At 53.2% G+C, this 137,125-nt stretch overlaps 3 protein-coding genes across 3 annotated transcripts; 2 read left to right on the top strand and 1 right to left on the bottom strand.

Annotated features, from left to right (window-relative positions):
- The first annotated feature begins 2,616 nt into the window (after positions 1-2,616).
- On the top strand, positions 2,617-5,759 carry DRC12 (dynein regulatory complex subunit 12 homolog). The gene is made up of 3 exons (XM_078882410.1): positions 2,617-2,632; positions 3,218-3,348; positions 4,746-5,759. The coding sequence occupies exons 1-3, from the start codon at positions 2,617-2,619 to the stop codon at positions 4,872-4,874; spliced, it is 276 nt and encodes a 91-aa protein (XP_078738536.1). The 3' UTR covers positions 4,875-5,759.
- An 11,245-nt stretch (positions 5,760-17,004) lies between these two features.
- BBX (BBX high mobility group box domain containing) lies at positions 17,005-54,030 on the bottom strand. Its single transcript, XM_078882450.1, has 16 exons — positions 53,977-54,030; positions 36,905-37,040; positions 33,874-33,960; positions 32,686-33,007; positions 31,524-31,757; positions 29,219-29,480; positions 28,244-28,323; positions 27,453-27,536; positions 26,137-26,710; positions 25,123-25,265; positions 24,522-24,780; positions 23,585-23,714; positions 22,524-22,624; positions 21,636-22,019; positions 19,076-19,283; positions 17,005-17,142 (listed from the first exon to the last, which is right to left on the bottom strand). Exons 3-16 carry the CDS (start codon positions 33,954-33,956, stop codon positions 17,061-17,063), a joined length of 2,946 nt encoding a protein of 981 aa, XP_078738576.1. The 5' UTR covers positions 33,957-33,960; positions 36,905-37,040; positions 53,977-54,030; the 3' UTR covers positions 17,005-17,060.
- A 5,793-nt stretch (positions 54,031-59,823) lies between these two features.
- Positions 59,824-118,327, top strand: LOC144952042 (uncharacterized). Its single transcript, XM_078882433.1, has 21 exons — positions 59,824-59,897; positions 63,321-63,949; positions 76,770-77,006; positions 97,574-97,720; positions 99,846-99,997; positions 100,952-101,069; positions 101,614-101,755; positions 102,157-102,302; positions 103,000-103,145; positions 103,383-103,523; positions 103,908-104,024; positions 104,450-104,654; positions 105,161-105,272; positions 105,993-106,666; positions 107,097-107,584; positions 108,123-108,207; positions 109,483-109,647; positions 110,456-110,480; positions 110,913-112,592; positions 112,866-113,062; positions 113,377-118,327. The coding sequence occupies exons 2-21, from the start codon at positions 63,343-63,345 to the stop codon at positions 113,727-113,729; spliced, it is 5,937 nt and encodes a 1,978-aa protein (XP_078738559.1). The 5' UTR covers positions 59,824-59,897; positions 63,321-63,342; the 3' UTR covers positions 113,730-118,327.
- Positions 118,328-137,125: the final 18,798 nt, after the last annotated feature.

The following is a 137,125-nucleotide window of genomic DNA, read 5'->3' as shown; positions in this document are numbered from 1 at the left end:
GAATCGGGTGCAACCGCAACACACAAAAAACAAAAACATGAACAAGAAAACAACTTAAAGTGAATATGTGCAAACAGAAAAATCCAGGAACAAATAGCAAATTCATCTTCTTGGTTCTTTCGCTAAAGTCACGTAGAAGGGAAATAATAATGTAAATTCCTTTGTCAAGGCGCTCTCCTCTTCTAACCCAGCTTAAATATACGCTGCCAAGCTTGGTGGTGTTCATTCGGACGCTGTCTTTCCGACAGCCCTATTCTTCACCTGAGGACGGCTGCTTGCGTTGTGGCCGAAACGTCGTGAGAATTGTATTTTATTTTGTTAAAATTGTATTATTTTATTATTTTATTATTTCCATTCTACGTGACTTTACCGAAAGAACCAAGAAGATGAATCCCTGCAGTCACGAAAGCTTTAAATCGAAAACTAGCAAATTCTTCCAGAAAAAGCACCATACACCAACGCTGTGTGCAAAAATCCCACAGCGATACACTGCAGGATACCTGTGGTAGCAATGATATGAAAGGGCACCACGGTGGCGAGATGTTAAATACCTCGCCCGGTATACAGAAGGTCGTGGGTTCGAAGCCGACCTCGACGATGCCAGGTTCATGGTGGAATTTTAATGGCAATCATTTACTGGTGCCACAATGGCGAGATGTTAACTACTTCACCTGGTATACAGGAGGTCGTGGGTTCCATCCTGATGCTGACGATGCCAGGTTAATGGTGGCATTTTAATAATAATGATTTATGAGTTCCACAGTGGTGAGATGTTAACTACCTCCCCTGGTCTACAAGAGGTCGTAGGTTCGATGTCTGTACATTTGGAGTTTGCATGTTTCCCTCCCCGTGGTCATTTGGATTTTTCTCCCGGCCGTCCCGTTTTTCCCTCCACATTTGGAATCAGCATCGCGCGTTCATGGTATTTAGCTGCAAGAGATTTCCACGCGATGATGAGCCGGCAACTTCCTTGAGCTATCGTTTGCGATGGCCAACGTCGCTTCTGAAAACGACCAATGCAACTCAGTGGGGCCTTGCCTGGTAAAATAACAAAAAGTGTTTAATAGTTCAGTTTAAACAGTGGTGGTACCATCGTCGTCATCATCCTCATCACCGTCGTCAAGAGGTCGCAAACGGGTTTTGATTCCTTACCCGTACCCGGCCGCACCAGGGTCGCCGTTCCCTACCCGTACCCGTACCCTACCCGAAATGAGTGACAAACGGTTACTCATCAGTGACTCACGGCCTACCCGTACCCGTACCCGGCTGCACCAGGGTCGCAACGGCTACCCGTACCCGTACCCGGCCGGGTACGGGTAGCCGGGTATCGGGTAGGGTACGGGTATCGGATACCCGGTTGCGACCTCTACCGTCGTCACAGGCTCCAGGAGAAGGGGTGGAAACCACGTTCGCTGCGCGAACAGTAACACTGGCAGTGGGAGCATTGTTGTCAACGTTAGTAGCAGCAACAGTAGCAGCATCAGCAGATTCATCGCCAGCGGTAACACCCACGGCAGCGGCAGCAGAAGTCAGAAAGAGTCGGATATTTTCTGCTCAAATGAACTCTAAACCAGCGGTGGAAATGTCGATGTCGATTCTAAATGTGGAGGGAAAAACCGGAGGACCCGGAGAAAAATCACGGGGAGAGAGAGAGAGGGAGAGACATTCAAACTCCAAATATACAGCAGCAGGCGTCGGGGTCAGGATCGAACCCACGACCTCCTGTAGACCAGGCGAGGTAGTTAACATCTCCTAGCCACCGTGATGATGATGAGAGAGAGAGACACGCAAACTCCAAATATACAGCAGCAGGCGTCGGGGTCAGGATCGAACCCACGACCTCCTGTAGACCAGGCGAGGCGGGTAACATCTCCCAGCCACCGCAGTAGCGGCAGCCGCACTTGCAACAGCAGCCGCGGCCACTCTCGCCGGCGTCAGCAGGAACGTCAAATAATGAACAGCGGAGTCAGCATCGTTACTCACCAACGCACACCCACGCAGCACGCCCGCTCAGTCATTCACACGCGGAATCACTCACACAATCAACCACCCCCGGCACCAACATGCCCTGTGCACGTGTACCCGTGTGTCTCGGTGGAGCGCAGTGGTCAGCGCTACGCTGCGCTACGAACCCGGCGACCCCGAGTTCGATTTCCGCTCACGGCCAACACCAGTGGCGATTATCTGGGCCTCTCCTAGGTCAACTCAGCCTCAAATGAGTGCCTGGTGCGGTGTATTAAAAAAAAAACATCGCCACTGGGGAGACAAAGGGTGTGGTGCTGGTCACCCACCCCCTCGTGCGCCGTTCCGGCCTTCAAAGGTGCTCGCGAAAAGCACTTGCCCCAGCAGTCTGTTAAGGCTACGCGGGGGATCTTTGTGCCTCTGTGTGGGGAGCGGTGGCGCAGCCGTTAGCGCACTGCACATCAAACCCGGCAACTCCGAGTGAGATTCCAACACGCTCGCTCAGTCATTCACAAGCGGAATCGCTCACACACTCAACCACCCCTTGGGCAACATGCCGGAGTGCACATGTGCGGGTCTCTGTGTGGGGAGCGGTGGCGCAGCGGTTAGCGCACTGCGCTTCAAACCCAGCAAAGCCGAGTTAGAGTCCGACTCATGGCCAACGTCAGCGGTAAATAATCTGAGCCGGTCCTTCAATGAATACCCTGTGTAAAACATCGCCACTGGGGAGACAAAGGTGGCCGGGCGTGGTGCTGACAACACCATGCCCTGGTGTGCAATGCCGGCCTGTCATAGGTGGTACTCGCTAACAGCACTTGCCCCCAACAGTCTGTTAAGGCTACATGGGGGATCTTTGCCTTATTTGTGTGTGTGTGTATACACGGGGAGCGGTAGTGTAGCAGGTAGCGCGCTGCGCTACGAACCTGGCGACCCGGGTTCGATTCCCGCTCACGGCTAACACCAGTGACGATTATCTGAACCGGTCCTGGGCCTCCCCTAGGTCGACTCAGCCTTAAATGAGTACCTGGTGCGGTGTGTAAACATCGCCACTGGGGAGACAAAGGCGGTCGGGCGTGGTGCTGGCCACCCACCCCCTCGTGTACCGTGCCGGCCTTCATAGGTGCTCGCTAACAGCACTTGTCCCTACAGTCTGTTAAGGCTATACGGGGGATCTTTGTCTTTGTATACACGTGTGTGTGTGTATACACGTGTGTGTATACACGTGTGTGTGTGTATACACGTGTGTGTGAGATAGAGGAGAGTCAACGCAGTGTGAGGGAGGAGCGCGCGGAGCGAGAGAAACTCTCCCGGGAGAAGCTGCTGCTGCAGACGGAGCTCCAGGACAAAATGGAACTCATGGAGGAGGAGTACGAGAGAGCTTTCCACGTGAGAACCACTCACTCGTACACACTCACACACTCATACACACTCACTCACACTCACTCATACACACTCACTCATATACACTCACTCATACACACACACTCACTCGTACACTCAGCTGTGTAGGTCTTTTTCAGAAGCGACCTGCCCGCAAACGATAGCTCACCGAAGTGGCCGATCATCACGTGGACATCCATAGCAGTAGCCAAATACTGAAATAATGAAGGGGGCCTTCGAACATTGGTTAACTAAACTAATTACATTTTAGCAGGTAAGGCCTACGGAGCCGATTTTTCTCCTTTTCAGAAACACCACAATCATCATCATCATCATCACGTGGACATTGATAGCAGAAGCCAAATGACTGTTGATACTCCGACTCATGCAGCCAGCTATGGCTGCAGAGTTTGGTGGTACATGTTGTTTACGTCGTTTATTGTGAAAATTCGGTCACAGTTCCTATGACCTTCACTGTTTCATTGCTTTTATGGCTTTATTTTGGTCATTTTCGATCAGTTTTTTGGTTTGGCCATGTTTGTCTTGTGGTTGTTGTTGTTTGACTTGCATCCCACTGGGATTTTTGCACATTTTTGTGTACGGTGCTTTTTCTGCAATATTTTGCTGTCTTTTCTTGGATTTTCTGTTTGCACTTAGTCACATATTCACTTGAAGATGTTTTTTGTTCATGTTTTTGTTTGTTGCGGTTGCACCCGATTCAAGAGCCGACTGGCTCACAGGGCTACACCTAATACATGAACTTGAACTTGACTCGAAACGCGTGGGCGATGATGATTCTCAGTGCGGAGGGGAAAACCGGAGGTCCCCGAGAGAAATCCACGCGGACCACGGGGAGAGAGAATGATGACGGCATTTATTTGTAACGCGCCAGATTTTGCTGACGAGTCAACAACTCGTGGGCGCGGAGCCAAGCTCAGCGCTGTTCGAAAGCCCTGACCCAACACAGATAGAGGAGGCCCTTAGACGTGTATGTCTCAAACGTTAGAGTGTTGAGGATGATATTTACTGACTAAAGCGGCAGCGCCTCGGTGGTGTGATCTCATCTTCCTCGCCTGCTATGCAGGAGGTCAGGGGTTCGATCCCGACCCTGATGCCTGTCTTGTACTCTGCACTACTATTGTGTTTTTGTCACTGTTTGTCGTTGAAACGTTCTTACCCCATTCCCCTACTGAACATTGTGAAAATAAGAGCTTTACAGCTAATCAGATTCCTTCTGGAGTATAAAAAATAAATCTGATTCTGCTACAGGCGTCAGGGTTGTGTTTAAACCCACGACCTCCTGTATAGCGTGCGAGGTAGCTAACATCTCGCCACCGCGACAACCTGTTGTTGTTGTTGTGTGTCCCCCACCCCTGTCCCACCGCCCCGGTGTGGCGGTACAGGCGGCGCTGGACTCCCTCGTGTCTCGCCTGGACACGGCGAAGGCCGCGTGGGAGCCCCGCGTGGCGCTGCTCCACGCCAAGCACAAGCGCACGCTGCAGCAGCACGGCCTGGCGCCCCTCTCCCTGTAGCCACCACGGAAATCGCAGCGCCCCCTGGAGGCACCACACCGCCACAGCGCTCCCCATAACCCAGCACTTCCTGTACCCACAATGCCCACCCAGCCCTGTGTGTGTGTGTGCGCCGAGGTCACGTCTCTGTGCGACAGAGGTCGCAAACGGGTTTTGATTCCGTACCCGTACCCGGCCGCACCAGGGTCGCAAACGGGTACCCGTACCCGGATGGATATGGGTAGCCGGGTATCGGGTAGGGTACAGATATCGGGTACCCGGTCGCGACCTCTGCTGTACCCACAATGCCCACCCAGCCCTGTATGTGTGTGCACGTGCCGAGGTCACGTCTCTGTGCGACGATGGGTGGCCGCTCCTTCACTCGTCGTGGGATTCGCTTCCTTCGGACGTTCGCTCCTCCGCCGACTCCCTCGGCTCATTCAAATCCCGGCTCATAGACGCAACTTATTTTTCAGGGCTTTTTATATTTCTTTGGGGCGCCACGGTGGCTTAAATAAATGTTAATAACCTTGCCTGGTATGCAGGAGGTCGTGGGTTCAATCCCGACCCTGACGCTTGCTGTGTCAGTGGAGTTTGCCGTGTCTCTCTCTCCCCGTGGTCGCGTGGATTTTTTCTCCGGGTCCTCCAGTTTTCCCCTCCACATTTAGAATCGACGTCACCACGCGTTTAAAGTGATTTGGTTGCGCCACATTTCCACGTGGCGATAAGTCCACTTCGTTGAGCTGTCATTCGTGACGGCCAGGTCGCTTCTGAGAAAGAGCGACATAGTTCAGTGGGCTTTACCTGGTAAGTAATGTTTTTCTTTAGACTGGTAGGAACCTCCTGGTTACACCAGCCCACAGGGGATTATTGTGTCCGTCCATCCGTCCGTCGTGCATCCAAAAATGGGAGGGGTGGGGGTGGGGCTGGGTGAAGAGGGGAGGGTGGGGAGGGGAGGATGGGGAGGGGCTGGGTGGGGAGAGTGGGGCTGGGTGTGGGGTGGGAGGGGTGGGGCTGGGTGGGGAGGGGCTGGTCACCCCGTGGTGCCCTTATAAAACTCAACGTTTAACCTACTCACGCCGGCTTGTGCCCGCCCTCACAGTCGACCATATTTGCGGAATACACCACGCCGCCGTTGACCCTGTAGGCCATTGACCGAGCAACCCAACGTTCCTACCAGCTCCCTCCGCAGGAATGTGCTTTAGTTAAATTTCTTTAATTATTTGTTACTAGGTTGTGCGGGGGAGCCTATGGCACTCTCCAACAACCACAGCCTGCAGCACCCCCCAACAGGCTGGTCAAGTAAATCGTTACGATCCACTTGCACAGCGTGCAGTGGGCCTTAATCCAGCAGTGGATTGAATCACCCAAAAAACTACAGTACTAATGTAATTAGAACCGTGTGCATTGTTTGTCAAATTTAATGTTTAAAGAACTCACCTTCAACGACGTATTAACTTAATGGCTTGAGACACGATCGGATGTACGGCTGATAGTGATTTACGATTAAAAAAATAAAAAAACAACGCGAACGGCTTGAGGTCTTTTAACAAGTCGAATAAGAGCGGCTTTACGCGGCTTTAACTTGAAACTTTCACTCTCCATAAACTTTTTGACGATCACACGATGTCACTTTAATGTGAATTAATGGAAATGCATCTAAACTTTAGTTGTGATATTGACATAAACTTCTAAGAGCTATGACTTATTAATCAGTGAAAGAACTGCTAGGATTATTTGGAAGCTCTTAAGGGGTCTTATGTTTAAAGTTTAATTGATTAGGTATAGCCCTGTGAGCCATGCGGCTCTTGAGTGGGGTGCAATCGCAACAAACAAAACATGAACATAGAACATCTTAAAGCGACGGAGCGCACCCCGGGAGTGCGAGCCTCAGGCGGCCATCAGTGGAGAGTATGGGGCTCCCTCAGGGCAGCAGTGGACAGCACGGGGCTCCCTCAGGGCAGCAGTGGAGAGAGTGCGGCTCTCCCTCAGGACAGCAGTGGACAGCACGGGGCTCCCTCAGGGCAGCAGTGGAGAGAGCGCGGCTCTCCCTCAGGGCAGCAGTGGACAGCACGGGGCTCCCTCAGGGCAGCAGTGGAGAGAGTGCGGCTCTCCCTCAGGGCAGCAGTGGACAGCACGGGGCTCCCTCAGGGCAGCAGTGGAGAGAGCGCGGCTCTCCCTCAGGGCAGCAGTGGACAGCACGGGGCTCCCTCAGGGCAGCAGTGGAGAGAGTGCGGCTCTCCCTCAGGGCAGCAGTGGGGAGAGCACGGCTCTCCCTCAGGGCAGCAGTGGACAGCACGGCTCTCCCTCAGGGCAGCAGTGGAGAGAGCACGGGGCGCCCTCAGGGCAGCAGTGGAGAGAGCGCGGCTCTCCCTCAGGGCAGCAGTGGAGAAAGCGCGGCTCTCCCTCAGGTCAGCAGTGGAGAGCACGGCTCTCCCTCAGGGCAGCAGTGGAGAGCACGGCTCTCCCTCAGGGCAGCAGTGGAGAGAGCGCGGCTCTCCCTCAGGGCAGCAGTGGAGAGCACGGCTCTCCCTCCGGGCAGCAGTGGAGAGAGCGCGGCTCTCCCTCAGGGCAGCAGTGGACAGAGCACGGCTCTCCCTCAGGGCAGCAGTGGACAGAGCACGGCTCTCCCTCAGGGCAGCAGGGGACAGAGCACGGCTCTGCCTCAGGGCAGCAGTGGACAGAGCACGGCTCTCCCTCAGGGCAGCAGTGGACAGAGCACGGCTCTGCCTCAGGGCAGCAGTGGACAGAGCACGGCTCTCCCTCACGGCAGCAGTGGAGAGAGCACGGGGCTCCCTCAGGGCAGCAGTGGAGAGCACGGCTCTCCCTCAGGGCAGCAGTGGACAGAGCACGGCTCTGCCTCAGGACAGCAGTGGAGAGCACGGCTCTCCCTCAGGGCAGCAGTGGACAGAGCACGTCTGGCTCCCTCACGGCAGCAGTGGAGAGAGCACGGGGCTCCCTCAGGGCAGCAGTGGACAGAGCACGGGGCTCCCTCAGGGCAGCAGTGGAGAGAGCACGGCTCTCCCTCAGGGCAGCAGTGGAGAGAGCATGGCTCTCCCTCAGGGCAGCAGTGGAGAGAGCGCAGCTCTCCCTCAGGGCAGCAGTGGAGAGCACGGGGTCCCTCAGGGCAGCAGTGGACGGAGCACGGCTCTGCCTCAGGGCAGCAGTGGACGGAGCACGGCTCTGCCTCACTGTCACTCACCCATCTCCCTCAGGGCAGCAGCGGTTGTCCCACCTGATGACGATCGCTTGTGTTGCGATCGAAACGTCGTGATCCATTATTTTTCTACCTACGTGACTTTACCGAAAGAACCAAAGAGTTTAGTGTATAGTAGTGTAGAGTAGAACCCCTAAATGACCCCTCTTGTTAACGACTCATCGCTTAACGACGGGCCTCCATAGAGTCCAAAACATAGAACCAGCAGCATCTACATCTGCAGAATGTGAAGAACCAGTATCATTTATATTTGCAGAACGTGAAGAACCAGTGGCATCTACATCTGCAGAATGTGAAGAACCAGTATCATCTATATTTGCAGAACGTGAAGAACCAGTGGCATCTACATCTACAGAACGTGAAGAACCAGTGGCATCTACATTTGCAGAACGTGAAGAACCAGTATCTATATTTGCAGAACGTGAAGAACCAGTGGCATCTACATCTACAGAACTTGAAGAACCAGTGGCATCTACATTTGCAGAACGTGAAGAACCAGTGCCATCTACATCTACAGAACGTGAAGAACCAGTATCTATATTTACAGAACGTGAAGAACCAGTGGCATCTACATCTGCAAAACGTATACAACTTTTAAAGCCACTCCCCGTGTTTAGCGTACACGCTGTACAACGCGTTTGGAATCAAGGAGTAAAGTTGGACTTACGAACAAAGACCTGTGGAACCCTAACACGTCCGTAAGCAGAGGGGTCTCCTTGCACAACGAAAGACACAATACGATTTCACCACGACACACACACGCTTTTTTTAAATTACTTTTATTATAATTATTGCTGCGAAGTAAGCAAAACAAAATAACAACTGGAAAAACAGCACGAAATAACTGCTGCCCTTAACATAAGACAAAGGGGGGCGGGGAGGGGACGACTTAAAAGGGAAAAAAGGAAACATTCACGGTCATTGAAACCTCGAGGCTTGGATTCTCAGCCACTTGAGCCAACCACCCCGAGTATGCGACAGCCACAACAGCAGCAGCAGCAGTCGAAACCAAACTTATTTTTTTGTTACACGCCGCGCCAGATACCGCTGCGGCGGCCCTTACAAAAGGGGAAAAAAAGAAATGTGTATACGGCAGGCGACGTTTCGGGTCACGACCCCTCGCTCCCTCCACTCCCCCACCTCCGCGCGTTTTAAACTTTTTATCAAGGGCGCATGTAAGTGCATGCGTACGCACACGCGTACACACGCTTCGCTCGCCGTGCCGTCGACGCAAGCGTCAAGGTCCCGCGACGAGCGAGCCCGAGCGTTGGGTTCTTCGGCAAAACAACAAGAACATGAACAGAAGTAGAAACTGGAATTTTTTTTCTTTCATTTTTTGAAAAACGTAGCCCGAGGATGCTACTACCCCTTCCTGAAATAACCCCCCCCCATCACCTCCAACCCCCCCCTCTCTTGCAGGACGCTAACGGTGGTGCCGTCCTGAACGCACGCGGACAGACCGGGTGGTGGTGGTGGGGGGGGCAGTGATGCGGCCCCGGCGGTGGTAGCGGGTGCGCGGTTCGAACCACGGCGACCTACCCTGGTTAATACTGCCGGTGTGAATCAACCCTCGATGCTTACTCGCTACTACTGCTGCTGCTACGACCCAATAGTAGGTATCTGTTGTAATTTGTACGACCACATTAACCCCCACAACCCCCCCCAACCCTCCGATTGGCTCGCAAGTGACGACATCAAAGATAAAGATCCCCCGTGTAGCCTTAACAAACTGTAGGGGCAAGTGCTGTTAGCGAGCACCGATAAAGGCCGGCACGGCACACGAGGGGGTGGGTGGCCAGCACCACGCCCGGGCCGCCTTTGTCTCCCCAGTGGCGATGTTTACACATCGCACCAGGTTACTCATTTTAGGCTGAGTAGACCTAGGGGAGGCCCAGGACCGGTTCAGATAGTCGTCACCTATGTTGGCCGTGAGCGGGAATCGAACCCGGCTCGCTAACCGCGACGCCACCGCTCCCCACGAAATCACACATCACACACCACACACCCCCTCGAAACAGGAGGATTTAATTTCGATTTAAAGCTTTCGTGACTGCAGGGATTCATCTTCTTGGTTCTTTCGGTAAAGTCACGTAGAAGGGAAATAATAGAATAATAAAAGTGAGAATTGTATTTAATTATGTTTTATTTTTATTATTTTATTATTTCCCTTCTACGTGACTCTACCGAAAGAACCAAGAAGATGATTACATTTGTTACCGTGTCCCAGTGTGCTGTTATCCGTTCTGTCTCCATTAGTCCTGTGTAAGCGTTAACGTTTTTTCGAAGCACACCGTTATTATACGCCGTCGGATACTTAATTTGGTTAAAGCTACGACGCGAAAAATTCACCGCCCCCCCCGCCCCCACTTCTCTCAAACTACCGCAGGCTCCACACCCCCCCCCCCGGCCTTCCGAAAGCCGGCGACGGTACCGGTTGTCAGAGGTCGCAAATGGGTTTTGATTCCTTACCCGTACCCGGCCGTACCAGGGTCGCAAACGGGTACCCGGCCGTACCCGTACTCTACCCGGCCGGGTACAGGTAGGGTACGGGTATCGGGTACCCGATTGCGACCTCTGGGATGAAGCCATGTTGCAGGCGCGGGTGGGTTGATTCTAGGAACTTGAATTGTGAGAAGAGACAAGACGTTGGGAAATGAGTGACAAACGGTGACTCACCAGTGACTCACGGCCTACCCGTACCCGGCCGGGTACGGGTAGCCGGGTATCCGGTAGGGTACGGATATCGGGTACCCGGTTGCGACCTCTGCCGGCTGTCCTTCCCGACAGCGGTGACAATGAACGCCCGTGGCTGAGAATCCAGTCGCGACGTTGCAACGTCCCCACGTGATGCATCTCAGTAGTTACGAATCCGCGCGCGCCCACCCCCCACCCCCCAGCAGAAAAAATATATTTTTGTATTAAACAGTCCATCACGGTAGCAGCAGCAACAGCAGCAGCGGACGCTCACGGCGCAGCGTGTTCCTGCCCCGTCACCTGTGACTCACGGCGATTGAAATGATGATCGTGGTGATGATGATGGTGGTGATGATTGTGACGTCGGCCCGTGACGCGGCTCGCCAATCGGTGACTCGCCAATCGGTGGATCGCAAGGAGGGGGGGGGGGAGAGAGAGCGACGCCAAGAGGAGGAACCGAAAAAGACAAAGATCCCCCGTGTAGCCTGCAACAGACTGTTGGGGCAAGTGCTGTTAGCGAGCAGCACGATGGAAAACTTTTTTGTATTTTACCAGGGCAAGGTCACCTCGCCCCCCCCCCCCCGCATCACCGAGGCCCGGTCGTCGCAAAGTGATAAGCTCAAACGGAGTGTGGCTTATCGCGTGGACATTCATAGTAGCGGCCGTATGCTCAAATAACCTCAGCTCTCGCAGTCCCCCCCCCCCCCCCGTACGTGAAGGTGTTTATCGGCCAATCAATGAGCGCGGTGGAGGGTGGCGGTGGCGAAACAAGCGAGGGGGAAACGCTCTATCCCGTCACAGACGGTTAACCCGCGAACCGTTGGCTCGTCGCTCAACGTCAAACCGTTACTTTGCGCGGCCTTTCACGAGCGAAGCGCTGGAGGCAAATGTCCAGTGAGGGTCGACGCCGCCACTGACCAACGCGGGAGGTTCCGCCAGCCGGCCGGCGTCCTCACCCGATGTGTGAAGGGAGAGGGAGGGAGGGAGAGGGGGGGAGGGAGGGAGAGGGAGGGAGAGGGATGGAGAGGGAGGGAGAGGGATGGAGAGGGAGAGAGAGGGAGGTAGAACGAGAGAGGGAGAGAGGGAGGGAGAGGGAGGGAGAGGGGGTGAAGAAGGCAACTCGGGCCGTTATAAAACACGGCCAAAATGAACTCACGACCCCTACCTTTCCCCACCCCCCACCTCTTCCCATCGGAACCCCGGTGACTGGAGCGGGAACCCGGACTCGAACCCAGGCGTCCCCACACGCAGAGGAGACCTCGGCGCGCGCGAGATAAAAATAGAAACATTTTAGGAAGTCGAAGAGATGGAAGGAGCTCCCCCCCCCCCCCCGGCGGCTTGTTGAGCATCCACCAGCCCGCCCAAGGCCAACGTGTAGCGACGACGTCGAGACACAATTTACGGAGAGTCTGACCCAGAGACCCGGTCTCCCTGAGTCTCAATCGTGCCTCTGACCCTGAGACCCGGTCTCCATGAGTCTCAATGGAGACTCTGACCCTGAGACCCGGTATCCATGAGTCTCACTGGAGACTCTGACCCTGAGACCCGGTCTCCCTGAGTCTCAATCGGAGAGTCTGACCCAGAGACCCGGTCTCCCTGAGTCTCACTGGAGAGTCTGACCCTGAGACCCGGTCTCCATGAGTCTCAATCGGAGACTCTGACCCTGAGACCCGGTCTCCCTGAGTCTCAATCGGAGAGTCTGACCCAGAGACCCGGTCTCCCTGAGTCTCACTGGAGAGTCTGACCCTGAGACCCGGTCTCCCTGAGTCTCACTGGAGACTCTGACCCTGAGACCCGGTCTCCATGAGTCTCACTGGAGACTCTGACCCTGAGACCCGGTCTCCCTGAGTCTCAATCGGAGAGTCTGACCCAGAGACCCGGTCTCCCTGAGTCTCACTGGAGACTCTGACCCTGAGACCCGGTCTCCATGAGTCTCACTGGAGACTCTGACCCTGAGACCCGGTCTCCCTGAGTCTCAATCGGAGAGTCTGACCCAGAGACCCGGTCTCCCTGAGTCTCACTGGAGAGTCTGACCCTGAGACCCGGTCTCCCTGAGTCTCAATCGGAGACTCTGACGCTGAGACCCGGTCTCCATGAGTCTCAATGGAGAATCTGACCCTAAGACCCGGTCTCCCTGAGTCTCACTGGAGACTATGACCCTGAGACCCGGTCTCCCTGAGTCTCAATCGGAGAGTCTGACCCAGAGACCCGGTCTCCCTGAGTCTCACTGGAGAGTCTGACCCTGAGACCCGGTCTCCCTGAGTCTTAATCGGAGACTCTGACCCTGAGACCCGGTCTCCCTGAGTCTCAATCGGAGAGTCTGACCCAGAGACCCGGTCTCCCTGAGTCTCACTGGAGAGTCTGACCCTGAGACCCGGTCTCCATGAGTCTCAATGGAGAATCTGACCCTGAGACCCGGTCTCCCTGAGTCTCAATGGAGAGTCTGACCCTGAGACCCGGTCTCCCTGAGTCTCAATGGAGAGTCTGACCCAGAGACCCGGTCTCCCTGAGTCTCACTGGAGACTCTGACCCTGAGACCCGGTCTCCATGAGTCTCACTGGAGACTCTGACCCTGAGACCCGGTCTCCGTGAGTCTCAATGGAGAATCTGACCCTGAGACCCGGTCTCCCTGAGTCTCAATGGAGAGTCTGACCCTGAGACCCGGTCTCCATGAGTCTCAATGGAGAATCTGACCCTGAGACCCGGTCTCCCTGAGTCTCAATGGAGAGTCTGACCCTGAGACCCGGTCTCCCTGAGTCTCAATGGAGAGTCTGACCCTGAGACCCGGTCTCCCTGAGTCTCAATGGAGAGTCTGACCCTGAGACCCGGTCTCCATGAGTCTCAATGGAGAATCTGACCCTGAGACCCGGTCTCCCTGAGTCTCACTGGAGAGTCTGACCCTGAGACCCGGTCTCCCTGAGTCTCAATGGAGAGTCTGACCCTGAGACCCGGTCTCCCTGAGTCTCAATCGGAGACTCTGACCCTGAGACCCGGTCTCCATGAGTCTCAATGGAGAATCTGACCCTGAGACCCGGTCTCCCTGAGTCTCAATGGAGAGTCTGACCCTGAGACCCGGTCTCCCTGAGTCTCAATGGAGAGTCTGACCCAGAGACCCGGTCTCCCTGAGTCTCACTGGAGAGTCTGACCCTGAGACCCGGTCTCCCTGAGTCTCAATCGGAGACTCTGACCCTGAGACCCGGTCTCCGTGAGTCTCAATGGAGAATCTGACCCTGAGACCCGGTCTCCCTGAGTCTCAATGGAGAGTCTGACCCTGAGACCCGGTCTCCATGAGTCTCAATGGAGAATCTGACCCTGAGACCCGGTCTCCCTGAGTCTCAATGGAGAGTCTGACCCTGAGACCCGGTCTCCCTGAGTCTCAATGGAGAGTCTGACCCTGAGACCCGGTCTCCCTGAGTCTCAATGGAGAGTCTGACCCTGAGACCCGGTCTCCATGAGTCTCAATGGAGAATCTGACCCTGAGACCCGGTCTCCCTGAGTCTCACTGGAGAGTCTGACCCTGAGACCCGGTCTCCCTGAGTCTCAATGGAGAGTCTGACCCTGAGACCCGGTCTCCCTGAGTCTCAATCGGAGACTCTGACCCTGAGACCCGGTCTCCATGAGTCTCAATGGAGAATCTGACCCTGAGACCCGGTCTCCCTGAGTCTCACTGGAGAGTCTGACCCTGAGACCCGGTCTCCATGAGTCTCAATGGAGAATCTGACCCTGAGACCCGGTCTCCCTGAGTCTCAATGGAGAGTCTGACCCTGAGACCCGGTCTCCCTGAGTCTCAATCGTGCCTCTGATCCTGAAATCCGTGAAATAATTTTTGTGTTGGTGGTGGCGGTGGTGGCGGCGGTGATGGTGGCAGTAGGTGGTGGTGGTGGCGGCGGTTGTAGTGGTGGTAGCGGTGGTTGTGGTAGTGGTAGTGGTGGCGGTGGTGGCCGTTTCGTGAAATTAAGTCACGGGCCAAATCGCGAGGTGACAGGAACCAGGGGGTGTGGGAGGGAGTCCGTCCCCCTAGGAATCACCTCGATTTAATAACTCGTCGGAGGTTTAGTTCGTACGAAAAAGAAACACAACAGATGTTCAATCTACGAGGGGTGGGCTCGCGATTGCCGGGTCCTCGAACCGTAAAACGGTGGCGCTGATTAAGAAGCGACGCGTCTATTGCAAATCCACGCCCTCCGATCCGTCGACATCGAAGGCCGCGTCCCGCACACCTCGACGGCCAAACCTGCGGTGTGAAAATCGGCGCGTGCGGCCCCTCAACCGTCGCACCGCAAGCCGCTTGTCGTCCACTCTGTCTGCCGCCGCCGGCGATCCGGGGTCGTGACGGTCAATCGCAGCCGTGCCAACGCGCAGCGGTGCGACGGTGATGATGACGGAGATGATGATGATGACAGTGACGATAATGATGACGACGATGATGATATTGGTGACGATGATAATGATGACAATGATGACGACGATCATGATGACGATGATGAAGACGACGAAGATGATGATGATAATGACATTGACGATAATGATGACGATGGTGACGATGATGATGACGATGATATTGATGACAATGATGACGATGATGACGATGATGACGATGATGATGACGATGATATTGATGACAATGATGACGATGATGATGATAATGATAACAATGATAATGATGATGACGACGATAATGATGACGATAATGATGACGATGATGATGATGACAACGATGACAACGTTGATGACAATGATGACGATGAAATCCGTCGCTACAAATCGCTGCCGTGCAAGATCGCGGCTTGTACTGTTCCACGCAACCGGTGGCACGTGAACTGCCAGCAACGGTGTCAGTTGCACGCAACCGAGCCGGGGTAGGTCTGCGGCCCTGCGTCGAGCAACCAGTTGCATGCAACTGCAGGGTGACGTCCAAGCATCGACCGATGCACGGTTGCACCGCAACCGACTTGCGTGCAACTGAGTTGCGTGCAACTGAGTTGAGTGCAACTGAGTTGCGTGCAACTGAGTTGCGTGCAACTGAGTTGACTGCAACTGAGTTGAGTGCAACTGACCACTTCGTTGGGCTGTGGACCCTGCTACAGGAACGCAATCGGCGTGTCTCCTACTGCCGCAACTACAATGCATAACACAAAAGCTAACCGCCACATACTTTTTTAAATATATATATACCGTAGGTCATGAATTTCTTTCAAACTTTGTCTTTAACCATCGTTAAAATTTCACCTTTAAAGTGTTCAAGGGAAAGAAAAAGAAATCAAAATGTAAGTGGACGAGGGTGCAGTTGCGCTAAAAATCTAAATAAACTCCGACACATTCAACATCGACGGGATTCTGCGAGCACAGGAAAAGTAATGTCGTAACGATTATAGTGACGACGACGACGACGACGTTGGTGATGATAACAATGATGACGATGATGATACTGATGATGATGATAACGATGATTTTGACGATGAAAACAATGACGACGATGATGACGATGATGACGATGATGATGATCACAATGATGATATGACAATGATGACGATGATGATGATGACGATGATGATGATGACAATGATGAATATGCTGATGAATATGCTGATGATGATAACGATGACGATGTTGACGATGATGACCGTGACGACGATGATGATGACGATGAAAACAATGACGACAATATTAGTGATGGTGATGATGACGATGATGACAATGATGATGATATGACAATGATGACGATGATGATGACAATATTGACGATGACGATGATGATGACAATATTGACGATGACAATGGCGATGATAATGATGACGATGATGACGATGACAATGATGAATATGCTGATGATGAATATGCTGATGATGATGATAATGATGACGATGTTGACGATGATGACCGTGACGATGATGATGATGACGATGAAAACAATGACGATGATATTAATGACCCTGATGATGACAATGATGACGATGATGATGATAATATTGACGATGACAATGGCGATGATGATAATGATGATGACAATGACGACGATGATGATATGACAATGATGACGATCATAACAATGATGATGACAATGATGATGACAATGATGAATATGCTGATCATGATGACAATGATGATGGCGACGATGCTGACGATGACGATGAAACACACGCTCGCCAGATGGGCGCTCTACTATACCCCCCTCCCCCCCTCCTACAGCCCCAACCCTGAGCCACCCCTCCCTTCACCCCCCCCCCGTCCCCCCCCCCCCACCTGGGTACATGTGGAAGCTTCCAGCGGTGTTGGGGGGGGGGGGATGGGACAGACTAGTCCATACAGGAGATGTAGAGGGGGCTCTGGGAAATCTCTTTGGCCTGACTTTCTCTCGTGCGATTGGTTGGTTGCGGTCTGTGGAACGACAGCGAAAAAACAACGCAAAGAGGTTACGAACCACCACGCCAAGTGTAGGCCAATCGGATTCAAAGACAATGCAGCAGCATCATCATTATTGTTGTTGTTGTTGTGAACTCACCTTTTGCCCGTGCGAGGACGGGTGTATTGCAGTAAGCGGTAGTGTAGCGGTTAGCGCTCCGCTGAGCTACGAACCCGGCGACCCTGAGTTCGATTCCCGCTCACGGCCAACACCACCAGTGACGATTATCTGAACCGGTCCCGGGCCTCCCCTAGGTCGACTCAGCCTCAAATGAGTACCTGGTGCGATGTGCAAACATCGTCACTGGGGAGACAAAGGTCGGCCGGGCGTGGTGTTGGCCACCCACCCCCTCGTGTGCCGTGCCGGCCTTTATAGGTGCTCGCTAACAGCACTTGCCCCTACAGTCTGTTAAGGCTAAACGGGGGATCTTTGTTTGTATTGCAGTAAAATCTGAAACTTGCAAGCGAAAAGCAGATCGCGATGTGATGATATTCACTGCATCAATTTGCGTGCAATTTGTAAGGCCGCGGTGACACAGACTTGTTTCATGTAAAGGTTGTAATCCCTCGTTCATCGCGACGTCCTTTTTACTTCGATGTCTCAACGGCGGCGTGACGGAGATCACGTGACGTGAGGGTTCTTGTGGAGTGACGTCACCCGCTCATGATTATTCATGAGGGGGCAGGTCCATGTGGAGTGACGTCACCCGCTCATGATTATTCATGAGGGGGGGTGTCCATGTGGAGTGGCGTCACCTGCTCATGATTATTCATGAGGGGGTGGGTCCATGTGGGGTGACGTCACCCGCTCATGATTATTCATGAGGGGGCGGGTCCATGTGGGGTGACGTCACCTGCTCATGATTATTCATGAGGGGGCGGGTCCATGTGGGGTGACGTCACATGCTCATGATTATTCATGAGGGGGGTGTCCATGTGGAGTGACGTCACCTGCTCATGATTATTCATGAGGGGGTGGGTCCATGTGGGGTGACGTCACCCGCTCATGATTATTCATGAGGGGGCGGGTGTCCATGTGGAGTGACGTCACCTGCTCATGATTATTCATGAGGGGGCGGGTCCATGTGGGGTGACGTCACCCGCTCATGATTATTCATGAGGGGGCGGGTGTCCATGTGGAGTGACGTCACCTGCTCATGATTATTCATGAGGGGGCGGGTCCATGTGGGGTGACGTCACACACTCATGATTATTCATGAGGGGGCGGGTCCATGTGGGGTGACGTCACCCGCTCATGATTATTCATGAGGGGGTGGGTCCATGTGGAGTGACGTCACCCGCTCATGATTATTCATGAGGGGGCGGGTCCATGTGGGGTGACGTCACCCGCTCATGATTATTCATGAGGGGGCGGGTCCATGTGGAGTGACGTCACATGCTCATGATTATTCATGAAAGAGGGGATCCATTGGAGTGACGTCACATGCTCATGATTATTCATGAGGGGGTGGGTCCATGTGGAGTGACGTCACCCGCTCATGATTATTCATGAGGGGGTGGGTCCATGTGGAGTGACGTCACATGCTCATGATTATTCATGAAAGAGGGGATCCATTGGAGTGACGTCACATGCTCATGATTATTCATGAGGGAGGGGGGGTGTCCATGTGGAGTGACGTCACATGCTCATGATTATTCATGAGGGGGCGGGTCCATGTGGAGTGACGTCACATGCTCATGATTATTCATGAGGGGGGCGGGTCCATGTGGAGTGACGTCACATGCTCATGATTATTCATGAGGGAGGGGGGGGGTCCATGTGGAGTGACGTCACATGCTCATGATTATTCATGAGGGGCGCTGTTCGATGTGGAGTGACGTCACGCGCGGGACACACAGACATTAATGGCTCGGGGAGGCCCCGGGAGCGAACCAACGGCCCTCGCACCTCGAGGTCGTTTCCATGGCGGCCACCTCCGCTAGGGCGGCCAGGCTGAAGAAGCTCGACAAGGACCCCAGGGAGGCGTCCGAGGGTGTGCCCGGCACGGACAAGGACCCCGCCGCTGAGGCGTCCGAGGGGGTGCCCGGCACCGAGGCGCTGCCCTCGGAGGTGGCGCCGTGGTCCGACGGGCACGCGGCGGACGGCCGGGACTTGTCTGCAGGAAAAAAAAAAAAACACTTTTCATTAAAACAAAAAAATTTAAAACGCAGACCGACAGAGCGTCACGTGAACCGCCCGTGGGGCGAGCGTCCATTACGTTGGGTCCAGTACTCCATGTACGTGTGTGCTGAACTTCTCTCGCACCGTACGTATCCAACTGTGCTAATGTACGTGTGTGTTGAACTTCTCTCGCACCGTACGTATCCCACCGTGTTAATGTACGTGTGTGCTGAACTTCTCTCGCACCGTACGTATCCAACTATGCTAATGTACGTGTGTGTTGAACTTCTCTCGCACCGTACGTATCCAACCGTGCTAATGTACGTGTGTGTTGAACTTCTCTCGCACCGTACGTATCCAACCGTGCTAATGTACGTGTGTGTTGAACTTCTCTCGCACCGTACGTATCCAACCGTGCTAATGTACGTGTGTGTTGAACTTCTCTCGCACCGTACGTATCCAACCGTGATAATGTACGTGTGTGTTGAACTTCTCTCGCACCGTACGTATCCAACCGTGCTAATGTACGTGTGTGTTGAACTTCTCTCGCACCGTACGTATCCAACCGTGCTAATGTACGTGTGTGTTGAACTTCTCTCGCACCGTACGTATCCAACCGTGATAATGTACGTGTGTGTTGAACTTCTCTCGCACCGTACGTATCCAACCGTGATAATGTACGTGTGTGTTGAACTTCTCTCGCACCGTACGTATCCAACCGTGCTAATGTACGTGTGTGTTGAACTTCTCTCGCACCGTACGTATCCAACCGTGCTAATGTACGTGTGTGTTGAAGTTCTCTCGCACCGTACGTATCCAACCGTGCTAATGTTAGTGTGTGTTGAACTTCTCTCGCACCGTACGTATCCAACCGTGATAATGTACGTGTGTGTTGAAGTTCTCTCGCACCGTACGTATCCAACCGTGCTAATGTACGTGTGTGTTGAACTTCTCTCGCACCGTACGTATCCAACCGTGATAATGTACGTGTGTGTTGAACTTCTCTCGCACCGTACGTATCCAACCGTGATAATGTACGTGTGTGTTGAACTTCTCTCGCACCGTACGTATCCAACCGTGCTAATGTACGTGTGTGTTGAAGTTCTCTCGCACCGTACGTATCCAACCGTGCTAATGTTAGTGTGTGTTGAACTTCTCTCGCACCGTACGTATCCAACCGTGCTAATGTTAGTGTGTGTTGAACTTCTCTGGCACCGTACGTATCCAACCGTGCTAATGTTAGTGTGTGTTGAACTTCTCTCGCACCGTACGTATCCAACCGTGCTAATGTTAGTGTGTGTTGAACTTCTCTGGCACCGTACGTATCCAACCGTGCTAATGTACGTGTGTGTTGAAGTTCTTTCGCACCGTACGTATCCAACCGTGCTAAAGGGTCTCCATCAGTGTCTCTGTGGGTCTCTATAGGTCTGGGTGTCTGTGGGTCTTTATGAGTGTGTGTGGGTCTCCATGTATGTAGGTATCTTGAACTTCTGTATGCAGCGGACCATTCTATGGGTCTCTATGGGTGTCTCTGTGGGTCTCTATGGGTGTCTCTGTGGGTCTCTATGGGTGTCTCTGTGGGTCTCTGTAGGTCTGGGTGTCGGTGGGTCTCTATGGGTGTGTATGGGTCTCTATGAGTGTGTGTGGGTCTCCATGTATGTAGGTATCTTGAACTTGTATGTAGCGAACCATGCTATGGGTCTCTATGGGTGTCTCTGTGGGTCTCTATGGGTCTATGTGGGTCTCTATGGGTCTCTATGGGTCTCTGTGTCTCGATGTATGTATATGTATGTTCAACTTCTTTCGTGCGGGGGAAGGACAACAAACTAGACACATTTCGATTTAAAGCTTTCGTGACTGCAGGGATCCATCTTCTTGGTTCTTTCGGTAAAGTCACGTAGAAGGGAAATAATAAAGTAAAAAAAAAAATATTCTCGCTCCCGGAGTTTGTTGAAGGATCTTAAAGTTTTGTGGAATCCCACCCCGTAGTGGAAATTTAACCGCCACTACGGGGTGGGATTACACAAAACTTTAAGATCCTTCAACAAACTCCGGGAGTGAGAATTATATTATTATGTTTATTTTTATTATTTTATTATCTCCCTTCTACGTGACTTTACCGAAAGAACCAAGAAGAAGCCAGGGTCGTTTCTTCAAAAAAGATCTACGCCGCCACCACCACCACCGCCGCCACCACCGCCACCACCACCACCGCCACCACCGCCACCACCGCCACCACCGCCACCACCGCCGCCACCGCCACCACCACCGCCACCACCACCACCACCGCCACCACCACCACCACCACCGCCACCACCGCCCCTCCCCCGCCACCGCGCGCCGTCACCTGACGTGGGCGAGAGCTGCCCGTCGGCCGAGCGGACCAGGTGGGTGATGCGAGACTTCCTCGCCTTCCTCTTCTGGCTGCCCGTGAGGCTTCCCTCCGTGGGCAGGCTTCCCGGGCAGCGGCGGGCCGGGGCGGCGCCGGCCTTGCGAGAGACCGCGGGCCGCGGGACGACCGCGGCGGGCGCCGCTACGCGCGTCTCTCCGTGCGGAGCGCGTGGGCAGGGCCCTCCCGACGGGCCCGGGGTCGAGGGGTCTCCGAAGGAGCAGGAGGGCGGAGAGGGTGGCGGCCCTGACGCGGAGGGCCTGCAAGTGGGGCCGGAGTCCCGCTTGTGCTTGTACTTGCTCACGATCTTGTGGAAGGGCTGCTTCTTGGAAGATGGGCCGCCTAGGGATGGTGAGCGGGTGAGGATGGTGAGCGGGTGAGAGAAGGGCGACAGGGTGAGGGGGTGAGAGGGTGAGCGGGATGGTGGTGGTGCTGGCGGTGGTGGTGATAGTGGTGGGGGTGATAGTGGTGGTGCTGGGGGTGGTGGTGATAGTGCTGGCAGTCGTGGTGATAGTGGTGGGGGTGGTGGTGATAGTGGTGGTGCTGGAAGTGGTGGCGATAGTGGTGCTGCTGGCGGTGGTGGTGATAGTGGTGGGGGTGGTGATAGTGGTGATAGTGGTGGTGATAGTGCTGGCGGTCGTGGTGATAGTGGTGGGGGTGGTGGCGATAGTGGTGGTGCTGGAAGTGGTGGTGATGGTGATAGTGGTGGTGGTGATGGTGGTGGCGGCGGCGGTGGCGGTGACGATGATGACGATGGTGGTGGTGGAACTTGCTGAGCCCACCGCCCCCTAGCGGACATCAGTGAACCGAGACCTCCGAAGCCCATGTGACCCTGCGAGCCGTCACCTCTGTCGGCGGGCGAGCGAGCGAGCGGTTTCTTGCTCGGAGGCAGCGACGTCGGGAGTCGACTCAGCTTCTCCTCCAGCTCCTTCCGCAGCGAGCCCAGCCTGCACGCGCAGGCCACAAAGGCGAAGATCCCCCATTATTTTCTTGGGTTTTTTCCGGTAAAATCACGTGGGTAAAAAAAAAAAATTGATAAAAGTAAAATGAAAATCACGACGTTTCGGAGGCAACACAAGCTTCCGTCTTCAGGTGGAACCGTCACAGCACGACTGCTGTATCAAGTGAGAGAAATTCCAAGAAAACAGTCCTTGTATATATACTGGTTGAGGGTGGGAGGAGCCAAGGTAGGCCCTGAATAGTATTTTTGTGAGGTTCGGTGCGGCTGAAGCACGCTGCTAGGAATGAGCCTTTGTCTACATAACAAAAGGCTCAGTCCCATTTACACGCACCTTAACAACTCTCAACAAAGACTCATTCCTGGCAGCGGTTTCAGCCGCACCACCTCTACATAACAAAAGGCTCAGGGTCATTTACACACACCTCTACATCAGCTGCACCTTAACAACTCTTGGAACCTCCAAGTTCAACCAGTCTACACAACAAAGGCTCATTCCTAACAGCGGTGTCTGGACACGCGCGCACACGCATTTAACACGCTCACAACAACAACAACAACCGCCATTCGCCACTAAGTGGCGGTGACGTCACCACGACGCTTGTGCCAGGCCATGTGCACACACACACGCGCGCACACACACTAACACACACACACACTAACACACACTAACACACACACACTAGCACACACACTAACACACACACACTAGCACACACACTAACACACACACACTAGCACACACTAACACACACACACTAACACACACACTAGCAGACACACACACTAACACACACACACTAACACACACACTAGCAGACACACACACACTCACACACACTAACACTAGCACACACACACTAACACTAACACACACTAACACACACACTCACTCACACTCACTCAAATACACACACACACGCGCGCGCACGCAGACGCGCGCGGTCACCGTGGCTTGTCGCAGTCTTTGCTGCGCGTGCGTTTGAGACGTCGCGGGGAGATGGGCGACACGGGAGAGACTCGCTCCTCCTCCCGGCTCCTGTGGGGCTCCTCCCCAAGACTCCGCAAGCCCTTCTTGCCTGCGACACAGAGACACAGAGCAGAGGTCGCAACCGGGTACCCGATACCCGTACCCTACCCGATACCCGGCTACCCGTACCCGGCCGGGTACGGGTACGGGTACCCGTTTGCGACCCTGGTGCGGCCGGGTACGGGTACGGGTAGACCGTGAGTCACTGGTGAGTCACCGTTTGTCACTCATTTCCCAACGTCTTGTCTCTTCTCACAATTCAAGTTCCTAGAATCAACCCACCCGCGCCTGCAACATGGCTTCATCCCAGAGGTCGCAATCGGGTACCCGCTACCCGTACCCTACCCGTACCCGGCCGGGTACGGGTATGGTATGGGTACGGCCGGGTACGGGTACCCGTTTGCGACCCTGGTGCGGCCGGGTACAGGTACGGGTAAGGAATCAAAACCCGTTTGCGACCTCTGACACAGAGTGAGGCCGCCCCCCGCGTAGCGCGTAGGCCTAACAGACTGTTGGGGCAAGTGCTGTTAGTAGCGAGTAGCGATACCCATGAAGGTCGGCCGCTGTGGGTGGCCGACACCGCGCCCGACCGCCTTTGTCTCCCCCAGTGGCGATGTTTACTACACACAGCTACACCAGGTACTCATTTGAGGCTGAGTCGACCTAGGGGAGGGCCCAGGACCGATTTAGATCATCGTCGCCGGCGTTGGCCGTGAGCGGGAATCCGACCCGGGTCGCCGGGTTCGTAGCGCGGCGTAGCGCTGAACCGTTGCACCACCGCTCCCCACTACGCACGCACGCGCACGCACGCCTACACACGTGCGTACACACACAGGCACACAGAGCCACCCCCCACCTCGGTCGAGGTTGGCTCTCAGCGTCGTGAGCATCCCTTCCAGCACCAGCGTCTTGTAGAGCGCGCCCTTGCACGTGCGCTTCGACTTCCTGGAGCCGCTGTGCTCGCCGTCGCTGGCGCCGCCGCCACCTCCGTCGACGCCGCCGCCGCCCAGCCCCGGTGCATCGTGGGAAGCTCCGGTGGGGGGGCAGCCTCTTTGCAGGGCACGCTGGGCAAAGCCGCCGACGCCGTCCGCTGAGGTAATGTGTTTCGCTTTGGCCTGCCGGAGCAAAGGGGGGGAGGGGGGGGGCGGTGAGCGAAAGGTTGCCCACGCCAACGCGCGTCGAGCCGGGAAACGTGGGACACGTTGACCGCTCTCCCAACGTCGGGGCCGACGTCGCGCGTTTAACCGCGCGCCCCGGGAAAACGTCGGGGGCCAACGTCGATCCGATGCCTGCCAACCACTCTCCAACGTCGGCACAAACGTCGCCCCTTTGCTGGGTGCCCCGGGAAACGCGGGACAACGTAGGGCCGACCGTTGGTGCGTCGTTTGCAAACAGCTCTCCCAACGTTGGTGCAACGTTGGTGCAACGTTCGTGCTCAATGGTGCGGTCATACTTACAGTCACGTGACCATCGTCAAGGGTTTCCATTTTCGGCGCGGCGTTGCCCGCGGCGACCAGGCCCGGCGGCTCCGCTGCGGCCTGCTCTTGCCTAGATTCGTCCATCTTCGTCTCCATTTTCACTTTCCTGATATTGACAAAACCTGACAAAGATCCCCCGTGTAGCCTTAACGGACTGTTGGGGCAAGTGCCGTTAGCGAGTAGCACCTATGAAGGCCAGAACGGCACACGAGGGGGTGGGTGGCCAGCACCACGCCCGACCGACTTTGTCTCCCCCAGTGGCGATGTTTACACACCGCGCCAGGTACTCATTTGAGGCTGAGTCGACCTAGGGGAGGCCCAGGACCGGTTCAGATAATCGTCACCGGTGTTGGCCGTGAGCGGGAATCGAACCCGTGTCGCCGGGGGGTTCATAGCGCAGCGCAGCGCTAACCGCGATACTACCGCTCCCCACAAAACCTGACGCGCACACACACACATGCACAACTGCATGGTAACGCCCCCAACAACAACAACAGCCGCCATTCGCCACTAAGTGACGGTGATGTCTCCACGGCGCCCGTGCCAGGCCAGGCGCACACACCGGGGCCACGTCAAGTGCCCAAGGGCTCGCCGCGGGCAGGAGGAGGTCATGGGACAGAGCCTGGTGCAGGCGGTGCCACGGGTTGCCCGGGACGGCTCGCAGGTGCGCTAGCCGTGCCTCCCCCCCCACTGCACCAACTCGCTGCGTTTTATCCGCCCGGCGCTCCGCCCGTTGTCGTGAGCGTCGCTCCACGCCAGAGGTCGCAAACGGGTTTTGATTCCTTACCCGTACCCGGCCGCACTAGGGTCGCAAACGGTTACCCGTACTCGTACCCGGCCGGGTACGGGTAGCCGGGTATCGGGTAGGGTACGGGTATCGGGTACCGGGTTGCGACCTCTGCTCCACGCCCTCACCGCCCCACGTAATCCCCCCCCCACCACCCATCATCGCCACCCCCCCCCACCCCCTCACGCCGCATCTCCGGCACTCACCGTGCTGAACGTCGGCCACAACGTCCGTGTCGAGCTCCACCTTCTGGCAGCGCCCGACCGCCATCAACCGCACCCTCCCGCTCTCCCCTCCCCGTCTCTTCCCTCCGTGCGTCTCCTCCTCCTCCTCCTCCTCCGCTCCACCTGCTCCCGCTTCAGCGGCGGCGGCGGCCTTTGGCGGGCAAGGGGGCGGCGGCAGGAGGAGCGGAGGCAGCTGTTGCCGCGGCAACCTCTCGCCCACCACCTCCTCCTCGTCGTCGTCGTCGCCCTTGACGACCGAGTCGATGGTGACGTCCACGTTGGAGTCGCGGGCCGCGGCGCGACGCTCGCCGAGGTCCCCGCCGCCCGCCGGGCGGAGCCCGTCCCGGCCGAGCCGCTGGCGCCTCTTGCGGCGCCGGCGCCGCGCCTTGCCGGGCCTCCCGCCGCCGCCACCGTCGGGGGCGACGGCAAAGGGGGCGGCCGAGGCGGCCGGGGCAGCTCTGGCGGCGCGCCAGGGCGGCGGAGGCGGCGGCGCGGGGGGGGGCGGAGGTGGAGGCCTCCAGTCGGGGGCGTCGGTGGACAAGCGGTCGGAGCACATCTGGGCAGGGTGGGGGAGAGGGAGGGGAGAGGGAGGGGAGAGGGAGGGGAGAGGGAGGGGAGAGGGAGGGGAGAGCGAGGGGAGAGCGATGGGAGAGGGAGGGGAGGGGGAGAGCGATGGGAGAGCGATGGGAGAGCGATGGGAGAGCGATGGGAGAGCGATGGGAGAGTAATAGGAGAGTGTGAAGAGAGGGAGGGGAGAGTGAGGGGAGAGCGATGGGAGAGGGAGGGGAGGGGGAGGGGAGAGCGAGGGGAGAGCGATGGGAGAGAGCGATGGGAGAGCGATGGGAGAGCGATGGGAGAGCGATGGGAGAGCGAGGAGAGAGAGCGAGGGGAGAGAGCGATGCTGCTTAGGCGAGCTTTCCCCAACGGCGTCACAGCGGAGGGGTGTCGTGCAAACGCATTCAGCGAGGAGCAGCCGTACCCCGCACCTACAGTCAGCGTGGTCGTCTAAGGACGGTGGTGAAAGAAGTTCAACGTACACACACGCACACACGTACGTGCACACACGTACGTAGACATACGCACACACGTACGTACACACACGTACACATACGTCCACACGCACACACACACGTACACAAACGTACGGACACACACACGTACGTACACATACGTACACACGCATACACGTATGTACACATAGGTACGGACACACATGAACGCATAGAAGAGGGAAGGAGGGAGGAGGGGTGGAGGGGGAGGGAGGGAGGAGGAGGCGAGAGGGGAGGGAGGGTCTGTACCTCGGCGAGCTGAAAGAGGGCGGAGATCCCGCGCTCCTCCGCTGCAGCGGAGCGATGCGATTGGTGGGTTTGCGTCGATGGGATCTGCGCGGGAGCCAATGGCGGGAGGGGGGTTCAGATTGTGAAACGGGACGCCGGCAAGGGGCAGTCACAGGCACGGGGGGACGTTGATTCAAATCGACTGGCACAGAGAGCACGCACGAGTGAGAGATACAAGGCGCTGAGCGCAGAGGCAGACAGCTCCTAGAGACGGGCAAAGCACCACCGCCAACACCGCGGCCGCCATTACCAGCGCCACCAACAACAACCGCCGTTCGCCACCGAGTGGCGGCGGCGACGTCACCACGGCGCCTGTGCCAGGCTAGGTGAACGTTGAGGCCACGTGAAGTGTCGAACGCCCGCCGGCAGGAGGTCACGGGGCAGACTCAGCAGGTGCCACGGGTCGGCTGACTGAGATGACTACTGACCGATGCACCACCTGTGCCCCCCTACTGTGCAAACCACCATCACCACAACCTCCATCACCACAACCTCCATCACCACCACCATCACCCATCACGACCACCACCGCGGCCACCACCATCACCACCATCACCATCACCACCGCCGCCACCACCGCCGCCACCACCATCACCGTCACCACCATCACCGCCGCCACCACCATCATCACCACCACCGCTGCCACCACCGCTGCCACCACCATCACCGTCACATCCACCACCACCATCACCACCACCATTACCACCACCATCACCACCGCCACCACCACCACCAGCGGGAGAGCTTCTCACCTCGCAGGGAGGAGAGCCGTTGAGCGCATTCTCCCCGGCCAGCAGCAGCAGACTCAGTCCTCCCGTGTGCGTCAACGCGTCTGGAACAGAGACAGCCACCGCACCAGTCACCACCATGACACTACCACCACTACCAGCACCATTACCACAACTACTACCACAACTACCACCACCATTCACCACCACCACCACAACTATCACCATTCACCACCACCACCATTCAGAGACAGCCACCGCACCAGTCACCACCACTACCACAACTACCACCACCATTCACCACCACTACCACCACCACAACTACCACTACCACCACTACCACCACCACCACAACTACCACCACCATTCACCACAACTACCACAACTACCACCACCATTCACCACCACCACAACTACTACCAGCATTCACCACCATTCAGAGACAGCCACCGCACCATTCACCACCACCACAACTACCACAATTATCACTACCATTCACCACCAGTACCACCATTCACCACCAGTACCACAACTACCACCACCACTACCACCACCACAACTACCACCACCATTCACCACCACCAGTACCACCACTATTCATCACCACCACCATTCACCACATGAATTTACATATCAACAGATGAATTTAGCATATTTCCCATATCTGCATTTTCCATAAATATGCTAAATTACTCTGTTGATATGTAAATTCCTTTGTCAAGGCGCTCTTCCTCCTCCAACCCAGCTTAAATATACGCTGCCAAGCTTGGCGGTGTTTCATTCGGACGCTGTCTTTCCGACAGCCCTGTTCTTCACCTGAGGACGGCTGCTTACGTTGTGGCCGAAACGTCGTGAGAATTGCATTTTATAACGTTTATTTTTATTATTTTATTATTTCCCTTCCACGTGACTTTACCGAAAGAACCAAGCAGATGAATCCCTGCAGTCACGAAAGCTTTCAATCGAAACAAAAAGAGTTTGGTTAATCCGACAAGTTACCGGTCGACGCCAAATTGGCCTTCCCCATCCTGCGAGCCCCTTCGGCGTGCCGCGGGGACGCTGCCGCCACCGTTGTCGTCGCCGCCGTAGCCGGAGCCCGTGGCCCCGCGTGGCACGGCCCACCGCTAGGTTGGCTCCGTGAGAAGTGAGGGAGGTGGAAGCCGCTCCCGGCGGCGGCGGTGGTGGCCGTGGTGGTGGTGGTGGCGGCGTTGGACGGGCACCAACGGTAGCCGGGGTTTGCTCGCAGGAACGCGTCCTTGTACTGCGGGTCGAGAGACAGAGTTAATTACCTCTCTTTAGCAGAGGTCGCAAACGGGTTTTGATTCCTTACCCATACCCGGCCGCACCAGGGTCGCAAACGGGTACCCGTACCCGTACCCTACCCGATACCCGGCTACCCGTACCCTACCCGTACCCGGCCACACCAGGGTCGCAAACGGGTACCTGTACCCGTACCCGGCCGGGTACGGTTAGCCGGGTATCAGGTAGGGTACGGGTATCGGGTACCCGATTGCGACCTCTGCTCTCTAGGCAGTCAATTATCGCTCTCTCTCTTTAGACAGAGAGTCTAGAGCACGGACGGCTACGTACACAAGAGGTTCAACATGCATATAACACTGCACCATAGACTCAACACTGCACCATAGACTCAACACTGCACCATAGACTCAACACTGGACCATAGACTCAACACTGCACCATAGACTCATCACTGCCCATAGACTCAACACTGCACCATAGACTCAACACTGCCCATAGACTCAACACTGCCCATAGACTCATCACTGCACCATAGACTCAACACTGCACCATAGACTCAACACTGCACCATAGACTCAACACTGGACCATAGACTCAACACTGCACCATAGACTCATCACTGCCCATAGACTCAACACTGCACCATAGACTCAACACTGCCCATAGACTCAACACTGCCCATAGACTCATCACTGCACCATAGACTCAACACTGCACCATAGACTCACCACTGCTCATAGACTCAACACTGCACCATAGACTCATCACTGCCCATAGACTCAACACTGCACCATAGACTCAACACTGCACCATAGACTCAACACTGCACCATAGACTCAACACTGCACCATAGACTCACCACTGCTCATAGACTCAACACTGCACCATAGACTCAACACTGCACCATAGACTCAACACTGCACCATAGACTCATCACTGCCCATAGACTCAACACTGCACCATAGACTCAACACTGCCCATAGACTCAACACTGCCCATAGACTCATCACTGCACCATAGACTCAACACTGCACCATAGACTCAACACTGCACCATAGACTCAACACTGGACCATAGACTCAACACTGCACCATAGACTCATCACTGCCCATAGACTCAACACTGCACCATAGACTCAACACTGCCCATAGACTCAACACTGCCCATAGACTCATCACTGCACCATAGACTCAACACTGCACCATAGACTCACCACTGCTCATAGACTCAACACTGCACCATAGACTCATCACTGCCCATAGACTCAACACTGCACCATAGACTCAACACTGCACCATAGACTCAACACTGCACCATAGACTCAACACTGCACCATAGACTCACCACTGCTCATAGACTCAACACTGCACCATAGACTCAACACTGCACCATAGACTCAACACTGCACCATAGACTCAACACTGCACCATAGACTCAACACTGCTCCATAGACTCAACACTGCACCATAGACTCATCACTGCCCCGCAGACTCATCACTGCACCATAGACTCAACACTGCACCATCGACTCATCACTGCACCATAGACTCAACACTGCCCATAGACTCAACACTGCACCATAGACTCAACACTACACCATAGACTCAACACTGCCCATAGACTCAACACTGCACCATAGACTCAACACTGCACCATAGACCCATCACTGCACCATAAACTCATCACTGCACCATAGACTCAACACTACACCATAGACTCAACACTGCCCATAGACTCATCACTGCACCATAACCTCAACACTGCACCATAGACTCAACACTGCACAATGAACTCAACATTGCACCATAGACTCAACACTGCACCATAGACTCCACACTGCCCATAGACTCAAAACTGCACCATAGACTCAACACTACACCATAGACTCAACACTGCACCATAGACTCATCACTGCACCATAAACTCAACACTGCACCATAACCTCAACACTGCACCACAGACTCATCACTGCCCCATAGACTCATCACTGCCCCATAGACTCTACACTGCCCACAGACTCATCACTGCCCCACAGACTCATCACCTCGCGGGCCAGGTCGGTGTAGACCTGCTTCTCGGGGGGGGGCAGCCCCCCCCACCACTCGGCCAGGATCTTGGTGGCGCCGCGGTTGTCGAGGCGAGGGTGGCGGGCGCGCACGACGGCGCGGTGGCGCTTGCAGAAGATGAGGAAGGCGTTCATGGGCCGGCGGGCGCGGCGCCCCGAGCTCGCCGCCTCCAACTCCTCCTCCTCCTCCGAGTCGGAGCTGGCGCTGCACACCTGGGGAGGGAGGGGGGGGTGGGGCACGGCGGGGGGGGGGGAGACAGTCGTGAGGATGGAGGTGGAGGGAGGGAGGGTGGAAGGGAGGCGAGGGAGGGAGGGTGGGAGGGAGGGAGGTGAGGGAGAGTGGGAGGGAGGCGAGGGTGGGAGGGCAAGGAGGGAGGGTGAGAGGGTGGAAGGGAGGGAGGGTGGGAGGGAAGGAGGGTGGGAGGGAGGGAGGCGAGGGAGGGAGTGGAAGGAGGGAGGGTGGGAGGGAGGCAAGGGAGGCGAGGGAGGGAGGGTGGGAGGCAGGCGAGGGAGGGAGGGTGGGAGGGAGCAAGGGTGGGAGGGCAAGGAGGGAAGGAGGGAGGGCAAGGAGGGAGGGAGGGGGGCAGGGAGGCGAGGGAGGGAGGGTGGGAGGGAGGGAGGGGGGCAGGGAGGCGAGGGAGGGAGGGAGGGTGGGAGGGAGGCGAGGGTGGGAGGGAGGGTGGGAGGGAGGGAGGTGAGGGAGAGTGGGAGGGAGGCGAGGGTGGGAGGGCAAGGAGGGAGGGTGAGAGGGTGGAAGGGAGGGAGGGTGGGAGGGAAGGAGGGTGGGAGGGGGAGGGAGGGAGGCGAGGGAGGGAGTGGAAGGAGGGAGGGTGGGAGGGAGGCAAGGGAGGCAGGGTGGGAGGCAGGCGAGGGAGGGAGGGTGGGAGGGAGCAAGGGTGGGAGGGCAAGGAGGGAAGGAGGGAGGGCAAGGAGGGAGGGAGGGGGGCAGGGAGGCGAGGGAGGGAGGGTGGGAGGGAGGGAGGGGGGCAGGGAGGCGAGGGAGGGAGGGTGGGAGGGAGGGAGGGAGGGTGGGAGGGTGGGAAGGAGGGAGGGAGGCGAGGGAGGGAGGGAGGGTGGGAGGGAGCAAGGGTGGGAGGCAGGCGAGGGAGGGATGACAGTGACGCTGGTCACCACGACTTGCCTGCTGGCCGTTGTCGAAGCTGCGAGCGTCGACGTCCGGGGGCAGGAGCAGGAGGGCTGGTTCGGCGTCGCGGCCACACTCGCCGGAGAGAGGCTGACGGTGCCAGTGCGGCAACACCCGCCTGGGCCTTCCAGCGCCAACACCACCACCACCACCACCACCGCCACCACCACCACCAACACCACCACCAACACCACCACCACCGTAGCCGCCACCGGCACCGGCACCACCGCCGCCGCCACGACCCCGCGTCAATTTCCTAGCGCCAGCTGTGCCGGGCAGTCGGCCTCGTCGTCCGCCCGCCACCATCATCACCGTTGCGCTGTGGGAGTGGGGGGGTGGGGGGTGGGGGGTTATTGGTAGGGGGGGTGGGGGGTGGGGGGGTATTGGTGGGGGGGGGTGGGGGGTGGGGGGGTATTGGTGGGGGGGTGGGGGGTGGGGGGAGTGGGGAGTGGGGGGGGGTGGAAGAGAATAAGGGCAAGGAGACGGAGGTTGTTCGGGGTTCAAGGGTCAAAGGTGGAAATGCTTGAATGTCGGCCGAAGCTGTCCAGGGCTGAGCTCCAGAAACTATCCCCACCTATTCCAATGAGAATTCAAGCCCTGGTTGTTGAAGGGATGAAACCGGGTTCCCAAGTGTAGCGAGCTGATGGTCTTAGCAGTCACCACAGACTCACACAGAGACCCACAGACTCACAGAGAGACCCACAGACTCACACAAAGACATATACACTCACACAAGAGACCCATTTACTCACAGAGAACCATAAACACACTTAGAAACCTACTCACACAGAAACCAATACACTCACACTCAGACCCATAAACTCACACAGAGACCCATAGACTCACACAGAGACCCATACACTCACACAGAGACCCATAGACTCACACAGAGACCCATAGACTCACACAGAGACCCATAGACTCACACAGAGACCCATAGACTCACACAGAGACCCATACACTCACACAGAGACCCATAGACTCACACAGAGACCCATAGACTCACACAGAGACCCATAGACTCACACAGAGACCCATAGACTCACACAGAGACCCATAGACTCACACAGAGACCCATAGACTCACACAGAGACCCATAGACTCACACAGAGACCCATAGACTCATACTGTCACCAATGAATGTTTAACAAGAGATCTACAGAGCAAAGATATTCTGAGTCCCACCTTGGGGTTGTCGATTTTCTCGGGGACTTTTCCACTACCGACTCCGGGGGAGGATTTGGAGGCTTGAGGCCTCCTCCATCCATGATTCTGTAATCACAGAATCATGATCACAATCATCATCGTCGTCATCATCACCATCATCTTCACCGTCACCACCATCACGATGATCATCACTGTCGTCATCATGAATACCATTTGTCGTCATCGTCGCCGTTAGAAGGTTGCACTCATTACACACACAAAGTGCTCGCCACAAATGAACCACAATCACCGTGCTGATTTCATCAAGGAACATAAATCACCATCACGCTTTTGGCTCAGCCGTCGAACAAAGACGGTGTTCACCGCATCATCGCGCGACGCTTTCAGATGCTATATACACTACACAATACACTACTATACACTACACTATACACTACACTATACACAACTATACAATACACTATACACTACACTATACACTACACTATACACTACTATACACTACACTACTATACACTACACTATACACTACACTACTATACACTACACACTTCTATACACTACACACTACACTATACACTACACTATACACTACACTATACACACTACACTATACACTACACTACACACTACACTACACACCTATACACTACACTATACACTACATTTTTGGCTCAGCCATCGAACAAAGACGGTGGTCACCGCATCATCGCGCGACGCTTTCAGAAGCGCTTCTGCGGCCGTCTGGAATGCTCTCTCTTCCGATATGAGGAAGCCGCTGGGAGCTCTGCCACTTTGAGATCATCATCATCGAGATTGACAAACTCATTTCTTTAGAACTGCTGCTTGTCGTGTTGAGATTGTTGTCCTTCCCCGCACCTCCGATCAGCACGTACGGTTGTGCGAAAGAAATTCCAACATCCATACATCATCGTGTCGACGATCGTATTGATACATCATCGTATTAATAATTATCAGTCATCACTGTCATATTTCTCAATGCCATCACCAAACTCTGCGGGTATTAATCATTCCAACGGCTATCACAATAAAGCAAGACCATCATCATCATCATTACCATCAATATCGGCAGCAGCACCGCCAACACAACCATCGCCACCGTGACAGCCAACTAAAAGCATCACCCCCACCTTCATCATCGTCTGCATCGCCAATGTCGCCATCAACTACACAGTCTGACATTTACACGATGACACACAGGCAAAGATCCCCCGTGTAGCCTTAACAGACTGTAGGGGCAAGTGCTGTTAGCGAGCACCTATGAAGGCCGGCACGGCACACGAGGGGGTGGGTTTGCCAGCACCACGCCCGGCCGCCTTTGTCTCCCCAGTGACGATGTTAGCGCACCACACCAGGTACTCAATTTGAGGCTGAGTCGACCTAGCGGAGGCCCAGGACCGGCTCAGATAAGCGCCACCGGTGTTGGCCGCGATCGGGAATCGAACTCGGGTCGCCGGGTTCGTAGCGCAGCGTAGCGCCAACCACTACACTACCGCTCCCCACGCATACACACACACATACACAAACATAGAGAATACACACACACACAGTTAACTTATCATATCCCTTGCCGTACGCACAAAACATTATGCAGGGAGTACCATCATCCTTAATACATGAACTATTAACTTGTTGATGTAAGTACTGTACACGCATTTATGCAAAAGCACGTGTAGTTATGTGTACGCAGTCTTGTCGTGTACACACACGCACACGCACACGCACGCGTGTGCGTGTGTGTACGGGCATGGTGTTGGCCACGCAACTACAAACAGCACACTGTCACATACTAATAGGGTCTTTCCGCTTTTTTTTTCTGGCAACAAAACTGACACCTTCTGCAAGGAATCATGCTTACATTAACCACAATACTTGCAGTCAAATGCAAACAAAAAACAAGACTCTGATAATTTATGCATTGTCTTTGAAACTGATTGGTCCACACCAGAGACAGCTTTCTTTAGAGCCTAGTCTCATACGGTGTTCGACCAGATGACGCCACAAGGCGCACAGTTCAAAGACAACGCACTACCAGAGTGATGAGAGCTCGGGGGTGAGCAGCTACATCATGGCAGAGGTCGCAAACGGGTTTTGATTCCTTACCCGTACCCGGCCGCACCAGGGTCGCAAATGGGTACCCGTTCCCTACCCGTACCCTACCCGAAATGAGTGACAAACGGTTACTCACCGGTGACTCACGGCCTACCCGTACACGTACCCGGCCGCACCAGGGTCGCAAACGGCTACCCGTACCTGGCCAGGTACGGGTAGCCGGGTATCGGGTAGGGTACGGGTATCGGGTACCCGGTTGCGACCTCTGGGATGAAGCCATGTTGCAGGCGCGGGTGGGTTGATTCTAGGAACTTGAATTGTGAGAAGAGACAAGACGTTGGGAAATGAGTGACAAACGGTGACTCACCAGTGACTCACGGCCTACCCTTACCCGGCCGCACCAGGGTCGCAAACGGGTACCCGTACCCGTACCTGGCTGGGTACGGGTAGCCGGGTATCGGGTAGGGTATGGGTATCGGGTACCCGGTTGCGACCTCTGCATCATGAGACCTCCTTTGCCAGTACCAAAACATACTAATAGGGTGTTTCCCCTTTTTTCTGGCAACAAAACTGACACCTTTTGCAAAGGAGGTCCCATGATGATGCACACCGTCAGTTAGCGCATGGGCAGGTGATCAGCTCCCACCTCCTCTTGGTTCTTTCGGTAAAGTCACGTGGAATGGAAATAATAAAATAATAAAAATAAAACATAATAAAATAATTCTCACGACGTTTCGGCCACAACGCAAGCAGCCGTCCTCAGGTGAAGCGTCATTCAGACGCTGTCTTTCCGACAGACCTGTTCTTCACCTGAGGACGGCTGCTTGCGTTGTGGCCGAAACGTCGTGAGAATTGTATTTTATTATGTTTTATTTTTAATTATTTTATTATTTCCCTTCTCCGTGACTTTACCGAAAGAACCAAGAAGATGAATCCCTGCAAGTCACGAAAGAAGCTTTACATCGAAAGTTCCCACCTCGTTTCAAGGTCGTCCGGTGAGCGTGGAGGAGTAGGCCAAACACTCTCCAGAGGGACTCTGTGGAGACCCCTCCAGTGGAGGGCCCTTCAGCCGGCAGTGAGGTGAGCGATCAATTGCAGGCCTGCACCTCTACCTGTCAACACAGACGCACACAAACACAATAAACATTTAGACATTCGTGCAGTAAGCTAAGACGTACAGATGCCATTCATCGGCCACGTCCAAATCCATTGCTGGATGAAATATTGGCATACAGTAGATATGTACCGTGCATGCCTCACCACACATGCACAGTTACAGTACTGTGTTGCATACGCGACACGCAATTATGTGCACAAATACAGTGTAGAAATCCTAAATTTCGATTTAAACCGCCCGCCAAACCTCCTACGCATTTCACAAGTAGTACTAATCGCATATCTGCATTTCCCATAAATATGCTAAATTCCTCTTGATATGCAAATTCATTTGTCAAGGCGCTCTTCCCCCCTCCATCCCAGCTTAAATAGACGCTCCAAGCCTGGTGGTGTGTCATTCAGACGCTGTCTTCTCGACAGACCTGTTCTCCACCTGAGGACGGCTGCTTGCGTTGTGGCCGAAACGTCGTGAGAATTATTTTATTAAGTTTTATTTGTATTATTTTATTATTTCCATTCTACGTGACTTTACCGAAAGAACCAAGAAGATGTAGAAATCCTGTTATGCGTAACTCATCATCCGCAACACCAATTAATTATCCACCACTCCCATTATCCACCTCTCCCATTATCCACCACTCCCATTATCCACCACTCCCATTATCCACCACTCCCATTATCCACCACTCCCATTATCCACCACTCCCATTATCCACCACTCCCATTATCCACCACTCCCATTATCCACCACTCCCATTATCCACCACTCCCATTATCCACCTCTCCCATTATCCACCACTCCCATTATCCACCACTCCAATTAACCACTCCTCCCGTTAGATAACATGAAGACGTTAATTTTAATGGGCATACTCAAATTTATAAATATTCCTGCGTGCAAGTACGCAGGAATAATTATACATGATACACACATGTACTGTGTACGAGTACACACACTTTATAATTAATTGTATACAGTACTGTACACACACGATAATCCGTCTTACACACACACACAGTGTACACACACTAAGTGCACACACACAGTGTACACACACACAGTGTACACACATACAGTGTACACACATACAGTGTACACACACACACAGTGCACACACACACAGTGTACACACATACAGTTTACACACACACTAAGTACACACACACAGTGTACACACATACACAGTGCACACACACACACACACACAGAAAATACAAACACTAAATACACACACAGAAAATACACACACACACACAACTCATACTCATACAGTATTGTACACACATACATCTAATACACACAGTGTACACACACACTAATGTACACACACACACTAATGTACACACACACACTAAGTGCACACACTCTAATGTACACACACACAGTGTACATACACACACTAATGTACACACACTAATGCACACACACTAATGTACACACACACAACTACAGTTCAATATCATACACTCACTCATACACATACAGTATTGTGTACACACTATAATAAATAATACATTCTTACACACAGTGTACATACACAATAAGTGCACACACACAGTGTACACACAGTGTACACACACACACAATGTACATACACACAGTGTACACACACACATTGCACACACACACACACAGTGTACACACACACACGAAGTGCACACACAATAATGTATACACACACACAACTACAGTGCAATATCATACACTCACTCATACACATACAGTATTGTACACATGCTATAATACATCTTACACACACAGTGTACACACACACAGTGTACACTACTCCATAAACACAGTACACACATCACACGCACACACCAATGATACATCTCATAGAGACACAGATACACAACTAGAGTTCTGTGTAAGCCATCTCACATATTACACACACAGTACACACACAGTACACTACTCCATACACACAGTACACACACAGTACACTACTCCATACACACAGTACACACACCACACTACACTACTCCATACACAGTACACACACCACACTACACTACTCCATACACACAGTACACACAGTACACACACCACACTACACTACTCCATACACAGTACACACACCACACTACACTACTCCATACACACAGTACACACAGTACACACACTACACTACAGTACTCCATACACACAGTACACACAGTACACACACCACACTACACTACCCCATACACACAGTACACACACAATCTCATATACACACACAACTAGTTATATTAAGCCATCTTTCACACATACAGTACACACACACACACTCTGTACAGTACTCCATACACACATTTGCAATACAGTACACACACACTACAGTACTCCATACATACAGTACACACACATCCACAATACATCCCACACACAGACACACAACTAACGTTACATCTAAGCCACCTAACACACTACACCACACTCTGTACACACAGTAGCAATACAGTACACACACACTGCAGTACTCCATACCCACATACACACTACAGTATACACACAGTACACACACAGTACACACACACACATCAACAATGCATCCCACAGACACAAACACAGAACTAATGTTAAGTGTAAGCCATCTCACACACTACACCACACTACTCTGTGTGTATAAGATGTATTATACACACTACAGTACACACACCACACACTACAATACACACACCACACACACATCAACAATACATCCCACACGCAGACACACACCTAATGTTATATCTAAGCCATCACACTACACCACACTCTGTAACATGAATCACCGTACACACATTTACAATACAATACACACACACTACAGTACTCATACATACAGTACACACACACCACATCAACAATACACTCCATAGACACAAACACACAACTTAAAGTTACATCTAAGTCATCTCACACACTACACCACACTACTCTGTAACGTTCATACAGTACACACACTACAGTACTCCACACATACAGTACACACACCAACAATACATCTCATAGACACAACCAAAGTTATATCTAATCCATCTCACACACTACTCTGTGTGTATAAGATGCATTATACACACTACAGTACACACACCACACACACATACAGTACACACACCACACACACACATTACACACATACAGTACACACACCACACACACATTACACACACCACGCACACACAGTACACACACACGCGGTACAGTACTACAAACACAGAACTAAAGTTATATCTAATCCATCTCACACACTACTCTGTGTGTATAAGATGCATTATACACACTACAGTACACACACCACACACACATACAGTACACACACCACACACACACATTACACACATACAGTACACACACCACGCACACACAGTACACACACGCGGTACAGTACTACAAACACAGAATTAAAGTTATATCTAATCCATCTCACACACTACTCTGTGTGTATAAGATGCATTATACACAGTACAGTACACACATCACACACACACACCACACACATACACCACACACACACACCACAACACACACGCGGTACAGTACTACAAACACAGGCGTACAAAGATAAGAAGACTAACACCCTTACCACTCTTCTACTTCTTCTTGTTGTTGTTGTTGTATTAACATCCACGACATTGTCACTTGTTACGAAGGCCGGGGTTCGACACAAGGATGAACCACGCGCGACCGCCTTTGTCTTCCCACCCCCCCCTCTCTCTCTCTCTCCCCCCCACCCGCAGTGACGATGTTGACTGTGTGCTCATTTGAGGCCGAGTCGATCTAGGGGAAGAGCCGTCTGACGACGACGACGATGATGATGATCCATCAACGCAGCGAACATCGCCACCAGCGTCGCGACACACGCGGCCACTCAACTCACAACTCCAGGAGCCATTACGCAATCAGCGCTGTCAGCCGTCTCACTCACGCAGCACACACACAGTACACACACAGTACACATACACACAGTACACACACAGTACACACACAGTACACACACAGTGTATACACACAGTACACGCACACAGTACACACAGCACACACACACAGTACACACACAGTACACACACACACAGTACACACACAGTACACACACACACATTACACACACAGTGTATACACACAGTACACGCACACAGTACACACAGCACACACACACAGTACACACACAGTACACATACACACAGTACACACACAGTACACACACACAGTACACACACAGTGTATACACACAGTACACGCACACAGTACAGCACACAGTACACACAGCACACACACACATAGTACACATACACATAGTACACACACACAGTACACATAGTACACACGGTACACACACAGTACACATACACACAGTGTATACACAGTACAGACAGTACACACTCACAGTACACATAGTACACACACACACAGTACACATACACAGTACACACACACAGTGCACACAGTACACGCACACAGTACACACAGCACAAACACACAGTGCACACACACACAATACACACAGTACACATACACAACAGTAACACATAGTACACACACAGTACCATCTCACTCACTCAACCATATCACTCACTCCATCTCACTCTCACTCACCATCTCACTCACCATCGCACTCACTCCCTCCAATCTCAACTCACTCACTCACCATCTCACCCCCCCTCTCACCCCCCCTCTCTCACCCCCCCCTCTCACCCCCTCCCCCTCTCACGCCCCCCCTCTCACCCCCCCCCCTCTCAACCCCCCCCCCTCTCACCCCCCCTCTCTCACCCCCTCCCCCTCTCACGCCCCCCCCTCTCACCCCCCCCCCCCTCTCACCCCCCCCCCCTCACCCCCCCTCTCACCCCCCCCCCCTCTCACCCCCCCCTCTCACCCCCCCTCTCACCCCCCCCCCTCTCACCCCCCCCCTCTCACGCCCCCCCCCTCTCACACCCACCCCCCCCTCTCACCCCCCCCCCTCTCAACCCCCCCTCTCACCCCACCCCCTCTCACCCCCCCCCCTCTCACCCCCCCCCCTCTCACGCCCCCCCCCTCTCACCCCACCCCCTCTCACACCCCCCCCCTCTCACCCCCCCCCCTCTCACCCCCCCCCCCTCTCACCCCCCCCCCCCTCTCGCCCCCCCCCTCTCACCCCCTCCCCCTCTCACGCCCCCCCTCTCACCCCCTCCCCCTCTCACCCCCCCCCCTCTCACGCCTCCCCCTCTCACCCCCCCCCTCTCACCCCCCCCCCTCTCGCCCCCCCCCTCTCGCCCCCCCCTCTCACCCCCCTCCCCCTCTCACGCCCCCCCTCTCACCCCCCCCCCTCTCACCCCCCCCCTCTCACCCCCCCCCCTCTCACGCCTCCCCCTCTCACCCCCCCCCCTCTCACCCCCCCCCCCCCTCTCGCCCCCCCCCCCTCTCGCCCCCCCCCCTCTCGCCCCCCCCCCCTCTCGCCCCCCACCCTCTCGCCCCCCCCCCTCTCGCCCCCCCCCCCTCTCGCCCCCCCCCTCTCGCCCCCTCCCCCTCTCACGCCCCTCCCCTCTCACCCCACCCCCTCTCACCCCCTCCCCCTCTCACGCCCCCCTCTCACCCCCCCCCCTCTCACCCCCCCCCCTCTCACCCCCCCCCCTCTCACCCCCCCCTCTCACCCCCTCCCCCTCTCACCCCCCTCCCTCACTACCCCCTCCCTCTCACCCCCTCCACCTCTCACGCCCCCCCCCTCTCACCCCCCTCTCTCACCCCCCTCCCCCCTCTCACGCCCCCCCCTCTCACCCCCCCCCCTCTCACCCCCCCCCCCCTCTCACGCTCACCCCCCCCCTCTCACGCCTCCCCCTCTCACCCCCCCCTCTCACCCCCCCCCTCTCCCCCTCTCACGCCCCCCCCTCTCACCCCCCCTCTCACGCCCCCCCCCTCTCACACCCCCTCCACCTCTCACCCCCCCCCCTCTCACCCCCCCCCTCTCACCCACCCCCCCTCTCACCCCCCCCCCTCTCGCCCCCCCCCCTCTCGCCCCCCCCCCCTCTCACGCCCCCCCCTCTCACCCCCCCCCCCTCTCACGCCCCCCCCCCTCTCACACCCTCACCTCTCTCCCCAATGGGCACCGCCTCTCTCTCTGCGCCGGCTAGGAGATGTTAACTACCTCGCCTGGTCTACATGAGGTCCTGGGTTCGATCCCTGACGCCTGCTGCTGTATATTTGGAGTTTGCGGTGGTCTCTCTCTCTCTCTCTACGTGGTCGCGAGGATTTTTCTCCCCCACATTTCGAATCAACATCACGACGCGTTTAGAGTTATTAGACTGCCTGCTGTACATTTGCACGTGTTGATAAGCCCACTTCATTGAGCCATCATTTGTGATGACCAACTCGCTTATGAAAAGAGAACTACGACATAGCAGCTGAGTGGGGCCTTACCTGGGCAAGTAAAAAAATGATAATTGTTTTTTTTACTCTTTTATCTGGCAACAAAACTGACACCTTTTTACAAGGAGTCATGTTTGCATAGGCCACAATACCTGCAGTCATAATGCAAACAAAAAACATAACTATGATAATGTATGCACTGTCCTTGAAGTTGATTGGTCCACACCCGAGACAGCTTTCCTTAGAGCCTAGTCTCACATGGGTTGGACCAGATGACGCCAAAAGGCTCTAAGGAAAGCTGTCTCGGGTGTGGACCAATCAACTTCAAGGACAGTGCACATTATCAGAGTTATGTTTTTTGTTTGCATTATGACTGCAGGTATTGTGGTCTATGTGTTAGTGGTGGTATTGACGTGCGCCGACTGTGACAGTGATGGATCACGGGGCGGCGCGGGGTGCGGGGTTGGGCACGCGTTGTGGGCGTGGTGTGGACGCGCGCGCCGGGAGTGACAGATGACGGGGCGGCGCGGAGTGAGTGGTGAGGCACGATGAGATGTGGGAAAAGAGGATCGTAGCCAGCGCCCGGCGATTGGTCGAATAAGTGGGTGCTCGCAGCGACGTCCGCAGGTGGGGTATAAAGGGGGACGCGCGAGAGCACTCGGGGAGAGTTACCCAGTTGAAGACCCGAAGACGGAGCTGAAGACCTAGTGCTCCGAGTAGCTAAGTGGATGTTGGTCATCCGAGTAGGCTCAGTGGCGTTAGTCGCCGAGTAGCTAAGTGGATGTTGGTCATCCGAGTAGCTCAGTGGCGTTAGTCGCCGAGTAGCTAAGTGGATGTTGGTCATCCGAGTAGCTCAGTGGGCGTTAGTCGCCAAGTAGCTAAGTGGGTGGTTTGTCACCCGAGTACTAAGTGGATGTTGGTCATCCGAGTAGCCCAGTGGCGTTAGTCGCCGAGTAGCTAAGTGGATGTTGGTCATCCGAGTAGCTCAGTGGGCGTTAGTCGCCAAGTAGCTAAGTGGGTGTTTGTCACCCGAGTACTAAGTGGATGTTGGTCATCCGAGTAGCTCAGTGGGCGTTAGTCGCCAAGTAGCTAAGTGGGTGTTCGTCACCCGAGATACAAAGTAGGTGTTAGTCACCTGTAACCAAGTTTGATAAAATAAAGAGTGTGTTACCCGTGAAGTCGTCTCCCGCCGAGTTACTACATTACATATGCAAACATGACTCCTTGTAAAAAAAGGTGTCAGTTTTGTTGCCAGATGGAAGGGTAAAAAAACAATTATCATATTTTTTACTGGCAAATGAGGTTCCAATGAAGTAAAAAATTGTTAAGTTCATTTTTTAACGGTCCCACCCCCGTATCTGCTGTGCGTGGTCCCGTTGTAGCTGTTTTGTGGGTCAACACGTCGTAAGTTATCTCTTTCTCCTTAGCCGATTCCTCTCCCTGTGTGGTATGCCCTTAACACTCTCCGTCTTTCTCCTCTCATTCACAAGAGTAGTTCAGCATCTTTATTGCAGACTAGGAGGTGCGGCAAATCCGATGAGCTATGAAGCCCTTTTCTTTCTCGGAAGATGCCCCTCAATAGCCACGCGGGCTCAGCCGACTTAAGTTTAGACATCGTGCGCCGCCGGTGTTGCGGTGACAATTTGTGAAAATTTATAGAAGGAAACAAAAAAGTTACCCCACCCCCCCCCCCCCCAAATGACTAATCAGGGATCGCAAACAGCATTACAATCTACACTATGGGAACCTCATTTGCCAGTAAAAATATGATAATTGTTTTTTTACCCTTCTATCTGGCAACAAAACTGACACCTTTTTACAAGGAGTCATGTTTGTATAGACCACAATACCTGCAGTCATAATACAAACAAAAGAACATAACTCTGATAATGTGCACTGTCCTTGAAGTTGATTGGTCCACACCCGAGACAGCTTTCCTTAGAGCCTAGTCTCATATGGGTTGGACCAGATGACGCCAAAAGGCGCACAACTGAAAGACAATGAACCATAGTGTAGATGCTTGCCCCGAGCTCTCATACTCTGATGGTGCATTGTCTTTGAGTTGTGCGCCTTTTGGCGTCATCTGGTCCAACCCATGTGAGACTAGGCTCTAAGGAAAGCTGTCTCGGGTGTGGACCAATCAACTTCAAGGACAGTGCACATTATCAGAGTTATGTTCTTTTGTTTGTATTATGACTGCAGGTATTGCGGTCTATGCAAACATGACTCCTTGTAAAAAGGTGTCAGTTTTGTTGCCAGATAGAAGGGTAAAAAACCAATCATCAGCATTACAATCATTACAAAAACATTACAAACAACATTACAAACAACATCGCCCGCCCCCTCTTTACTGATCGACTCTTTCCCCAGGGCACTCGTCACAAATGAGACTCCAATCACTAAACTATAAACTGATTACTACTATCTTCTTGGTTCTTTCGGTAAAGTCACGTAGAAGGGAAATAATAAAGTAATAAAAATAAAACATCATAAAATACAATTCTCACGACGTTTCGGCCACAACGCAAGCAGCCGTCCTCAGGTGAAGAACAGGGCTGTCGGAAAGACAGCGTCTGAATGAAACACCACGAGGCTTGGAGCGTATATTTAAGATGGGTTGGATGGGGAAGAGCGCCTTGACCTACGCATTCCACAAGTAGTGACTAATCCCATATCTGCATTTCCCATAAATATGTTAAATTCCTCTTGATATGCACATTCTTTTGTCAAATTCCCACCTGTGTCTCTCTAATTCTCACCTGTGTACCTCTAATTCTCACCTGTGTATCTCTAATTCTCACCTGTGTACCTCTAATTCTCACCTGTGAATCTCTAATTCTCACCTGTGAATCTCTAATTCTCACCTGTGTATCTCTAATTCTCACCTGTGTATCTCTAATCCTCACCTGTGTATCTCTAATCCTCACCTGTGTATCTCTAATTCTCACCTGTGTATCTCTAATTCTCACCTGTGAATCTCTAATTCTCACCTGTGTATCTCTAATTCTCACTTGTGTATCTCTAATTCTCACCTGTGTATCTCTAATCCTCACCTGTGTATCTCTAATTCTCACCTGTGAGTCTCTAATTCTCACCTGTGTATCTCTAATTCTCACCTGTGTATCTCTAATTCTCACCTGTGTATCTCTAATTCTCACCTGTGTATCTCTAATTCTCACCTGTGTATCTCTAATTCTCACCTGTGTATCTCTAATACTCACCTGTGTATCTCTAATTCTCACCTGTGTGTCTCTAATTCTCACCTGTGTGTCTCTAATTCTCACCTGTGTATCTCTAATTATCACCTGTATATCTCTAATTCTCACCTGTGTATCTCTAATTATCACCTGTATATCTCTAATTCTCACCTGTGTGTCTCTAATTCTCACCTGTATGTCTCTAATTCTCACCTGTGTATCTCTAATTATCACCTGTATATCTCTAATTCTCACCTGTGTGTCTCTAATTCTCACCTGTATATCTCTAATTCTCACCTGTGTATCTCTAATTCTCACCCGTGTATCTCTAATTCTCACCTGTGTATCTCTAATTCTCACCTGTGTATCTCTAATTCTCACCTGTGTATCTCTAATTCTCACCTGTGTATCTCTAATTCTCACCTGTGTATCTCTAATTCTCACCTGTGTCTCTAATTCTCACCTGTGTGTCTCTAATTCTCACCTGTGTGTCTCTAATTCTCACCTGTGTATCTCTAATTCTCACCTGTGTGTCTCTAATTCTCACCTGTGTGTCTCTAATTCTCACCCGTATATCTCTAATTCTCACCTGTGTATCTCTAATTCTCACCCGTGTATCTCTAATCCTCACCTGTGTATCTCTAATTCTCACCTGTGTATCTCTAATTCTCACCTGTGTATCTCTAATTCTCACCTGTGTATCTCTAATTCTCACCTGTGTATCTCTAATTCTCACCTGTGTATCTCTAATTCTCACCTGTGTATCTCTAATCCTCACCTGTGTATCTCTAATTCTCACCTGTGTCTCTCTAATCCTCACCTGTGTGTCTCTAATTCTCACCTGTGTACCTCTAATCCTCACCTGTGTCTCTCTAATTATCACCTGTGAATCTATAATTATCACCTGTGTATCTCTAATTCTCACCTGTGTCTCTCTAATTATCACCTGTGTATCTCTAATTCTCACCTGTGTATCTCTAATTCTCACCTGTGAATCTCTAATTCTCACCTGTGTACCTCTAATCCTCACCTGTGTATCTCTAATTCTCACCTGTGTATCTCTAATTCTCACCTGTGTATCTCTAATTCTCACCTCTGTATCTCTAATTCTCACCCTTTTCTCTGATTCCCACCTGCGCATCTCTAATTCTACCACCTGCATATCTCTAATTCACACCACTATCTCTGATTCCAATCTGTGTGTGTATCGCTAAATAATGTTTCTCTGATTCTCACCTGCGTATCTCTAATTCCCACCTGTGCTTCTCTGATTTTGCTATGCGTATCGATGTAATGGGCGCCGCGGTGGCTCGGAGATGCTAACTACCTCGCTTGGTATACAGGAGGTCGTGGATTCGATCCCGACCCTGACGCCCGTTGTATATTTGGAGTTTGTGGTGTGTGTCTCTCTCTCTCTCCCCGTGGTCGCGTAGATTTTTCTCCGGCTCCTCCGCTTTTCCCCTCCACATTTCGAATCAACATCACCACGTTTAGAGTCTTTGGCTGCTCCTATAAACTTCCACGTGATAAGCCACATCGTTGGGCTATCATTTGTGGCGAGGACGCTTCTGAAAAAATAAAATCGCTACACTGTTATCTATGGGACCTATTTGACCAGTGTCAAAGTATGAAAAATAAGAATAGGTTTTGTACCCTTTGTGGCAATAAAACAGGTGTTAAGATGTTAAAATTCCAAACAAATACCTTTTTCAATGGATAAAGTCTGCATTAGCCACACAAAGTTGTGGTAAAACATGCAAACGTTCTCTGATGATCTTCTTGGTTCTTTCGGTAAAGTCACGTAGAAGGGAAATAATAAAATAACAAAAATAAAACATAATAAAAAATAATTCTCACGACGTTTCGGCCACAACGCAAGCAACCATCCTCAGGTGCCGTCCTCACCTGAGGACGGCTGCTTGCGTTGTGGCCGAAACGTCGTGAGAATTATTTTTTATTATGTTTTATTTTCATGATTTTATTTTATTATTTCACTTCTACGTGACTTTACCGAAAGAACCAAGAAGATGAATCCCTGCAGTCACGAAAGCTTTAAATCGAAAAGTTATCTAATGATATACGCATTGTGTTTGAAACTGATTGGCCTACACCAAACAGGCTTCTTCATGGCCTGTCTCAACCACCAGTGTCAAACCAGAGAACAACGCCAAAAGGCGAACAACAATGCCAACGTATCAGAGGGCACTTACAGCACGGGTAGAGCAGCTATATCACGAGATACTTTTTTTTGCCAGTTATCAAAGTACAACAAACAAACTAAACTAATAGGGTTTTTTCCCCTTTTTTCTGGCAACAAAACGGACACCTTTTGCAAGGAATCATGCTTACATCAACCACAATACTTGCAGTCAAATGCAAACAAAAAACAAGACTCTGATAATTTATGCATTGTCTTTGAAACTGATTGGTCCCCACCAGAGACAGCTTTCTTTAGAGCCTAGTCTCATATGGTGTTCGACCAGATGACGCCAAAAGGCGCACAGTTCAAAGCCAACGCACTATCAGAGTAATGAGAGCTCGGGGTGAGCAGCTATCCCCATGATGATCATACAAAAAATAAGTAAAGGTTTGACCCTTTCTGGCAATAAAATACGTGTTAAGGTGTTCAGACACTAAATAGAAACCTTTTTTTCAAGGGGAATCAAGTCTGCATTAATCTCACGTGCGTGTTGTGAACATGCTAAACAAACATGTCTGATCACACTGGTCAACACACTTTTTCTGGCATAAGATATTCCCACGGTTTTTAGGTAATTTTTGGGGTGCTGATTCCAAATCTGGCATCAGTTTTTATCTATCACATCAGGTTTTTGAGCTATCAAATATTGCATTTTCAATAAAAACTGCAGAAGAAAAATATTAAATAAATGTGGATATCTGCATAAAATGATATTATAAGCACACTATCCTAAAAATACAGCACAGTATTTTAACACTAAAGCAGTCACTGACTCGTAACAACTTGCAATCATAAGTGACAGAGTTAATTTCGGGTAAAATCAATGAAAACGGGGTATGCCGCTAGCATAAAAATGAGATGTGATAGAGCAAATCTGAGATCAGATTCGGAATCAGCACCCTGAAATTAGTCTAAAACAGCTGCAAAAGTCCAGGCCAGAAAAAAAATGTTTTTTTGGTGACCAGTGTGATCTATTGTCTTTCAAAGTGATTGGCCAACACCAGAGACTTATTTAGGGCCTTGTACCAGTGTCAGACCAGAAAAATGCCAAAGACAATTCCGAAAGTATCAGAACACTTATCGGCCTGGTCGAGCAGCTATACCATGGGATAGACATTTTTTGCCAGCATCAAAGTATGAAAAAAATTAACCCGTAAAAACAAAGTTTTTCACTATAAATCCTTTATATGCGTGGCATCGGTTTTATTTTATTATTCATTTCTGTTTTTCTTGAGTAAGAGTTTCTTTTTTATCACATTGGTATTTTAAATTAAATGAAATTTGTTTTTCCTAAAAAAAAAAATTGTCACGCACAACGAGTCTGTGTGCAAAATGTCAGCTCGATTGGATCACGGGAAGTGGGTTAAAAAACGACCGAAAGATTTGCACGGTCGTAAGCGCACAAGCAAGCAAGCAACTGAACTTAATATAAAGGATTTAATAAGAATGCGTTTGACCCTTTCTGGCAATACAACAGGAGTTGTGTCTTCATTTGAAGCTTTCGTAACTGCGGGAATCCATACTCTTTGGTTCTTTCGGTAAAGTCGCGTAGGTAGAAAATCAATTAGATAGTGGAATACGACGTTTCGATTGCAACACAAGCAATGGTCATCAGGTAGAAAACCAACCTAGTGAACTTAGAGATACAACACAGAGAGTCGGCTAACACAACAACAGTCAACACCTCACCTGGTTGATTACGTTCTTCCAAAGATTGCTACAAATATGAACCTGGTGACCCGGGTTCGATTACCGCTCACGGCCAACACCACAGTGGCGATTATCTGAACCGGTCTCGGGCCTCCCCTAGGTCGACTCAGCCTCAAATGAGTAAATCTTGATTTCAAGCTTTCGTGACTGCAGGAATCCACACTCTTTGGTTCTTTCGGTAAAGCCAAGTAGGTTGGAAAATAAAATAAATCACGACGTTTCGGGCGCAACACAAGCATCCATCATTGGGGAAAGCACTTTCTGGCGAATTGCCCAATGATGCTGGATGCAATTACCAGCGAAACGTCGTACAACTCAAGTTGTAAATGTTGTGGTTTCACGCTTCAACACACCGGTGGGCTAAAGCAGCGAACTATTTTGTCTTTTGTCAACGTGACACTTTTTGGCTGATTGGCCGTGTCGGGTGGTGGAGAGTTACGACACATTTCTAAATAACGCGATCTAAACCCAAAAACGTTGATTATGAATAATATTGGTCGCGAAAGCCTCACACGTGTTAAACTCGTGTTAAGATGTTCAAACACCAAATAGAAACCATTTTGCAAGGGAATCAAGTTGTAGCATTAGCCATACGCAGTCCTTGTGGTGAACATACAAACGTGGCTCTGATAACAATGATCTACGGCATTGTCTTTGAAACTGATTGGCCTATAGCAGAGGCAGCAGCAGACTTCTTCATGGCCTAGTCTCACCACCAGTGTCAGACCGGAGGGACAACGAAAGTTGAACACTATGGGAACCTCATTTGCCAGTAAAAATATGATAATTGTTTGTTTTACCCTTCTATCTGGCAACAAAACTGACACCTTTTTACAAGGAGTCATGTTTGCATAGACCGCAATACCTGCAGTCATAATACAAACAAAAGAACATAACTCTGATAATGTGCACTGTCCTTGAAGTTGATTGGTCCACACCCAAGACAGCTTTCCTTAGAGTCTAGTCTCATATGGGTTGGACCAGATGACACCAAAAGGCGCACAACTCAAAGACAATGCACCATCAGAGTATGAGAGCTCGGGGCAAGCATCTACACTATGGTTCATTGTCTTTGAGTTGTGCGCCTTTTGGCGTCATCTGGTCCAACCCATATGAGACTAGGCTCTAAGGAAAGCTGTCTCGGGTGTGGACCAATCAACTTCAAGGACAGTGCACATTATCAGAGTTATGTTCTTTTGTTTGTATTATGACTGCAGGTATTGTGGTCTATGCAAACATGACTCCTTGTAAAAAGGTGTCAGTTTTGTTGCCAGATAGAAGGGTAAAAAACCAATTATCATATTTTTACTGGCAATGAGGTTCCCATAGTGTAGATTGTAATGCTGTTTGCGATCCCTGATTAGTCATTTGGGGGGGGGGGGTAACTTTTTTGTTTCCTTCTATAAATTGTTTGCATAGACCACAATACCTGCGGTCATTTGGTCCAACCCATGTGAGACTAGGCTCTAAGGAAAGCTGTCTCGGGTGTGGACCAATCAACTTCAAGGACAGTGCACATTATCAGAGTGATGTCTTTTGTTTGTATTATGACTGCAGGTATATGTGGTCTATGCAAACCTTGTAAAGGTGGTGTCAGTTTTGTTGCCAGATAGAAGGGTAAAAAAACAATTATCACGAAAGTTGAACAGTACAGAGGCAATGCCACAATTATCAGAGCACTTACAGCTCGGGTTTAGCAGCTGTATCATGTGATAACTTATTTTTTGAGAGTTATCAAAGGTCTTGTACCCTTTTTGGCACTAAAAACAGGAGTTGTGTTAAGATTTTTAAGACACCAAGTAGATTTTTTGCAAGGATTCAAGTACTGCAATGTTCATTTGCATGGTTTGCCACTCGTATGTGTGGCTAATCCCAGATTTGATTCCTCGCAAGATGTATATATTTGGTGTTTGGCATAGCCAGAAAGGCTAAAGCCTATGCTTATTTTTCACAGTACACTTATACACAGTACACACGTATAACCCATACACACACAAGTACACACACACACATGCTGTGAGCACACACACACATACAAGTACGCACATATATAGACTCATACAAGTACGGCAGTACATGAGTACACACTTGCACACACACACAGGGATATAGATACAAGGTCTATGATAACGGAAGATGGCTCTTGACACACACACAGACAGACACACGCACACACGTGTACACACACACACGTGTACACACACACAGTGTACACACACACACGTGTACGCACACACGTGTACACACGTGTGTACACACACACACGTGTACACACGCGGGGAACGAGATACACAGGGCAGTGATAACGGAAGTTGGCTCGATTCACTCATCAACTCACAGAGACACACACACACTGTGTATGTACACACACACACAGTGTACACACACACGTATACACACACACGTGCACACACACACACGTGTACACACACAGTGTACACACACATAGTGCACACACGTGTACACAACCATGTACACACACACAGTGCACACACGTGTGTACACACACACAGTGTACACACACACAGTGTACACACACACATGTACACACACACAGTGTACACACACACGTGTACACACACACGTGTACACACACACGTGTACACACACACGTGTACACACACGTGTACACACACACAGGGCATGATAATTATGTAAGATGGCTCTTGACTCACTCACTGTGACATCGACTCACACACAGACACAGAGACACCCACACACACAGTGTGAACACACACACGTGTACACACACACACACACGTGTACACACACTCACGTGCACACACACACGTGTATGAACATACACACACACGTGTGAACACACACACTCACTGTGTATGTACACTTACAGTACACTAACACTTGTATACTGCAGTACACACGTTCATACACACACACACACGTGTGTACACACACATACGTGTGTACACACACACACACGTGAACACACACACACCGTACACACACACACAGGGCATGATAATGGAAGATGGCTCTTGACTCACTGACTCACACACACAGACACACACACGCACACCATGTATGTACACTTACAGTACACTCATACTAGTACACAAGTACAGCGGCACACACACACGTGTACACACACACACACGTGTACACACACGCACAGTGTATGTACACTTACAGTACACTCATACTAGTATAGCAGTACACACACGTGTACACACACAGGGCTATTAGAATGGAAGATGTCTCTTTGAGTCACTCCATTGACTGACACACAGAGACACACACAGAGACACAGAGACACGCACACAGAGACACAAGCACACTGAGAGACACAGAGAGACACACACACAGACACAGAGAGACACACAGAGAGACACAGCGAGACACACACAGAGAGACACAGAGACACACAGAGACTCACACAGAGAGACACACACAGAGAGACACACACAGAGACACGCACACAGAGACACACACACACACAGAGACACACACAGAGTGACACACACACACACACAGAGACACAAACACACCGATGAGAAACTTACACAGAGGGTCCGATGGTGATGTGGTGGTGATGATGGTGGTGGTGGTGATGTTACATTTCTTGCGATTAAGCTGCGAGTCGCAAATCCCGGGGTGGACTCAATAGGTGTGGAGGGGGTGAAACTGGACTGGACTTTGTGTGTGTTGTGTGCAAACACACATACACACACGTGTGTGTGTACTCATGTGTGTACTCATGTGTGTGTACTCACATACACACACACACAGAGGGCATGTGTGTAGTGTGTTGTGTTCTTGGACACATGTGTGTGTACACACACACACAACGCACTCACGTGAACAAACACAGGAGTGGATTTCTGTTCTGCTGGACTGGACTTTGCGTGTGTATGTGTGTTTGTACACATATATTTACTTATAGACACACGCAAATACTTGTGCACACACACACACATATACACACACAGAGGGCATGTGTGTAGTGTGTTGTGTGTGTGTATATGTACACACACACAACACACACACGCGAACTAACACTGGAGTGGATTTCTATTCAACTGGACTGGACTTTGTGTGTGTGTGTGCAAACACGTGCACACACACACATACGGTGTGTTTGTGTGTGTGTACGCACATATACACACACAGGGCATGTGTGTAGTGTGTTGTGTGTGTTTATGTACACACACACACACAACACACACGCGAACTAACAACGGAGTGGATTTCTATTCAACTGGACTGGACTTTGTGTGTGGGTGTGTACACACACGTGCACACACACACACATACGGTGTGTTTGTGTATGTGTGTGTATATGTACACACACACATACACACACACACAGAGGAGATGTGTGTAGTGTGTTGTGTGTGTGTATATGTACACACACACAACGCACACACGCGAACAAACACTGGAGTGGATTTCTGTTCAACTGGACGTGGAGCTGAGTGGACTTGCCAATGGACCGGTACCAGCGGTGTCAAAATCGGCCTCTGTGGAGGAGGAGGCTCGTGAAGGACGCTGCTACTGGGCAGTGCCAGGCTAGGTGCACCTTGGAGCTACTGGGCAGTTGGAGGCAGTCGCCCTCCAACAACAACGGAGGGCGGAGGAGCGACGCTCACAACAACGAGCGGAGTGCCGGGTGGCTAAAGCACAGCAAGTTGGCACAGTGGGGGGGGTACAGGTGGTGCATCAGCCAGTCATCTCGGTCATCTCAGTCAGTCGGCCCGTAGCACCTGCTGGGTCTGCCCCGTGACCTCCTCGACACTTCACGTGGCCTCAAGGTGCACATAGCCTGGCACAAGCGTCGTGGTGACGTCACCGCCACTTAGTGGCGGTTGTTGTTGTTGTACACCAATATGTATATGGGATGTGTATATGGGATATGTATATGGTATGTGTATATGGGATGTGTATATGGGATATGTATATGGTATGTGTATATGGGATGTGTATATGGGATATGTATATGGTATGTGTATATGGGACGTGTATATGGGATATGTATATGGTATGTGTATATGGGACGTCTATATGGGATGTTTATATAGCATATGTATATGGGGTGTGTATATGGGATACGTGTATAGGATGTGTATATGGGATATGTATATAGGATGTGTATATGGGACGTGTAAATTCAACGTGGAGAGAGAATGTGCAGTGTCAACGTGAGAATTACGGCTACCACCAGAGGGCGAGCTTTGACTGCTCAGAACATTTAATAAAAAGAAAAAACACACCTGTAGCGTCAACAATACCGTGGGTGTTGCGTTTGTGGCCTACAAAAGGGAAAAAACAAGATGAGAGGCGACGTTTCGGGCAACAGCCCCTTCGTCACGATCTCGCGCAGGGCTGCAAACGCAGCGTCAGCGAATACTGTGTCAGGGTCGAATGCCTAAGCAGCTAATTAATTAATTTTCGCAACATCATCAGAATCTAAAACTGAACTAGTCACTAAAACTAAACAAGTCACTAAAACTAAACTAGGCACTAAAACTAAACTAGTCACTAAAACTAAACTAGTCACTAAAACTAAACAAGTCACTAGAACTAAACAAGTCATTAAAACTAAACTAGTCACTAAAACTAAACAAGTCACTAAAACTAGACTAGTCACTAAAACTAAACAAGTCACTAAAACTAAACTAGTCACTAAAACTAAACTAGTCACTAAAACTAGTCACTAAAACTAGTCACTAAAACTAAACTAGTCACTGAAACTAAACAAGTCACTTAAACTAAACTAGTCACTAAAACTAAACTAGTCACTAAAACTAGTCACTAAAACTAAACTAGTCACTAAAACTAAACAAGTCACTTAAACTAAACTAGTCACTAAAACTAAACAAGTCACTAAAACTAAACTAGTCAATAAAACTGAACTAGTCACTAAAACTAAACTAGTCACTAAAACTAAACAAGTCACTTAAACTAAACTAGTCACTAAAACTAAACTAGTCACTAAAACTAGTCACTAAAACTAAACTAGTCACTACAACTAAACAAGTCACTTAAACTAAACTAGTCACTAAAACTAAACTAGTCACTAAAACTAAACTAGCCACTAAAACTAGTCACTAAAACTAAACTAGTCACTAAAACTAAACTAGTCACTAAAACTAGTCACTAAAACTAAACTAGTCACTAAAACTAAACTAGTCACTAAAACTAAACAAGTCACTAAAACTAAACTAGTCACTAAAACTAAACAAGTCACTAAAACTAAACTAGTCACTAAAACTAGTCACTAAAACTAAACTAGTCACTAAAACTAAACAAGTCACTTAAACTAAACAAGTCACTTAAACTAAACTAGTCACTAAAACTAAACTAGTCACTAAAACTAAACTAGTCACTAAAACTAGTCACTAAAACTAAACTAGTCACTAAAACTAAACTAGTCACTAAAACTAAACTAGTCACTAAAACTAGTCACTAAAACTAAACTAGTCACTAAAACTAAACTAGTCACTAAAACTAAACTAGTCACTAAAACTAGTCACTAAAACTAAACTAGTCACTAAAACTAAACAAGTCACTAAAACTAAACTAGTCACTAAAACTAAACTAGTCACTAAAACTAGTCACTAAAACTAAACTAGTCACTAAAACTAAACAAGTCACTTAAACTAAACTAGTCACTAAAACTAAACTAGCCACTAAAGCTAAACAAGTCACTTGAGCTAAACTAGTCACTAAAACTAAACTAGTCACTAAAACTAAACAAGTCACTAAAACTAAACTAGTCACTAAAACTAAACTAGTTACTAAAACTAAACTAGCCACTAAAACTAAACAAGTCACTTGAGCTAAACTAGTCACTAAAACTAAACAAGTCACTAAAACTAAACAAGCAACTTGAGCTAAACTAGTCACTAAAACTAAACAAGTCACTAAAACTAAACAAGTTACTTGAGCTAAACTAGTCACTAAAACTAAACAAGTTACTTGAGCTAAACTAGTCACTAAAACTAAACTAGCCACTAAAACTAAACAAGTCACTAGAGCTAAACTAGTCACTAGAGCTAAACTAGTCACTAAAACTAAACAAGTCACTAAAACTAAACTAGTCACTAAAACTAAACTAGCCACTAAACCTAAACTAGTCACTAAAACTAAACTAGTCACTAAAACTAAACTAGTCACTAAAACTAAACTAGTCACTAAAACTAAACTAGCCACTAAAACTAAACTAGCCACTAAATCTAAACAAGTCACTAAAACTAAACTAGTCACTAAAACTAAACAAGTCACTAAAACTAAACTAGCCACAAACTGAACTAGTCACTAAAACTAAACTAGTCACTAAAACTAAACAAGTCACTAAAACTAAACTAGCCACTAAAACTAAACTAGTCACTAAAACTAAACTAGCCACTAAAACTGAACTAGTCACTAAAACTAAACTAGTCACTAAAACTAAACAAGTCACTAAAACTAAACTAGCCACTAAAACGAAACTAGTCACTAAAACTAAACTAGCCACTAAAACTGAACTAGTCACTAAAACTAAACTAGTCACTAAAACTAAACAAGTCACTAAAACTAAACTAGCCACTAAAACTGGGTGGGGAGGGGCTGGGTGGGGAGGGGCTTGGTGGGGAGGGTGGGGAGGGGCTGGGTGAGGGGTGGGAGGGGTGGGGCTGGGTGGGGAGGGGCTGGGTGGAGAGAGTGGGAAGGTTGGGGAGGGGCTGGGTGGGGAAGAGGGGGTATGGGTGGGGAGGGGAGGGTGGGGAGGGGCTGGGTGGGGAGGGTGGGGAGGGGCTGGGTGGGGAGGGTGGGGAGGGGCTGGGTGGCGAGGGTGGGGAGGGGCTGGGTGGGGAGGGGCTGGGTGGGAAGGGGCTGGTCACCCCGTGGTGCCCTTATAAAACTCAACGTTTCACCTACTCACGCCGGCTTGTGCCCGCCATCACAGTCGGGCATATTTGCGGAATACACCACGCCGCCGTTGACCCTGCAGGCCATTGACCGAGCAACCCAACGTTCCTACCAGCTCCTTCCGCAGGACAATGTGTTTTTAAAACAGTTTAAAAAAACATTACTTATTCTGTTAGTTTTGCTGAACTGCAAACACACCACGTAGCCGTGGGGGCAGCCTACAGCACCTGCTTAGCCTGCTGAGGATGCCTTGTGGGTAAAATCGTGGATAAGTATAATCGCTGATTATGGGAAGGATAAATTGGACTCGCGGATAATTGGAGCCATTGACATTAATTTTGTATTGATTACTAGATACGCCCCCTCGTCATTGGTCCATTGCCCTCTTCTCAAGCTCCATCCCTAGCTACAGAGCCAAACCCCCTAGCAACCGAACCACGCCGCTAGCAACAGGTCCCAGCTTCTTACAACTCAAGCCCTGAACCCCTAACAACGCGACCACGCCTTCTATCAACATAGCCAGACGGAAGCTTGTGTTGCTTCCGAAACGTCGTGATTTTTATTTTATTTTTTATTTTACTTTTATTAATTTTAATTTTTTACCTACGTGATTTTACCGAAAAAACCTAACAATATAGCCACACCCACCTAGCAACAGTCCCTGCCCCTAGCAACGTATCCCCCTCCCACCCCCTCCCTCTCCAGCAACAAATACAACAGCGTCTCATTCACGAAGCCTCCGCTCCTCCTTAACAACGTATCTCCGCCCCCCTAGCAACAGACTCCAGCGTATCTTCATAAAACCGTTAAAGCCACGCCCCCTAGCAACACAAAACACGCCCCCCTAGCAACGTACATCCGCCCCCCTAGCAACAAACTCCAGTGTCTATAATACATTAAACCACGCCCAACCCCCCTAGCAACGCAAAACATGCCCATCTCCCCTAGCAACAGATTCCCAGCTTTTTACGACTCAAACCACTCCCCCCTTCGCAACGTAGCAACGCCCCGTAGCAACGTATCTCTGCTCCCTAGCAACAGACTCCAGTGTCTCTTAAGAAAAACCATTAAAGCCACTTCTCACTCACTAGCAACGAAAAACACGCCCCCTTAGCAACGTATCTCCGCTCCCTAGCAACAGACTCCAGCGTATCTTCATAAAACCGTTAAAGCCACGCCCCCTAGCAACACAAAACACGCCCCCCTAGCAACGTACATCGGCTCCCATAGCAACAGACTCCAATGTCTCTTAATAAAAACCGTTAAAGCCACGCCCCCTAGCAACACAAAACACACCCCTAGCAACGTATCTCCACCCCCTAGCAACAGACTCCAGCGTCTCTGAATAAAACCATTAAAGCCACGCCCCCTAGCAACGCATGCCACGCCTCCCCTAACAACCACTTCTTCCCAGCGTAACGCCCCGCCCCTTAGCAACCAACAGCCCCCCCCCCGCCGCCGGCCCCTCCCCTCCCTTAGCAACGCCCCGCCCACTCGCACCTCGGGGAGACTGAACAGCAACAAAAACCGTCCCAGCAGCAGCAGCAGAGCGGCTGGGGGCGGGCAAGAGACGAAGGTGATTGTCGTCTCTGTCTGTGTCTCTCTATCTCTGTGTCTGTGTGTCTCTGTGTGTCTCTCTGTCTCTGTGTGTCTCTCTGTCTCTGTGTGTCTCTGTGTGTGTCTCTGTGTCTCACTGTGTCTCTGTGTCTGTGTCTCTGTCTCTCTCTTTGTGTCTCTGTGTCTCCGTCTCACTCTGGGTCTCTCTGTGTGTCTCTGTGTGTGTCTCTCTATCTCTGTGTCTGTGTGTCTCTGTGTGTCTCTCTGTCTCTGTGTGTCTCTGTCTGTGTCTCTCTATCTCTGTGTCTGTGTGTCTCTGTGTGTCTCTCCGTCTCTGTGTGTCTCTCTGTCTCTGTGTGTCTCTGTGTGTGTCTCTCTGTCTCACTGTGTCTCTGTGTCTGTGTCTCTGTCTCTCTCTTTGTGTCTCTGTGTCTCCGTCTCACTCTGGGTCTCTCTGTCTCTGTGTGTCTCTGTGTGTGTCTCTCTGTGTCTCTGTGTGTGTCTCTCTGTGTATCTCTCTGTGTGTCTCTCTGTCTCTCTCTGTGTGTCTCTCTGTGTGTCTCTCTGTGTGTCTCTCTCTGTGTCTCTCTCTGTGTGTCTCTCTTTGTGTGTCTCTGTCTCACTGTGTCTCTCTCTGTCTCACTGTGTCTCTCTCTGTCTCTCTGTGTCTTTCTCTGTGTGTCTCTCTCTGTGTCTCTGTGTCTCTCTCTGTCTCTCTCTCTGTGTGTCTCTCTCTGTGTCTCTGTGTCTCTGTCTCTCTGTGTCTGTCTCTCTCTGTGTGTCTCTGTCTCTGTCTCACTCTCTGGTGTCTACAGGGTGTTCTACACCCACATGTGCGCCAGTGCACAAGGCGACATACGCAGCAGGTTGTGGGGGAGAGCTGTCAAGAGACACGGCAGTCGGTCACACAAACGCGACCTTCTTCGCCTCGTGGGGAGTTTAAAGCGTGGACGCAGTGTCCGTGTTACTGGCGGACAGACACCTGTGTGTGTGTGTGTACTGTAGAACACGTGTGTGTGTATTGTAGACACACTGTAGACACGTGTGTGTACTGTAGACTACTGTAGACATACTGTAGACACGTGTGTGTGTGTACTGTAGACACGTGTGTGTGTGTACTGTAGACATGTGTGTGTGTACTGTAGACACTACTGTAGACATACTGTAGACACGTGTGTGTACTGTAGACACGTGTGTGTGTGTACTGTAGACACGTGTGTGTGTGTACTGTAGACACTACTGTAGACATACTGTAGACACGTGTGTGTGTGTACTGTAGACACGTGTGTGTGTGTACTGTAGACACGTGTGTGTGTGTGTGTACTGTAGACACTACTGTAGACATACTGTAGACACGTGTGTGTGTGTGTGTGTACTGTAGACATATTGTAGAATACGTGTGTGTGTACTGTAGACAGACTGTAGACATACTGTAGACACGTGTGTGTGTACTGTAGACATATTGTAGAACACGTGTGTGTGTGTGTGTACTGTAGACATTGTAGGACATGTGTGTGTGTACTGTAGAACACGTGTGTGTACTGTAGAACACGTGTGTGTGTGTACTGTAGACGAATGTAAACACGTGTGTGTGTACTGTAGCCACGCGTGTGTGTGTGCGCGGTAGACATACTGTAGAACACGTGTGTGTGCTGTAAACACGTGTGTGTGTGTGTGTACTGTAGAACACGTGTGTGTACTGTAGAACACGTGTGTGTGTGTACTGTAGACGAATGTAAACACGTGTGTGTGTGTGTGTGTACTGTAGCCACGCGTGTGTGTGTGCGCGGTAGACATACTGTAGAACACGTGTGTGTGCTGTAAACACGTGTATGTGTGCTGTAAACACGTGTGTGTGTGTGTACTGTAGAACACGTGTGTGTGTACTGTAGACATACTGTAAACACGTGTGTACTGTAGACCTACTGTAAACACGTGTGTGTGTGTACTGTGAACACGTGTGTGTGTACTGTATACACTACTGTAGAACACGTGTGTGTACTGTCGCCACGTGTGTAGACTGCCACTGTGTACTGGGTGTACTGCAGAGCAGATCAAGCTGTATGTAGATACAGTATATAGATGTGTGTGTGTGTGTGCTGATATTGTAAAGTATCCTAGTACCTTGTGCACATATACTACTTACTGGACATGTTTGTAATAGTACTCTGTACAGAATCCTATAGACGTGTGCCTATTATATGGTATGTGCTTAGAGATATAGTATAGACCGCTAATGTGTATTATGAGTTTATGATGTAGACAGTCATCTTCACGACGGCCAATTGTTATGATTGCGTTGAGATTGTGTGAGGTTTGTGAATGATGTCCCGTTAAGGAGTTACACATTAAGCTGTAACATGGTATCGAGTTAGAGCGTTAGGCAGTCTGCAGTGATTTTTATAAATCACACCGATGATGATGATGCTGATGGTGGTGGTGAACGCAATTGCCAATTAATACATCAAAGTAATCGATCATGTTCGCCGTTCAATAATTCGTGATAATGTTCGCGTAGTTCTTGAGTTATATTGGGTCTAAGGTGAGCTGGTATAACGCTTGCAGGCATGCACATGAGTCTATGTTGTGTTGTAGAATGTAATGGGAGATGTACGTCAAACAATAACGAGTGAATGTGATATTGATGCGTCGTATAACGTGATCTGATACTGGTAGGAACCTCCTGGTTACACCAGCCCACAGGGGATTATTGTGTCCGTCGTGCAGGGAGGGGCTGGGTGGGGAGGGGCTGGGTGGGGAGGGTGGGGAGGGGCTGGGTGGGGAGGGGCTGGGTGGGGAGGGTGGGGAGGGGCTGGGTGGGGAGGGTGGGGAGGGGCTGGGTGGGGAGGGGAGGGTGGAGAGGGGCTGGGTGGGGCTGGGTGGGGAGGGTGGGGTGGGGCTGGGTGGGGAGGGTGGGGCTGGGTGGGGAGGGGAGGGGCTGGGTGGGGAGGGTGGAGAGGGGCTGGGTGGGGCTGGGTGGGGAGGGGAGGGTGGGGTGGGGCTGGGTGGGGAGGGGAGGGGCTGGGTGGGGAGGGTGGGGAGGGGCTGGGTGGGGAGGGGCTGGGTGGGGAGGGTGGGGCTGGGTGGGGAGGGGCTGGTCACCCCGTGGTGTTCTTATAAAACTCAACGTTTCACCTACTCACGTCGGCTTGTGCCCGCCCTCACAGTCGGCCATATTTGCGGAATACACCACGCCGCCGTTGACCCTGCAGGCCATTGACCGAGCAACCCAACGTTCCTACCAGCTCCCTCCGCAGGACAATGTGTTTAATGGGGCTGTACTCTTTAACGTGCATTGCTACGAATGTCACACAGACGCAGAGTAACTAACAGATCGCATTACATCTTGGCATTGCTTAGGTGGTGGCCACGTGTGTGTGTGTGTACTACTACACATCTGGTAACGTGTTAAGTAGTGTGTTGTGTTGTGTGTGTGGATCAGGTAGTGACCAAAATTAGTGGCTATGAGATCGAGCAAAGGATCAACTTTCTGTCTGGATAAGAGAAGACGACCATCATCATTATCATCACCATCATCACTACCATCATTAGCACCATCATCATTATCACCACCACCATCATCATCACCACCATCATCACTACCATCATTAGCACCATCATCATCATCACCACCAACATCACTACCATCATCACTACCATCATCATTACCAGCACCACCATCATCATCACTACTATCATTACCAGCACCACCACCACCACTATCATCACCACCATCATCATCACCATCAACAACACCACCATTACCACCACCATCATCACCATCACCACCACCATCATCATCATTACAACCACCATCATCACCATGGACACTACCACCACCACTAACAACAACATTACCACCACCACCATCAGCAAAGCCATCTTCAACAAGTTTGTACGCAAGAAAGAAGCCGCTGCTGCTGCTGCTGTTCACGATGATGGTGGTGGTCGTCGTGGTGGTGATGTCAAGTGATGGCAGCTGGACATCAACCACATCAGCGGCAACATCACCAACATCATCGGCAACATCACCGGCAGCTGCAAGATCATCATTCTTGAGGATACCCCGAGGTGAGAGTGTTTGAGAGTTGCCACATGGTGGTGGTGACGATGGTGTCGATGGTGATGGTGGAGGTGATGGTGGTGATGATGGTGTCGATGGTGATGGTGGTGGTGATGGTGGTGGTGATGGTGGTGATGATGGTGTCGATGGTGATGGTGGTGGTGATGGTGGTGATGATGGTGGTGATGGTGGTGGTGGTGGTGATGATGATGATGGTGTTGATGATGGTGATGATGGTGTTGGTGATGATGATGGTGGTGATGGTGGTGATGGTGGTGATGGTGGTGTTTATGGTGGTGTTTATGATGGTGTTTATGATGGTAATGATGGTGGTGGTGATGATGGTGATGATGGTGGTGATGGTGGTGTTGATGGTGATGATGGTGTTTATGATGATGGTGATGGTGGTGATGGTGGTGTTGATGGTGATGATGGTGTTTATGATGATGATGATGATGGTGGTGGTGATGATGATGATGGTGATGATGATGGTGATGATGATGGTGATGATGATGGTGATGATGATGGTGGTGATGATGATGGTGATGGTGGTGATGATGATGGTGATGATGATGATGGTGATGATGATGGTGATGATGATGGTGATGATGATGGTGTTGATGGTGATTATGGTGATGATGGTGTTTATGGTGATGATGATGGTGATATCGATGGGGCCACTTTCGTAATTTGTGATGGCGCATTCAATGCACGATGTTGCAACCTTGCGCGACGAAACGTTTAAAGTTTAAACATCAAATAACGAGAACCCTTGAAGCCATTGAGACATTCTCTCCAGTTCAGTGCTGTCGGGCAGGAAGAAGCCACCCTCCAAAGTTGATGTGCAAGGTTCCTGTACCCTGACCTGTGCCTGTAGAGAGCCATCATCATCATAACGGTGGTTAGGAGATGTTAACTACCTCGCCTGGTCTACAGGAGGTCGTGGGTTCTACCCTGACCCCTGATGCCTGCTGCTGTATATTTGGAGTTTGCGTCTCTCTCATCATTATCACGGTGGCTAGGAGATGTTAACTACCTCGCCTGGTCCACAGGAGGTCGTGGGTTCTACCCTGACCCCTGACGCCTGCTGCTATATATTTGGAGTTTGCGTGTCTCTCTCTCATCATCACCACGGTGGCTAGGAGATGTTAACTACCTCGCCTGGTCTACAGGAGGTCGTGGGTTCTTCCCAGACCCTGACGCCTGCTGCTGTATATTTGGAGTTTGCGTCTCTCTCTCATCATCATCATCATCACGGTGGCTAGGAGATGTTAACTACCTCGTCTGGTATACAGGAGGTCGTGGGCTCGATCCCGACCCTGACGCCTGCTGCTGTATATTTGGAGTTTGCGTGTCTCTCTCTCATCATCATCACGGTGGCTAGGAGATGTTAACTACCTCGCCTGGTCTGCAGGAGGTCGTGGGCTCGATCCCGACCCTGACGCCTGCTGCTGTATATTTGGAGTTTGCGTGTCTCTTTCTCTCCACGTGGTCGCGTGGATTTTCCTCCGGGTCCTCCACCATCTAGAATCAACATCGCCACGCGTTTCAGAGTTATTTGCCTGCTGCTGCCGCTGTACATCTCCACGCGATGATGATGATGATGATACTGCTATTCTTAGGTTTTTTCGGTAAAGTCACGTAGGTAAAACATTAAAATTAATAAAAGTAAAATAAAATAAAAATCACGACGTTTCGGAGGCAACACAAGCTTCCGTCTTCAGGTGGAACCGGAAGTTTGTGTTGCCTCCGAAACGTCGTGATTTTTATTTTATTTTACTTTTATTAATTTTGATGTTTTACCTACGTGACTTTACCGAAAAAACCTAAGAATATGAATCCTTGCAGTCACGAAAGCTTCAAATCTAGGATGATACTGCTGTTTACGTGACAACCCTTACTGGTTGGCTGTGTCGGGTGGTGGTGGCGGGTTTTAACGACGACACATTTTTACACTTGTGCGATCGAACCCGCAAACCCCTCCGCCCCCCCTCTCTACTATGGCCCAGCAGTCAGGTTTGAAGGCTACCTGGGGCACCTTTGCCTGTGTCGCTGTGTCTGCCGAGTGAGATCACAACGGGATGGGTGGGGGGCAGACGGGAGGGGAGGCACGGAGGCAGAGTCGGTTTCGCCTAAGCCGTAAACCCTTTGGCCCTGGGTGTGTGCCTGTGTGTGTGTGTCAGTGTGTGTGTGTGCCTGTGTGTGTGTCAGTGTGTGTGTGTCAGTGTGTGTGTGTGTCAGTGTGTGTGTCTGTGTGTGTCAGTGTGTGTGTCAGTGTGTGTGTGTCAGTGTGTGTGTGTCAGTGTGTGTCAGTGTGTGTGCCTGTGCGTGTGTGTGTCAGTGTTTGTTTGTCAGTGTGTGTGTGTCAGTGTGTGTGTGTGTGTGCTTGTGTGTGCCTGTGTGTGTGAGTGTTTGTGTGTCAGTGTGTGTGTGTCAGTGTGTGTCTGTGTGTGTGTGCCTGTGTGTGTGTTTCAGTGTGTGTGTGTACCGGTGTGTGTGCCGGTGTATGTGTGTCAGTGTGTGCCTGTGTGTGTGAGTGTTTGTGTGTCAGTGTGTGCCTGTGTGTGTCAGTGTGTGTGTCAGTGTGTGTCTGTGTGTGTGTGCCTGTGTGTGTGTTTCAGTGTGTGTGTGTCAGTGTGTGTGTGTCAGTGTGTGCCTGTGTGTGTGTGCCTGTTGTGTGAGTGGGGAGCGGTGGTGCAGTGGTTAGCGCTACGCTGCGTTACGAACCCGGTGACCCGAGTTCGATTCCCGCTCATGGCCTAGACCACTGACGATTATCTGAACCGGTTATGGGCATCCCCTAGGTCGACTCGGCCTCAAATAAATTACCTGGTGTAGCGGTGTGTAGTAAACATCGCCACTGGGGGAGACAAAGGCGGCCGGGCTTGGTGCTGGTAGCCACCCACCCCCTCGTGTGCCGTGCCGGCCTTCATAGGTGCTCGCTAACAGCACTTGCCCCTACAGTCTGTTAAGGCTGTACGGGGGATCTTTGCCTTTCGATGGGTGAGTTGAGCGAGTTAAGTGAAAGGGGTGAGTGAGCGGGTGAGCGAATGGCCGGTTGAATCGGTGGTCTCGTGGGTGAGCGAACGGGTGAGCGGGTGAGCGGATGGCCGGTTGACTGTGGTTTTGTGGGTGAGCGAACGGGTGAGCGGGTGAGCGGGTGAGCGGATGGCCGGTTGACTGTGGTTTTGTGGGTGAGCGAACGGGTGAGCGGGTGAGCGGATGGCCGGTTGACTGTGTTGTTTTGTGGGTGAGCGAATGGGTGAGTGGGTGAGCGAATGGCCGGTTGACTGTGGTTTTGTGGGTGAGCGAATGGGGTGAGCGGGTGAGCGAATGGCCGGTTGAATCGGTCGGTGGTTTTGTGGGTGAGCGAACGGGTGAGCGGGTGAGCGAATAGGCAGGTTGACCATGTGGTTTTGTGGGTGAGTGAACGGGTGAGCGAATAGGCAGGTTGACCATGTGGTTTTGTGGGTGAGTGAACGGGTGAGCGGATGGCCGGTTGACTGTGTGGTTTCGTGGGTGAGCGAATGGGTGAGCGAATGGGTGAGCGGGTGAGCGAATAGCCGGTTGAATCGGTGGTTTTGTGGGTGAGCGAACGGGTGAGCGGGTGAGCGGATAGGCAGGTTGACCATGTGGTTTCGTGGGTGAGTGCTTTTATTTGTGAGTGCGTGAGAGAATGAATGAGCTCGCTGAGCGGCTCCACAGTATACAGTGCACACACATGGGGGGTCTTTGTCTTCTTTGAGGGTGAATGGATGGGTGAGTGAGCGATAGCAAGGGTGGGTGAGAGAATAGATGGGTGTGTGTGTGTGAGCGAATGGGTGAGTTAGTGGGGGAATAGGTGAGCGAGCGAGTGGATGGGTGAGTGAGTGGATGGGTGAATGGGCGAGTGAGTGGGTGAGTGAGTGAGTGAATGGGTGAGTGAGTGAGTGAGTGAATGGGTGAGTGAGTGGATGGGTGAATGGGTGAGTGAGTGGGTGAGAGTGCACGGGTGAGTGAGTGAGTGAATGAGTGAGTGAGTGAATGAGTGAATGAGTGAGTGAATGAGTGAGTGAATATATGAGTCCGTGTACGAGTGAGTATATGAGTGAGTGAATGAGTGTGTGAGTATATGAGTGGGTGAGCGAGTGAGTGAGTGAATGAGTGAGTGAGTGAATGAGTGAGTGAGTGAATGAGTGAGTGAATGAGTGAGTGAGTGAATGAGTGAGTGAATGAGTGAGTGAATAAGAGAGTGAACGAGTGAGTGAACGAGTGAGTGAATGTATGAGTCCGTGTACGAGTGAGTATATGAGTGAGTGAATGAGTGTGTGAGTATATGAGTGCGTGAGTGAGTGTGTGAGTGAGTGAATCAGTGAATATATGAGTGGGTGGGTGAGTGAATCAGTGAGTGAGTGAATGAATGAGTGAGTGAGTGATGAGTGAGTGACCGAATGGGTTGGGAGCGGTGGGCGAGTGGCCGGCTGATTTTACGAACCACTTTTACTCGCCCCGAGGGAGAGGCGGCGGGCATTGTCGGGAAGTCCTCGCGAGAGCCTCCCAACCATTGTCCCACACAGCATCCGTCTCTCCCGTGTCTCTCTCCCGTGCCCCAGAGGTCGCAGCTGGGTACCCGATACCCGTATCCTACCCGATACCCGGCTACCCGTACCCGGCCGGGTATGGGTACGGGTACCCGTTTGCGACCCTGGTGCGGCCGGGTACGGGTAGGCCGTGAGTCACTGGTGAGTCACCGTTTGTCACTCATTTCGGGTAGGGTACGGGTACGGGTAGGGAACGGGTACCCGTACCCGGCCGGGTATGGGTACGGGTACCCATTTACGACCCTGGTGCGGCCGTGTACGGGTAAGGAATCAAAACCCGTTTGCGACCTCTCCCGTGCCCCCGCGAGCAGATTGAGACCCGTCAGCTTCTCCCACAGGGACCAGCAGAACCGAGTCGCACAGTCGGGCAGCCAACGCAGACGCGTACCCCTCCCATTAGACAGCACCGTGCGTGTGGTGTGTGTGTGGTGTGTGTGCGTGTGGTTAGTGTGTGGGGTCAGTGTGGTGTGTGTGTGGTGTGGGGAGTGTGGTGTGTGGGGTGTGTGTGCGTGTGGTTAGTGTGTGGGGTCAGTGTGGTGTGTGTGTGGTGTGTGTGTGTGGTGTGTGTGTGGTGCGTGGTGTGTGGGGTGTGTGTGTGGTTAGTGTGTGTGGGTGGTGTATGTGGTTAGTGTGTGTGGGTGGTGTGTGTGGTTTGTCAGTGTATGTGGTTTGTGTGTGTCAGTGTGGTGTGTGTGTGGCGTGTGTGGTGTGTCGGTGTGTGTGTGTGTCGGTGTGTGTGTCGGAGTGTGTGGTGTGTGTGTCAGTGTGTGTGTGTGTGTGTGGTTGGTGTGCGTGTGTATGGTGTGTGTGTGTGGTTAGTGTGTATGGTGTGTGTGTGTGGTTGGTGTGCGTGTGTATGGTGTGTGTGTGTGGTTAGTGTGTATGGTGTGTGTGTGGTTAGTGTGTATGGTGTGTGTGTGTGGTTAGTGTGTATGGTGTGTGTGTGTGGTTAGTGTGTGTATGGTGTGTGTGTGGTTAGTGTGTGTGGTTAGTGTGTGTGGGGTGTATGGTGTGTGTGTCAGTGTGGTGTGTGTGTGGTGTGTGTTGGGTGTGTGTGGGGTGTATAGTGTGTGGTGGTGATGGTGGTTGTTGTGGTGATGGTGGTTGTTGTGATGATGGTGGTTGTTGTGATGGTGGCTGTTGTGATGATGGTGGTTGTTGTGATAGTGGTGGTGATGGTGGTTATTGTGGTGGTGGTGGTGATGGTGGTTGTTGTGATGGTGGTGGTGATGGTGGTTGTTGTGATGGTGGTGGTGTTGGTGGTTATTGTGATGGTGGTGGTTATTGTGATGGTGGTGATGGTGGTGGTGGCTGTGATGGCGGTGGTGGCTGTGATGGTGATGGTGGTAGTTGTGATGGTGGTGATGGTGGTTGTTGTGATGGTGGTGGTGATGGTGGTTATTGTGATGGTGGTGGTGATGGTGGTTGTTGTGATGGTGGTGGTGATGGTGGTTGTTGTGATGGTGGTGGTGATGGTGGTTGTTGTGATGGTGGTGGTGATGGTGGTTGTTGTGATGGTGGTGATGGTGGTTATTGTGATGGTGGTGGTGGTTATTGTGATGGTGGTGGTGGTTATTGTGATGGTGGTGGTGGTTGTTGTGATGGTGGTGGTGATGGTGGTTGTTGTGATGGTGGTGGTGATGGTGGTTATTGTGATGGTGGTGATGGTGGTTATTGTGATGGTGGTGGTGGTTATTGTGATGGTGGTGGTGGTTATTGTGATGGTGGTGGTGGTTATTGTGATGGTGGTGGTGATGGTGGTGGTGGTGATGGTGGTGGTTGTTGTGATGGTGGTTGTTGTGATGGTGGTGGTGATGATGGTGGTTGTTGTGATGGTGGTGATGGTGATTATTGTGATGGTGGTTATATGTGATGGTGGTGGTGATGGTGATTATTGTGATGGTGGTTAGTGTGATGGTGGTGGTGATGGTGGTTATTGTGATGGTGGTGGTGGTGATGGTGGTTATTGTGATGGTGGTGATGGTGGTTGTTGTGATGGTGGTTGTTGTGATAGTGGTGGTAATGGTGGTGGTGATGGTGGTGGTGATGGTGGTTATTGTGATGGTGGTGGTGATGATGGTGGTTGTTGTGATGGTGGTGGTGATGGTGGTTAGTGTGATGGTTGTGGTGGTGGTGGTTATTGTGATGGTGGTGGTGAAGGCATGGGGTGGGGGGGCATCGGGAGTTCATGGGGTGGGGGGGGCATGGCGGGGTCATGGTGGGGGTGGGGGGGCATGGTGGGGGGGCATGGGGTGGGGGCATGGGGTGGGGGGGGCACGGTGGGGGTGGGGGGGTCAGTGTCTCGATGTCTCTGCGCTAGAGGTGTGACCGTGTCAGTCCCGGCCCCGTCCGTTTCGTTCCTCGACCTTTGAACCCGCCTGTCACATTCTGTGCCAGGGTAAATGTGTTTGGAACAAATATTCCTCTCTCTCGCTCGGCCTCTCTCTCGACGTTTGTTTTGCCGGCGCTAATCAATTCATTTGGACCTCGCTAGGAACCAGGAAGTGGCTAGGAGATGTTAACTACCTCGCCTGGTGTACAGGAGGTCGTGGGTTCGATCCCAACCCTGACGCCTGCTGCTGTATATTTGGAGTTTGCGTGTCTCTCTCTCATCATCATCATCATCACGGTGGCTAGGAGATGTTAACTACCTCGCCTGGTCTACAGGAGGCCGTGGGTTCGATCCCGACCCCCTTGACGCCTGCTGAGGTATGCGTCTCTCTCTCTCTCTCCCCGTGGTCGTGTTGATTTTTCTCCGGGTCCTCATTTAGAATCACCGTCACCACGACGACGATGACGATGATCGGCTGATCGTTTGTGACGGCCAGGGTCGCTTGTGAAAAATAGCTTCGCAGCAGATCCAGTGGGGGGGGGCGGGGGGGGGGCCTTACAACTGGTAGGATGAAAACAATTGTTTAAAAATAGTTAAGAACTTTCCACTCCGGCAAACCCGTTGTGATGGCGGTCAGTCTTCTCAGTCAGTCGACCTATGCCCCTTGACCTCCTGGTGCACCTAGCCTGGCACGGGAGGGGGGCGCAGGTGGTGGATCGGCCAGGAGCCATCTCAGTTCAGTCGACCCGTGGCACCTCTCGCTCGCTCACTCGCTCATTCTCTCGCTCACTCTCTCGCTCACTCTCTCGCTCGCTCTCTCACTCTCTCGCTCGCTCTCTCGCTCGCTCTCTCGCTCGCTCACTCACTCGCTCACTCTCTCACTCACTCTCTCGCTTGCTCGCTCTCTCGCTCGCTCACTCTCTCGCTCACTCTCTCGCTCACTCTCTCGCTCGCTCACTCTCTCGCTCGCTCTCTCGCTCACTCTCTCGCTCACTCTCTCACTCTCTCGCTCGCTCTCTCGCTCGCTCTCTCGCTCGCTCACTCACTCGCTCACTCTCTCACTCACTCTCTCGCTTGCTCGCTCTCTCGCTCGCTCACTCTCTCGCTCACTCTCTCGCTCACTCTCTCGCTCGCTCACTCTCTCGCTCGCTCTCTCGCTCACTCTCTCGCTCACTCTCTCGCTCGCTCACTCTCTCGCTCGCTCTCTCCAACGTCGTCGTCATCATCATCAGGCCATGGTCAATCCACTGCTGGATGGAGGGGCTACGCTGAGCCGCCAAGTTCGTTCTTGGCTCTCACGCCTCCCCCCCCCCTCCTCCCCCCCATCCCCTCTTCATCCCCTAATCTCACCTCTCTCTCTCTCCGCCCCCACGTCTCCCGGCTCTCCTTTCTCACAACCCCAGCTGTATCCCCTTGCTAATCTCCACCCCCCCCTCTCTGTCTCTCCCCATCACTCTTCCCATCACTCTCCCCCCTCTACCCCCCCCCTCTCTCCCCATCACTCTACCCCCCCCCCCTCTCTCTCCCCATCACTCTGCCCATCACTCTACCCCCCCTCTCTCTCCCCATCACTCTCCCCATCACTCCCCCCCCTCTCCCCCCCTCTCTCCCCCATCTCTCTACCCACCCCCCATCTCTCTACCCCCCCCCACCCCCCATCTCTCTACCCCCCCCCCTCTCCCACTCCCCATCTCCCTGTGGTCTCACTGCCATCCTCCAGCCCCTCTCGTCCCGTCTCTCCACCGCCGCGTGTGCGTCCTCTGCATTCTGCTCCGTCTTCCATCCCTCCGACATGCTCACGATGACCCTCCACGCGGTTGCTGGGGGTGGCGGTGGCGGCGGTGGTGGTGGAGGGGGGGAGGTGTGCAGGAGGGAGTCATCTGCCGAGCGTGATGATGATGATGATGATGGACGGGGCCTTGGTATCTCCGCTGTTGGATGGGGGTCGCGGGCTTCGGTGTTAATGCGCGAGGCGGCTCGCGGAGCCGGGCCGATGCACCTCTGGGGATTATCGGGGATTCCGTGGTAAGCCCCCGAGGCTTATGGAGCCAGGCTATGGCGCTTTTTGTTTGTTTAAAGATACCTGGGCGTGAACGGGGCGGGCCGGGCGTCTTATAGGGTTCGTAAGAGAGGACCGAGCCGGGATCCTGGATTACAATCCGGATTCCAATCCGGATTCCAGTCCGGGTTTCAGCCCCAACCACAGGGATTTAAGCGGCGTCTCATAGAGCCATAGACTCGCATAGAGACCCATAGACTCGCATAGAGACCCATAGACTCGCATAGAGACCCATATACTCACATAGAGACCCATAGACTCACACAGAGACCCAGAGACTCACAGAGTGACCCATAGACTTGCATAGAGACCCATAGACTCACATAGAGACCCACAGACTTACACAGAGACCCATAGACTCACACAGAGACCCATTGACTCACACAGAGACCCATAGACTCACACAGAGACCCACAGACTTACACAGAGACCCACAGACTCACATAGAGACCCATAGACTCGCACAGAGACCCACAGACTTACACAGACCCGTAGACTCGCATAGACCCATAGACTCTCATAGAGTCCCATAGACTCCCACAGAGACCCATAGACTCGCACAGAGACCCATAGACTCACACAGAGACCCATAGACTCACACAGAGACCCATAGACTCACACAGAGACCCATAGACTCACACAGAGACCCATTGACTCACACAGAGACCCATTGACTCACACAGAGACCCACAGACGTACACAGAGACCCACAGACTCACATAGAGACCCATAGACTCGCACAGAGACCCACAGACTCGCATAGACCCATAGACTCCCACAGAGACCCATAGACTCGCACAGAGACCCATAGACTCGCACAGAGACCCATAGACTCACACAGAGACCCATAGACTCACACAGAGACCCATAGACTCACACAGAGACCCATAGACTCACACAGAGACCCATAGACTCACACAGAGACCCATATACTCACTCAGAGACCCACAGACTCACACAGAGACCCATACACTCACACAGAGACCCATAGACTCACATAGAAACCCATAGACTCGCATAGAGACCCATAGACTCACACAGAGACCCATAGACTCACATAGAGACCCACAGATTCACTCAACGAGGCTTTCCTGCGTAAACAAACGCCGTAGCAATGGTATTAACGACGTCGATGATGATTGTAACGACACGTGCGTCTGTTGAATAAAGTACGAACATACTGTGCTCCGACACAGGAATGTGGAATATGCAAAGCTTCGGAAAAAAAAAGAGAAAAAACCAGATCGTGTTGCTGCCCTCCCTCTCTGTCTCTCTCAAACCGATATAAGTTACCCGCCAGGAGAAATACGATTAAATAAATAAAAAACAAGCGCCGATGTGAACAATTTTGAGATGATGTCCTGAGGCTGATGGGGCCAGGCAAACCCGTGGCGGTGGTGGCGGCGGTGGTGGCGGCGGTGGTGGTGGTGGTGGCGGTGGTGGCGGTGGTGACGGTGGGGGCGGTGACGGTGGTGACGGTGGTGGTGGTGGCGGTTGTGGTGACAGCCGTGGTGGTGGCAGAACGTGAAGAACCAGTGGCATCTATATCTACAGGAGATTTTACAACTTTTAAAGCCATTCCCCGTGTTAGTGTACATGCCGTACATTGCGTTTGGCATCATGAATAGAGGGTTCCCTGCATTAAAGGGGCGCCACAGTAATGAGATGTTAACTACCTCGCCTGGTATACAGGAGGTCGTGGGTTCGATCCCGACCCTGACGCCTGCTGCTGCTGTATATTTGGGAGTTTGTGGTGCCTCTTTCCCCGTGCTCGCGTGGATTTTTTTCTTCTGCGGGTTCTCCGGGTTTTCCCTCCACATCTAGAAACATGCCTTGAGATGATTTAGATTATGTCGGGGCTATGCATTTCCAGATGATGCGTCTTTGCCTGATAGGATGGGGATGGTTTCGTGTTGTGTTTGTTTGTGTGTCTGGATGATGTTGTTTACCTCGCTTGTACTGCTGTCGTGTTTGCGTGTTGTTTGTTGTTTTAACGCTCTTACCCCATGGCCCATAACTGGACATTTGTGGGAAAAAAAAATCTTCTTCTTGGTTCTTTCGGTAAAGTCACGTAGAAGGGAAGTAATAAAATAATAAAAATATAACATAATAAAACAGGTCTGTCGACAGACCTGGTTTTCACCTGAGGACGGCTGCTTGCGTTGTGGCCGAAACGTCGTGGGAATTGTTTTATTATGTTTTAATTTTATTATTTTATTACTTCCCTTCTACGTGACTTTACCGAAAGAACCAAGAAGATGAATCCCTGCAGTCACGAAAGCTTTAAATCGATAAAAAAATATTTTTGGGCTCGTCGGATTCATCCTGTTGAAACACTGATTCCCATTCTGGCTAAATTCCCAGGTGATGATAAACAAGCCCTTAACACCCATGATGATGCTGCTGCAGTGTGCATGAGTCGGCACTTGCAGGGCTGCGCTTGCACCCGTGCCCCTCACCCTCGGGGTGCAGTGATATTGTTGTGCAGTGATATTGTTGAGTCATTGAAAAATATTTTGCCCGAAGGCCACCTGGGGTGGTGTTGTGGGGGGTTTACACGAGATCTCGTAACCGGTTAAACCCCCTCGACCTGATCACCACGACCACCCACACACTACCACCCACCCACTAACACCCACTACCACCCACTACCACCCACACACTACCAACCACTACCACCCACCCACTACCACCCACCCACTAACACCCACTACCACCCACACACTACCCACCACTACCACCCACACACTAACACCCACCCACTACCACCCACTACCAACCACCCACTACCACCCACTACCAACCACCCACTACCACCCACTATCACCCACCCACTACCACCCACCCACTACCAACCACTACCACCCACCCACTACCTACCAACCACTACCACCCACACACTAACACCCACCCACTACCACCCACCTACTACCACCCACCCACTACCACCCACCTACTACCACCCACTACCACCCACCCACTATCACCCACTCCCACTACCACCCACCCACTACCACCCACCTACTACCACCCACCCACTACCACCCACCTACTACCACCCACTACCACACCCACCCACTATCACCCACTCCCACTACCCACCCACCCACTACCCAACCACCCACTACCATCACCCACCCACTACCACCCACCCACTATCACCCACCCACTACCACCCACCCACTACCACCACCCACCCACTACCACACACTACCAACCAACCACTACCAACCACTACCACCCACCCACTACCTACCAACCACTACCACCCACTACCACCACCAGCCCAGTGGGTGAACCACCCAAGGTGGTGGCCATGGTTCTTGGCCGAGATGCCGAGGATTTCCCGGCGCCAGTCCCATGGACTTTGTGTGTGGCCCTTCTCTGTTTCTCTACATCCTCATGTCTCCTCGTGTCCCCGCGTGTCTCCCCGCGTGTCTCCCCGCGTGTCTCCCCGCGTGTCTCCCCGCGTGTCTCCCCGCGTGTCTCCCCGCGTGTCTCCCCTTCTGTCCCCGCGTGTCTCCCCGCGTGTCTCCCCGCGTGTCTCCCCGCGTGTCTCCCCGCGTGTCTCCCCGCGTGTCTCCCCGCGTGTCTCCCCGCGTGTCTCCCCGCGTGTCTCCCCGCGTGTCTCCCCGCGTGTCTCCCCGCGTGTCTCCCCGCGTGTCTCCCCGCGTGTCTCCCCTTCTGTCCCCGCGTGTCTCCCCGCGTGTCTCCCCGCGTGTCTCCCCGCGTGTCTCCCCGCGTGTCTCCCCGCGTGTCTCCCCGCGTGTCTCCCCGCGTGTCTCCCCGCGTGTCTCCCCGCGTGTCTCCCCGCGTGTCCCCGTGTGTCTCTCCTTCTGTCCCCGTGTGTCTCCCAGCCGCGTCCCTGGACCCGCGTCCCGTGTCGGCGAGGATTGGCGAGCGCGCCGTCTTGCCGTGCATCTTCCCCGAGTCGGCGACGCGTCCCGGAGCCGGCTCCGGATCGGGATCCGGATCGGATTCCGGATCGGGATCCATTCCCCTGCACGTGATCGAGTGGTTCCGGAACGGACTGCCCATCCCCATCTACATCCAGTTCGGGTTTTACCCGCCGCACATCGACCCGCACTACGCTGGTGAGTTGCGAGTGGGGTCCACTCCGTCATGTGCACACATCTCGACATGGAAAGTTCCTGCGTCGTAGAACCTTCAAGAGGGTGCAGAGGTCGCGGTGGCCAGATGTTGACTACCTCGCCTGGTCTGCAGGAGGTCGTGGGTTCGATCCCGACCCTGACGCCTGTTGCTGTATATTTGGAGTTTGCGTGTCTCTCTCATCGTCATCATCATCATCACGGTGGCTAGGAGATGTTAACTACCTCGCCTGGTCTACAGGAGGTCGTGGGTTCGATCCCGACCCTGACGCCTGCTGCTGCTGTATATTTGGAGTTTGCGTCTCTCTCTCTCTCTCTCCCCGTGGTCGCGTGGATTTTTCTCCGGGCTCCTCCAGTTTTATCCCCTCCACACATTTAGAATCGGCGTTTTAGAGTCATTGGCCTGCTGCTGTAAATTCCCACGTGATTATGATGATGATGACACTGGTCAACACACTTTTGTCTGGCATAAGGTATTCCAACGGTTTTAATGTAATTTTGGGGTGCTGATTTCAAATCAGTTTTTGTCTATCACATCAGGTGTTTGAGATATCAAATATTGCATTTTCAATAAAAAACTGCAGAAGAAAAATATTAAATAAATGTGGACATCTACATAAAATGATATTATAAACACACTATCATAAAAATACAGCACCATATTTTAACACTAAAGCAGTCACTGACTCGCAACAACTTGCAATCACAAGTGACAGAGTTAATTTCGGGTAAAATCAATGAAAATGGGGTATGCCGATAGCGTAAAAATGAGATGCGATAGAGCAAATCTGAGATCACATTTGGAATCAGCACCCTGAAATTAGTCTAGAACAGCTGCAAAAGTCCAGGCCAGAAAAAAAGTTTTTTTTTTGTTGACCAGTGATGATGAGTTATCATTTGTGATGATGGCCTTGGGACCTTACCTGGTGAAACAAAAACGTGTTTGTGATTTCGCGAGTGCCGCTAGCGAGGTTGGTTTGGCCCGAAAGACCACGCTGTCCCGGCCGCCTTTGTCTCTCCCCCCGGTGCTGGTGTGTACACACACACATACCGCACGCACACCGCACGCACACAGAGAGAGACACAGATCCCCCGTATAGCCTTCAGCTGGCTGTCGGGGCAAGTGCCATTAGCGAGCGGCGCCTATGAGCGGGTGGTTTGGCCAGGAGAGACCACGTTCTCCCGGCCGCCTTTGTCTCTCCCCCCCCCTCCCCCCCTCCCCCTTTTCCCCCCTCCCCCCTCCCCTCACGACCTCTCACCGCCCGCAGTTGTGATGGGGGTGGGGTGGGGGGGGTCATGGAACTCGATTCCGTGCTCTGGACACAAACTCGGTCACCCCGAACGTAACCCCCCCCCACACACACAGCCCCCCCCCCACACACGCTGCCCCCCCCCACACACACAGCCCCCCCCCCACACACGCTGCCCCCCCCCCACACACGCAGCCCCTCCCCTCCCCCACGCACCCCCCCCACACACAGCCCCCCACGCACCCCCCCTCCCCCCCACACACAGCCCCCCCCACACGCACCCCCCCTTAGGGTGTGTCCAGAGACCCTCACCCGTGACCCCTCCGTGACCCCCCCCCTCTCTCACCCTGGCAGCGGTCACGGATGAGGGGGCAGCGGTGGGGATGGGGGGTGGGGGACACTGAGAGAGAGAGAGTGTGTGAGAGTGAGAGAGTGTGAGAGTGAGAGAGTGAGTGAGTGTGTGTGAGAGAGAGTGTGTGAGAGTGAGAGAGTGAGAGAGTGTGTGTGAGAGTGTGTGTGAGTGTGTGTGAGAGTGAGTATGTGTGAGAGTGTGTGTGTGTGAGAGTGAGAGTGTGTGTGAGAGTGAGTGTGTGTGAGTGTGTGAGAGTGAGTGTGTGTGTGTGAGAGTGAATGTGTGTGAGAGTGTGTGTGTGTGAGAGTGAGAGTGTGTGTGAGAGTGAGTGGTTGTGAGTGTGTGAGAGTGAGTGTGTGTGAGAGTGAATGTGTGTGAGAGTGAGTGTGTGTGTGTGTGAGTGAGAGAGTGAGTGAGTGTGTGTGAGTGAGAGAGTGTGTGTGAGTGAGTGAGAGAGTGTGTGAGTGAGAGAGAGAGTGAGCGAGAGAGAGTGAGTGAGTGTGTGAGTGAGAGAGTGAGTGAGTGTGTGTGAGTGAGAGAGAGAGTGAGTGAGTGAGAGAGTGAGAGAGTGAGTGATTGAGTGAGAGAGTGTGTGTGAGTGAGTGAGAGAGTGAGTGAGTGAGAGAGTGAGAGAGTGAGTGAGTGAGTGAGAGAGTGTGTGTGAGTGAGTGAGAGAGTGAGTGAGTGAGTGAGAGAGTGTGTGTGTGAGAGTGAGTGAGTGAGAGAGTGAGTGAGTGAGTGTGTGAGTGAGTGAGAGAGTGAGTGAGTGAGAGAGTGAGTGTGTGAGTGAGAGAGTGTGTGTGTGAGAGTGAGTGTGTGAGTGAGTGAGAGAGTGTGTGTGTGAGAGTGAGTGTGTGAGTGAGAGAGTGTGTGAGTGAGTGAGAGTTAGTGTGAGGGAGTGAGTGAGAGTTAGTGTGAGAGAGTGAGTGACAAAGGGAGACTTTTGACTTTTAAACAACTTTTATTGCCGCCAGCAGCAAAAGCACTGGAGGCGATTTCGATATGAAACACACAAAGTCACCAGCCAAACAAATGAAAACAATCGCTACAAATCCACACGCTGTGGCGCTAAAAGCACCGCGCACAACACGAAAGAAAGTCACGTGGTGGTTGTGGTGGTGGTGGTTGTGGTGGTGGTGGTTGTGGTGGTGATTGTGGTGGTTGTGGTGGTGGGTGTGGTGGTGGTGATTGTTGTGGTGGTTGTGGTGGTGGTGGTTGTGGTGGTGGTGGTTGTGGCGGTGGTGGTTGTGGCGGTGGTGGTGGTGGTGATTGTGGTTGTGATTGTGGTGGTGGTTGTGGTGGTGGTTGTGGTGGTTGTGGTGGTGGGTGTGGTGGTGGTGATTGTTGTGGTGGTTGTGGTGGTGGTGGTTGTGGTGGTGGTGGTTGTGGCGGTGGTGGTTGTGGCGGTGGTGGTGGTGGTGATTGTGGTTGTGATTGTGGTGGTGGTTGTGGTGGTGGTTGTAGTGGTGGTGGTCATCACGCACGCCACGGTGACGAGCGAGCGCGCGCTTCAGAAGGTGAACACCACGAGGGTGCCATCCACGCTGGTACAGAGAGGGGCTTGTCCGGCTCCCCAGCGTTCGAAGAAGACGCTCCGCACATCGAGTGAGAGAGAGAGAGTGAGAGAGTGTGAGAGAGTGAGTGAGTGAGTATGAGAGTGTGAGAGAGTGAGTGAGTGAGAGAGTGTGAGAGAGAGTATGAGAGTGAGTGACTGTGAGAGTGAGTGAGTATGAGAGTGTGAGAGAGTGAGTGAGTGTGAGAGAGTGAGTGAGTGTGAGTGAGAGAGTGTGAGAGAGAGTGTGAGAGAGAGTGAGTGAGTGAGAGAGTGAGTGAGAGAGTGAATCTACAGTCCCCTTTGTGACGGCCAGCTTCCCCTGTAGCTGTGTGTGTGTAGGTGTCGGTGTGTGTGTGTAGGTTGAGGCATGTGTGTAGGTGTGTGTGTGTAGGTGGAGGTGTGTGTGTGTGTGTAGGTTGAGGCGTGTGTGTGTGTAGGTGGAGGTGTGTGTGTAGCTGTGTGTGTGTGTGTGTAGGTGTGTGTGTGGCCAGTCCCACGCCCAGCCGCGTCTGTCTCCCCAGTGGCGATGTTTACGCACCGCACCAGGTACTCATTTGAGGCTGAGTCGACCTAGCGGAGGCCCATGACCGGTTCAGATAATCATCACCGGTGGTGTTGGCCATGAGCGGGAATCGAACTCGGGTCGCCGGGTTCGTAGCGCAGCATAGCGCTAACCACTGCACTACACACACACACCAACACACACACACACCGACACACACAGATACACACACACCGACACACACACCCCGACACACATACACCGACACACACACACACCGACACATACACACCGACACACACACACTGAAACACGCACACCGACACACACACACACACACACCCACACAGACACACACACACAGACACACACACACACCGACACACACACACCAACACACACACACCAACACACACACACACCGAAGCACACACACACAAAGGCGAACCTACCCCATGTAGGCACACACACAGACTGTGTTGGACGAGTGTTGCTAGTGAGCTCACCGACGCAAACAAAGACAACAACAGACGCAGCCATTCAGCTTCGTAATCTGACTTAGAACTCTGTTCCTGGAAACACGGAGAGCCCACACACCCCACTCCTACCCACACACTACCCACACACACACCCCACACACACTCCACACACACCACACTCCTACTCACACACTACCCACACACACACCCCACACACACTCCACACACACCCCACTCCTACTCACACACTACCCACACACACCCCACACACTACCCACACACTACCCACACACTACCCACACACTACCCACATACACCCCACTCCTACCCACACACACTACCCACACACTACCCACACACTACCCACTCCTACCCACACACTACCCACACACACCCCACTCCTACCCACACACTACCCACACACTACCCACTGCTACTCACACACTACCCACTCCTCACACACACCCCACTCCTACACACACACACCCCGCTCCTAAACACACACACCCCACTTCTACTCACACACTACCCACTGCTACTCACACACTACCCACACACTACCCACTCCTACCCACACACCACCCACACACTACCCACACACTACCCACACACCACCCACACACTACCCACACACTACCCACACACTCTTACACACTACCCACACACACCCCACTCCTACCCACACACTACTCACACACTACTCACACACACCACCCACCCACACCACCCACCCACACACACTACCCACACACACTACCCACACACCACCCACACACCACCCCCACACACCACCCCCACACACCCCTCCACTACCCCCACACACCACCCACACCACCCACACACTACCCACACACACCACCCACACCACCCACACACTACCCACACACACCACCCACACCACCCACACACCACCCACACACCACCCACACACCACCCACACACACACCCCTCCACCACCCACCCACACACACACCACCCCCACACACCCCTCCACTACCCACACACACCTCCCAGGGCACGCCGCTCCTCCGGCTTGTGGTGGCCACGGCGATGTCACAGAATCCCATTCACCACCACCGTGTCCCCCGGCAACCGCCACGAACACAACACCACGGTGATGGTGGTGGTGGTGGTGGTGACAGTGGTGGTGACGGTGGTGGTGACGGTGGTGACGGTGGTGGTGGCGGTGGTGGTGGCGGTGGTGACGGTGGTGGTGGCGGTGGTGGTTGCGGTGGTGGTGGTGATGGTGGCGGTGGTGATGGTGGTGGTGGTGGTTGCGGTGGTGGTGGTTGTGGTGGCGGTGGTGACGGTGGTGGTGGTGGCGGTGGCGGTGGTAGCGGTGGCGGTGACGGCGGTGGTGGTGACGGTGGTGGTGACGGTGGTGGTGGTGGTGACGGTGGCGGTTGTGGTGGCGGTGGCGGTGGTGGTGATGGTGGTGGCGGTGGTGGCGGTGGCGGTTGTGGTGGCGGTGGTGGTGGTGGCGGTGGTGGTGACGGTGGCGATGGTGGTGGCGGTGGTGGTGATGGTGGTGGTGGTGACGATGGTGTTGGTGGTGGTGACGGTGGTGGTGGTGGTGATGGTGGTGACGGTGATGGTGGTGACGGTGGCGGCGGCGGCGGTGGTGGTGACGGTGGTGGTGGTGACGGTGGTGGTGGTGACGGTGGTGGTGGTGACGGTGGCGGTGATGGTGGTGACGGTGGTGACGGTGGTGGCGGTGGTGACGGTGGTGGTGGTGATGGTGACGGTGCCAGCAGCTCGGCACACGCACCCCTGGGGGTCCGGGATGCCCTTTCTGGGAGGGTCGTGAGACGCGCCACAGATTTTATTTTTTTCTTTCTAGAAGTTAAATCATCGCCTACGCTACTTAGGCCACGGGCAACGTTAAGTCTAGCAACTTCGCTTCATCGAAGCCCCGATGTGTTTGTTGTTAAACATGATTACATTCTTTAACGATTGGGAACCCAAGCGGTGCAAGGCTGCAAATAAAGATTAAGAACCACCGATATAAACTGGAAACTATAAAATAAAAAATAAAAATTAAATTTTCCCCGGTGTAAGGGCCCCGCTGAGCTACGATGTGGCAAGTTTTTGTGTTTCAGAAGCGACCCCGGCATCGTCATCATCGTCGTCATCGTCGTCATTATCGTCATCGTCATCATCATCATCGTCGTCATCGTCGTCGTCATCATCATCGTCACCATCGTCGTCATCATCGTCATCATCGTCATTGTCATCGTCATCATCGTCATCATCATTTATAGGGGCAGCCAATGAACTGGATGAACACGTGACTTTGTGACGAGGGTTCTGTGTCGGATGAAACATGGAGAGTTCTGTACTGGGTGCGTGGTCGTGGTTCTATTGGGGTCGTGGTTCTAAGGGGGTCGTGGTTCTATTGGGGTCGTGGTTCTAAGGGGGTCGTGGTTTTAAGGGGGTCGTGGTTCTGTGGGGGTCGTGGTTCTATGGGAGTCGTGGGGCATTGGGGGCGATCTCCACGCTGCCAGCAGTGATTAGGGGCAGTGAAAAGGAGAGCGGTTGGGGTCTGGTGGGGCTCAGCGTCAGGACGAGCGTGGGAGAGCGTCTTGGTGTGTGGGTGAGTGTGTTTGTGTGGGTGAGTGTGTGGGTGAGTGTGTGGGTGAGTGTGTGTGTGGGTGTGTGTGTGGGTGAGTGTGTTTGTGTGTGTTTGTGTATGTGTGTGGGGGTGTGTGGGTGAGTGTGTTTGTGTGTGTTTGTGTGTGTGGGTGAGTGTGTGTGTGGGTGTGTGTGTTTGGGTGAGTGTGTTTGTGTGTGTGTGGGTGAGTGTGTTTGTGTGTGTGGGTGAGTGTGTTTGGGTGTGTTTGTGTGTGTGGGTGAGTGTGTGTTTGTGGGTGTTTGTGTGTGTGTATGTGAGTGTGGGTGAGTGTGTGTGTGTGGGTGAGTGTGTGTGGGTGAGTGTGTTTGTGTGTGTGGGTGAGTGTGTTTGTGAGTGTGTTTGTGTGTGTTTGTGTGTGTGGGTGAGTGTGTGAGTGTGTGTTTGTGGGTGTTTGTGTGTGTGTGTGAGTGTGTTTGTGTGTGTGTGTGTGGGGGTGTGTGGGTGGGTGTGTGAGTGTGTGTGTGTGTGAGTGTGTTTGTGTGTGTGTGTGGGGGTGTGTGGGTGGGTGTGTGAGTGTGTGTGTGGGTGAGTGGGTGTGTGTATGTTAGTGTGTCTGTGGGTGTGTGTGTGTGGGTGTGTGAGTGGGTGTGTGAGTGGGTGTGTGTGTGGGTGTGTGTGGGTGTGTGTGGGTGTGTCAGTGTGTGGGTGTGTGTGGGTGTGTCAGTGTGTGGGTGTGTCAGTGTGTGGGTGTGTGTGTGTGTGGGTGTGTGTGTGTGTGGGTGTGTGTGTGTGGGTGTGTGTGGGTGTGTGGGTGGGTGTGTGAGTGTGTGTGTGGGTGAGTGGGTGTGTGTATGTTAGTGTGTCTGTGGGTGTATGTGTGTGGGTGAGTGTGTGTGGGTGTGTGAGTGGGTGTGTGTGGGTGTGTGGGTGTGTGTGGGTGTGTGGGTGGGTGTGTGAGTGTGTGGGTGAGTGGGTGTGTGTATGTTAGTGTGTCTGTGGGTGTATGTGTGTGGGTGAGTGTGTGTGGGTGTATGTGTGGGTGTGTGAGTGGGTGTGTGAGTGGGGGTGTGTGGGTGGGTGGGTGTGTGGGAGTGTGAGTGGGGGTGTGTGTGGGGGTGTGTGTGGGTGTGTGTGTGTGGGGGGGGGGTGTGTATGTGAGTGGGTGTGTGAGTGTGTTTGTGTGTGAGTGGGTGTGTGTGTGGGTGTGTGTGTGGGTGAGTGGGTGTGTGTATGTGAGTGGGTGTGTCTGTGGGGGTGTGTGGGTGGGTGCGTGTGTGGGAGTGTGTGAGTGTGTGTGTGTGGGTGTGTGTGTGTGGGGGGGGGTGTGTATGTGAGTGGGTGTGTGAGTGTGTTTGTGTGTGTGTGTGTGTGGGTGAGTGGGTGTGTGTATGTGAGTGGGTGTGTCTGTGGGGGTGTGTGGGTGGGTGCGTGTGTGGGAGTGTGGGTGTGTGTGGGTGTGTGTGGGGGTGTGTGTGTGTGGGAGTGTGTGGGTGTGTGAGTGTGTTTTTGGGTGTGTGTGGGGGTGTGAGTGTTTGTGTGTGGGTGGGGGTGTGTGTGTGGAGGGGGGGTGTGGGTGTGTGTGGGAGTGTGGGTGTGTGTGTGTGGGTGTGTGTGAGTAGATAAAGACCCCCCACATAGCTTTAACAGACTGTAGGGGCAAGTTCTGTTAGCGAACACCTATGAAGGACGGAACGGTGCACGAGGGGGTGGGTGGCCAGCACCACGCCCGACCGCCTTTGTCTCTCCAGTGGCGATGTTTACACACTGCACCAAGTACTGATTTGAGGCTGAGTCGACCTAGGGGAGTCCCAGGACCGGTTTAGATAATCGTCACCGGTGTTGGCCGTGAGCGGGAATCGAACTCGGGTCGCCGGGTTCGTAGCGCAGCGTAGCGCTAACCACTACACTACCGCTCCCGACACCCACACACGCACAGACACACACTGACACATGCACAGACACACACAGACACACACTGACACACACATATATACACTGATACACACACAAACACTGACACACACTGACACACACAGACACACAGACACACACACTGACACACGGACACACACACACTGACACACACAGACACACCGACACACAGACACACACACTGACACACACACACTGACACACACTGACACACACTGACACACACTGTATACACACACTGAATCACACACACAGACACACACATACACACACTGACACACTAACACACACTGACACACACACACAGACACACACTGACACACACTGACACACACACTGATACACGCACAGAGACACTCACAGGGACACGCACAGACACACTGACACACACACACTGACACACACACGCGTACACACACACATATATATTTAATTAATTTCGTCCAAAGATGAAATTGTAAGGACCCTGGCGTCTTTCATAAGCAATGGGGCGTGGACCAATGGGAGAAGGGAACGGTTATGATCACCACCACCACCACAACCACCACCACTACCACCACCACCACCACAACCACCACCACTGCCACCACCACCTCCACTGCCACCACCACAATCACTAGCACTGCCAACAACACCACCTTCATCATCACCGCCGCCACCACCACCGACACCACCACCACAACCACCACCACCACAACCACCACAACCACCACCACCACAATCACAATCACTGCCACCAACACCACCTTCATCATCACCGCCGCCACCACCACCGACACCACCACCACAACCACCACCACCACAACCACCACAACCACCACCACCACAATCACAATCACTGCCACCAACACCACCTTCATCATCACCGCCACCACCACCGACACCACCACCACAATCACAACCACTGCCACTACCATAACCACCGCCGCCACCACCGCAACCACCACAACCCCCACCGCCACCACCACAACCGCCACCACCACCGCCACCACCACAACCGCCACCACCACAACCGCCACCACCTCAACCGCCACCACCACCGAAAACCGTCACTACCACCACCACCTCAACCGCCACCATCACCACCACCAAAAACCGTCACTACCACCAGCACCAGCACCACCACCACCTCAACCGCCACCACCACCTCAACCGCCACCACCACCTCAACTGCAACCACCACCACCACCGCCACCACCAACTCAACCGCCACCACCACCACTCCCACCATCACCACCACCTCAACCGCCACCACCACCACCGCCACCACCGCCACCACCAGACGTGGATGTGCATGAACCGTGGCTCTCCGCACCGTGTGAGAGCCCCTGGCCGTTACGTGGGGGGTGGGTTTAAACAAAACAAAAGTTCTGGCGGCTTTATTTGATTATTATTTTAAACCATCGGAGAAACAAAGAGTGTGTGGGGGGGGGGCACACACGTGACCTGGAAACGAAGGGTGCCCCCCCCCTCTCTCGCCCTCTGCGTGTCTGTGTGGTGGGGGTTTGTGCGGTCACCACCACCACCCCCCAAACCCTCGGCTCTGCGGAGTGCGAGCGGCTCTGCGGAGTGCGAGCGAGTTGGATGCGTGGCGTGGAGCCCGCATGGCAGAGGTCGCAAACGAGTTTTGATTCCTTACCCTTACCCGTACCCGGCCGCACCAGGGTCGCAAACGGGTACCCGTACCCAGCCGTACCCGTACCCTACCCGTACCCGGTCGGGTACGGGTAGGGTACGGATATCGGGTACCTGATTGCGACCTCTGGGATGAAGCCATGTTGCAGGCGCGGGTGGGTTGATTCTAGGAACTTGAATTGTGAGAAGAGACAAGACGTTGGGAAATGAGTGACAAACAGTTACTCACCAGTGACTCACGGCCTACCCATACCCGTACCCGGCCGCACCAGGGTTGCAAACGGGTACCCGTAGCCGTACCCGGCCGTGTACGGGTAGCTGGGTATCGGGTAGGGTACGGGTATCGGGTACCCGGTTGCGACCTCTGCCGCATGGCCGGCCACCGCGTGCCTGAACGGAACGGCTCCGGTTTAACAGCAGAGGTCTCACTCCGAATCAGTCGAGCGGCATTATCTTTTCATCGGTTGCTTAACGCTGTGTGGAACCTACCTGGTCTGTCGCTCCGCACGAAGCTTCAGGTCTTCTCGGCCACGGTCATTCCCTCCCTTCTCTACGCTTGCGAAACGTGGACCCCCCTAATGGAGCATCTTCGCCGGTCGGAAACATTTAGGCTGGCCTGCCTACGATCCATCCTGGGTTTAACCAGGCTGGATTGTGTGAGGAGCTCACAAATCCTTGAAAGATCTGGGCAAAGTCCCATCGGTGAGCTCCTCCGGTAGGCAAGGCTGCCTTGGCTGGGTCATGTAGCCCGCATGCCCAGCCACCGCATGCCTAAACAGCTTTTGTTCGGCCGGATCGAGGGGGCTAAACGGGCGCGGCATGGGCTAGAGAAGAGATGGAGTGATGTGGTACAGGAGGACGTGGAGCTGAGTGGACTTGCCGATGACTGGTACCAGCGGTGTCAAGATCGGCCTCTGTGGAGGAGGAGGCTCGTGAAGGACGCTACTGGGCAGTTGGAGGCAGTCGCCCTCCAACAACAACGGAGGGCGGAGGAGCGACGCTCACAACAACGAGCGGAGTGCCGAGTGGATAATGCACAGCAAGTTGGCACAGTAGGGGGCACAGGTGGTGCATCAGCCAGTCATCTCGGTCATCTCAGTCAGTCGACCCGTGGCACCTGGGTCTGACCCGTGACCTGCCAGCGGGCGTTCGACACTTCACGTGGCCTCAACGTGCACCTATCCTGGCACAGTCGCCGTGGTGACGTCACCGCCACTTAGTGGCAAATGGCGATTGTTGTGTGTGGTGCAGCGGTTAGCGCTACGCTGCGCTACGAACCCGGCGACCCGAGTTCGATTCCTGCTCACGGCCAACACCGGTGACGATTATCTGAAACGGGTCTTGGGCCTCCTCTAGGTCCACTCAGCCTTACATGAGTGCGGCGTTAACTCCCTCGCCTGGTCTACAGGAGGTCGTGGGTTCGATTCCGACCCTGACGATGCCTGCTGCTGCTGTATATTTGGAGTTTGCGTGTCTCTCTCATCATCATCACGGTGGCTAGGAGATGTTAACTACCTCGCCTGGTCTACAGGAGGTCGTGGGTTCGACTCCAACCGCTGCTGTATATTTGGAGTTTGCGGTGTCTCTCTCTGTGACCTAGAGGCGACCTTCACTCATTTTCAGAGACATCACCATCATTTATTATAAAAATATATATATATATAAAGATATAGTTTACAAATAAACACTAATTTATTATTCATATATAAATACCCCCCAAAATACCTTTATAAATAAATATAAACCCACAAAAACATATGTATGTACATATTTGAATTAATAAAAAATGATATAAACACATTTATATGTAAATGTGTTTATATATAAATACACATTTTTCAAACGCAACAATGGCGAGGAGCAACCGCCGCTTCTGCGTGAGTGGCCCACGTGGGTCACGTGGTCCAACGTCGACCTGGGCCACGTGGGTGGCACGGCCTTCAACAAGACCCCAGGGGAGAGGGGGGGGGGGCGATTGGCGACACGGAGAGAGGGGGGGGGGGTAGAGAGGGGAGGGGCTGGTGGTGGTGGGAGGGAGAGGGGGATGGGGGGGAGGGGCTGGTGGTAGTTGGGGGGGGGGGCTTGCGGTGGTGAGGGGGATGGGGGGGGTGGTAGTGGGGGGGAGGGGCTGGTGGTAGTGGGGGGGGGCGGTGGTGGAGAGAGGGGGATGGGGGGGATGGGGGGGGGAGGGGCTGGTGGTAGTGGGGGGGGGTGGTGGGGAGAGGGGGATGGGGGAGGAGGGGCTGGTGGTAGTGGGGGGGAGGGGCTGGTGGTAGTGGGGGGGAGGGGCTGGTGGGAGAGGGGGATGGGGGGGCTGGTGATAGTGGAGAGGGAGGGGCTGGTATGGGGGGGCTGGTATGGGGGGGCTGGTGGTGGGGTGGCTGGTGGGGGAGGGGCTGGTGGGGGGGAGAGGGAGGGGCTAATATCCAGGTCAGATTGTTGCGAATAATTTCAAATTTCAAAAAAGGCAAAACAATCAGCAGAACCGCCTCTGCCGCTGCCGCCCCTTGAGGAATCCCAGCGTGGAGTAGGGGAGGGGGTGAGAGATAGGGGGAGAGAGCGGGGAGGAAGGAGGGGGGAGGGAGGGAGAGAGTGGGTGGGGGAGGGAGGGGGGGTGCAGGAGAAAGTGGGGGAGAGCCGTCGGAGGCCGTCGGACTGCAAGAAGGGCTGCGTGCAGAACGAGAGTGACCGAGAGAGTGAGCGAGAGAGTGAGCGAGAGAGTGACCGAGAGAGTGAGCGAGAGAGTGAGCGAGAGAGTGAGCGAGAGAGTGAGCTAGAGGTGGGGGTTTTACATAAAGCAAAGTTTAAAAAAAAATACGAAATGATGAACGAAGCAAAGTGCCGAATACACGAGCATCTTCTTGTTTCCACTGATCGTAAAAAAATAAAAATAAAAAAAGAGATAGGGGGAGAGAGCGGGGAGGAAGGGGAGGGTGGAGGAGAGAGTGGGGAGAGAGATAGGGGGAGATAGATCGGGTCGGAAAGAGACTTTTTTTGACTTTTAAACAACTTTTATTGCCGCCAGCAGCAAAGGCACTGGAGGCGATTTCGATATGAAACACAAAGTCACCAGCCAAACGAATGAAGGAGAGAGAGAGAGTACGGAGAGAGAGGTGGGGGGGGATAGGGGGAGAGAGTTGGGAGGCGCAGAGCGAGAAATATTTTGTTAAATCTTTCATAAAAAATGGGGGAGGGGGGGTGGGTGTTTACATAAAGCAAAGCATTAAAAAAACAGGAAAAAACAACGAAATGATGAACGAAGCAAAGTGCCGACTACACGAGCATCTTTTTGTTTCCTCCGATCGTGAAAGAAAAGAGAGATTGGGGTAGAGAGTTGGGATGGGCTGGTGGTGCTGATGGGGAGAGAGAGACGTGGGGGAGATAGGGGAGAGAGTTGGGAGGTGGTGGTGGGGAGAGGGGGAGAGGCTGGTGGTGCTGATGGAGAGAGAGAGATAGGGGAGAGAGTTGGGGAGTTAGGGGAGAGTTGGCAGGTGGTTGTGGTGGGGAGAGGGGCTGCTGGTGCTGATGGAGAGAGAGAGAGACGTGGGGAGATTGGGGTAGAGAGTTGGGGAGTTAGCGGAGAGAGGTTGGAGGCGGTGGTGGTGCTGATGGAGAGAGAGAGAGACGTGGGGAGGGAGGGGAGATAGGGGAGAGAGTTGGGTGGGTGTGTGTGGGCAAGCCTCTGCTTTGTCCTAAATTCCACCGTGGAATGCGCTTTGTGGTGTCTACCCCCCTTGCCCCTCCCCCCAGCCCTCGATGGGGGTGTGAGGGGGGGAGGCTGTGAGCTGGGAGAGAGGGAAGTTTGAAACGAGTGCTGGTGTTTATCGCCGGTGGAGCGGCGTGCCAAAGATCCCCGTGTCGCTCTCCCTCTCTTGAGAGACGGTGACTAGGAGATGTTGACTACCTCGTTTGGTCTACAGGAGGTCGTGGGTTCGATCCTGACAATGGGGAGATGTTGACTACCTCGCCTGGTCTACAGGAGGTCGTGGGATCGATCCTGACAATGGGGAGATGTTGACTACCTCGCCAGGTCTACAGGAGGTCGTGGGTTCGATCCTGACAATGGGGAGATGTTGACTACCTCGCCTGGTCTACAGGAGGTCGTGGGTTCGATCCTGACAATGGGGAGATGTTAACTACCTCGCCTGGTCGACAGGAGGTCGTGGGTTCGATCCTGACAATGGGGGGATGTTAACTACCTCGCCTGGTCGACAGGAGGTCGTGGGTTCGATCCCGACCCTGATGCCTGCTGCTGCTGTATATTTGGAGTTTATGTCTCTCTCTCATCATCATCACGGTGGCTAGGAGATGTTAACTACCTCGCGTGGTATACAGGTGGTCGTGGGTTCGTGTTTTGACCCTGTCGCCTGCTGCTGTATATGTGGACTTGAGGCCGAGTCGACCTAGGGGAGGACGGGTTCAGATAATCGCCGTTGCTAACTGCTGCGCCACCGCTCCTCCGCCCCCGACGCACGCGGGGAAGAGGAGGAGGGGGGGGACTTGGCCCAGACATCTCGTGGAACCTGTTTGTTGGATGAAAAGAAGAAACTGGGAGAGAGACAGCGATGGAGAGAGAGAGACAGACAGACAGAGAGACAGACAGACAGAGAGACACAGATTGAGTCCCACACAGAGACAGAGAGACACAGAGACACAGAGACAGAGAGAGACAGAGAGAGACAGAGACAGCGACGCACAGAGAGACACACAGAGAGACACACAGAGAGACACACAGAGAGACACACAGAGAGACACACAGAGAGACACACAGAGAGACACAGAGACAGGGAGACACAGAGACAGGGAGACACAGAGACAGGGAGACACAGAGACAGGGAGACACAGAGACAGGGAAACACAGAGAGACACAGAGACACAAAGACAAAGAGACACAGAGACACACAGGGAGACACCACGTGACGCGCGAGTTGGCGGGTTCGTAGCGCTGACCGCTGCACCACCGCTCCGCACAAAGACAAAGATCCCCCGTGTAGCCTTAACAGACTGTTGTGGCAAGTGCTGTTCGCGAGCACCTATGAAGGCCGGCACGGCACACGAGGGGGTGGGTGGCCAGCACCACGCCCGGCCGCCTTTGTCTCCCCAGTGACGATGTTTACTACACACTGCTACACCAGGTACTCATGTTGAGGCTGAGTCGACCTAGGGGAGGCGCAGGACCGGTTCAGATAATCGTCACCGGTGGTGTTGGCCATGAGCGGAAATCGAACTCGGGTCGCCGGGTTCGTAGCAGAGGTCGCAACCGGGTACCCGATACCCGGCCGGGTACGGGTACGGGTAGCCATTTGCGACCCTGGTGCGGCCGGGTACGGGTAGGCCGTGAGTCAGTGGTGAGTCACCGTTTGTCACTCATTTCGGGTAGGGTACGGGTAGGGAACGGGTACCTGTACCCGGCCGGGTACGGGTACCCATTTGCGACCCTGGTGCGGCCGGGTACGGGTAAGGAATCAAAACCCGTTTGCGACCTCTGGTTCGTAGCGCAGATTAGCGCTAACCACTGCGCCACCACTCCCCACCGCACCACACACACGCGCACACACAGACACCCACACACGCGTGCACATTACACGTAACATTATCTCATCACATCTTGACTGCTGAGTGGAGCTAGGGCCGGTCTGGGCTTGGATTGGAGAGCCTGGTTGAAATTTGAATCTGCTTTTGAACAATCTGACGTCTTTTGCCATCATTATCACGTTCGTCGTCATCATCAGTGCCGTGACAATGTCCCCTCTCTCCCTCTCTCTCTCTCTCCCCATACAGGAGTCGAACCTTGAACACTGAGGTTTGCGAGTGAGCGGACGAGTGAGAGGGTGATTTGAGTGAGCAGGTGAATGAGTGAGTGCATGAGTGAGAGAGTGAGTGAGTGTGTGAGTGAGTGGGTGAATAAGTGAGTGAGAAAGTGAGTTGAGCGAGTGAGAAAGTGAGTGAGTGAGCTGGTGAGGAGGTGAATGAATGAGTGAGTGAGCGAGTGAATAAGTGAGTGAGAACGTGAGTGAGTGAGTGTGTGAGTGAGTGAGCGGGTGAATGATTGAGAAAGTAAGCGAGTGGGTGAGTGAATGAGTGAGTGAGCGAGCGAGTGAGCGGGTGAATGAGTGAGTGCACGAGTGAGTGAGGGAGAAAGTGAGTGAGCGTGTGAGCATGTCGGTGAGTGAGTGAGCGAGTAGGTGAACGACTGAATGAGCGAGTGAGAAAGTGAGTGAGTGAGCGAGTGAGAAAGTGAGTGAGTGAGCGAGCGAGCGAGTAGGTGAGCGACTGAGTGAGCGAGTGAGTGAGTGAGCGAGTAGGTGAACGAGTGAGTGAGCGGGTGAATGAGTGAGTGCACGAGTGAGTGAGTGAGTGAGAAAGTGAGCGAGCGTGTGAGCATGTCGGTGAGTGAGTGAGCGAATGAGTGAGTAGGTGAACGACTGAGCGTGCGAGTGAGTGAGCGAGCGAATAGGCGAGCGTTTGGTTTGGGCAACCCCTAGGTCTGCTCGGCCGTCACTAATTGCCCTTCAGTCGAGCGTGCTCGCTAACAGCTGCCTTCGAGGGTGCTTCTGGTCTCACGCGCGTGCCGCAGAAGCAGCAGCAGCAGCCCCACAGAGTGGCACGCCGGTGCGTAGGTGGGTGGGTGCGGGCACGTGTGAGTGTGCCTGGTAAGGTGTGTAGTAAACCTCATCGCCACTGGGGAGACAAAGGCGGCCGGGCGTGGTGCTGGCCACCCACCCACCCCCTCGTGTGCCGTGCCGGCCTTCGTAGGGTGCTACTCGCTAACAGCACTTGCCCCAGCAGTCTGTGCAGGCTATACGGGGGATATTTGTCTTTGTGTGTGTGTGGGTGAGTGGGTAGGTGAGTGGGTGAGTAGGTGGGTGTGTGTGTGGGTGAGTGGGTGGGTGAGTGTGTGGGTGAGTGGGTGGGTGAGTGTGTGGGTGAGTGTGTGAGGTGAGTGTGTGGGTGAGTGTGTGAGGTGAGTGTGTGAGTGGGTGGGTGGGTGAGTGTGTGGGTGAGTGGGTGAGTGGGTGGGTGAGTGGGTGGGTGAGTGTATGTGTGGGTGAGTGTGTGGGTGAGTGTGTGAGTGAGTGAGTGAGTGGGTGGGTGAGTGCATGGGTGGGTGCATGTGTGGGTGGCCCTGTGTGTGTGTGGGGAGCGGTGGTGCAGCAGTTAGCGCTACGCTGCGCTACAAACCCAGCGACAACCCGAGTTCGATTCCCGCTCACGGCCAACACCGGTGACGATTATCTGAACTGGTCCTGGGCCTCTCCTAGGTCGACTCAGCCTCGAATGAGTGCCTGGTGTGGTGTGTAGTAAACATCGCCACTGGGGAGACAAAGGCGGCCGGGCGTGGTGCTGGCCACCCACCTCCTCGTGTGCCGTGCCGGCCTTCGTAGGTGCTCGCTAACAGCACTTGCCCCTACAGTCCGTTAAGGCTACATGGGGGATGTTTGTCTTTGTTGTGGTGTGTGTGTGTGTGTCCGCATGCGCGCGCACATTTTTGTGTAGGAGTGTTGTGTGTGTGCGTGTCTTGTGTGCCGACGTGGTTGTGTGCGAGGTGGATTGCGAGCGAGCGGGGAGCGGTGGCGCAACGGTTAGCGCCGTCAGTGGAGTCCACAGTAGGGTGACCTCCCACGGAGGACTGTTGTTGTTGTTGTCTTGGTGTGGCCTGGGAGTGTTGTTGTTGTTGTCTGGGACTGTTGTTGTTGTTGTCTTGGTGTGGTCTGGGACTGTTGTTGTTGTTGTTGTCTTGGTGTGGTCTGGGACTGTTGTTGTGTGAGTCTATGTCTCTCTGTGTGAGTCTATGGGTCTCTCTGAGTCTGTGTCTCTCTGTGTGAGTCTATGGATCTCTGTGTGAGTCTATGGATCTCTGTGTGAGTCTATGGGTCTCTGTGTGAGTCTATGTCTCTCTGTGTGAGTCTATGTCTCTCTGTGTGAGTCTGTCTCTCTGTGTGAGTCTATGGGTCTCTGTGTGTGTCTATGTCTCTCTGTGTGAGTCTGTCTCTCTGTGTGAGTCTGTCTCTCTGTGTGAGTCTATGGGTCTCTGTGTGAGTCTATGGGTCTCTGTGTGAGTCTATGTCTCTCTGTGTGAGTCTGTCTCTCTGTGTGAGTCTGTCTCTCTGTGTGAGTCTATGGGTCTCTGTGTGAGTCTATGGGTCTCTGTGTGAGTCTATGTCTCTCTGTGTGAGTCTATGTCTCTCTGTGTGAGTCTGTCTCTCTGTGTGAGTCTATGGGTCTCTGTGTGAGTCTATGGGTCTCTGTGTGAGTCTATGTGTCTCTGTGTGTGTCTATGTGTCTCTGTGTGAGTCTATGTCTCTCTGTGTGTGTCTATGGGTCTCTGTGTGAGTCTGTCTCTCTGTGTGAGTCTATGTCTCTCTGTGTGAGTCTGTCTCTCTGTGTATGTCTATGGGTCTCTGTGTGAGTCTGTCTCTCTGTGTGAGTCTATGGGTCTCTGTGTGAGTCTATGTCTCTCTGTGTGTGTCTATGTGTCTCTGTGTGAGTCTGTCTCTCTGTGTGAGTCTATGGGTCTCTGTGTGAGTCTGTCTCTCTGTGTGAGTCTATGTCTCTCTGTGTGAGTCTGTCTCTCTGTGTATGTCTATGTCTCTCTGTGTGAGTCTGTCTCTCTGTGTGAGTCTATGGGTCTCTGTGTGAGTCTATGTCTCTCTGTGTGAGTCTATGTCTCTCTGTGTGAGTCTGTCTCTCTGTGTATGTCTATGGGTCTCTGTGTGAGTCTATGGGTCACTCGCAAGCCGCGAGTGACCCGGCTTGAAACCACAAACCTGTCTCACCCCACTTGTCTGCCCGCCCGCCTGCTCGTGTCGGTGCTAGCGGCGGTGGCGTCACCCCGTTACGTCTCTCTTGTGTCTCTCTCCCTCGCCCCCCACGTCTCGCAACGACCCCCTCATTTATTCATGGGCAGATTGTCTCTCAAGGCCACGTTGTCCACGCCGAGGCACGGGCAAAGGTCCCCTGTACAGCCACCTTTACTTTTATATCGGGGCAAGTGCAGCCCGCGGACGGCGTTGAAGGCCGCACCGGGCGCTCGTTTGAGGCCGAGTCGACCTAGGCGAGGTCCGGGACCGCTTCAGATAATCGTCGCCGGCGTTGGTGGCCGTGAGCGGGAATAGAACTCGACCTTCCCGGCGTCCCGCGACCCTCGCCGCGACCCTTGACCCCCGCCGTGACCTTCGACCCTCACCGCGACCTTCGACCCTCGCCACGACCCTCGCCACGACCCTCGCCACGACCCTCGACCCTCGCCGCAACCTTCGACCCTCGCCGCAACCTTCGACCCTCGCCGTGACCCTCTACCCCGACGACCTCCGTAGGCGTGGGAGGGGGGGGACTTCTTAGCCGCGCGATCATCTCACCAAGCCCGTCGACGAGAGCGCAGTTGGGAGCAGCACCCCCCCTCCCCCCTCCCCCCCTCCCCTCCCCCCCGCCCCCCCCGCCCCCCCTCCCCCCCCCGCCCCCCTCCCCCCACCCCCCCAGCCCCCCCCCCCCGGGCTAAAAGGTCCACGGGAGAACCCCAGGGGGGTCGTCAGCGATTGAGTCCGAGGGCTCTTGGCGCGTGTTTGGAGGGGGAGGGGAGTGGGTGAGTGCACCGCAGGTTTGCCCCTTTGGTGAGCGAGAGTGCGCGATGGTAGAGGAGTGAGCCATCGAGAGGAGTGATTGATTGAGAGGAGTGATTGAGAGGAGTGTTCGATCGAGAGCGGAGGGGGGGGGGGGGGGGAGCGGTGGCGCAGCGGTTAGCGCTGCAAACCCCCGCCACACGCGTCTCTGTCTGAGTGTCTGTCTGTCTGTCTGTCCGTCTGTCTGTCCGTCTGTGTGTCAGTGTGTGTCTGTCCGTCTGTGTCTGTGTGTGTCTGTGTGTGTGTCTGAGTGTGTTGGGGAGCGGTAGTGTAGCGGTTATCGCGCTGCGCTATGAACCTGGCGACACGGGTTCGATTCCCGCTCATGGCCAACACGACCGGTGACAATTATCTGAACCGGTCCTGGGCCTCCCCTAGGTCGACTCAGAATGTTTTTATTTTTTATTATTTTATTACTTCCCTTCTACGTGACTTTACCAAAAGAACCAAGAAGATAAACCAATACACTTTTCGAAATCGCCAAAATAAAGCCGTCTTTCCTAATGTGCTGAGGCTGAGTCGACCTAGGGGAAGTCCATGACGCCGGTTTCAATGAACCGTCACCCGGCGGCGGTGAGCGTGAGCGGGCCACGCGGGGTGGTGGTGACGGCGTGGGGGGGGGTCTTCATTTGTCCCTGTCTGCGTGCGCGCGCAGGGAGGGTGTCGCTGCACCTCCAGGCCTCTCTGCTCATCGACCCGGTGCGCTCCGACGACGAGGGTTGGTACGAGTGCCGGGTTTTGCTGCTGGGCCGGCAGTACAACTCGTTCAGCAACGGGACCTGGGTCCGACTCTACGTCGTCTGTGAGACCACGCCGCACGCTGCACGCACGCACAAAACACAGAGACAGACAGAGAGACACAGAGAGGCAGGGAGACAGACACAGAGAGACAGAGACACAGGGAGAAACAGGGAGACACAGGGAGACACAGAGACACAGAGAGACAGAGAGAGACAGAGAGAGACAGAGAGAGACACAGAGAGACATAGAGAGACACAGAGAAACAGGGAGACAGAGAGAGACAGAGACACAGAGACACAGAGAGACAGACACAGAGACACAGAGAGACACAGGGAGACAGGGAGACACGGAGAGACAGAGAGAGACAGAGACACACACAGAGACACACAGAGACAGACACAGAGAGACAGACACAGAGACAGGGAGACACCACGTGACGTGCGAGTCGGCGGGTTCGTAGCGCTGACCGCTACACCACCGCTCCGCACACACAAAGACAAAGATCCCCCGTGTAGCCTTAACAGACTGTAGGGGCAAGTGCTGTTAGCGTAGCATCTACGAAGGCCGGAACGCTACACGATGTTTACTACACACCGCACCAGGTACTCATTTCAGGCTGAGTCGACCTAGGGGAGGCCCAGGACCAGTGCAGATAATCGTCACCGGTGTTGGCCGTGAGTAGGAATCGAACCCGGGTCGCCGGGTCTTCGAGGTCAGAGGTCGCAAACGGGTTTTGATTCTTTACCCGTACCCGGCCGCACCACGGTCGCAAGCGGGTACCCGTACCTGGCCGTACCCGTACCGCCGGGTACCTGATTGCGACCTCTGGGATGAAGCCATGTTGCAGGCGCGGGTGGGTTGATTCTAGGAACTTGAATTGTGAGAAGAGACAAGACGTTGGGAAATGAGTGACAAACGGTGACTCACCAGTGACTCACGGCCTACCCGTACCCGGCCGCACCAGGGTCGCAAACGGGTAGCCGGGTATCGGGTAGGGTACGGGTATCGGGTACCCGGTTGCGACCTCTGGTCTTCGTGGAGTTGTCGAAGGCTCCCCGCTGCTGCCAGGAGCTCACGTGACAGACCCCTGCAGGTGCCACGAGTTGACCGACTGAGATGAGCGGCAGATGCACCACCACTGCCCCCTGCTGTGCCAACCCGCTGCGTTTTAGCCGCCCGGACGCTCCAAGCTCGTTGCTGTGAGCGTCGCTCCTCCGCCCTCCGTTGTCGTCGCTAGAGGGCGACTGCCTCCACCCGCGCACAAAGACAAAGATCCCCCGCGTGGCCTTAACAGATGACTGGCTGATGCACCACCTGTGCCCCCTACTCTGCACACTTGGCACAGTTGGCACACTCACATACACACACACTCACACACACTCACACACTCACCCATACACACACTCACACACACTCACACATACACACACACTCACCCATACACACGCACTCACCCATACACACGCACTCACCCATACACACACACTCACCCATTCCCACACACTCACACACACTCACATACACTCACCCATACACACGCACTCACCCATACACACTCACACACACTCACACACTCACACACACTCACCCATACACACACTCACATATACATATACACACACACTCACCCATACACACGCACTCACCCATACACACACACTCACCCATACACACACACTCACACACACTCACATACACACACACTCACATACACTCACACACTCACATACACACACACTCACATACACACACACTCATATACACTCACACACTCACACACACTCACACACACTCACCCATACACACACACTCACACACACTCACATACACACACACTCACATACACTCACCCATACACACGCACTCACCCATACACACACACTCACTCACACACTCATATACACTCACACACTCACACACACTCTCACACACACTCACACACTCACCCATACACACACACTCACATACACTCACCCATACACACGCACTCACCCATACACACGCACTCACCCATACACACGCACTCACCCATACACACACTCACACACACTCACACACTCACACACACTCACACATACACACACCGCTCCCCACCACACATACATCACGCACGTAAACACCGCACACACACGCACACACAGTGACACGTGCGTGTGTGTGTGTCTGCGTGCGTCTCTCCCCGACAGCCCCCCCACGGTGGGAGGAGACGCCCCCCGAGGTGGTGGAGGTGGAGGTGGGGGCCCCCCTCCGTGTGCGCTGCTCGGCACACGCGGCGCCCCCCGCCACCGTGGCGTGGAGGAAGGGGGGGGCCCCCCTACGCAACGGCTCCCTCTACACGGTGACGCACGCACCGCCGCCACACGCGTCTCTGTCTGAGTGTCAGTGTGTGTGTGTGTATGTGTCTGTGTGTGTGTCTGTCCGTCTGTGTGTGTGTCTGTGTGTGTCTGTGTGTGTGTCTGTCCGTCTGTGTGTGTGTGTCTGTGTTTATCCGTCTGTCTGTGTGTCTGTCTGTGTGTGTGTCTGTCCGTCTGTCTGTCTGTCCATCTGTGTGTGTGTGTCAGTGTGTGTCTGTCTGTCAGTGTGTGTCTGTCTGTGTGTGTGTCTGTCTGTGTTTGTGTCTGTCTGTCTGTCCGTCCGTCCGTGTGTGTGGGGAGTGGTGGTGCAGCGGTTAGCGCTACGCTGCGCTACGAACCCGGCGACCCGGAGTTCGATTCCCGCTCACGGCCACCAACACCACTGGTGACGATTATCTGAACCGGTCCCAGACCTCCCCTAGGTCGACTCGGCCTCAAATGAGTGTACCTGGTGCGGTGTGTAAACATTGCCACCGGGGGAGACAAAGGCGGTCGGGCGTGGTGCTGGCCACCACAATCACCTCGTGTGCCGTGCCGGCCTTCGTAGGTGCTGCTTCGCAAACGGCCACTTGCCCCAGCAGTCTGTGAAGGCTACACGGGCGCGGGGACCTTTGTCTGTGTGTGTGTGTCGCAGAGGTCGCAATCGGGTACCCGATACCCGTACCCTACCCGATACCCGGCTACCCGTACCCGCCCGGGTACGGGTAGGCCGTGAGTCACTGGTGAGTAACCGTTTGTCACTCATTTCCCAACGTCTTGTCTCTTCTCACAATTCAAGTTCCTAGAATCAACCCACCCGCGCCTGCAACATGGCTTCATCCCAGAGGTCGCAATCAGGTACCCAGCCGGGTATGGGTACGGGTACCCGTTGGAGACACTGGTGCGGCCGGGTACGGGTAAGGAATAAAAACGCGTTTGCGACCTCTGGTGTGTGGCAGGTCTTGGCGGAGGAGCTGATCGTGGAGGAGGTTCAGCCGGACTGCGCCGGCGTCTTCAGCTGCTCGGCCACAAGCAGCCACGGCTCCATCGCTCACACGTTCCGCCTCGTCGTCAGAGGTGCGTGTGTGTGTGTGCGTGTGTGGTTGTGTGGGTGTGCGTGTGTGTGCGTGTGGATGTGCATGTGGGTGTGCGTGTGTGTGCGTGTGTGCGCGCGTGTGTGGGTGTGCGTGTGTGAGTGCGTGTGTGCGTGCGTGGGTGCGTGCGTGGGTGCGCATGTGTGTGTGTGCGCGCGTGTGTGTGTGCGCTTGTGTGTGCGCGTCTGTGTGCGCGTCTGTGTGTGCGTGCGGGGCTGGTCACCCCGTGGTGCCCTTATAAAACTCAACGTTTAACCTACTCACGCCGGCTTGTGCCGCCCTCACAGTCGGCCATATTTGCGGAATACACCACGCCGCCGTTGACCCTGCAGGCCATTGACCGAGCAACCCAACGTTCCTACCAGCTCCCTCCGCAGGAATGTGTTATGTTTGCATTCCGACCGCAGGTATTGTGGTCAATGCAAACATGACTCCTTGTAAAAAAAGGTGTCAGTTTTGTTGGCAGATAAAAGGGTAAAAAAACCAATTTGTCATAATTTTTAAATCTTTTTTTGTGTCTCTCCCAGCTCCGCCGTCATTCTCGGTCGCTCCGGGCAACTTGACGGTCGCCGCTGGCGACGACGCCCTGCTGCGTTGCCGCGCCGACGGTTACCCGGGCAACGTGAGCCATGCGTGGCTCCGCGACGGGGTGCCCCTCGCACGCTCCGGGTAGCCGCGAGCAGCGCACCACCATGTGGCGGGGCGGGGGCGGCGGGGGGGGGCATCGCCTTGACCGCCGTTGACGATGTTGATGGTGGCGATGATGATGTTGATGGTGACGATGATGATGACGATGTTGATGGTGGCGATGATGATGTCGATGATAATGATGTCGATGATGATGGCGATGTCGATGATATCGATGATGACGATGATATCGATGATGATGACGATGTCGATGATGACGATGTCGATGACGATGATGATGGCGATGATGATGATAATCATGATGTCGATGATGATGATGATGTCGATGATCTCGATGATGATCTCGATGATGTCGGTGATGTCGATGATCACGATGATGTCGGTGATGATGATGATGATGTCGTCGATGTCGCCTCGCGCAGCTCCCTGGCTGCCCGCGCCCGTCTCCTCGGCAACGGCTCCCTCCTCATCACTCACACCGCCCCGGAGGATGCTGGGAAGTTCACCTGCGAGGCGACCAATGGCGTGGGGGCACCCGTGCGAGGCCACGCCCACCTCCGCGTCACCCGTGAGCCCAGCGCAGCGCAGCCACCATCCTCCATCCACTGCTGGATGAGACTTGCATTTGAGGCCTACTTTGAGTGACAATACTTCTACTTGTCCGTGGGTTCTCTTGTGTGAGTCTGTGTGAGTCTGTGGGTCTCTGGGTGAGTCTATGGGTCTCTGAGTCTATGGGTCTCTGTGTGAGTCTATGGGTCTCTGTGTGAGTCTAAGGGTCTAGCATCTATGGGACTCTGTGTGAGTCTGTGGGTCTCTGTGTGAGTCTGTGGGTCTCTGTGTGAGTCGGTCGGTCTAGAATCTGTGGGTCTCTGTGCGAGTCTATGGATCTCTGTGTGAGTCTATGGGTCTCTGTATGAGTCTGTGGGTCTCTGTGTGAGTCTGTGGGTTCTGTGTAAGTTTATGAGTCTATGTGTGAGTCTATGGGTGTCTGCGAGTCTATGGGTCTCTGTTTGAGTCTATGGGTCTCTGTGTGAGCTTATGGGTCTCTGTGTGAGTCTATGGGCGTGGCTGTATGGTCGTGAAATTCTACATGTTAAGCCCACATTTACTCTTGCGAAATCCTCATGTCCTCTCCCTCCCTCCTCCCTCCCCCACCCCCCACCACTCCCTGGACATCTGTGCCAAAGAGCTTCGCAGCCCCTCGGATTTCTCCTGGATAAATAAAAGACTCTAAATTCTGGTGATATCCGACCGCCCCCCCGCAGACCCCGCCCGCGTTGTCAACATGCCCCGGGACGTCTTCCTGCCCCGCGGCATGATGGGACGCATCGGTTGCCACGCCGACGGGGACCCACCACCCACCCACTTCAACTGGACCAAGGACGGGCAGCCCATGGTGCTGCCCGATAGGGTGAGGGCACGTCACATGACCCCGTCGGTGCTGCCCGATAGGGTGAGGGCACGTCACATGACCCCGTCGGTGCTGCCCGATAGGGTGAGGGCACGTCACATGACCCCGTCGGTGCTGCCCGATAGGGTGAGGGCACATCACGTGACCCCGTCGGTGCTGCCTGCCGCCCGCGTGGTTCGTGAGCGACGCGGATGTCCTGTCCCCCGGCCACGCTAACGTGGAATGCGCGTGTCGCAGGAGCGCGGGGCGCAGCTGCAGGCGGACGGCTCGCTGCTCGTGTGGTTCGTGAGCGACCTGGCGGCGGGGGTCTACAGCTGCACCGCCCACAACCTCCTGGGCTCCAGCGGGGCCTCCCCCCCCACCCTGGTCCACGTCAAGGTCAGCCGGGAGGGGGTCACCCTGGCCGGCAGGGGGTCACCGTTCAAAAAAATTAAAAAGTGAATTTATTTGGTATAGCCCTGTGAGCCGTTCGGCTCTTGAATCGGGTGCAACCGCAACAAACAAAAACATGAACAAGGAAACATCTTAAAGTGAATATGTGACTAAGTGCAAACTGAAAATCCAAGAAAAGACAGCAAAATAGTGCAGAAAAAATCACCGTACACCAACACTGTGTGCAAAAATCCCAGTCGGCCTTCATAGGTGCTCGCTAACAGCACTTGCCCCTACAGTCTGTCAAGGCTATACGGGGGATCTTTGTCTTTATCTTTGTGCGTGTGTGCGTGCGTGTGTGTGCGTGTATGCATGTCGTCCGTCCCGCAGGACCCGCCTGTGTTTGTGGAGGTGCCGGAGTCGCGCTACGTCCAGGAGGTCGGCCGTGAGCTCCGGCTGCCCTGCTCGGCGCGGGGAGACCCCACGCCCCTCGTCTCCTGGAGCAAGGTAAACGCAGCGCGGGAGGAGGAGGTGGAGGAGGTGGTGGTGGAGGTGGTGGAGGAGGAGGTGGTGGTGCCCACGCTTACCCACGTTCACTCTCGCCGTGGTGCTGGTTCTGCCACCGCGTGCCAAATACGATGCCCACCGCATTCACCAATAGCGTACTGAGGCCTCAGGCTCCTCCTACCAGCCCCAGTCCCTCCCATCAACCCTTCGCCCGGCTCTGTGTACGAAGCAGGGATTGCGACGATCCCCCAGGGATTGCGACGATCCCCCTGGGATTGCGATGATCCTCCAGGGATTGCGACGATCCCGCGGGGGGAGGGGGGGGTGGTCGCTCCATCGGGGTCCTCCACGGCGCCAAGTTCGATTCCAGAACGCGGCCATCTTCGGCTGCCGATCATTTAGACCCGTCTCTCCTCACCTTGCAGATCTCCTCCTCCTCGTCCTCCTCCTCGTCCTCCTCGTCGTCGTCATCGGAGCAACAGCCCGAGTCTGGGCCGGCCTCCTCGTGGACGCTGGCCGACGGTGCACTGCTCCTGGCACCCGTGCGGCGGGAGCACCACGGAGAGTGGCGGTGCCGTGCCGCCAGCCCCGTGGCCGTCATCGCCGCCCACTCCTTCGTCGTCGTCACGGGTAACGCTCCGTGCGGCTGGGAGATGTTGACTACCTCGCCTGGTCTACAGGAGGTCGTGGGATCGATCCTGACAATGGGGAGATGTTGACTACCTCGCCTGGTCTACAGGAGGTCGTGGGATCGATCCTGACAATGGGGAGATATTGACTACCTCGCCTGGTCTGCAGGAGGTCGTGGGTTCGATCCCGACCCTGACGCCTGCTGCTGTATATTTAGAGTTTGTGTGTCTCTCTCATCACGATCATCATCATCACGGTGGCTTGGAGATGAAAACAATTGTTTAGTCCTCCACAGCATTGCTGACCCATGTATGGTGCACCGTGCGTGTCTGTGGCATGGTGTTTCCATCCCGGCCTTCGTAGGTCCTTGCTAGCAGCACTTGCCCCAGCGGCCTGCTGAAGGCTACACGGGGGATCGTTGTCTTTGTGTGTGCGCGCTAACAGCACTTGCCCCAACGGCCTGCTGAAGGCTACACGGGGGATCTGTCTTTGTGTGCGTATGGCAGGAACCCCTCCGCACGCCGTGACCAACGTCAGCGTCACCACCACGGCCTGCACCGCCAACGTCTCCTGGGGCGCCGGCTTTGACGGCGGCGCAGCTCAGAGCTACTCCGTGTGGTGCGGCACGCGGCGGGGCGGGGGAGATGGTGGTGGTGGTGGTGATGATGGTGGTGGTGGTGGTGATGATGGTGGTGGTGATGATGATGGTGGTGGTGATGATGGTGGTGATGATGGTGGTGATGATGGTGGTGGTGATGGTGGTGGTGATGGTGGTGGTGATGATGGTGGTGGTCTTGTTGAAGGAGATGATGGAGGTGGTGATGGAGGTGGTGATGGTGATGGAGGTGGTGGTGATAGTGGTGATGATGACGGTGGTGGAGGAGATGAAGGAGATAATGGTGATGGAGGTGGTGATGATGATGGTGGTGATGGTGGTGAAGTTGAAGGAGATGATGGAGGTGGTTATGGTGGTGATGATGATGATGGTGGAGTTGAAGGAGATGATGGTGATGAGGGTGATGATGATGGTGTAGTTGAAGGAGATTATGATGGTGGTGGTCGTGTTGAAGGAGATGCGATGATGATGATGATGGTGGTGATGATGATGGTGGTGATGTTGGAAGGAGATGATGATGGTGGTGATGGAGGTAATGATGGTGGTGATGGAGGTAATGATGGTGGTGATGATGGTGATAATGTTGGTGATAATGTTGAAGGAGATGATGATGATGGTGGTGACGTTAATGGTGACGATGTTGACGACGATGTTGACTACGATGTTGACATGATCTCAGGGTCACGGCGCCATGCTGCGTGTGCGGCCTTCTCCATGCGCAGGGTCAAGCGAGCGTGGCTGGGAGCTTACGACTGGCAGCAGCACTTCCTGGGCCTTCCAAGCGGTGGTGGTGGTGGCGGTGGTGCCGGTGGTGGCGGTAGTGGTAGCGGTAGTGGAGGTGGTGGCGGCGGTGCGGGTAACAGTTCTAACAGTGACGGTAGCGTTGCGAGTAGTAGTGGTGGAGGTGGTGGCTTCAGAAGCCGAAGGGGTGCTGGTCGTGGTGGTGGTAGTCGTGGTGATGGTGGTGGTAGTCGTGGTGGTGGTGGTAGTCGTGGTGGTAGTCGTGGTGGTGGTGGTAGACACGGCCGTAGAAGTCATGGTGATGTTGGTGGTGGTGGCAGTGTTGGTGGCGGTGGTGAAGATAGTGGTGGTGGTAAAAGACACAGATGGAGTAGTGGTGTTGGTGGTAAAGGCAGAGTCAGTGGAGGTGTTGGTGGTGGAAGTGGTAGCGGAGGTGGTGGTGCTGGTATCAGACGCAGCCGTAGTAGTGGTGGCGGTAGTAGTGGTGGAGGAGGAGATGGAGGTGGAGATGGAGGAGGTGGATCAGCGGTGGCGGGGCTGCTCTGGCTGCTCGTGGAGGGGCTGGATGCGGCCTCCCTCTACGAGTTCAGCATCCTGCCCCAGAACCGGCACGGCAGCGGCGCCTTCAGCCCCGTCGTCAGCGCCATCACCTTGCGTGCGTCACGCACAGAGACCCACAGACACCCACAGAGACCCACACAGACCCACAGAGACACACAGAGACCCACAGAAACCCACAGAGACCCACAGGGACCCACAGGGACCCACATAGATTCATAGAGACCCATGTAGAGCCATAGAGACCCACGGACACCCACACATATATACACAAACACACACATATATACACAGACACACACACATATATACACAGACACACACATATATATACACACACATATATATATACACACACACACGCGCACACGGACGGCTTCCCTCCTAACCGTCCCGGTGAGTGATCACAACAACAAAACTAATAATCACCGCAATGCCTCCCTCCCTCTCCTCCCTCCCTCCCTCCCCTCCGCTCCCTCGCTCCCTCCCTCCGCTCTGCTCCCTCCGCTCCCTCCCTCCCCCCGCAGCCCTCCCCACCGCCAGACCCCCGACCGAGCTCCCCGGCCCCCGGCCCCCCCCCGGCGCCGCCCGCCGCCGCCTCTCGCGCCCCCAGGGGCTCGCGGCGTCGGCGCTGCCCGACGGCGTGTGGGTGTCGTGGCTCTCGCCCGCACGCACGTCGCCATCGCCGCCTCCTCCTCCTGCTGCTGCTGCTCCTGCTGCTGCTGCTGCTCCTGCTGCTGCTGCTGCTCCTGCTGCTGCTGCTCCTGCTGCTGCTCCTGCTGCTGCTCCGTCGTCACCCTCCGGGCCGCCGCTCTCCATCGTTGTGGAGGTGCGGGAGCTGCGGCCGGCGCGAGAGGAGGACGACGAGGAGGAGGTGGGGGAGGAGGAGGTGGTGGAGGGTCGTGGGATTCCGACACAGCAGCAGCGGGAGGGGGAGGGCGGAGGGTGGGTGGTGGTGGCAGGTCCCGTGCTGGCCAGCCAACACGGGGTGCTCATCGTGGACGGCCTGCACACGGTGTGTGTGTGGGGTGTGTGTGTGGGGTGTGTGTGTCTGTGTGTGTGTGGGTCTGTGTGTGTGTGGGTCTGTGTGTGGGTGTGTGTGTCTGTCTGTGTGTGGGTCTGTGTGTGTGTGTCTGTGTGTCTGCCTGTGTAGGTGCGTGTGTTTTTGGTTGGGTGTGTGTGTGTGGGTGGGTCTGTGTGGGTGTATGTGTGGGTCTGTCTGTGTGTGTTTTTGGTTGGGTGTGTGTGGGTGGGTGGGTGGGTCTGTGTGTGGTTGTATGTTTGGGACGATGACAACGATTATGACGATTCTAGATTTGAAGCTTTCGTGACTGCAATGATTCATATTCTTAGGTTTTTTCCGGTAAAGTCACGTAGTGACTTTACGTACGTGACTTTACCGGAAAAAACCTAAGATTATGACGATGATTATGACGATGATGACGACGATTATGATCATGATGACGACGTTGACGATGACAACGACGATGACGACGACTATGACGACGACCATAATGATGATGACGACGGCGCCGCTGCTGCTGCTGCTGCAGGACGCGCAGTACGAGGTGCGCGCTGTGGCCGTGGCCGGAGCCGAGCGGAGTGAGCCCAGCGACGCCGTCACCGTCTCCACCGCCGGTGAGCGATCCCGGCAAGCCCCACCACCACCGTCCACCACCACTATCACCACCTCCATCACCACCATCATCATCTCCTTCAACACGACCCCCACCATCATCACCACCACCATCATCATCATCACCACCACCACCTCCATCACCACCATCACCGCCACCGTCACCGTCACCGCCGCTGCAGCAGTAGTAGCAGCAGCGGCGCAAACGTCGTTATCGTGACGTTCCCACCACGTGCCTCACTCCCGAGTGGGCATCTGTGAAACGAAGAGCTTCTAAAATGGAGGTTTTTGGGTTGGGTCGCGTGAATATATGAATGCGTCGTTAAAACCTGCCACTACCACCCGACGCAGCCAACCAACCCAAACAAAACCTCCGGATTTATTTTAACTGCCGTGACAAAAATGCCCGCGACCATTCCGCGTCCCCCATCTGTGTCGGCCTGCGTTGGACGTGACGTCATGTGCCACGGTCGTCACGAATCCGAACTTTGCCAAAGTTTGAAAAGCACCCGGCAAATCACTCAACTGGGATTGATCGCCCCCCCCCCCCCTCCTGGCATCGGAGCGCTGCCGCTGGTCAGTACTGTGAACGAGACTCCCACCCTGGTAGCCCCTTGTCCTGGTCGCACAGAATCGGCTTGACTCATTCACTCACCCACTCACTCACCCACCCACTAACCCGTCCACGCACTAACTCACTCACTCACACACACCCCACCCAACCATCCACCCACTCATCCACCCACCCACTCAAAAACCCATCCACCCACCCACTAACTCACTCACACACTCACCCCACCCACCCACCCACCCACTCAAAAACCCATCCACCCACCCACTAACCCGTCCACCCACTAACTCACTCACACACTTACCCCACCCATCCACCCACCCACTCACTCATCCACCCACCCACTCAAAAACCCATCCACTCACCCATTCATCCACCTACCCACAAACCCACCCACTAAAAAACCCATCCACCCACTCACCCATCCAGCCACCCACTCACCCACCCACCCATCCACTCACCCACCCACCCACTCAAAAACCCATCCACCCACTCACCCACTCACCCACCCACTAACCTGTCCACCCACTAACTCACTCACCCACCTATGAATCCGTCCACCCACTAACTCACTCATACATTCACGCCACCCTCCACCCACCCACTCATCCACTCACCCGTCACACACTTACCCCACCCACCCACCCACTCACCGTGTGTGTGTGCGTGTGTGTGCGTGCGCGCATGTGTGTGCGTGCGTGTGCAGGCGTGTCGGTGTTCCCGCGGTGGCCTCCCGCCAGCGCCGTGTCCACGCCGGTGCTGGCCGGCGTGGTGGCCGGCGTCTCCTTCTTCTCCCTCTCGCTGCTCTTCAGCTCCGTGGCCGCCGCCCTGGCCGCACATCGTCGCCGGCGCCGGGAGAGGAGGAGACGAGGTGTGGTTGTGTTGTTTGTGTGTGTTGTGTGGGTGTGTTGTGTGTGTGAGTGTGTGAGTGTGTACGAGTGTGGGTGTGTTGTGTGTGTGGGTGTGTTGTGTGTGTTGTGTGAGTGTGTGGTGTGTGTTGTGTGAGTGTGTGGTGTACGAGTGTGTACGAGTGTGAGTGTGTATGGTGTGTGTGTGTTGTGTGTGTGGGTGTGTTGTGTGTGAGTGTGTACGAGTGTGTGTGAGTCTGTACGAGTGTGAGTGTGTGGTGTGTGAGTGTGTACGAGTTTTAAAAAGTAAAAAAAGAAGTAAAAAAGTTACAAAAAAGAAAGTTTTAAAAAGAAATAAAAATTAAGTAAAAAAATTGAAAGAGCTTTTCAGCTCGTCGGATTCCTCCTCCAGCCTGCGAAGTAAAAATATTCCAATTCCGCCACGTTGCCGCGCCGATAGCGACGCCGCCCGGCTGCCATTTGCGGCGCTGCCGGGTCGCGGAGGCTCGCCGATGGAACCGCTCTGCCGCCGGCGGCCCTGGTTAATACTGCGGTGGCTAGGAGATGTTAACTACCTCGCCTGGTATACAGGAGGTCGTGGGTTCGATCCCGACCCTGACGCCTGCTGCTGTATATTTGGAGTTTGCGTGTCTCTCTCTCATCATCATCACGGTGGCTAGGAGATGTTAACTACCTCGCCTGGTATACAGGAGGTCGTGGGCTCGATCCCGACCCTGACACCTGCTGTTTTTCCCGACTGATGTTGCGAGTTTATTAATTGTGTTCCGTTTCTCTCTCTCTCCCTCTCTCTCCTTTTTGCCTAAACCACAGATTACAACTGCCGGGCGTACGAGAGGTACGTTCGATCGATTTGTTAACCGTCGGACAAAGACGGGATGCTATATACACTACCCTATACACTACCCTATACACTAACCTGTACACTACACTACACACTACACTATACTACACTATACACTACACTACCCTACACACTACTATACACTACACTATGCCATCGAACAAAGACGGTCCCTCCCTCCCCTCCCTCCCTTCCTCCCCTCCCTCCATCCCTCCCCTCCCTCCATCCCTCCCCCCCTCCCTCCCCTCCCGTCCCTCCCTCTCTCCCTCCCCTCCCCCCTCCCTCCCTCCCTCCTCCCTGAGAAGGGACCTCGTTAGGGGTAGCTCTGCAGTGTCCGCTTCCACGGAGGCGGAGAGCCGCTCACCGACATGGCCGCCAAAAGTATCCCGACGAGTGTTTGTGCCCCCCCGCCCCCCCCGCCCGCAGCGACTACAGCCGCGGCGGCGCCGGCAGTGGCAAGCCGATCCCGCTGGTGCTCTCCTCCCCGCCGTCTCCGTGCTGCGGCGAGGACAAGGCCCGCGCCCCGCTCGTCGGCCGAGACGACAGCGCCGCTGCCGCCGGCGCCCCCGACCGCCCGCGCTTCTTCGGCGCCGGGCGACGTGGCGCCGGCTCCGGCCTGGGGCGCTACCGCATCCCGGCGCTCGACGAGAGCGCCTCCTCCGCCCGCCACCTCCTCCGCGCGGGCGGCTACGGGCGCAACGAGTTCGGCGTCGGCGGCGAAGACGACGACGACGATGACGAGGAGGACGATGATGATGATGACGACGACGAGGAGGGGGAGGCAGACGGAGTTGCCGTCACCGGCGGGAGGCGCGAGCGGAGGAGGCCGCGGCGGCGGCGGAGGAGGAAACGGCTGAACCTGTCCGGCGGCAGTCAGCTGTCGCTGGGCTGCCTGTCGGAGCGCGGCGCCAGCGACAGCGAGGGCTGCTACTGCGTGGCCGACGCCGACGCCGCTGCCGCCGCCGCGCGCCGGCAGGACCACGCCGCCGGGGTGCGGCCCATCGGCAAGATCTCCCGCGGGGCGGACGGCAAGTTCGCGATCGCCGGCGGCGGCGGCTCCGACGAATTCGACGGCACCCGGCTCGGGCGTCCGCCGCCGCCGCCCGAGCCGGGGGCGTCGTCGTCGCCGCGAGGCTCCGCGCTGCTGACGGCCTGGCCGTCGGGCTCCAGCGTGGTGGAGGTCTACCCCATGGGGCCGCAGGCCCGGGCCCGATTCGCCTCGACGCCCGCCGACGATTGGCGGCACCGGTCCGGCGACGCGGCCGGAGGGTCGGGCAGCAGCAGTGCCGGCGGCGGCCTCCTCTCTCTGCCCGACGTCAGCGCCGTCGTCCCCCACGCGGCGGCCGCGGCGGACGGTCCCCCGGCGGCGGAATCTCGGCCGCCGTGGAGAGGCTCCTCCGGTGGCTTCGGCGACGACGGCCCCCGCTTCTTTTTGTTCCCGCCCGGCGCTGGCGACGATCCGGCTCGGGGACGGCCCGGGCCCGCCGCTGGTGGGCCCCACGAGCCTGGCCGGCCGAGGAGACGGCCTCCGCCGCCGCCGCCTCCACCGTGGACTCGTGTTGGCGGCCGCGTGTCGCCGGGCCGGTGCCGCGACACGGCCGAAACGGAGCTGGACGAGCTTCTGGCCGAGAGTTTCTCGCGGAGCCCGGAGCGCCGGGCGGAGCCGCCGTTGCCGCCACCGCCTCCGCCTTACGCCAGCATCGACGTCGTGGAGGCGTGCAACATCGCCGACCGGCTCCTGGAGCTCACGCGACGGCAAAAGGGGGCGGCCGTCACCGCCGTCGCCGCCGCCCGGCGTAGCCCCGGCGGGCGGCCGGCCAGTCCGCAGAGCAGCGGCCGCGGCAGCGTCACCGTCGCCGGCGTGCCGTGCGGCGGCGAAGGGGGCGGCTTCAGCCATCCCGGCGTGCCGTGCGGCGGCGGATTCGGTGGAGGAGGAGGGGGCGGCTTTGGATATCCCAGCATGCCGTGCGTTGGCGGCGGCGGCGGCCTGACCCATCCCAGCATGCCGTGCGGTTCACCGCAGACGGAGAGCAGCGGCGTCCACAGCCAGGACGGCTCGCAAAGGATGATGGGAAACGAGAGTCTCTACTCGGACCTGGCGAACAGGTGGGTGCCGCTGTGCGCCGCGCTTGACGTTGCCGGCACGACGTGTCCGCGTGCGGCGGTGTGGACGCAGCGGTGGTGGTGTGACGGTCAACAACGACAACAACCGCCATTGGCCACAAGGTGGCGTGGACATCACCATAGCACTTGTGCCAGACCTGTGGACGACAGAGCGCGCCGGTTTGACTCCAACTCCCTCCCTCACGCCCCCCACCACCCTCACGCCCGCCCCCCCCATCTCACTCCCCTGCCCCACCCCCGCCCCCCCCCCGCCAGGCGTGAGCTGTCCGTGGACGAGGGCTACGAGTGGGACGTGGAGCTGTGTGCCGAGTCGGCCGTGATGCAGTCGCTGCGTCTCTATGTCAGCCGACAGCTCCAGCGGCCGCACTCCTCCGACTTTGCGCGCGAACGACCGCCCACCCACGCCGGCGGTGGTGGCGGCGGCGGTGGCAGCGGTGGCGGCGGTGGTGGCGGTAGGTGGCACCCCAAACACCGTCGTCGTCATCGCCAGCGTCATCGCTGCAGTCGTTGTCTCCGTTGTCGTGGCTACCGTCGTCATGACTATTGTCGTCATCGCTACCGTCGTCATCGCTACCCCGTAGTCATCGCTACGGTCATTGTTACCGTCATCGTGGCTACCGTCGTGGCTACTGTTGTCATCGCTACCCGTGTGACCTTGACGCTAACACAACGACTCTCTCTCTTCTCTCTCTCCCCTTCCCCCCCACTCTCTATGTCTCTCCTCTCTCCGCCCCCCACCCTCTCTGCCTCTCTCCTGTTCCCCCAGCTCCCTCTCGGCCGGGCATCCCCGTGACCTCCCGCCCCTCCGTCTCCATGGAGGACCTGAGCTGCGGCGGCGACGTCGCCTCCGCAGCCGTCGCCGTGACGACCACGCCCTCCCCCTCCTCCTCCACCGCCTCCACCGCCGTCGCCCCGCCTGCCTGGCGGACCGACGGCGGCACCGACGCGCCGCTCCGGGCGGACCTGGCGGCCCGCTGCGCCGCCCTGAAGGCCGAGTTCCTGGCCTACCAGCGGCACTACCGCCCGCAGAGGGGGGGCGGCCACACGCAGGCCGAGCGGCCGGGAGGGGCGGCCTCGCCGGTCTCCGACGAAGAGTACGAGCAGGCCACGCTGCTGTGACGTTGCGGCAGAGAGCCGACGAGGAGTACGAGCAGGCCACGCTGCTGTGAATCTGTGGCGGAGAGCCGACGAGGAGTACGAGCAGGCCACGCTGCTGTGACGTTGCGGCGGAGAGCTGACGCGCACGCAGAGCCGAGCCCGGCATATCGGATGGTGTTGGCACGGCACGGGTTGGTTTTTCCACTGGAACACTTGAGCCGAGCCGGCGGATGGTGTTGGCGCGGCACAGGTTGGTTTTTCCACTGGCGTACTTGAGCCGAGCCGGAGGATGGTGTGGGCACGGCACGGGTTGGTTTTTCCACTGGAACACTTGAGCCGAGCCGGCGGATGGTGTTGGCGCGGCGCGGGTTGCGTCTATTCCACCGGCGATTTGCCGAAGCCGAGGCGGAACCAAGGCGCGTGACGGACACCGCCGCTGACATCGCGTGAACCTGGCCCAACAGGGCCACGCGCTGATGATGTACAGCAGCACGTACAACTTCTGTCGCGCCGTGCATAGCCGGCCGTGCTCGTTGGCGGTGCCGGGAAACAACGCGTTGACTTGCGACGCCGGCGTGGGTAGGTACACCGACACTCGCCGAGCCATCGTATAGGAGTCGGCACGGCACGGGTTGCTTTTTCCACTGGCGCACGTGAGCCGAGCCAGCGTATGGGGTTGGCATGGCACGGGTGTTGTTTTTTTTTCCACTGGCACACGCGAACCGACCCAGCGTATGGGGTTGGCGTGGCACGGGTGTTGTTTTTTTTTCCACTGGCACACGCGAACCGACCCAGCGTGGGGTTTGGCACGGCACCTACGCCACGCGTATCCCCGACCCCCACCGCCCCCACCACCACACATGCTGGCAACGCTGTCGCCCGCGCCGCGGCCGGAGAAACGCCGGCCACCGTACGCCGTATGGACCTGAAAACTCAATTTCGCTGCACAAGATTTACGGGGTTGGCCGGTTATGAGATTAGATGTGGCGCGAGATGAGTGAGCGCGCGAGTGTGTACGCACTGTGTGTGGAACTTCTTTCGCACCCACACAAAATCAATTCAAAAGAAATTTATTCGTCAATCTCGATGGTGATGATTTAATGGTGCCATAGCACCCAGTTTCTTCCTGATATCGGAAGGGAGAGCGTTCCAGACGGCCGCAGAGGCGCACCCGAAAGCCCCGCGCGACGCGGGTGGTGACCATCGTCTTTGTTCGACGGTCCTGGGCCTCCGCCTAGGTCGACTAGGCCTCAAATGAGTACCTGGTGCGGTGTGCAAACGTCGCCACTGGGGAGACAAAGGCGGCCGGGCGTGGCGCTGGCCACCCAGCCCCCTCGTGCGGCCGTTGGCGGCCTCCGTGTGCGCCCCAACATCTGCGGAGCGTCGCGCGTGACCCCGGCGGGGGGCGGGGGGGCGGCCGGAGTGTCGCGCGACGACGAGAGAGACATCAACGTGCGTTGATGTCTTTCTCTCTCTCGGCGGCAATTCCGCCGGATGGAGGTGGGTACGAGCGCAACGAGAAACGGAGGGATCCACGTGGGGGGTGGGGGGGAGAGGTTAAAGGCGCCGAGACGGAGAGAGCGCGAGAGTGAGCGCGAGAGAGAGAGAGCGAGAGAGATAGAGCAAGAGAGAGCGCGAGAGAGAGCGCGAGAGTGAGTGAGAGAGAGCGCGAGAGAGCGTGAGAGAGTGAGCGCGAGAGAGCGTGAGAGAGTGAGCGCGAGAGAAAGCGCGAGAGAGAGCGAGAGGCACGGAGGAGTTGAGGCGAGAGAGGGGCGTTTGGTGTCCAGCCATTTCATCGGCTGCGTCGTGGGGGTTTGGTGGAGGGTTCTTCTCTTGAAGGTCGCGGTGTTCACGCTCGTTCGGAGGTCACCGTGGGAGTACGCGGGGGAGGGGGGGCGGGGTGCAGGGAGAGAGGCGAGGGTGCAGGAGGAGGAGGGGGGGGGTCCACGTCTCCCCGCACGATGACGTGTGGAGGTGAAGTTTTTGCGACAAGTTGAAGCGCATCGGGGAGATGGCGAGCGGATGGGGAATGGAGGGCAGGTGATGGGCTCAATAGGACGTGGAAATCAAGCGGTAACCAGATTTAAAAAATCGGGAGTTATTCTTGTTTTTTTAAACAACATCTGGCTCTCGCCTGATGATGCTGGTTGTTGTAATTACCGGCGAAACGTCACGGTACTCGAATGTGTAAATGTTGTAGTGGGTTTACTACACTATACACTACACTATACACTGCATTATACACTACACTACTATACACTACACTACTATACATACACTATACACTACACTACAATTGTAAATGTTGTAGTGGGTTTACTCTCCAACATACTACCGGTTAGCGCTGTACCATTATTACTACACTATACACTACTACATGCCTGTCAACCCCTTATCAGTGCCATACCTTATTACGGACCAATTCAGACCTGAATGATCACCCCGTGGTGCCCTTATAAATCTCAACGTTCATCCCACAAAGTCCCATCACAAGGGAGAAACACAAACAAATAGACACAATGGCATTGTATTGTATTGAAACATCTGTATGCTGTGTAGACCTGAAAGCCACATTTCCCTGTACACGAATACTGGGTGCTAAACCGTGTGGGTTCAGTTCAGTTTCATGTATTTGGTAAAGCCCTGTGAGCCATTCGGCTCTTGAATCGGGTGCAACCACAACAAACAAAAACGTGAACAAAGAAAACATCTTAAAGTGACTATACGCGCAAACAGAAAAATCCAGGCAAAAAACAGCAAAGTTTTGCAGAAAAAGCGCCGTGTATCAACGCTGTGTGCAAAAATCCTCGTGTGATGCAAGTCAAACAATAACAACCATAAGAGAATTTAGATTGAAGTTACCAGTCTAACTCTGTACCACAACAAACAAACATGGCTGAACCAAAACTTTTTCGAAATCACCGAAATAAAGCTATAAAAACAACGTAACGGTGATCATAGGGAATGTGATTCAAATTTTAACAATACACGATATACATAAACATGTACGACCAAACTTTGCAGCCATAGCCGGCAGCATGAGTCTCTCCATAACAGCAGGAGCATCAGAGGGAGCATCAACATTTTTCAATTCACACGCGGTATTCGGTGGGGTGAAGCGTGGGTAACTCTCCCGCCCGCCTCTCCTCGCGAAGATTTAGCTGGTTCACGTGGAAGAGTAGGCCAAGACGTAGTGGAGGCTTCGTGTCCACGCGAGCAGTGGAGTGAGCCTGCACTGGCCGCCAGTACCTTTGGGAGGGGAATGTTTCTAAAGTGGCATTTGTCAGCGTTCCTTGGACAAAAGCGGCAATGTTTTTATTCCTTCAATGTTTTTTTATATTCCTTTAGCCAAGTAACTGTCAAAAAAATACAAGAGACGGGGTTTTTGGTGCATCTCCTTTTTTAAAATTGAAATTAAGATGCCTTTCTTGAGATTATGACTCGTATCTGTGAAATATTGGGGTTTTTTTTGGTGTGTTTGTGTATATGTATGTATGTGTATGTGGGCCTTCATAGGTGCTCGCTAACAGCACTTGTCCCAACAGTCTGTTAAGGCTATACGGGAGATCTTTGTATTTGGTGTCGCGGTTAGCGCTACGCTGCGCTACGAACCCGACGGCCCGAGTTCGATTCCCGCTCACGAACAACACCGGTGACGATAAGCTGAACCGGTCGTGGGCCTCCCCTAGGTCGACTCGGCCTCAAATGAGTACCTGGTGCGGTGTGTAGTAAACATCGCCACTGGGGAGACAAAGGCGGCCGGGCGTGGTGCTGGCCACCCACCCCCTCGTGTGCCGTGCCGGCCTTCATAGGTGCTGTTCGATAACAGCACTTGCCCCAACAGGCTGGTAAGGCTATACGGGGGATCTTTGCCTTTGTGTGTGTACATAGACTCCTCTACTTACGAACATTCGAACTTTCAGAGATACGAACAAACCTGTCCGTATGTCCAGTTGCCTGTTCGAATCGAGAGTCGCAATTTCAACCGTCGCGCAAATAGATGGCGGTGGCATCTACATCTGCAGAAAGTGAAGAACCAGTGGCATCTACATCTGCAAAACGTGAAGAACCAGTGGCATCTACATCTGCAGGAACATGAAGAACCAGTGGTATCTACATCTGCAGAACGTGCAGAGCCAGTAGCATCTACATCTGCAGAACGTGAAGAACCAGTGGCATCTACTGAACATGAACCAGTGGCATCTACATCTGCAGAACGTGAAGAACCAGTGGCATCTACATCTACAGGAAATTATACAATTTTAAAAGCCATTCCCCCGAGTTTAGTGTACACGCCGTCCAACGCGTTTGGAATCGACAGCAGTACAGTTTTACTTGCGAACATATCGATTTACGAACACAGACCTCTGGAACCCAACTCGTTCGTAAGTAGAGGAGTGCCCTGTGTGTTGTTTTCGTCGCAGGAATGTTTGTGAACGTTGCGAACGGCGCGAGCGGAATCACACCACGTAAAGCACCCGGTGTGGTGCCACCACTAGGTTGACTCAGACTGAAAAAATAAAAGCACACCTTGGTCTCCGCGCGTGACTTTGCCCCACCCCCACACCCCTTGGTGCTGTCGATTTGAGGTCCCTGACGAATAAACGCCGGTCCTCGTGCGCGACGGCCTTCATCGTGCCTTCGACGTGTGTCACTCCGCGACCCGTTGGTTCGCAGTGGGGCGAGCGTCCGTCCACCGTCGGAGGTTGCTCGGCGCGAATTACCCCACCGGGTCAGGGATGTCCATCGTCATTGACCGCAGGAACCCCCTGTTGACGGTCGCCCCTGCTAACGACTATGCGCCTCCGTAGAGCCAAATGTGTAGTGTATAATGTAGTGTAGTGTATAGTGTGGTGTATAGTAGTGTATAGTGTAGTGTATAGCTGTGTGGTGTATAATGTAGTGTGGTGTATAATGTAGTGTATAATGTAGTGTAGTGTATAGTAGTGTAATGTATACTAGTGTAGTATATAGTAGTGTATAATGTAGTGTAGTGTATAGTAGTGTATAATGTAGTGTAGTGTATAGTAGTGTATAATGTAGTGTAGTGTATAGTAGTGTAATGTATACTAGTGTAGAGTAGAACCCCTCTTAACGACCACTCCTGCTAACGAATAATTGCTTAACGACGGGCCTCTGTAGAGCCCAATGTGTAGTGTATAGTGTAGTGTATAGCAGCATCGTGTATAGTAGTGTATAGTGTAGTGTATCGTAGTGTAGTGTATAGTGCAGTGTATTGCCTCCATAGAGCCCAATGTGTTCGCTTACCGACCATTCACCTGTTAATGACGTGGCTGTTGTAGGCACAGTAAATATGAATCAATGCATTGGTTAACCACGTTTCAATTAATGTGTTTATAATGTTAGTATCTTAATGTATTAATATCCATCGTTTAAACATTTTAAAGTACGTTTTTTGGGTTACAAAAGGGGATAACTTTCGATGCTATGGGAACGAATTAAGTCGTTAAAGTGCATCTCATCTACTCGCTTCCCAACCAAATCAATTAACCGGTGGTTTCATGGAACCAATTACCGCGGTTAAGAGGCGGGGCTTCTACTGGTGATGACATTAACCCCGCCCCCTACACATTTAACCCCTCCTCTATTTAAGACGCAAACGGGAGGAGGGTTTGTCCACAACTCGTTGGCTGTCGCCTGATGATGCTGCTGCTTATTGTAATTACCGGCGTAACGTCACGGGCTACTTGAATTGTAAAATGTGTGTCGTGGGTTTTACTCTACCAACACACAAGCCGGTGTGTCGCTGAACTAGTAACGACTTGGCCACGTTTTGTTGGAGAGCCAAGCCATTGCATTTACAATTGTAAATTTGTAGACCATGGATTGGCTTTACAACACACCAGTGTGCTGTACTAGTATACTACACTTTATACTACACTATACAATATACTACTATACACTACACTATATACTACACTACCATGCACAATACACTACACAATAAACTAGTGCTGTACTAGTATACTACACTTTATACTACACTATACAATATACTACTATACACTACACTATACACCACAATACACTACACTATAAACTATTGCTGTACTAGTATACCACACTATACACTCCACTATATAATATACTACTATACAATACACTATACACTACACTACTATACACAATACACCACGATAAACAGGTGCCGTACTAGTATACTACACTTTATACTACACTATACAATATACTACTATACACTACACTATACACTACTATACACAATATACTACACTATAAACTATACACTACACTACAGTATGCACTACACGATACACTACGGTCTCTGTGTCTCTATGTATGGATGTATGTTGAACTTCTTTCATGGCCGTCCGTAGCCAAACGTGCTAAACGGAGGTGCGGTGGGGGGAAGGACAACACACGAGACACACAAAGCTCGGTTCTGAAGAAATTAGCTCCCAGTGTTTTCCTAACATCGGAAGGAAGAGCGTTCCAGACGGCCGCAGAAACGCATCTAAAGGCCATGAAACACCTTCAACACCATCACCACTGTCACCACCATCACCACCGTCACCACTGTCACCACCATCACCACTGTCACCATCATCACCCATCAACCAATACCCGGACATTCGCCACTAAGTGGCGAGGACGTCACCACGCCGCTTGTGCCAGGCCAGGTGCACTTTTGAGGCCACGTGAACGTTATCGATCCGCCCTCTGGCAAGAGCTGGTCACGGGACAGACCCAGGTGGTGCTGTGGGTCGACTGACCGACTGGCCGAGATGACTGGCCGACTGACCGACTGATTGGCCGACTGACCGACTGGCCGAGATGACTGACCGACTGACTGGCCGACTGACCGACTGGCCGAGATGACTGGCCGAGATGACTGGCCGATGTTCCACCTGTGCCGTCACCTCTCAGCCGAGGTTGTGATTCCGTCTGGCTCGTTGCGATGGTCGTAAAACAAAACACAAACCCCTCCAATCTCCGTGCGTGTTCAAGTCGCGTGTGAAAATAGCCATTGCAACACGCAACAAAGATCCCCCGTATAGCCTCGGCTGACTGTTGGAGCAAGTGTCGCTAGCGAGTAGCAGCACCTATGAAGGCCGGCACGGCACACGAGGGGGTGGGTGGCCAGCACCACGCCCGGCCGCCATTGTCTCCCCCAGTGGCGATGTTTACTACACACAGCACCAGGTACACTCATTTGAGGCCGAGTCGACCTAGGGGAGGCCCGGCATAGGTTCAGATAATTGTCACCGGTGGTGTTGGCCGTGAGCGAGAATCGAACTCGGTTCGCTGGGTTCGTAGCGCAGCGTGAGTGCTAACCGCTGCGCCACCGCTCACACAAAGACAACAAAGCTCCCCCATATAGCCTTAACAGACTAGGGGCAAGTGCTGTTAGCGAGCGCCTATGAAGGCTGGCACGGCACACGAGGGGGCGCGTGGCCAAAACTACGCCCGGTCGCCTTTGTCTCCCGAGTGGCGATGTTTTTACACACAGCACCAGGAACTCGATTGAGGCTGAGTCGACCTAGAGGAGGCCCACGACCAAGTTCGGATAATCGTCACTGGATGCTGGCCGTGAGTGGGAATCTAAACTCGGGTCGCCGGGTTCATAGCGCAGCGTAGCGCTAACCGCTGCACCACCGCTCCCCACTCACACGCACCCATTGGGGTGACTGCGTATTCGCCGCGTGTGTCACGAGTCTCAAGTTCAAGTGGGGCAATTCGTATTCTGTTCACACTGATTGCCCCCCTCCCCTCCTCCATATTTATATATTTATGTTTATATTGGACGTATTGGCGGTACTACACCGGAGCAGCATATGGGCCGTCCATAAATGACGTCACGCATCTGGGGGGGGGGGCGGTCAGACATTTGTAACGATGTGTGACGAGGGGGGGGGGGGTCTATGAGACATCTCCTTTACCAGTGGCAAAATATAGTAGTAGGTTTTTACCCTTTCAACTGGTACAAAAACTGACACCTTTATACAAGGCATCATGTTTGCAATAACCACAACACAAGCAGTCAAAATGCAAACAAAAAGAAACAACTCTGATGATGATATGCAAAAGAAACAACTCTGATGATGATGATATGCATATCATAATCATCATCAGAGTTGTTTCTTTTTGTTTGCATTTTTACTGCTTGTGTTGTGGTTATTGCAAACATGATGCCTCGTATAAAGGTGTCAGTTTTTGTACCAGTTGAAAGGGTAAAAACCTACTACTATGAGGGGGGGGGGTTCAGAAATGTGACGTCACATCAAAATGCGCAACTTTAAATAAATATAGACAACACCTTGGTTCTTTCGGTAAAGTCACGTAGAAGGGAAATAATAAAAATAAAACATAATAAAATGAAAAATTGGTTTACTTTTATTATTTCCCTTCTACGTGACTTTACAGAAAGAACCAAGAAGATGAATCCTTGCAGTTACGAAAGAAGCTTTAAATCGAAAAATATGAAGAAACATTTTGTCATCCTTGCTCTCAAGATCGCAATATAGTTACTTGGGTACAAGTTTGACTCGAATTATTCAATTACAAGTGACATTCACAATAAGGCAAGTTGCAGGCTTCGTTGTTAACTAGGCCTCGTATTTATCATAACAATTTAACAGCATTATCAAGGCATTTACAGCATTATAACGGTAATTCTAACATTATAACAGCATTCCCAGTATTTTAAGAACGTAAACGAACTTACAGTCAACGCTTCTTAAAGTCCCACAATGAACTGTTACAGCTGACTTCACTGGGACGCGATGTGTGCCGCCATTTTAAAATCTGTGTAATGGCGGACCCCAGTCTCGTGGCTGAAAGGCTGTCAAATCGTAACTTCCTGTCCACGTGACCAAACTCAACCTCAAAACAGGAAATTCCTGTGTACTCATACAGGCACAGCTAGCTGGTCAGACACCTATATACTACACTATACACTGGAGTACATTATACACTACACTATACTCTACAGTACATTATACACTACTCTATACACTACATGATTATACACTATAATAATATAATTATTTTAGTATGTTTTATATTTATTATTTTATTATTTCCATTCTACGTGACTCTACCGAAAGAACCAAGAAGATGAATCCCTGCAGTCACGAAAGCTTTAAATCGAAATATACACTACACTATTGTAAACTGCTACTATATACTAAACTATACACTACAGGACACTATACACTACACTACTATACACTACACTACTATACATGACAGTATACACTACATTATACACTACACTTTACACTACAGTACATTATACACTACTCTATACACTACCATACACTACATTATACACTACACTATACGCTAAATGACGTCACGCACCTAGGGGGGGCGGGTGGTCAGAGATTTGTTACGATGTGTGACGGGGGGGGGGGATTTGAGAAATGTGAGGTCAAATCAAAAAGCGCAACTTTAAATAAATATAGACAACACGTTCTACTTAATTAAATAGACTTTTTATTAAATGCTTTCTCCTACAACATCAGAGTTCAGCGCCACATTAAATACGCACTACAATGACAATAGCTTAAAGCGATTTGAAGCGTGTTTTAGTTTGAGAGTGGGGGGATGCAGAGCTTTATGACGTCATATTTGAGGGGGTCTGACTTTTTGTGACGCCTTGTGACGAGGGGGGGGGGGGGTTCAAAAATCGTCCAAAATCGCGTGACGTAATTTATGGATGGTCCCCTACACTATTAAGCTACACACTATACTATACACTGTAATACATTACACACTACACTACACGACTGTACATTACTACTATACACTACATTATATATTCCACTATACACTACAATATACACGACACTATACTATACACTACAGTACACTAAACACTACACTACTATACACTACACTCTACACTATATTACACTATACACTACACTACCCTTACACACTACACTACTATACACTAGATTACACTATACACTACAATACACTACCCTTACACACTACACTATACACTACAGTCCAGTGGTTATTCTTAACCTGGGATGCATCACGCTGCTGTAGTGTATAGTGTAGTGTATAGTGTAGTAGTGTATAGTGTAGTGTGTAGTAGTGTATAGTGTAGTAGTGTAGTGTATAGTGTAGTGTGTAGTAGTGTATAGTGTAGTAGTGTATAGTATAGTAGTGTATAGTATAGTAGTGTAGTGTATAGTAGTGTAGTGTAAAGTGTAGTAGTGTATTGTGTAGTAGTGTGTAGTAGTGCAGTGTATAGTGTAGTAGTGTATAGTGTAGTGTAGTAGTGCTGGAATGGAAGGATGGACCGCCACTACCCAACACGCTGCAGCCGCCACCGCGACCATCACCAGGACCAGCGGACTGAAAAACGACGGAACGAACTACCGGTGCATCTCCCAAGACGTTCATGTGTCAGAGTCAGAATCGGAATATTTATTTCGCTTGCAGGACGTATTCCGTGAGCTCTGAAGCTATTTTTTCTTTCACAGACGTCCAGTTCGGGCCCACGGGCTAAGACCGTTCCAACAACAGTTACAAAAACACGGCAGTGTAGTGCAAAGTACAAAAGAGGTAAATAAATCACCCCACACACAAACACAAACAACACTGAACTTATTCTAGAATTGAAGCTTTCGTGACTGCAGGAATTTATATACTCATTGGTTCTTTCGGTAAAGTCACGTATGTAGAAATTAGTTTTTAAAATAAATCACAAATAAAATTTAAATAAATCAGTTGTGATTTAAATAAATTAAATCAATTCTAGATTTGAAGCTTTCGTGACTGCAAGGATTCAAACTCTTAAGTTTTTTCGGTAAAGTCACGTAGGTAAAAATAAACATATATAAAAAATAATCAATGAAAATAATGATTTAATTGATTTATTTTCATTTATTATTTTTTATATTTTATATTTATGTTTTATTTTTATTTTTACCTACGTGACTTTACCGAAAAAACCTAAGAGTATAAATTAAATCAGTTGTGATGTATTTTAATTTAATTTTTGATTTATTTAAATTAAATTAAAATAAATCAGTTGTGATTTATTTTTATTCTATTTGCGATGTATTAACATTTTATTTTATTTCTACATACGTGACTTTACCGAAAGAACCAATGAGTATATTAACGTATTCTTTTTCAGAAAACGACCCGGGCCCACCGCAAATGATAGCCGCTCAACAAAGTGGCCCCAATCGTTTGGACATTTACAGCAGCAGCAGCCAAAATAACCAGAACGATCTCTCTATGTACACGACGCGTACTGCTGCTGCAGGGCTCAACGAGATGATGGCCTTCAGAACAGGGTGTTTCGAAACATTTTTTTAACTTTTATCGGACTGTCGTTTTTAATGGAAAAATAACGGCGTATAATACACTGTAACATGATAACAAATTGAGCGTTGTCAACGCATTGCCTGGAAACTTCTCCAGGTGTTCTCCAGAGCCCAGAGGAGGCAGAACATTTCTCGCGGCAGCTGTTGCAAATTCTCACGAGTGTTAACATGTTTCTGTTAAAGCGCCCTGCATATAGACAGATGCACACGTATACACAACTATACAAAAGTGTAAGTGGAATACTGGGTGAACAATTTGCGTGTTTAATTTTAAGCCGGTTTGAATTTACAAAAGGCAAACGGGGTTCGGTGTCATTTGTCGCGACACGCTCCGAGGGTTTCGCCGTGGTGACAATGATCGCGACCAGCGGCTCGCACGTCACGATCCACGTGTCGAACTTCTTCTGTACCGCACCGCCGCACGTAGCCAACCGCGCGAATCGGAGGTGCGCACAGGGGAAGGACAACAGACTGACACGCAACAGGTGGGGTCTATGGTGCATTGGTGAATCTATGGTGCAGTGATGAGTCTATGGTGCAGTGGTGAGTCTATGGTGCAGTGATGAGTCTATGGTGCAGTGATGAGTCTATGGGCAGTGTTGAGTCTATGGTGCAGTGATGAGTCTATGGTGCAGTGTAGAGTCTATGGGCAGTGTTGAGTCTATGGTGCAGTGTTGAGTCTATGGTGCAGTGATGAGTCTATTGGCAGTGATGAGTCTATGGGCAGTGATGAGTCTATGGGCAGTGATGAGTCTATGGTGCAGTGTTGAGTCTATGGTGCAGTGTTGAGTCTATGGTGCAGTGATGAGTCTATGATGCAGTGATGAGTCTATGGTGCAGTGTTGAGTCTATGGTGCAGTGATGAGTCTATGGTGTAGTGTGAGTCTATGGTGCAATGTTGAGACTATGGTGTAGTGTTGAGATTCAGTTAAAACTTGAGTGCACTCAAAACAAGGCTGCCATATGCCTTGCATTACGTTGATCTGAATCGGCTTAAATCTCGGGATTAAACTTGTTTCTGCGTTAAATTTCATCTGAATCGCAACACTTGAGATTTAAAATGACCAAGGCTTGGACATCTTACGCGACGAACATTACTCCCATATCGCAGAGTGTCGCTTGAAGAAGGAGGGATCTCAGAGTTAGCTCTGTGATATCCGCTTCCGCGGAACATTCTCGAACAACACGATAGGCTCGCACGGCTCGGAAGAGATTTCCCGATCGGATCCTCTGTCCTGCGACACCCAACAGCGGAGCAATCGGGGATACCATTGGCAGGGAGGGAGGGGGGGGTAAAGTTGATGTAATTCATTTAATTTTAAAACAAGATTCAAGATTTCCACTGGGGGTTTAATCCACGGTGGTGTGAGGGGGCCAGCAGGCGCCGGGCTCGCGATCTCATCTCCCGGCAGCGCGTCATGTATGTTGAACTTCTTGACGGACCGCGGACGCTAAACGGTTGCCGGTTTAGCAACAGGAATAATCAAACGTAGAATGCTGCATTCCGTCCTAGGATTTCCCCAATGCGCCAGAGATCACAAACGGGTTTTGATTCCTTACCCGTACCCGGCCGCACCAGGGTCGCAAACGGGTACCCGTACCCTACCTGATACCCGGCCGGGTACGGGTAGCCGGGTTTCGGGTAGGATACGGGTATCGGGTACCCGATTGCGACCTCTGGGATGAAGCCATGTTGCAGGCGCGGGTGGGTTAATTCTAGGAACTTGAATTGTGAGAAGAAACAAGACGTTGGGAAATGAGTGACAAACGGTTACTCACCAGTGACTCACGGCCTTCTCACTCATTGGTTGGGGTGAGTCACGTGCGGCTACCCGTACCTGTACCCGGCCGCACCAGGGTCGCAAACGGCTACCCGTACCTGTACCCGGCCGGGTACGGGTAGCCGGGTATCGGGTAGAGGTCGCAATCGGTACCCGATTGCGACCTCTGCAATGCGCCAATGCGTGAAGAGCAGGAAACTGAAAAGCGCAACCAGGGCGACCGACCACACTAAGGAGTGGGGTGCAGCATCACGGGGTAACCAAACTCTGGGTAGGGTACCCGTGATGCTATGTCCAGTGCCGGATGAAGCTAAGTGCGGGGCCTGTAGCATATGATGTTATAAACGGGCCTTAAATTGAAAGAAACACAATTTTTTTTACTTGCATAGTAAGGTAATTGCATTTCTTCATTTTCTTGACAGCCAGATAATACGACGAATCAGTAACCTTAAACACCCGGTCGTTCATAAAAGTTGAAGGCGGTATAGTACTATAGTAATAGAGCAAGTGCAGAATCACTACCCCGGAATTGATAGCTCGAAAGCATTTAGCGCGGGGCCCTTGAAAGTGCGGGGCCCGTAGCATTTGCTACTTTTGCTACGAGGATCATCCGACACTTACTGCGCCCCTTGTTGAGTCGGGCGAGCGAGCCGACGGGCGGTGGTGGTGGCGGCAACGCTGCTGCACGAAGCCTCTAATCCAGCACTGCGCGGCGGCAAGCAGCGAGGGTTGGTGGATCACACACAGATGTTAGGAAAACTCCCACCCTGCCCCCCCCCATGCCACGGTCCCACCGTGGGTGGCCGTCCAGGATGGGGGAAGGGGAAGGAGGACCGGGCCAAGATGAGAGAGTGACGGAGAGGGGAGGGGGGGAAAGACGAAGAGGCTGCATCAGCGTCTCGACGCTGCTGCTGCTGCACATGGGAGGAGGAGGAGCCGAGTCTGTTTTCACAGTGGGCGGGGGTTGGGGGAGAGTGGGCGTGTCCACACGGGAGTCACGTGGTTCACGGGAGCCTTGAGCTGACATAGGCGATGTAAGATTTCTGGGCGGTACCCCCCCCCGCCGCCGTGGTGTGAACGCGGCTCGGCTCGGCAGAGGCAGGAGACCTACCCCCCTCGGGGAGGGGGATGGGGATGATGGCCGAGTTCCTCAGTCCTGGAATTTGTTGAAGTTTGTGTACATCTGTTGGATGTCTTCCATCTTCATCTCGGAGTCGGAGTCGGAGTCGCTGGACGAGTCGGAGCTTGAATGGCCGTGCTCAGTGTCGCTGCTCGAGGAGTGGGAGTCTGAGGGAGGGGGGTGGGGGGGTGGGAGACAAAAAGAGGCCAAGTGGAAACGTGATCCTTTGCGGGGGGGGAGGAGGGCAGGGGGGTCGCAGTTATCACTTGGAACGGGAGACTGAGGGTGAGTCGGAAGGAGGAGTGTTTGAAAACGGATTGGTCCACACCAGAAACAGCCTTCTTTAGAGGCTCGTCTCAAAGGTGTCAGACCGGAGAACGCCAAATGGCGACCAGGCACAAGGACAATGCAATATCAGGGCATTTATAGCTCGGGGTGAGCAGCCGTACCATGGGATACCTTTTGCCTGCTGCAGTTTTGCACATCAAGGACGGGGCGACGTGGCCCACAAAAGTGACACCGCGGCCGCCACCCTCGGAACTGAGCTCTCGATCGCGCGGAACGGACTGCTGGCGACGTATAATTCTTGCCTCCGGCGGCGCGTCGGTACACGCGGACGCTTTCTGCTGGCGCGGGAGTCGCGACCGGCATCGTCAGGCGATCGCCACAAATTGCGTGGCCACCCCCACGCTGAATAACCCTCCCCCCCATCTCTCCCTCACTCTCAGCAAAAGATCTCAAACTTTTTTTCTTCGAAGCGTTTGTCACACTCATGTGGGGGTGTTTCCGGTGTCCTTGCCAACCTTCTCCACGCTGCCCTGTCCTGCGCCATCTCTCTTTCCGCTCCTCGGGCCACCGTGCCCAATCGCACCACTGATATATACAGGCAGTCCCCGACTTACGATGGAGATGCGTTACGACGACCCTATCGTACGTCGAAAATATCGTAAGTCGAAAATGGCCTCGCCTACCCAGGAGTCTTAAAGAATGGTGATAATTTAGCAAAACAGAGCAATTTACAGTACCGTACTGTATAAACTATATACTGTCTGTATTTATTAATTGCAATACATGCTTTCTTCACTAAAATTGGGCCTTGAAACATGAAAAACACAGGAAAAATACACGCGCTAACACCGTGACAACTTAACTCCGTCGACCGCTGGTGAGAGTGAGAGGCATCACCACACGAGGCGGGAGATGCGTACAGTACATCCCGACAGCGTCCCAACGTACAGTATCGTACCTCGTACGCTGCTGCGTTTGCCTGCCGCGCGAAATGTAAAATATTTTACAATTTTGTCGTATCACTATCGCCATCGTAAGATCGAAATATCGTAAGTCGGACCATCGTAAGTCGGGGACTACCTATATCTATAGATCTCTCTCTCTCTCTCTAAGCCATCTCAAGCCTCCGGTTAATCACGGGAATCCCTGAGAGAGAGAGGGAGAGTCCAACACCCCCGTGGATTAAACCCAGGACCTCAGCAGCGCTGGCTCCTGTGCCTCCGACAACGGCCATTCTACAAAGAGGCCCCCTTGAGTTCCCGTGAGCCCCACTCACCGTTCGTGCTGCAATGCTCGTGGATTAAATAGATGATGGCTCCCACTACGCTGAGCAGGAGCACCGGGACGAGGGTCGTGAGAAGGATGAGGGCCCACAGCGGGAACCCTGAGTAGAGAACGGCAAGACAGCCACGCGCATGGTTAGCGCCGTCGCCGCCACAATCATCGACAGCCGTGGTCAGTCCGCTGCTGGACCAAGGACAAAGCCGTTCGCCATGCCTCGCCGACCCGCAACGCCCACCCCAACGAGCCATCTTATCGCCTCCGGCCTCTCAGAGAGTGGAACGACATGTATAACCGACTACCGCATATCCGACCGCCGCATATATAAGACCCGTCGCATATATATCCGACCCGAGCAATTTAAAAACACCAGCGCCAAAGTCATTTGTACACAAAGGGTAGATCGTTAATGGAGGGTTTTTAAAAATAGTAATTAAAATACTAAAACGCACGATGCTCACATATTGGAGCTCTTTGTGTATGTGCGTTTGCCCTCCAGATGAAATTGATGTCGACGGCCAAATTTCTTGTTGTAGTACCGTAAACAAGAAAGTTTGGTTCCCGCTAATGACAAATGTTAAAACTAGTAGTAAACTGGTAGTGAATATACCAGCTGTGTTAGAACCAGTAATTTCTACAGCAGTTGTGTTAGAACCTGTAGTTTCTTTAACAGCTGTGTTCAAACTGGTCGTGAATTTACCAGCTGTGTTAGAACTAGTAATTTCTACAGCAGGTGTGTTAGAACCAGTGATTTCTACAGCAGGGGTGTTAGAACCGATAGTTTGTTGAGCAGCTGTGTTAAGACTGGTAGTTCCTGGAGCAGGTGTGTCTAGACTGGTAGTTCCTGAAGCAGGTGTGTTAATACTGATAGTGTCTACTGTAGGAGTGTTAAGACTGGTAGTGTCTACTGTATGAGTGTTAAATCTCGTAGTTTCTACAGTAGGAGTGTTAAGACTGGTAGTTTCTACAGCAGGAGTGTTAAGACTGGTAGTTTCTACAGTAGGAGTGTTAAGACTAGTAGTTTCCTTACCAGGAGTAGGTACAGGAGGTGCTTGAGTTGTGACGTAACTGGTTGTTTCTTGAGATTCTGTGTTCTCGGACGTTTCTTGAGGAGATGTGTTAAAATCGCTCGTTTGTGTTTCTTCCGTGTCTGTTACTGGGCTAGTCACTGTAGCCGTGCCTGTTTCTGGGTTAGTAACTTTACCAGTGCCTGTTCCTGGGTTAGTCACTGTACCAGTGCCTGTTCCTGGGTTAGTCACTGTACCAGTGCCTGTTCCTGGGTTAGTCACTGTACCAGTGCCTGTTCCTGGGTTAGTCACTGTACCAGTGCCTGTTCCTGGATTAGTCACTGTACCAGTGCCTGTTCCTGGGTTAGTCACTGTACCAGTGCCTGTTCCTGGGTTAGTCACTGTACCAGTGCCTGTTCCTGGATTAGTCACTGTACCAGTGCCTGTTCCTGGGTTAGTCACTGTACCAGTGCCTGTTCCTGGGTTAGTCACTGTACCGGTGCCTGTTCCTGGGTTAGTCACTGTACCAGTGCCTGTTCCTGGGTTAGTCACTGTACCAGTGCCTGTTCCTGGGTTAGTAACTCTGCTCGTGTCTATTATTGGGTTGGTGACTGTACCTGTGCCTGTTACTGGGTTAGTCACTGTAGCCGTGTTTGTTACTGGGCTAGTCACTGTACCAGTGCCTGTTCCTGGGTTAGTCACTGTACCAGTGCCTGTTCCTGGGTTAGTCACTGTACCAGTGCCTGTTCCTGGGTTAGTCACTGTACCGGTGCCTGTTCCTGGGTTAGTCACTGTACCGGTGCCTGTTCCTGGGTTAGTCACTGTACCGGTGCCTGTTCCTGGGTTAGTCACTGTACCAGTGCCTGTTCCTGGGTTAGTCACTGTACCAGTGCCTGTTCCTGGGTTAGTCACTGTACCAGTGCCTGTTCCTGGGTTAGTCACTGTACCAGTGCCTGTTCCTGGGTTAGTCACTGTACCAGTGCCTGTTCCTGGGTTAGTCACTGTACCAGTGCCTGTTCCTGGGTTAGTCACTGTACCTGTGCCTGTTCCTGGGTTAGTCACTGTAGCCGTGTATGTTACTGGGCTAGTCACTGTACCAGTGTCTGTTACTGGGTTAGTCACTGTACCGGTGCCTGTTCCTGGGTTAGTCACTGTACCAGTGTCTGTTCCTGGGTTAGTCACTGTAGCCGTGTTTGTTACTGGGCTAGTCACTGTACCAGTGTCTGTTACTGGGTTAGTCACTGTACCGGTGTCTGTTGCTGGGTTAGTAACTGTAGCCGTGTTTGTTACTGGGCTAGTCACTGTACCAGTGTCTGTTACTGGGTTAGTCACTGTACCAGTGTCTGTTCCTGGGTTAGTCACTGTAGCCGTGTTTGTTACTGGGCTAGTCACTGTACCAGTGTCTGTTACTGGGTTAGTCACTGTACCGGTGTCTGTTGCTGGGTTAGTAACTGTAGCCGTGTTTGTTACTGGGCTAGTCACTGTACCAGTGTCTGTTACTGGGTTAGTCACTGTACCGGTGTCTGTTGCTGGGTTAGTAATTGTACTAGTGTTTGTTACTGGGTTAGTCACTGTGCCCGTGTCTGTTGCTGGGTTAGTCACTGTACCCGTGTCTGTTACTGGGTCAGTGACTGTAGCGGTGTCTATTGCTGGATTGGTGACGGTACCTGTGGCTGTTTCTGGTTCCGTAAATGTTACTGATTCCGTGAATGTTATCGGGTTAGTTCCTGTACCGGTTACTGTTACTGGTTCTGTCATTGTTACTATTTCTGAGTCTGTTATTGGGTTAGTGGCTGTACCCGTACCTGTTACTGGGTCAGTGACTGTAGCGGTGTCTGTTGCTGGATTGGTGACGGTACCTGTGCCTGTTTCTGGTTCCGTAAATGTTACTGATTCCGTGAATGTTATCGGGTTAGTTCCTGTACCGGTTACTGTTACTGGTTCTGTCATTGTTACTATTTCTAAGTCTGTTATTGGGTTAGTGGCTGTACCCGTGTCTGTTACTGGTTCGGTGACTGTCGCTGTCTCTGTGTTCACATCGGTGACTGTTATTGTTTCTGTGATGGTCATCGGTTCAGTGCTCGTTGCCGGTTCCATGTCCGTCACAACGTCCGTGACCACCGTCGACGACGGCTCCGTGACCGTCATCGTTTCGGTGAAGGTCGACAGCTCCGTGACCGTCATCGTTTCGGTGAAGGTCGACAGCTCCGTGACCCCTTCAGTGACCGTCGACAGCTCCTCGAAGGAGATCTCAATGGTGGTGCTGCTGCCTCCGTCAACGATGCATGAGTAGTTGCCTGCGTCCAGCTCCGTGAGGGGATGGAGGAAACGAACGAAGTTGCAGTTGATGTCGACTCCCGAGGCGAAGTTGACCGCGTCACTGTCGGGAAGGCGGGACGAACAGCAAAACCATTTAAACAATTACATTTTTTATTTCACCAGGTGAGGCGCACTGAGCTGCTATATACGCATCTCTCTCCACCCATCAGCTGTATAGATGGTTAAAACCAGAAAGTTTAAGGGCTATAGATTGCTCACGAGTACCTCCATCCACAGCTCCTTGATTCATCCACCACTCCTTCATCCAAAGCTCCCTCCTTCACACACAGATCCCTCCTTTATCCACAGCTCCCTCCTTCACACACAGCTCTCTTCTTCATCCACAGCTCTCTCCTTTATCCACAGCTAGCTCCTTCACATACAGCTCCCTCCTTCATCTACAGCTCCCTCCTTCATCCATAGCTCACTCCTCTCCCATCACTGCTGCCAATGTCTTCCTCATCCCCGCAGTCCCCTCTCCCACCCCCTCCCCCCACTCCCCCTGTCATCATTCCTGTCTCCTAATTTCCATCCATGAATCCCCCTCCGGCGGTTACTCCCGGTCAACTCGGTGCAGGGATTGGAATCGGCCTGCAGGAGGTTGGGGATGCCAACGTATAAGTGAAGCTAAAGCAAGGATCAGTGGGGCAGTGGAGGGAGTTCTGCAGAGAAGATGGGGGGGGGGGGGCGGAGAAGGGGCTGCGACTCACCTGATCCACATGTAATTTGTCCACGGGGAGGAAGGGCAGGCCTGGCAGTAGAGCGTCACGTTCTGCATCCCCACGTACCAGTTGTAGTCACTCGTTGTGATGGTCACAACCAGCGGGTCACCTTGACGCAAACACAACAACAACAATAACAACCTTCATTCGCACTAATTGGCAGTGACGTCACCATGGCGCTTGTGCCAGGCTGTGTACACTTTAAGGTCACGTAAAGTGTCGAACACCTGCTAGCAGGAGGTCACGGTACAGACCCAGGTGGTGCCATGGGTTGACTGACTAAGACGCAGACACACATACAGATCTCACGTCAGCCTTGTACAATCTTCTAAAATATCGTTTTTTTGGGTTAGATCCCGTAAATATATCAATGTGTCGTTAAACCCGCCACCACCTGACACAGCCAATTAGTAAGATTTGTCACGTGAACAGAACATGCCACTTCATTACTAGTGTAGTGGTTACCGCTGGTTCCAAAATGGCGGTCGCGCTGTCCCGAAGCTTTTGTGAAAAATCTGGATTTTGACCCCAGTTTGACATCTGCTTTTCTCATGCTACAGGCAAAAGGCGGGGCTACCCGTGTCGTGGGAGGGGCTACTGGAGTAGTGGGAGGGGCTCCGGGAGTAATGGGAGGGGCTCCCAGAGTTGTGGGAAGGCCTACCTGAGCAGCGAGAGGGACGACCCAAAAAGTGAGAGGGGCTTGCTGAAAACACGCGTTTAGAGTATTTGGATGAGAAAATGTGTGGGGTTGACAAAGGAGTAGGAGGGGCCGAAAGCCAGAAAAGAGACAATCACTGTGTTACGACTGGTAGTTTCTCCAGTAGGAGTGTTAAGACTGGTAGTTTCTCCAGTAGGAGTGTTAAGACTGGTAGTTTCTACAGTAGGAGAGTTACGACTGGTAGTTTCTACAGTAGGAGTGTTAAGACTGGTAGTTTCTACAGTAGGAGTGTTAAGACTGGTAGTTTCTACAGTAGGAGTGTTAAGACTGGTAGTTTCTACAGTAGGAGTGTTAAGACTGGTAGTTTCTACAGTAGGAGTGTTAAGACTAGTAGTTTCCTTACCAGGAGTAGGTCCAGATGGAGCTTGAGTTGTGATGTAACTGGTTGTTTCTTGAGATCTTGTGTTCTTGGACGTTTCTTGAGGAGATGTGTTAGAATCGCTCGTTTGTGTTTGTCCCGTGCCTGTTACTGGGTTAATGATTGTAGCCGTGTCTGTTACTGGATTGGTGACTTTAGTGGTGTCTGTTACTGGATTGGTGACTGTAGCGGTGTCTGTTACTGGATTGGTGACTGTGCCCGTGTCTGTTTCTGGATTGGTGACTGTAGCGGTGTCTGTTACTGGGTCGGTGACTGTAGCGGTGTCTGTTTCTGGGTCGGTGACTGTAACGGTGTCTGTTGCTGGGTTACTGACTGTGCCCGTGTCTGTTACTGGTTCGGTGACTGTCGCTGGCTCTGTGTTCACATCGGTGACTGTTAATGTTTCTGTGATGGTCATCGGTTCAGTGCTCGTTGCTGGTTCTGTGTCCGTCACTGCCACCGTCGACGACTCTGTGACTTCTTCCGTGACCACCGTTGACGACGGCTCTGTGACCGTCATCGTTTCGGTGAACGTCGACAGCTCCGTGACCGTCATCGTTTCGGTGAAGGTCGACAGCTCCGTGACCCCTTCAGTGACCGTCGACAGCTCCTCGAAGGAGATCTCAATGGTGGCGCTGCTGCTGTTGCCGTTGCCTTCATCAATGATGCATGAGTAGTTGCCTGCGTCCAGCTCCGTGAGGGGACGGAGGAAGCGAATGATGTTGCAGTTCAAGTCGACTCCCACGGTGAAGTTGACCGCGTCACTGTCGGGAAGGCGGGACGAACAGCAAAACCATTTAAACTATTTCATTTTTTATTTCACCAGGTGAGGCCCACTGAGCTGCAAAATACGCATCTCTCTCCACCCAGCAGCTGTATAGATGGTTCGAACTAGAAAGTTTAAGGGCTATAGATTGCTGACAAGTACCTCCATCCACAGCTCCCTAATTCATCCACCACTCCTTCATCCACAGCTCCCTCCTTCATATACAGCTCCCTTCTTCATCTATAGCTCTCTCCTTCACACACAGCTCTCTCCTTCACACAAAGCTCTCTCTTTCATCCACAGCTTTCTCCTTCATCTACAGCTTGTTCCTTCATCCACAGCTCCCTTCTTCATCCACAGCTCTCTTCTTCATCCACAGCTCCCTCCTTCATCCAGAGCTCCCTCCTTCACACACAGCTCCCTCCTTCATTCACAGCTCCCTCCTTCATCCACAGCTCTCTCCTTCACATACAGTTCCCTCGTTCACTCACAGCTCTCTCCTTCATCCACAGATCCCTCCTTTATCCACAGCTTGCTCCTTCACATACAGTTCCCTCCTTCACTCACAGCTCCCTCCTTCATCTATAGCTCTCTCCTCTCCCATCACTGCTGCCAATGTCTTCCTCATCCCCACAGTCCCCTCTCCCACTCCGTCCCCCGCCCCCCCTGTCATCATCCCTGTCTCCTAAATTCCATCCATGAATCCCCCTCTCACGGTTACTCCCGGTCAACTCGGTGCAGGGATTGGAATCAGCCTGCTGGAGGTTGGGGATGCCAACGTATAAGTGAAGCTAAAGCAGGATCAGTGGGGCAGTGGAGCGGGTTCTGCAGAGAAGATGGGGGGAGAAGGGGCTGCGACCCACCTGATCCATATGTAATTTGTCCACGGGGAGGAAGGGCAGGCCTGGCAGTAGAGCGTCACGTTCTGCATCCCCACGTACCAGTTGTAGTCACTCGTTGTGATGTTCACAACTGGCGGGTCACCTTGACGCAAACATAACAACAACAATAACAACCACAACCTTCATTCACACTAATTGGCAGTGATGTCACCATGGCGCTTGTGCCAGGCTGTGTGCACTTTAAGGCCACGTGAAGTGTCGAACACCCGCTGGCAGGTCACGGGACAGATCCAGGTGATGCCGTGGGTTGACTGACTGAGACGCAGACACACATACAGATCTCACGTCAGCCTTGTACAATCTTCCATAATACAGTTTTTTTTGGGTTAGATCGTGTATTAAACCCGCCACCACCCAACACCACCCGACACAGCCAACTAGTAAGGGTTGTCACGTAAACAGAACGCGGCCAATTCGTCACTAGTACAGCACACCAGTGTGTTGAAAAGGCAAGCCACAACATTTATAATCTGAGTACGACGTTTCGCCAGAAATTACAACCGGCATCATCAGGCGACAGACAGATTCGTGGCTTTGCTCTCCAACACATCGGTGTGCTGTACTATTAACGAATTGGCCACGTGACACACCTTACTAATTGGCTGTGTCGGGTGGCGGCGGGTTTAACGACACATTTATATATTTACACGATCTAACCGAAAAAAAACCTGCATTATGGATTATATTGGTCGCGAAAGCCTACTATGTCGTGTTACACTTGCAGAATATTCTTCATCTACCCGTCCAGCCCCCCCCCCTTTTATATAGGGGCGCCACGGTGGCTAGGAGATGCAGCCGTACGTAGCCAACCATGCTAATCGT

This window comes from Lampetra fluviatilis, chromosome 65 (genome assembly GCF_964198595.1).
Source record: "Lampetra fluviatilis chromosome 65, kcLamFluv1.1, whole genome shotgun sequence".
Taxonomy (NCBI): domain Eukaryota; kingdom Metazoa; phylum Chordata; class Hyperoartia; order Petromyzontiformes; family Petromyzontidae; genus Lampetra; species Lampetra fluviatilis.
This window is presented reverse-complemented; position numbering and strand designations above follow the sequence as displayed.

Coding starts and splice junctions, on each gene's coding strand:
- DRC12 (XM_078882410.1), top strand. Junction 3,349..4,745: donor AGTACGAGAGAGCTTTCCAC/GTGAGAACCACT, acceptor GTGGCGGTACAG/GCGGCGCTGGACTCCCTCGT.
- BBX (XM_078882450.1), bottom strand. CDS start 33,956: ATGGATGGAGGAGGCCTCAAGCCTCCAAATCCTCCCCCGGAGTCGGTA. Junction 24,781..25,122: donor TTGACGATGGTCACGTGACT/GTAAGTATGACC, acceptor TTGCTCCGGCAG/GCCAAAGCGAAACACATTAC. Junction 19,284..21,635: donor GCAGCTCTCGCCCACGTCAG/GTGACGGCGCGC, acceptor TTTTTCCTGCAG/ACAAGTCCCGGCCGTCCGCC.
- LOC144952042 (XM_078882433.1), top strand. CDS start 63,343: ATGAGATCGAGCAAAGGATCAACTTTCTGTCTGGATAAGAGAAGACGA. Junction 97,721..99,845: donor GGTCCGACTCTACGTCGTCT/GTGAGACCACGC, acceptor TCTCCCCGACAG/CCCCCCCACGGTGGGAGGAG. Junction 103,524..103,907: donor CCACCCTGGTCCACGTCAAG/GTCAGCCGGGAG, acceptor TCCGTCCCGCAG/GACCCGCCTGTGTTTGTGGA.